General features: G+C 56.5%; 4 protein-coding genes across 5 annotated transcripts in view; 2 read left to right on the top strand and 2 right to left on the bottom strand.

The window, feature by feature from the left end:
* Positions 1–3,645: 3,645 nt before the first annotated feature.
* Krcc1 (lysine rich coiled-coil 1) lies at positions 3,646–16,038 on the bottom strand. Its single transcript, XM_053743284.1, is given in 6 exon segments — positions 3,646–4,300; positions 4,303–4,460; positions 4,462–4,484; positions 4,486–4,693; positions 4,695–5,000; positions 15,763–16,038. Coding segments are annotated over 5 exon segments (840 nt in total). The 5' UTR covers positions 4,979–5,000; positions 15,763–16,038; the 3' UTR covers positions 3,646–4,133.
* Positions 16,039–24,784: 8,746 nt separating this feature from the next.
* On the top strand, positions 24,785–66,468 carry Smyd1 (SET and MYND domain containing 1). Its single transcript, XM_047523509.1, is given in 11 exon segments — positions 24,785–25,010; positions 48,801–48,977; positions 50,605–50,818; positions 51,803–51,933; positions 53,344–53,382; positions 57,195–57,384; positions 61,521–61,613; positions 63,445–63,612; positions 64,728–64,803; positions 64,806–64,894; positions 66,054–66,468. Coding segments are annotated over 11 exon segments (1,473 nt in total). The 5' UTR covers positions 24,785–24,873; the 3' UTR covers positions 66,213–66,468.
* Positions 66,469–72,140: 5,672 nt separating this feature from the next.
* On the bottom strand, positions 72,141–78,169 carry Fabp1 (fatty acid binding protein 1). The gene is made up of 4 exons (XM_047523567.1): positions 78,007–78,169; positions 76,427–76,599; positions 73,756–73,848; positions 72,141–72,262 (listed from the first exon to the last, which is right to left on the bottom strand). Exons 1-4 carry the CDS (start codon positions 78,071–78,073, stop codon positions 72,212–72,214), a joined length of 384 nt encoding a protein of 127 aa, XP_047379523.1. The 5' UTR covers positions 78,074–78,169; the 3' UTR covers positions 72,141–72,211.
* Positions 78,170–106,933: 28,764 nt separating this feature from the next.
* The window catches only part of Thnsl2 (threonine synthase like 2), a 12,197-nt gene continuing 7,457 nt past the window's right edge, over positions 106,934–111,673 (top strand). Inside the window, exons 1-6 of one of the 2 annotated variants that reach the window (XM_047523146.1) lie at positions 106,934–107,109; positions 109,334–109,490; positions 109,651–109,883; positions 110,023–110,217; positions 110,502–110,654; positions 111,647–111,673. The exon at positions 111,647–111,673 is cut by the window's right edge and continues 204 nt beyond it. In XM_047523146.1, coding sequence (XP_047379102.1) covers positions 109,661–109,883; positions 110,023–110,217; positions 110,502–110,654; positions 111,647–111,673 — 598 coding nt within the window. In that variant the 5' untranslated portion in view covers positions 106,934–107,109; positions 109,334–109,490; positions 109,651–109,660. The remainder of the gene's footprint in view (positions 107,110–109,333; positions 109,491–109,650; positions 109,884–110,022; positions 110,218–110,501; positions 110,655–111,646) is intronic. The other variant, XM_047523144.1, reaches the window with a different exon arrangement.

Here is a 111,673-nt window from a genome sequence, read left to right as displayed (position 1 = left end):
CCACCAAGGGTCAGACAAGTTGGAGGGAACGCAGAGGAGCCACTTTCAAAGACGTGTGTATCAGTGTGTTAGTTACACAGAGTGGGCTCCTTTCAACACGTCAGGCAAGTGGGGATTCGATTTACTCCACGTTAGCCCCGGCACTTCCTCTGCTCCCTTCCTGCCTCCCGTCCCTTCCCGACTCTACTATACCTTTCCTGACTTTAAATTGGTGCTCATCCATAATGTGATGTTCACGGTGGTTTTCATACAGCACAGAGCACAGTACGTGGTCGAGTCCATTCTGCACTTCTTCCCCTCCCTGTCCCTCTTCCCACCCCCACTCCCTTCCTCTACTCCACTGGTCTCCCTCTACTTTAGAGGGACCCATCCCCAACTCCCCTTTACTTTGCTCTGGCTTCCACGTGAGAGAAAACATCTGCCTGACTTTCGAGTCTGCCTGTTCCACTTGGCGTGACGTTCTCCAGTTCCATGCCTACCAGCAATGTCACGTTCTTCTTCACGGCTGAGTAGGACTCCATGCCACATCTCTGTCCATCCATCTGCCGACAGGTCCCTGGGCTGTGTGACGCGCTGCTGTGACACTGACGTGCCTGGGAGTGGCACCACCACGTGACCCAGCCTTTCCACTCCTTGGTACCCATCCAGAGGGAAGCGCTGTTTGATGGCTCTGTCCAGGTGCAGTTGGAGGACTGTGTCATGAGGACTCCTTGCTGCTGCAGGTCGGGAGCTTCAGATACCTGAACACACGCAGGCTCCTGGGGGTGGCCCACGTGGGGTGGGCAGGGAGCCCCCCCCCTCCACTGCCTCCACCCCTGCACGTCTCCATCTGCAACGCCCTTTATCACGAGCCAGTGTGAGTCGGGTTTCCTGAACTCTGTGAGCTGTTCTGGCAAATCAGTCAAATCCAAGGAGGGCTCTTGGAACCCAAGTTACAGCGGTCAGTCAGAAACAGGTCCCGACCTGGGGCCTGTGGTTTGCACCCAAGTTGGGGGCCGTCTTGGGAACTGAGCCCTGGCCTGGGGGACCTCTACCTCGGGTGGATCGTGTTGGAGATGAATGTGCTCAGAGGACACCCAGCTGGTGTCTGCTGCAAAAACAGAAGAGGGGACTGGGTGTGGGTGGGGAATCCTCACGCTTCGTGACCAGAGGTCACAGAAACCTTGAGCGGTGTTGTGAGAGTGCGGCGGGGAGAAACCCAGTTCCTCCCTCTACTGCAGAGGGGCTAAGGGAGTTTTGTGGTTTTGTCTCTGAAAGAGACAGAAGCATGTTGATGGCAGAATCAGTACAGACGGGTGCAGGAGAGAAGTCCTGAGAAGGTCAGAATTTGGTGCAGGAGGACAGGAGGCGCCTTCAGGAAGAGTGGGGGCCTCTTCACCGTGACTGGAGGGCAGCTCGCAGTTCTGGTGGAAGGACAGGGTGTCCATTTTCCTAGTGGAGTGTGAGGTGAGGTCATCGGCTGAGAGGAAGGGGCCTGCCTGGCCACAGTAAGAAGGCCGGGAGGGGAGACCATGAAGCAGACTCCCTGCTGGAGGCCGAACGGATTGGAGGTTCGTGGTCACTTGTTCAGAATACGGCACGGCGCCTACGCGCTCTTCCTTCCTTCATGGCTATTTGGGGCCCGGTGGGATGGGCGGCCAGGCAAGCTCTGTTTTACACGTACACACATTAAAATCATGCACGCACGTATGTAGATAGAGTTGAGCCTAACGGGTTTTCTGCTGATTTTCTGGTCCTTTGTACCCTTTCTTCTGAATACTGGCTTTCGCCATTGCTGGGTTTTATTCCTAGCTACATCTTCTCCCTGGGCATTGCTCATTCTGGTGGCCTCAAACCTACATGCAAGTAACTCACAACACAGCTCGTGGTCCATTTGCCTGAGCTCCAGACTCAAGTCTCTCTCCACTGGGAATCTCCATGAGGGTCCAGCAGGTCGAAATTCAGCATGTCAGACTCAACTTCATACCTGCTACCCCAGGCCAGCAAATCCTCTCGAGTGTGCAGGACTGGAGTCACCGGTCAGTGAGCAGTAAGCGTCCGCCGTGGAAGCTCCTCCACCTCACTGTCTGTCTCCTGCAGCCTCCCGCCTGGTCTCTCTGGTTCTGGTTTGTCCTTTCCTGCCCTGATCCCCAACGTAGCTTCATGTGACAGAATAGTGGGAAACAGTGCACACAGCGTGGTGTGTCTTCAGGAGCCGTCTGTTTCCCCGTCCCCCGACTCGTCAGGAGGAAGTCCTTCAACGGGCTCTGGGGACACTGCCTGGCAGTCATCCCTTTCCCATCAAAATGAGGACTCCTTCCACTGGAGGTGCCTAGCGCTTGGCCGACTCCTTGGATCCAGCCTCCAGCTGTTTGTCAGACACCCAACTCCATCCAGTCACACCCCAGGATCCAGGCAAAGCCAAGGGGCTCAGATGACCGGGGTGAACGGGTTCAGATCCTGTAGGAAGTGATCTAATACTGGAACTCAAGGTCTTTAAGGTTTCTGTCACGAGGACAAATCCAAGTTCCTTAACACAGCCTAGTGTTTCCAGCCTCAGCTCTGAAGACTCCTTACAGCCTCACCCACAGAAATTCCAGTGCGTGGACTCTTGGATACCATGGCACTCTGCCAGGGACACGCGTCCTGCTCCTTCACTTCCAAGTGGGAGCTGACCTGTGTGACGTGTGCCTTCATCTTGCTTTGTGGCCACTTCCCAAGGCCCATTCCCACCCCACAAGTCGGTTGCATCTGTTCCTCCGGTATCTGCTGGCGCCCGCTGCAGCCCTCCCCGTGCTGGCCGCTTGGCCTTCTGTGGGCTGGCCTGCCCGGGTCTGCGAGCTGGAAGGCGGCCCAGCCCTCACTTCTCCAGGTTTCTCCCGGCAGGTGCAGGCCTGTGGCTCTATTCCTTCATGTATGTTATGATCATCAGTCCCATTTTTTCTACCTCTAGTTTTTGACCCTCCTTCCAAAACTACCAGGAATCCCTACTCATTATTCTCTTGGGTTCTGCTCTTGGGAAGTGCTCCCATGAAGAGGCAGAAGCGGGGAGCAAAGAGCTGCCCAAAGCAAGCTCAGCTTCAGCCGCAGCCTGGCCACTGAAAGGCTCTTGTACATTGGACGGGTGGAGAAACAAGGCCTCCCATCAGATTTAGGGCAAAGTTTCTGGTCCTAAAATTTTTGAAAACTATTGTGCAAGCCACAGGGGCTTTCTCAGCTTACCAACAATCACGTACTTTAGTCTCCCCCTGCCCAGTTTCCATGATTTTAATCCCATTTAAAAGGACCTGAAGGATACATTCACTGTGGACTGTTTGGTAGGTGCCAACCACGGGACTCCCTTGAAGACATCAGAGCACCTTGGCATCTCGCTGAGTAGTCCTTCGGTGCTGCCCTGATGGAAAAGCTAGCGGCACTTCACTCTTATGAATTCCTATCTCTTTAGTTTCAACTATTTGGAAAAACCGATCAGTTTTCTATTCTGAAAACTGGGTTCAAATAGGAATAAGTTTGGTATAGGAGGTAAAGACTTTCCACAGTTCTAAAATGTCACCCACCCAAAAGATCTTGCCGCTTATGGACAACTGTATTGTTGTTACTTTGATCTTCCACTTGCCAAAGAAATCACTGTTGGTTGGGACAGATCACTGACACAGAAACAGCACGCAGAAATTAGAACACTTTATTATAAACATTTCAAGAATATAAAGTGATTTTGTATGGAGACTCTTAAAAACTCTTAAAACTATACAAAACAAGCTTATTACTATTAATATAATGTATTTCATTTTCCACTTTTCAACCTATAAAATATAATGCCAAGTTAGAGCTAACAAAGGGAAAAAAATCTAAATGGATAGAGAAAATCAATGAACTTAAAAAAAATCCCACTCAAAACTAAAACAATCCCAACCAAGAAACGGATTCTGCAAAGTCTGCTCATCCTCCAGTTTAAAATAGACGCCCTCCACGGGAAGGTAACGCCACTGTCCAGTCTGATACACAGAAGCAGAGCCGCCCTCCCGAAGAGACTGCACCATGGGAACAAGGAGGCGGCGCTTTTGGAGAAGAAGGATCAGGAGCAGCTCCCGCAAGGCAGCAGCGAGGGGAGGCCTCAGGTTCTGCGGCCTTGGTGAGGAATTCTAGAGGGCTGCTCACAAAAGAAGACCGCAGGGCACAAGCACCGGGAAACCAGCTCCGCACTCCTTCAGTGTGACCTCAGGAGAACCGGCCACGCCCCTCAGAACCGAGGAGGACTGGTCCCAAAGCAGCTCCTCGTCTGCTCTCTCCTTGCCTTGGTCCTTCCTTGCTCTTCTGTGCTGCGGCCCTCTCTCTTGGAGGCTGCCTCCCGGCTCCTCTTCTCCTTCCGGTTCTTCGGCCTTTCTGCACCGACCTGCGCGGCTTCCGCCTTCGCCTTCGCTTTCTTTCTCTGGATGCCCCTGTGCCTGTCTGAATCCGCCTCCTCAGAGCCTCTTTTCCGAATGCTTGGGCCGCTCCTCCTCTGTCCTTCTCCCTGCCCTCCTCTGGGCCTCTCTTCCTCCTCTGATGCACCTCTTTATGGCTGGTTGGATGGGCACTGGGGCTGTTTCTTGAGGAGAGGTGCCCGCGAACTCTGGATTCTATGTCGTAAGAACCACAGTCATGCGCTGGCTGACCAAGGCTCGTGGGCACAGGCTTCTCTAAGAAACAGTCCTTGGGGAGCTGAGAGCAGCTCACGGGCCTCCGGAGCTGGGGAGCACTGAGGTGGCTGGCTTTCCACGGTGTGTGGAGTATTGCGTGATCGTGGGCAGGTCTGGACAGTGCCAGATGGGGGGTCTCGGAATCGAACACTTTATACCTGGGTCTGGATGTCAAGCTCTCTGTACCCACAGGTTTCAAGATAGTCCTCTCTCATCTTTCTGAAGCAAGTCTTTGGCTCTAAGCCTCTGGCTTTCTGCACTTTAATATAATCTTCAAGTTCATCTTGAAAAGAGTCATATGACTTCTTCGAATGCTTCATTAGGTTGACAAAAAGGGATTCTCTGCAGAGAAGATGGAAGAAATCCTTACTAGGTTATTTTGTTCTGAATATTTCCTTTGCTCTTGAAAATAACTTTGAAAAACAAAGAAGCCCAAACAAATTAAAACTTCACCGTAAGTGGTAAACATTATAACAATATGCCAAAAAGTAGCATCAGCATGGTCAAGTATCTCTCGGGCCACTCACTGGGTAACTTGACCTCCCTACGACAGAAGGAAAGGCAGAGGGAACTGACAGAGGACCCCATCACAGGACCCAAGATGAAGGCGCACAGGGATGTGCGGGCGAGAACCGCGCACACCGTGGGTGGGTGGCCTGATCTGAATGTTCAGGTAATTTCTAAAGTTCTAGTACTCAGTTTCCCGTATATTGTTTTCTTAGAGAAGTCACAGAACCACTGAGAAATAATTTGATCTTTACAAAGTTCAGTTTACTCAAATAAAATGAACAAACATACTCTGACTACAGTACTGTAAGGCCTAATAATAAAAGGAAGACTAATTAGAAAAAAATATAAAAAAATAATAAAAGGACGTTTGAGAAACGGTTTGGGGATGCTGGAAATTAGAAATTCAGCTCTAAGACAAAACTACTCAAGTACAGGGTATGAGGGAATATGAGCGAACAGAGTTCTGTGTCTCTGCACAGCGCTTGGATATCAGTTGTTCTGATTGGTGGAAAAGCATTCTAGAATACCTTCTGGTTTGTTCTCTCAAAGTACTGACGAGAGGGTTGAGGAGGAAAACAGGAGGAAGCTCTTAGGACAGAGCTGATGTAGAGAGTTTCAGAAGAGACTTAAGAGTGGACACACCAGAGGATTTGTTTTGGTTCGGTGCTGCGAGGGAACACAAGGCCTCGCGTGCTAGGCAGGTGTTCCAACCTAGCCACATTCCCAGCCCCTCCGTACTTATTTTCACTTTAAGGGGGGCTCACTAAGCTTCCCATGCCGTCCTCGCACCTGTGAGCCTCCTGCCTTGGTCTCCCAGGTAGCTGGATTTCAGGCCTGCATTACAGTGTCTAGTTTATATGGCTTTTGCTTGCTTGTATGATTCTTTTTGGAGGGGAGAGGGGACAAGCAACATTACTCCTGATTCTCTCTCTTCTCCCACCTCGAATCCTGATTAAGCACAAATACAGCAGAGAGAACCCTATGAAATGATAATGCCCTGGACAGTATTGGTGACATATTTCACCTGTTAGATAGGAGGCAGGTAGAAACCTATGTAGGCTGAGTGTTTTCCCTTTAACAAAAACAAGCGTGACGGCACTCTAGGGTCACTACTGATCAGCTGTTTTCCTGGAAATAAAACCCAGTTTTCTCTAAATGAAACACAATTTGTTGAGTTACAAAAATTAGCTCCTATTCAATGTAAGTAGCACAAAAATTCAGACTAGAAAAATAACAAATGGTTAAATATAGGCAAATTATTTTAACAAACACTTCAGAAAAGAATATATAGAAATTGCCCATCAACGTGAAAAGATGTTGAAAATTATTAGTCATCAAGAAAATATGAACTATGTGAAAAACACATTCCACCATTAAGTACCATTAAGTATCAATAAAAATACAGGGAAAAAAAAAGAAAATGTGAACTAAGCTGGGTGTAGTGGCACACACGTGTAATCCCAGGGATTGGGAGGCTGAGGCAGGAGGATCACAAGTTTGAAGTCAGCTTCAGCAACTTGGTGAGGTCTTGTCTCAAAAACTAAAGAGGGCTAGTGATGCTGTTCAGTGGTGAGCATCCCGCCCGGGAATGACTGAGATGGAAGGACGGGCAGTACCAGCATCAGCGAGGGTGTGGACACTGGAGCCTGCAGATGCCCTTACTGGGATGTAAAGTGGAACAGCCACTTAGAAAACAGCAAGCTTCTTTCTTCACTCTGGTACTGGGGCCTAAACCCAGGGTGTTCTACCACGGAGCTACATATCCCCAGTCCTTTTATTTTATATTTTGAAACAGGATTAAGTTGCCCAGGTTGGCCTTGAACTTGTGATCCTCTTGCCTCAGCCTCCCAATCCCTGGGACTAGAGGTGTGGCCACGAGGACTAACTAGTTGGGCAGTGTTCAGTCAGGTGTTTTGTTGCTGTGACAAAGACTTGAGGAGAGCGACTTTAAGGAGGACAGTGGATTTGCAGGCTCACACTTCAGAGGTCTCAGCCAGACAGCTGGCTCCTTCCTCAGGGTTTGAGTGAGGCTGGAAGAACGTGGTGGGGAAGGGTCACGTCAGGCAGCAGAGACTCCACTCACCAGAGGCACCCCCAGGGCCCGCCTCCCCCAGTCATACCCTGCCTGCCTTCAGTTGCCAGTTAATCCCATCAGGAATTCATTCACGGATTGGTTAAGACGCTCGAAACTCAATCATTTCTCCTTTAAACTTCTCGCATTGCCTCACCTGTGAGCTTCGGGGGACTTCACCATCACAGGCAGTTCCTTAAGAAGTCACACATACCCAGTGATCCCTTTACACCACTCCTAGGTATTTACCCCAAACAAAAGGAGACGTATGTCTACACGAAGGTTGAACATGAATGTTTACAGTAATTTTATCTGTAACAGCTCCAGAAAAAAAAATGTTGATTCATAGGTAAATGGATAAGCCAAATGGTGGTACAAACATACAATGGAATAAATACTATCGGTGATAAAAAAATGGAACCAATTCCAACCTCCATTAACTAATAAGTGGACAAACAAAATGTGGTACATTCATACAATGGAATATTAGTCAGCAATAAAAAGGAATGCAGTATTGATAGCAGCAAGACCAAGAGGAACAGGAGGACATTACACTAAGAAGCCAGTCGCACACACTGCAGAGGGCAGAGAGGGATGATGAGGTGAATGAAACCTTACCCTTATCGGGCTGAGAGCTTGGTGGAGACACCTGATCATATTCACCTGTTAAGGGCTTCAGATTTTCAGAATGAACTTTCTTCAAATAGTGAGGCTGTGAAAGAACCTGGGGGCTAAAAAACGTGATGCAGAGATTACAGATCTATATTGTGTAACATTCTATTCTTGTTCACCTGAAACTAAGCACTTTACAAAGTGCTTTTGTTACAAAGATCAAATAATTCAAGCCAGTGTGGTGGTATACAGCTGTGATCCCAGTGACTCAGGAGGCAGAGGCAGGAGGATTGAAAATTTGAGTCCAGCCTGGGCAATTTAGCAAGATGCTACCTCAAATTACGTCTCCCCTCCTTGGTAACAAACCTCAGGCAGAGCGCCTAGTAAAAGACTATACTTCCTGGCCTTTCTTGAAGATGTGGGTGTAAGAATGAGTTCTGAGAAAGCTGTGTAATGCTCCGCCCTCCTGCTGCCGGGACCAGAGGCCAGGGCTGCAGCTCAGCATCCAGACACGAGGAAGGAAGCCAGGTCCTCTCCCGGAGCTGTCCCAGCAGCCTTGCACTGCCTACCTCCAATCTCCTGCACCTAAGAGTGAGGAAACCTCTAGGGCGCAAGACAGAAGGGGAGATAATCCCTGAACTGATCTTAAAGTGGCCACATAACTAAAATGTTGATACAGGGAAAAGGGAGAAACAAACATTTTCAGAGTATGCTATGAGTGATTTTTATTTTTCTTGTATTTATATGCTTTTCTACATTGACTATTACTTTACAATTGTACAAAAGCTATTTTAAAAATCTCAATGTGACTTGAGTGTCACAGGACCTTGTGATTATCTCTTTCACCAGTCTTAGAACCTTCGCTCTGGGGAATGGACTACACACGTATTTGACTTTACGACTACGGCAAGACAGAGATTACCAACCCCATTCTGCAGGTTGAAGAAACAACAGACTTGTCAGCAACTAGCAGGAGAGCTGGACCCGAGTCCAGGCCACTCAACCCAAGGCCAAGATGTGACTGCGATCATACTTTAATCTCAACCACAGCACACTGAACGGCAGTTCCTCACAAGATTACAACGCCTGAAAATAGGCCAGTTCCTCAAGCAGCAGAGCTGGCTCTGTTTCCTGCACATAAATGGACCCAGTACTCCTGGTATTTTAGATACCAGACCTGAGAGACCCAGTAGCTTATCTGGGTCTTAAGAGAAGGCAAAGCTCAGAGTGGGAAAGATCACCGTAAAGTGCCAACTGAAATTGGGTGCACAGGATCATTCTTTCTCCAGGATGCCACCACCAGGGGGAAGACGCAGGGGAAGTCCCGCCAGGCACAGGGAGTGCACGCTGGACGTTTGTCACATCCACATCTAGTTAAGGAGAGCCACTCTCTTCTGGATCAGTTTCTTTGGCTATAAACTAAAAAAGTAAAGCCGATGGATGTCTTTTTTTTTTTTGGTACTGGGGATTAAACCCAGGGGTGCTTTATCACCGAGCCACATCCCAGCCCGTTTTTCTTTCTTTCTTTCTTTCTTTTGCGGTGCTGGGATTGAACCCAGGGCCTTGTGCTTGTGAGGCAAGCTCTCTGCCAGCTGAGCTACATCCCCAGGCCCCCTTTTCATTTTTTGAGACAGGGTCTCACTAAGTTGCAGAGGCTGGCCTGGAACTTTTGATCCTCTGCCTCGGTCTCCCAAGTTGCTGGGATTACACACCTGCACCACCACACCTGACTGGCCAGTAAATAGTTTACCATTTAGTTTTAACACTCTGTAATTCTTAAAAAAAAAAAAAAAAAAAAAAGGCCTAGGTCAAGGGTGAGAGTGCTATGATTATGTTTATGACCTTTTGCTACTGCAGGGAATGCTCTCTGGGTCTGACATTTCTGATTCAGATTAATAGTTTCCTGCTCGAGCTTTATGAGGTCTCTTGCATGTTACTAGAAGAACAGTGGAGGACATGGGGAAAGAAAATGGATTTTGGAGTTACAAAGACTCAAGTTTAGATCCTAATTCCCCAAGAGTAAGTTGCTCTTTGAGCCGGTCTCTCCATCTGGGGTCTTGTAAGGATTAAACAGATGACATCATGAAGTTACCTGCTACATTTAAGCTTCTGTAGGTCATATTCTCTTTATTTTCAACCTACCTCATAATAGGAACTTGTTTCTTATTCAAACTGAAGCATTATTCCACAGATGCCTCTTATAAAACTCTTATAAGTATCTGTAAAAGTTCAGTCTTTGTTCATTAAATGTGGTATCTATAGAGGAAATAAAGGGAGACAAAACAGGTCAAATTAAGCATCTGGATTAATACTTTCAGTCTTCAACTAGTAACATCACTTCATACACCATCCCAACTTGTCATTTCCCAAGTGCCTACAGGCTACAGCAACTGCTTTTTGTGCTCATTAGAACAGCAGTTTTCATGTGAAAACACTTAGTAAGTCTCTAGTAAGATAACACTTTTATTTTGGTCCAGAATAGGCTCTGAAGGAAAGGTTACCAGGGTACCAGTGGGAGACTGGACTTCCTGGAAGTGATCTTGAACACTGAAAGGTGGGCTAAGAAATCCAGTCTTGGTATTTTGTTTTACAGCACTCACAAGAACGCAGTCCATTTTATGATGGTCACTGAGTTCAGCTACAGTACGCCCTCCATATCTGTGGTTTCCACATCCTTGGACTCAACCAACCACAATTAGAATATACTTTAAAAACCACGTCTACACTGAACATGTACAGACCCTTTTTCTTGTCATTATTCCCTAAACATAGTATTAACCACACTTACAAGCGTCTGCACTCCATCTGGTATCCTAAGTAACCTAGAGACGACTTGGCACAAGGAGGGTGTGGGTTTTATGTGGACTCTGGCGTTTTACAGGATCAGCTGAATGTGGACTGTGCTCTAACTGGGGGTCCAACCCCTGCATACACTCCAACACAGCACTAACGTCATCTTACAGTCACACCAGGAAACACAAAGCATCCTCACTTGTGGGAAGCAACCTTCCCCCACAGTGGGTATAAAGGTAACCACACAAATTTCACTGAGTAGGCCCATCAAGTCTCTCAAAGATATACTTGTATATAACTTCTAGAAAATCTGTTAAAAGCCTTTTCCCTCATAATAAGTAATCTATCCCCAAATTACTACATTAATACTTGAGGACTGAACTTCAATATGAAGTTCCTAAAGTTGAAATTTATTTTATAGAAGTTGGTCAGTTTATAATTAAGATGCTGCTATGGTTTTAACATGTTCCCCTAAAATGCGATGAAAACTTAATCTCCAAAGCAACAGTGTTGGGAGATGCGAGCCTGAGGGGAGGCTGTAGGTCACGAAGCCTTCACCTTCACGGACAGATTTAATGCCACTCATAAGAGGGTGTGAGGCTGTGAGTTTGCTCCCTCTGCACACTCGGCTGCCTTCTGCCCTGGGATGATGTAGTAAGAAGGCCTTCGCCAGAGCTGGCACCTTGATACAGGAATTCCCAGCCTCTAGAGCTGCTGGGTCTTAAGAGCCTAATCATAGCAATTAAGAATATTTAACAATAAACCCCTCCATTATGGGCAACTACGATTCACCAATAACAAATAATGAGGAAAAAAAGAGCTTAATGATAGTTGCTAGGAAGGAAGAAACCCCATCTCTGAAGGACCCTTAGCAAGAGGTCCCTGGCAAAGGGTCACTGACAGCGAATAAACCCCAAACTGATGAGGCATCGTTCTGTGAAGAACGTCACACAGGCCATACAAGTCTTGGGGGCATAAATGATTCACCATCTGCTCTGTGAAGTGACCCTGTAAACCTCACTTAAAAATCCCATCTATTACTCTGGGTCAGAGACTCGGGTCCAACGTGGGAAAACAGCCTGGAGAGACATCTCTCCTGTACCAGAGCTCTTCTGATTCATTTGAGTCTCTCGGCTGCCTGTATCCTTTGAATAATTACTAAGCTTCCACAGTGGCTTTCGTTACTGACTCACGTGACTCTGAACTGACAGTCAGATCTTGTACGTTAGCTAAAATCAGGCAGAATGAAAGCTGAAGGCTGGGTGCGAGGGCGCGCTCCTACAATCCCAGCACTCAGGAAGCCGAGGCAGTAAGATCAAAAACTTGGCGCCAGACTCAGCAATTAACCAAGGCCCTGTTCCAAGTGACATGGGCTGGGGATGTAGCTCACTGGTAGAAACCCTCTGGGTTCACTCCCTAGTCCTGTGAAAAAAATTTTTAAAAGGTACACATTAAATTTAATGGGAATAGGAAAGGAGTGGGGAAGAGAATACTGAAATCTTGCTCTTGGTATATACCTGTATCATGCTAATTTTTGTGAAAAAAATTATAACCTTGTAATCTAAATCTCCTTAAGTATCTACATTATACTGGATATCTTCAAACTAAGCTTAATTTCGGTACCAGTGCATAGATCTAAAAGGTTTGCTTAAAAATATGTGCTCAAGATAACTGTAAATCAGAAACACTTTAGGAAGAACTTGATGAGTAAAAATATATCATATATTGTATCTCTCAATAAGTCTTGAGTTGTTTTAAAATATATAATACATTTGACTTTAAAATAAGCAAGACAAAAAGGTAATGACCTAGGGTTACAGTACTTCTCTTTCTTTTTTGGTACTGGGAATGAGTCCTGGGGTGCTTTATAACTGAGCTACAGCCCCAGTCTTTTTTTTCCCCCATTTATTTTGTGACAGAATCCTGCTAAGTTACTGAGGCTAGCCTCAAACTCAAGACGCTCCTGCCTTAGACTCCCACTGCTGGGATTACAGGTGTCCACTGCACCTATCAGACCATCTCATGACTCAGAGTCCATGCACACAAACTGTCCATGGTGATGCGGTTGTTTTTTTTTTGAGACAGGCTCTGTGTTGCCTGGGTTGGCTTTGAACTCTCGGGCTCAAGTGATCTGCCTGCCTCAACTTTCTGTGTAGCTGCTGACTTAGGCTTCAAGTCAGTTTTAGTGGTCCTGTTAGGATTTTGAAAGTGAGAATGGAATTGAAATGACTGAGAACATGACATTTCTTTGATAACATTTGGAGGAATCTCCTAACAAGTTCTTTAAAAAAAAAAAAAAAGATACTGGTTAAGTATTTTGTTTACCTCTTCTTGTTTACCTACGATCATTGCTGGCAACTATTTAAAGCTTTTATAGCTATCTAAAACAAACATATGCTGGGCATGGGGGTACAAGCCTGCAATCCTAGTAACTCAGAAGGCAGGCGAGTCACAAGTTCAGGGTCACACTCAGTAACTTATTGAGACCATACCTCAAAGTACAAAAAAAAAGGACTGGGGATGTTATCTCAAAACTTAATATTGAGTCCCAATAGTATTTTACAGTGTAACATATCAAATATTTACCATTTGTCAAGTGGCTAATGAAGGATATCAACCTGAAATAAAAGTGACAAGATGTAATTTTGTAGGTATCAATTATATTTTGCTTTTCAAGTCCAGTGGATACCCTCAACCCTGACTCAGCAGATTTCATTACTCTCAATGTCTCTGATGGCATTACAGGTGAGTTTCGTGTCCCATGAATCACTGTTTTGGTACAGAGCCACCCTGTGGAAAGAATGCCAATGTGGGAAGTCCACTGTTTGGTGTCAGAGTCTGGTTAAGGTCGGGTTCCTCTGCCTTGGCACTCTTGGCAGAATCACCCTGTGTTGTGTGTGTAGGGTTGTCCAGTGCATTTTTAAGATGCTGTGGCATTTCTGACCCGTACTATAAAGATGCCCTTAGCACCTGCCCTTGCTCACTGTGTTCCCCCTGCCCAGTGGTGTGACAGGCAAATGTCCAGACGTTACCAGGCCTCCTGGGGACGAGGGCGGGGAGGTGGCAGCATGACCACTGGCTGAGAACCACTGGGCTAGTCCAGCTACCCCACTCAATAGATGAAAAAGTCAAGTTCAAAAAACCGGGGACTTACTCAGGGTGATAGAGCTAGTGGAGAAACTGGCATCAGGACACATTACTAGTCAAGACTACTATTCCAGTGTCCTCATCTACCACCTGAAGTGGTACAGAAAGGTCATCGTTAACACTATGAACTGATGTCTTTTAAAGTGTCTGTACATATTTAAAGTCATGGCAAAAACCAAAACAAACAGCTGAATGCCAAGTTTGGCAAAAAGTTAATTTTCCACGAAGTGCTGTTTCCACGTCTTCTGTGGGTTGGCCACAGAGCCACCCTGACCTGCAGTCTTGACACCTATAAGCTCTTCAGGCATACTTGTTGGTGAGGAAGTTTTGATATAAAAGAAAAAAACGTATCAGCCCAGCACGGTACACCTGTAATCCCAGCTCTTGGGAAGGCTGAGGCAAGAGGATTCCAAGTTTGAGGCCAGCCTGGGCAACGTACAGAGACTATCTCAAAATAAAACAAAAAGGGCTGGGGATGCACCTCAGTGGCATAGTACCTCTAGGTTCAATCACTGGTACTGGGGAAAGACAAAAATCTGGATGCTTCTGGGCTTTGTTTGTTTCAAAACTCAGAACGATGACACTAATTCAGACTGACCGAAGACACTTATTTGGTTGTAATGGAATTCTAATTAGTAAATATTGTGAATGGAATTTATAATTCATTGCTTAGAAAAACGTTGTAAGGAGTCATTTTATTTCTTTGTCATTTCTTCAAAGTGAAACGTGTAAGATCATGGACTGGCACACAAAATGGACACATCAATGATCAAGTGTTTTTATAGGGTTCTCACATTCAGGGTGTCAAGCCTGGAGAAAGGGACCTAAATCATTCTTTAATATCTGGATTCCATTATCTTTCACTCTGCAGACAAAAAGTGACTCAAGGCCACACAGCAGACGCTGAGAATCGCCGCCCAGCCGTGTCTGACCGTTTTGCCTGTGTCTGACCATTTTGCCGGCTCTCGGGTGGGGAGTGCAGCAGCTCTACCTGAGGTGGGGTCCCCGCTGTGCACAGGGCTCCCCACTGCCCAGCAGCAGCTCTGCCTGAGATCGGGTCCCCGCTGTGCATAGGGCTCCCCACCGCCCAGCAGCAGCTCTACCTGAGGTCGGGTCCCCGCTGTGCACAGGGCTCCCCACCGCCCAGCAGCAGCTTTGCCTGAGGTCGGGTCCCTGCTGTGCACAGGGCTCCCCACCGCCCAGCAGCAGCTCTACCTGAGGTGGGGTCCCCGCTGTGCACAGGGCTCCGCACCACCGAGCAGCAGCTCTACCTGAGGTGGGGTCCCCGCTGTGCACAGGACTCCGCACCACCGAGCAGCAGCTCTACCTGAGGTCGGGTCCCAGCTGTGCACAGGGCTCCCCACCACCCAGCAGCAGCTCTACCTGAGGTCGGGTCCCCGCTGTGCACAGGGCTCCGCACCGCGGAGCAGCGGAGACTCAGGAACTTCAGCGCCGCCCGGGGGAAGGCAGGGGCGCGTCGGCGGGCGGTGAAACTCCAAGTCCCTGCAAGAGGCTCAGCCGGAGTTCCCCGAGCCACCTGCAGCCCGAGGCCAGGGCCCGGGCTGTGCGCACCTGGGAACGGCTCCGCGCCGGACCCCTCCGGAGCCGCTCTTGGTCCTTCCGAGACGCACGGGCTCCCCTGCAGCCCGGCGCGTCCCGGCACCTGAAGGCCGCTCCTCCGAAGGCGGCCGGCAGGGCCCGGCCTGGCCTCCGGGTCTCCGCGGGCGCCGACCCGGCGCAGTGCCCGTCCCACACGCCCGACCCTGACTCGCTGCCAGTGGCCAGGGAACCGGGTCGGTCCCCGCTCGGCGCGGCGTCCAGCTCCCGCGCCGGCACTGGAGGCGCACACCCGCCGGGGTCCCGCCTCCCGTCCCCGGAAGGCCCGCGCCGCCGCGCCTGCGACCCCTGGTCCTCCGACCTCCCGGCCCGCGGACCGTGGCCGAACCGGGCCGCCGCCCCGCGGGAACTCACCTTCTGGGAGGCGGGGCGGCGTCGACGACCTCGGCCCCTCCCCGCCAGCGCCGCGGCCCGGCCGGGTGCGCTGGGAGGGGCGGAGAGGCAGGAACGCCGCCGCCGCCGCCGCCGCCGCCGCCGCCGCCCGGAGCAGGCGGGCCGGGAGCAGGAGGCGGAGACCCGGCCTCCCGAGGGGAGTCGCCGCCACCACCGGCGGCTGACTGGGCGGCGCCGGCGCCATGGCGGCCGGGCGCGCTCTGGCGCCTGCGCGGCCCCGCTCTCCGCAGGCCCCCGGCGCCACGCCCCCGGCGCCACGCCCCCGGCGCCACGCCCCCGGCGCCACGCCCCCTGTGCGCCCCGCGCCGGCCCGGCTGGCGCCCGGCCTCTGCGCTGTGGTTCCGCGCTCCATTGGAGGAAGGGGAAGCACGGGGACCACGGGGTCCGGCCGCGTCTGAGAGCCGCTGAGGCGGGGGACCGTGGGCGCGCGTCCCACCGGCGCGATCTCCTGTCGTCCTTGCTGGGCGTCTCAGACCCAGCGTGGAGCGGGCACACCCTTGCTCATGGCGTTGTCGTCAGGGACCCCAGGGCTCCCCGCTTCAGGCTACGAGCATGCGTGTGCGGGACACGCGGACACGGGCACTGCAGCCTGCGGAAGCGCCGGCCTCGCTCGAGTGGCCACGTCCTTCCTCGGCACACACGTGGCCCACGTGGTCACACCTGCCGCTGGACTTCGTGGGGCTCAGGGGCTCCTCCAGGCGGCGTCCTGGGACTGGTCGCACTGCACCGTGATAATGGGCTGCGCTGTTGGAACAGCCGGGTCTGTCCAGCTCCCGGGTGCGCCGTGCCCACCCTTTCCCGTTCCTGTCCCAGCGTCCTGGGACTGGTGGGCTGCGCTGTTGGAACAGCCGGGTCTGTCCAGCTCCCGGGTGCGCCGTGCCCACCCTTTCCTGTGGTGGGAGTGCTTCCTGACAGGCTTTGGGTGCCCTCAGCGTTCCTGTTGCACCATGTTGCCTGCTCACGTTCTCTCCTGATTGGAACAAGCTGAGATCTCCCTTCCTCTGATTTCAGCAGCTACGATCTATTTTCACGTTTCTGCGGAGGATTCAGTGAAGAAGTCATAACTGGCTTTCCATCGTCGGTTGGAAGAGTGAAACCGAGCCCACCAGCTTCCGTGCACCTCCCTGATCTCACTCTGCCCCTGGCCCGCACACCCCGACCCAGCATCACCTTATGATTCCCACAGTTTTACACTATTGGATAACTAAACACATGATTCACTCCGTCCTCCTGCAATGCCCTCTCCAGAAAGAGGTTAGAATAGAAGCTCGCATGCCCTCTTATTTTATTCTATTTTTTTGCAGTGCCGGTATCCAAACCTGGGGCCTCACACCCTTGGGACCCTACTTCTTAATGAACTTCTTTTCCTAAATCCAGCATTTCTCATTCACAGGCATTACTTCATAATTTTACTGCATATATATCCCAAGGTAAGAGGGAATATTGCTTTGCATGACTTAGAATTTTACATAAATGTTATTATACATACTGCTTTTTCCTCTGGAATTTGTTTTTTCACTCACCTTTTTTATATTACTTTTTTAATATCAACACTTGCTGATATGTGAGGTTCTAGGTCACCCCTTTCCCAGTTCCCCAGCGTTCGTGGTGTGAACGCACTACGTCGTCCATTCCCCAGCCGTTCCTGATGGACCAGGAGTGGTTTCCCAGGTTTGCTCTCACAGACGGTGCAGCTGCAGGACCCTTGTGCAGCCTCCGTGCACATGAGTGGTGGTTCCCACGGAGGAGATGCTGCTGCGTTTTATGTAGGAGGTCTTGGCCACGTTTCTTTCTTCTCAGAGTCGAGTCTCCATTTCTTCATCTGCCCACCTCAAAGGGCACTACGGGAATGTGGCAATGTAAGCAAATGGCAGTTTCAAGTGTTCACACGTGTTGCTAGTAGCATCACTTTCCAGTGTTCGTAAACAGCTGGGCATAAAAGGCAATAGCCTGGTGCCAGACTAGTAAAGGAAACAGAGTGTGTGCTCTGTGGCTCCTTCGTTCCCCAGCTGATTAGTTGTCTATAAGTGGCCTGTTGTTTCTCCACGTCCACCTCTCTGTGTCCTTGGGCTTAGGATGGTCTCCTCCAGTTCTGATTTCCCCTTTCTATCTCTTCCTCTGCTACTTCTTCGGAAGCCTGCCCTGGTTCCTCCAGCTGGCCTGGATAAGATTTTCTCTGCCTCCTACCTCTCCTTAATCATCTTCCTATGCTTTTCCGTAAGTCCCTTTATTATTTATTTATTTGCTATACCAGGGATTGAACTCAAGGTGCTGAGCCACATTCCCAGTTCTTTTTAAAGAAATTTTATTTTGAAGCAGGTTCTCACAAGTTGCTTAGAGCCTCACTAAATTGCTGAGACTGGCCTCGAACTTTCCATCCTCCTGCCTCAGTCTCCCAAGTCACTGGTATCACGGGTGTGTGCTGGCTCACCTGGTTCATAATCTCCTTTAAATGGTCAATGCCTTGAGGCAAGGCCCTACATTTTGTGTGTCTGTGTGCCTCAAACCCTGATCATAGTGCTTGTTATATGTGCTGGTAAGTGCATGTGGAATAAGTGGATTTAGGAATTCTCTGACTGAAAGCAGTTTGAATCGAAGAATTTCTTAGCGCCAGGGAGAGAAAGAGAAGTAAGCAAGCTATTTTATTTTAATTTTTTTTTGTGGTGTGGGGACCAAACCCAGGACCTCAGGCATGTTCCCAGCCTCAGGTTTATTTTAGGAAGAACTCAGGGGCCAGAGGGAATGTGAATTCTTCTCGGTGAGTGGCTGTGCAGGATTAAAGCGTGTTGAGGAGAGGACATGCCCTGCTCCTCCTGGAAGGTGTGGACTGGACGTGCTCAAGAGCCCTTTCTCTGAGGGTCTCGTTGCTTTTGAAGTGGATGAGGGGCCAGCGGGAGCGTGCACTGAGCCGCGGCTCTCGGCAGGCCCGCAGCCATGCGTCTCAGCAAGCCTGGGCAGGCAGTCTCTGCACAAGGCCGGAGAGTACACTTTCCAGCTCTGGGCCTGTGTTCTCTGTGGCAGTATTCACCTCTGCTGCTGTGGTGCGAAGGCAACCTTAGAAGACATGGAGACAAGTGAGTGGCTGTGGTCTGATGCAATTTAATTTATGGCCATTAAAATTTGAATTTTGTGTAATTTTTAATGTGTCCCAAAATGTTCTTTAAAACTTTGCTTCCCCCACCGTTAAAGAAGGTGCGAACCTGACCTAGTGGACCTCAGGGCTGGGGATGTAGCTCAGGGGCACAGCACTTGCCAAGCAGGCACCAGGCTCTGGCTTTGGTTCCCAGTACAGAAAAAAGAAAAGCCTCTGCTCACCTTGGGCCGCTTACCACCGCAGGCCGGGGAGCATGCCAACTCCTGCAGTTCCGGGACTGGCCACTAGATGGTGGTGCCTGCAGGCCTGTGGCTCAGCGGGCCCGCGAGTGCCTCCACGCTGGGCTAGGTCAGTGGCCACTGTACTCATACAGGCACATGAACCCCATATTGGGGACGAAACGTGTGGGTTTGCTTCCTTCTCCACGATCATACTTTTTTGTACATATTCCCGGAATTGCCGCGCTCCCTGAAGGGAACGCAGGCTCTTGGGCTGCGAGTTTTCAAAGGCTCAGGATGCTGCTGCAAGGGAGGCTAGGGCTAAACCGGAGACTCTGGGGAGTCCGCACATGCAGGAGAGCCAGCGGCCTCCGGCTCACTCCATGAGGACACGCGCAGCCCAGCTCGTCTGATGGCAGTGTGTGGACAGCTGTCTCCCAAACAGCCCCCAGGCCTGGCCTCCCCGCGCCTCCTTCCACCGCGGAGGGCATGGCTGGGGACCTGGCACGCCCTGCTCAGCACCAGTGACCCTGGACTCTCGTTAGGGTGTGGGCATGTTGGGTAGCCATGGTGACGCTGGCGTGTTTGCATGAGTGTGCGTGAGTATGGTGGGCCCTTCTGACAGAGTGACGGCAGGGCATCTGCCCCACGTGGTATTCTGTGCCCCACTGCAGACCCCTCTTCTGGTCAGGGTGCCCTGGGCCCCAGCTGTCCCACTCTGCCACCTCACCATGCTTCTCTATTCAGAAACACAAATGAAAGAGACCAGGTGCCTTTCAAGTGATTAGCAATGGGAACATGCCCGGCTGGGTGCAGAGGAGAGGGTCCTTTACAGCAAGGTGATGGTGAAGGCCCGCGGGGCCCAGTCCTGTGACCCTAAGTGCTGGCCACAGTCACGCACAGGTGTGCCACCCGGTCCCTGGCTGATCCCTCAGGAAGCGCAGAGTGAGCCTGCTTCCTCTTCCATGCCTCTCGATGTGTGATGTCAAGGAAAGCTCCTGTCCGTCCCTGCACCCTTTCTTCTGAGTGACCTCCACCAGGGCAACAGGGACTCCTGAGGACTCAGGATGCGCTCTCCCTGGCGACAAGCAGCAGCTGTTCTCAGAGGAGGCAAGTACACCACGAGGGCAGCGTTCAGAAACGTGGCAAGGGTGAGCACAGTGACCCAGGTGCTAGAGGCACGGCACTCTCCAGGTCAGGGCCCTCGGGAAGGATTTGCCTCCTGGGGAAACACTCCTGGGGGAGCAAGAGGGTCAGCCAGCGCAGGCGGGCACAGACCCTCCCGCCAGGTCTGTGTTCACGTGCCGTGTAGCCGGGCCCTGTGCCTCCTCCCCACCTCCAGCCCTGGTCTGCCGTCAGCTCTCCTGTCTCTCTGTTGGTGGGCAGAAATGCTGGCTATCCTGGAAGCCAGGGGCAGCCTTACACGATGGAAACCTCAGCCGGTCCTGCAGAAGCTCAGCTATCCAGATGTGCATCTCCGGCAGGTGGAAACCCTGTTTGTGATCACCTGAGTGGAGAACTCTCTTAGTATGGAATCATAGAGTAGTTTTTAAAATTTTTAATGTGTACTGAACTTTATAGGAAAGTGCTTCCTTGTGAAGCAAAGGAAGATTATACCAAGAGACAGTCGCCATCTCGGAACTCAGAGACAGGCAGCAGTGTTCCACGCAGCACTGGTGGCCCCAGATCGGCCAGCACAGGCTCCCTCACAAGTGCAGAGTTCTGACCACTCTGCTGCAGCTGGCCGGACCCAAGCACATGGACAGTGAGCAGACCTGCGTCCTACCTACAATCAAGGCAGATCTGTAATAGGTCACCGTTCATTTTCTTTCCCCTTTTTAGGGTAGGATAGCAGTTCATCTTTTTTAGGTGTAAGAGCTAGTACATTATACTGTGTGGGAATCTCACTCTGGAGTAGCAGAAGAGATGTTAGGTGACTACCGTGAGGAGAGACCACGAACAGCACTTTATATATTAGTTTCCTGATGCTGCTGCAACAAATCAGGACAAACTTAGTGGCTTAGAAATGTAAACGTGTCATCTTACAGTTCTGGAGGTCAGAAGCGGTCGCGGGTACGCAGGGCTGGGGGCAGGTGTGGCAGCGCTGAGCTCCCGGGGGCAGCCGCCTGAGGATCCGCCCCTTTGCCTTCTCCGAGTCCGCCGTTCCGTGGCTCAGGCCGGGCCCTCCATCTTGGAGGTCAGGCACAGCACCTCCACATGGCCCTCAGACTCGGAGGCTCTGGCAGCCATTGTCACGACTCCGTCTCTGACCCTGACCCTCCTGGCTTGCTCTTACAAGGATCCCGTGATCACACCGGCCCCACCCCGCTAATCTAGGATGAGCCGCTGCCTCGAGATCCTTAGTTCAATCACACTTGCCAGGTCCCTTTTGCTGTGTGTCATGGTCCCTTCTCTGATGGAATCACCGAATGTCACACCCTGAGTCACTCATGAAGGAAAGTCTTCTGGCCCGTGGTTCTGAAGGCTGGGAAGTTCAAGAGTGGGCTGCTGCCTCTGGTGAGGGCCTCGCGCTGCTGGGGACACTGCAGAGACCCGGCACTGCAGGCGTTGCTCAGTAACCTCTCCCTGGCACCTCTCCTCCTACACGGCCACTCATGGATCAGGGCCCTGCCCTGCGTCCTCCTTGAGCCCCGATGGCCTCCGCAGCCCCCTCAGACGCCATCGTTGGGCCATTAAGCTTCTGCTACCTCACTGTGGGGGTCATGTCGCCACACAGCTTTCTTGTCGGTTTGTGTTCTGTGGTACTTGGGGTTGAACCCAGGGGCACTCTACCACTGGGCCACATCCCCAACCCTTTTAGAATCTTTAATTTTGAGACAGGGTCTTGCTAAGTGGCCTTGAACTTGAATCCTCATGCCTCAGTCTCCCAAATTGCTGGGATTACAGGTGGATACTGTTAGGTAATCCAGCTTCCCAAATCCACCTGTCAATCTGCCGTTAAGCCCACCTTTCCCGTTACAGGAATTTCCGGCTTACATCACTGTAACCTTCCTGCCTCCCACATTACGTTCCAATATGTCATTGGTCCATCAGTCAGTCTGTAATAATCCTCCTCCGTGATTGGTTCCTCCCAGCCCGCGAAATTCCAATACAAAGAACAGTGCGCCATCTTCTCTCTCTCTTTCCCTTTCCCCTTTCCCCCGAGCGGACACGTTTTGTCCGCTTAAATAAAAGTTCCTCGTGTGAGACCTGTATCTGTGGAGCGTCTTTTTGGGAGTTATCGACGAACCAAAACTACTCCCCGTTACATCTAACTAACAGATACCACCTGCCTGCCTGGGCATGAAGTTCAGGGGAGACGGTTGATCCATGGACATCGCATGTGCGGTAGCATTCGTAGCTCTGGGGTTTAAACCTGGACGCCTTTGGGGCCATCGTTCTGCCCACTGCATTTTAGCAGCGCTCTTGTCTGCTCTGAGAAGGTCACTCCCACGGATATGACCAGGCTCTGGCCTTGGTCTCTTCTGGCCTGGTCTCAGGGCAGGTCGGCTTTGTCCTTGATGCTGGCTTGGGCTGCGCCTGTTCTGGTCCCGTGTCTAGAGGCGAGCACTGGCTCCCTGCCGGGCTGAGCTGCTGGCCTCTGAGGGAGGACCAGCTGTCACCAGGCCACGTGGGTGTGGGGACGTCACTGGAAGCCCACCAGTCTCCTCCGTAATGTGTTTCTCGTGGGAGTCTGTGGTGTTTCCTTTTGAGGCACCAACTTCCAATGTCGTAAGTTGCTTTGCCCTTGGGATACGTCTGGAGTTGCTGGGCTGCTGTCCAGCCCCAGTGGGCTGTGCATGACCTCAAGGTCAGTATCTGTGGTCTCAGAGGATCTGGGGGCGCCTTCAAGAATCAAAGGCGTGTGGGGAGATGCCATTTGGTTGAAGGTCCATCAGAACTTCTGACACATCTTGGGAGTCTGGGGAGGACAACGCGACTGGGTAAATACAACATAGAGCCAGCACCGAATGTCACGTCAGGAAGAGCCAAGAGCACGCGGTGTCCTCACACGTAGGCGCTTATTTAACTCCCACAACAAGCTGGCCAGGTAGGAACGGTCACCTTGCTTTTAGGTTCCACATCCAGGCGACAGTACCAGGCTCAGAATCCACCTCCAGATCTCTCTGACGTGGAAGCCCGTACTTGTGAGCCGCCACACTCACAGCAGTGCAGGATCCAGGGTCCCATGAGCCCGTGAGTTTTTGTGTTGCTATTACAGAATACCTGAGAGGGGGTAATTTATTTTTGTTTGCTTGTTTTGTGGCACTAGGAATTAAACCGAGGGACCCGTTACTGCTGAGCTTCATCCCCAGCCTTTACATATTTTTTTAAAGATTTTGAGACAGGGTCTCCTAAGTTGCCCAGGCTGGCCTTGAAATTGTGGTCCTCGTGCCTCAGCCTCCCGAGTAGCTGGGATTACAGGCGTGTGTCACCATGCGGGGCTGAGCCTGCATAATCTGTGACCGAAGACGCATTGACTCATGGTGCTGTAGCCTGTGAAGTCCAAGCTTGATGGGCCACGTCTGCTGAGGGCCTTCTTGCTGCCCTGTGGCAGGTGGCAGGTGGCAGGCATCAGAGAGACAGACAGGGAGCGAAGGCCAAGCTTTTATCAGACCTGTCATCAGAAACCCACTCCCCAAATACCTAACCCACTCCCTTGAAAACAGGGTGATCTGCTCACGAGGGCAGAGACCCTGTAAGCCACGCCCCTCCTACAAGTCCCGCCTCTGCACACTGTGCATTGGGACCTAGGCGTCCAGCACGGGGACTCTGGGGACACATAGAGACCACAGCAGGACGCATCCAGAAACTAAAACTAGTGGGGGAAGGTGAGACAGAGCTCCGGCCTCAGTGAGGTCTGCCTCTTGGCTGGGGAGAGTGGCATTTAGTGCTGGAGGACTTCAGAGCCCTCCCTCCAAAGCCTGGACGGGTGAGAAGGCGGCACGCGGGAGACCTGGCAGCAGGCCGTGTTTAAGGGGATCTGATGGGAAGACGGAGACAGGGGTTGGTGTTTGTGGAGCCTGCCTCGCCTTCCCTGTGCCCGCCTGCCTCGGACACAGCTGCATGGGCAGCAACACCAAGAACAGGATGCCCTTGGACCTCCCTGCCACCTGGGTGCGGTGCCCTGGGAGGCCCGGTGACGCTGGAGAGGAGCCACCTCTCGGAGCCTAAGCAGTTCTGTTAAGCAGTGCCCGCCGTGTCCTGCCAACATCCAACCCTGCGGAGAGACTGGGGTGGGGGAGAAGCCGTCCGTCTGGCTTGAGAAACGTGACCTGACAGCTGAAGGGTCCCAGAGTGGCCAGCCACCTGGCCTCTTCTCTGGGCCACTCTGGAGGTCTGCCTCTGATTGACAGAGGCATCTGGCTGCTAAAAATATCCTCCTAACCAGACTCCCTATTCCAACTCCTGCTGAACGCGACAGCACCCAGGACCCAGCACCCAGCTTCATTTTGCAAAGGAACTTTTCAAACTCCTCAGGCCCCATCCCAGGGCTGCACTGCCCATGGCCTTCTCTGCCCTCTCCACTTGGCTGGGTGACCAATGAGATCCCTGCCAGGCTGCTGTCCTCTCGCCTGTCCTACCCCTGCCTCCAGGACAGGGTGGAGGGGGAGGTGAGGGCCCGTGGCTGAGGGGGCAGGGAAGGGGAGGTGGCCTATCCATTTATAGTGCTGCTCTTTGGGATGCCAGAGGTGCTGAAATAGCAGCAGACAAGAGCTCAGCCCAGCGTTAATAGCCGGTGCGGCCGGCAGCTCCGAGATGACAATAGGGAGCATGGAGAACGTGGAGGTCTTCGGCTCCGAGGGCAAGGGCCGGGGGCTGAAGGCCACCAAGGAGTTCTGGGCGGCGGACGTCATCTTCGCCGAGCGGGCGTACTCCGCCGTGGTCTTCGACAGGTATGGGCTGGGACTTGCTCCCTCCTCCCCGCTTGCTTTGGTTTCTGCCAAACTTTAAAAAGCGCGGCTCGCGGTCACCAGGGAGGGGGTGACGTTCATGGGGTCCTTTTTGACGGAGGGGCCCTGCTGCCAGTGACCCTGCATCTGGTGGGCCTGTCCTTGCCTGAGATTCGCTGTGGACTGGGGGCTGCAGAGGCCAGCAGAGGCCTGGGCCCTTCCTCCGACAGCCTGCCACCGGGGCCTGCTGGCAGAAAAGTCCTCTTTCAAACTTCTCCTGAGACCGTAAACAAGCCAGAAATCCAGAAATATATCCAGGAATAAGGAATCGCTGAGACTTCAAGAAACTAAATGTACAGGTAACGGGGATCCATGTGCCCTTCAAGAGTCGTGTCTGGGTGCCTCTCTCCTTCCTGAGATAACCTGTGTGAAGACTCCCGTGCATTTCTTTCCAGAACGTTCTCGGGTTATCACCTAGGGGCGTCGGCACTCACCAAAGTCTCCTTTCTTTTCTTTTTATGGGAATGGTCTCTTTCTTCAGATGGCCGTTAGGCGGGCCTCCTTTCCCCAGGCGACACAGTTGGTGTCTTTGCAATCCTCCAAGATCTGCTGGCTCCGTGGTGCCTAGGGCTGTCCCTGTGGATCCAGGGGCCTGTGGATCAGCGCTCTTAACCACCAGGGTCGCTCCGCGGCAGAGGCGCGGCTTTGGGGGCTGTGGTGCAGCGGCATGTGCGAGGCCGGGTTTCTCCTGCGCTCAGCGCTCTGCGGCGGAGGCCTGCGGAGGCCCAAGCGTGTGGGCTGGGGGTTTCTCCAGGGTCTGCGGCTGCTGCTTTAGTTTTAGTAGCTGCTGCTGAACTCACACCCCCGCCTCCCCACGACCCTGTCCACGCAGGTCTACCACTTTTCTTTCTTCTTCTTCTTTGGTCCTGGGGATTGAACCCTAGGGGACTTGACCACTGAGCCACATCCCAGCCCCTTTTCTTTATTTTTTATTTTGAGACAGGGTCTCACTAACTTGCTTAGGGCCTTGCTAAGTTGCTGAGGCTGGTTTCGAACTTGTGATCCTCCTGCCTCGGCCTCCCAAGCGGCTGGGATTGCAGGTGTGCACCCTGCCCGCAGCACTTTTGTTTCTTTCTTTATCGCTTTTTGCGGGGCTGGGGAGTGGACCCAGGGCCTTAGGCTTGCGAGGACTCCAGCAGCCGAGCTGCGTCCCCAGCCCCCAGGTCCACCGCTTTTAAATCAGTTTTGAAATTCGTTTTAAAAAGCCCTGCGCGGTAATGAAATGGACATGCTGTGTCTGAGCCCACGGTTAGTCTGACCGCCTACGTGTACCTGGCCCGGCTTTGGCCGGCCGCCATGATTGGCTGGGGCACCCGCTGTCCTGGGCACTGCTGTCCAGAGAGCTTGCTTGGCCTTCAGCCTCTCTTCTCCCTGCTGCAAGCCCTCGGGAAGGCAGAGAGCAGGCCCAGCTCCCCGAGCTCTGGGGGCTCCAGGCGTGGGGCGAGGCGGCAGCGATGGCTGCTGGGGAGCTGCTCTGGCTTCACTGGTCCGTGTGTGAGAGTGTGAGTGTGTGAGTGTGTGTGTAAGTGTGTGAGTGTGTGAGTGTGTGTGTGAGTGTGTGTATAAGTGTGTGAGCGTGTGTGTATAAGTGTGTGAGTGTGAGTGTGTGGGTGTGAGTTTGTGTGTGAGAGTGTGTGGGTGTGAGTTTGTGTGTGAGTGTGTGGGTGTGAGTGTGTGTGAGTGTGTGAGAGTGTGTGTATAAGTGTGTGAGTGTGTGTGAGTATATGTGTGAGTGTGTGAGAGTGTGTGTGTGAGTGTGAGTGTATGTGTATGTGTGTGTGTGTGAATGTGTGTGTGTGAGAGTGTGTGTCAGTGTGTGTGTGAATCCGTGAGTGTGTGAGTGTATGTGTGTGAGTGTGTGTGTGAATGCGTGAGTGTGTGTTTATGTGTGTGTGAGTGTGTATATGTGTGTGAGTGTATGTGTGTGAGTGTGTGTGTATGTGTGTTAGTGTGTGTATGAGTGTGTGTGAGTGTGTGTATGTGTGTGAGTGTGTGTGTATGTGTGAGTGTAGGTGTGTGTTAGTGTGTGTATGTGTGTGTGTGAGTGTATGAGTGTGTGTATGTGTGTGTCAGTGTGTGTATCAGTGTGTGTGAATGCGTGTGTGAGTGTGTGTATGTGTGTGTGAGTGTGTGTGTGTTAGTGTGTGTGTGAGTGTATGAGTGTGTGTGAGTGTGTGTATGTGTGTGTGAATGTGAGTGTGTGTGTGTATGAGTATGTGTGTGTGTATGAGTATGTGTGTGTGTTTGTGTGAGTGTGTGTGAGTGTGAGTGTGTGAGTTTGTGTGTGTGTGTGAGTGTGCGTATGTGTGTGTGAGAGTGTATGAGTGTATGTGTGTGTTAGTGTGTATGTGTGAATGTGTGAGTGTATGTGTGTGTGTGAATGTGTGTATGTGTGAATGTGTGAGTGTGTGTGTGTGAGTGTGTGTGTGTGTGAGTGTGAGTGTGTGTATGTGTATGTGTGTGAGTGTGTGGGTGGATGCAGTAGGGAGTCAGCTGCCTTCGCAGTTGAAATGCAGAATCCAGGAGTGCGGGGTCTGGGACGGCTGGTCTTGGTTTTGCTGCCAGGTTGCCCGACCCTAGAAGAGCACCTCATTGGTGCCTCGGGCTCCCCAGCGCCCATCTAGGGATCTGTCTCCTCCCAGGGGCGTTTGGAGCTGAGTGGGTTAAATCGTTCCTCATTTGGAGAAGTCGGAAAGGAGAGAGCACACGGTCACACCGAGGGCCGCTCCCTGCACGCCGGCATTTCACCGGGCTTGCTTTGGCGCTCGGGTGTCAGTCATCCGCGGCACGGTGGGGCTCTGCCACGCTAGCTGCTGTGGTCTTTCCTTCAGTGATTTCCGTATACAGCCGTACACTCTTCGTGGGCGTAGTGTTTACGGGCTCTGTGTTCACCGTCGCTGCCGTATCTGTTACTGTAAAGAAGGTGTTTCTAATTTGAAGTAATAACTGCAATAACAGCCTTAGTGCAGCTGCAGATAAAGTGCCACACAGAATATCATGTTGTTCCTACAGGAGTAACAGGAGGACCAGGATAAGTGATCTTAAAATGATTAAAAGAGGCGTGGGGCCGAGCTCAGCGGCAGGCACATGGTCAGCGGGCACGCGCCCTGAGGTGGATCCCCAGCACCACACACACACACACACACACACACACACACACACACAATGAAGGGCAAATGTAATAGAGAGAGTGTTCTAGAGCCAGTCACCCAAATTCCTGGCTGCACAGAGGAGGGCTGTTTCTTTGGGCGTCCTGTGCCCAAGACAGCCTGGAAAGGTGTCAGAGGGAGGCTTTGCCCACTTAGGCTCCTGCCGAGGCTGAGAGGCTGTAGATGAGGAACCGGGCTGGGCAGTGGGCTGAGGCACCTGTGGAAGTCCCTCTGCAGAATGAGCTGTTCTCGGCCACAGCATGGCACGACGGGCTTTCTGCCTTCCCGCTCGGACGTGAGGAAGAGCTTACTTTTAGTTGAGCACTGCGCTGAAGGAAAGTTAATTCCTTCAAATAATAGGTCGTGCCTCCGTATCCTGTAATATCCTAACGCGCGCGGCGGGGCTCGGCGCGACGTGAGCAGAGACCCCCACCCGCTCAGCTGCCGCGGCACGCTGCCCCTCCCGCCGCCCTCTGTCCCGCCCCCAGAGCTGCAGGCACCCTCAGCTTTCCTTACACATGCTCCTGCTTCTCTCTCAGTTTGATCACGGAGCCAGGGAGCTCTAAGCTGCATGCACCTTGGTTCTAAGTTTTGTTTTCAATCAAAGGTTCAGCGGTGCATGTGGCTTTGTGCCGACTGCTTCTTTCACCCTGAGTCTATTTCTTGTCCATGTGACTTCGCATGCACAATAAGTAAATGAGCTGTGCATTGTGTGCGCACGAGGCCTCTCCCGGTCTCCCGCGAGCGGTCCCGTGGGCCTGTGGTCCTGTCTCTTGGAGGGCAGACACACGAGGGGGTGCCCTTGCTGGCTTTCAGGCTGCTGCCGCCTCTGCCTCCACTTTCCAACCCTGGGCCGACGTGCAGGTGCCAAGTGGGTCTCGCTAGAGCGGCTGAGCCTCGCACTCACGGCTGCCCGCCAGGTCCTCCACCGCGGTCCTCAGTGTGCTCAGGGTGTCTTCGCTGCTGGCTGGAAACGCGGGGGTCTGCTTAGAGGTCAGAGGGCACAGGAAGGCTGGAGGGTTCTTTCAGGCCCGGGCAGCGTGCAGTGCGGTCCCCCTGGTCCCTGGCAGGCGTGGCCAAGCCATCAGGCACCCAGCCTCCCGCACTTCGGCCTGGTCTCAGAATCCTGGCCAGCAGGAGCTCTGGTGGCCGCTGCCCATCATCTCAGGAGTGGGACCGGCTTTGGGGTGAAGTCCACTTGCCCCAGGCCAGGCGCTGGCAGGGAGGGAGGAAGTGGAGGGCAGTGGCTCTCGGACCTGCCTCCTTAAACACGGAGTTTCAAAGCGGTGAGACACCGGTGGGGAGGAGCCGGGAGACGCCTGTGGCTGTCCCCTCTGAGGACCCCAGGTCTCGGGAGGACAGTGGCCACAAACCCACAGTAGCTCGGCCCTGAGCTCTTGCTGCTCCGCCACGGGCTTGGCGGGAATGGGTGATGTGGGATTTGTTGTTACTCTTTAGATCTTTTTCTAGGTCATTTTAGAAAATTTATAAATGGTAGAAAAACCAAAGGAGGGAAATTAAAACGATCTGAGTGGTCACCAACCTTCTGATGTATCTCTTCCTGGTCGCCTCGGGCGTGTGAGACACAGAACATCCTCCTGTTCCCAGTGCGGCGAGGGGCGGGGAGGCGCACGCCCTTGACCGTGGGTACTCAGTGGGCACCTGACGGGAAGGTGTCACGTTCTAGGTGGTAGAACAGGGGCCTTCTGGAATGGAAGGAGTGTGGTAGGCGTGGAGGGTCCGCCAACCCCAGGACGGGTACTCATCTTAACAGCTCCAGGATTGTGATGTGGGCGGGGGGTGTAGATCAATGACAGAGTGCGCACAGCGAGCCCAAGCCCCAGGTTCAATCATTAAGATCAAGCAAATAAATAGACAAAAATAAGCAAATGAACTCGTGATGTGTACTAAAGCATGTAGCTCACTATGGTTGAACTGGCAGACTCTTTCTCTTTCTGTTTCTTAGTGGTAAATACAAATGGTGTGTTTAATAATCATTTAATACTTCTAATAACCTAAGACTATTAAATGGTGCACTTAGTAACGTTAGGTTCGATGTAAGGAAGTTGTCTTTTTTTTTCTCTCAAAAAGATGAGATTATTTTGTGACCTGTTTTCTTTCCTTCACATTATGTGGCGACATTCCGCACCATTAACGTCCTTCGACACCGTGTTACACACCTGGGTAGTATTCTGTTTGGTGACTGGTGTTTATTGATGTAAGCAGATGTCGCATTTAGGATATGGAGGGTGTGTCCTCCACTTTCCTAGTAAATCTTTCCAGAGGTGCTTGATTATTTACTGAAGATACATTTTTCAGGCTTTGGATGTAGATTTTCAAGTCACCACCCCAAGGGAGGCCATGCTGTCTGCCTACCCGCCCTGGTCCTGGTGAGCCCAGTTATCAGTTACTTTTCATGTTTTCCAACTTAATCTGGAAAATCTTACCTTACTATTGTTGCAATTTGAGTTTTATTATTAGAGGAGTGAACTTCTAAAACGTTTATTAGTCATGAGCATGTATTCCTTCATGACTTGGTTTTCTTTGGATGTCCTCAAGTTAAGGAGAGAGGGTCCCCCGGGACAGTTCTGCTCAGCTTGTGGGCTCTCAATGGTGCGCGGGTGGTGGCACCCAGTGGGAGCTGCACTCTGAGGTTGGACCGTGGGCTTCTCCTGGGCTAGTGATGGGCAGCAGCTGGGCAGTGGCAGCTGCCACAGCCTGCAGGCAGCCCAGCTGTCCCGGGTGAGTGAGGGACACCCCAGTGCCCAGTGTTGGACGGCTGCCAGGCGAATCACGTGCATCTTTGTCTTTTCTTTTGTGGTGCTGGGGACGGAACCCACCACCAACCATCACCACCAATGGCCACCAGTCACCCTCGTTACTTTCAAACAATGTCCGTCCCTAATAACTCTGGGGTCAAACGGGAATGAGTTCAGGATTGAGCAGTTGAAAACCTGAAACATAATGTACTTCAGATCGTTTTCAAATAATGTTGGAGGATCTCTTCAAATAGCCATCTGCAAATAATGAGCTGCCGTTTGGAAGAAAGAGGGGCTCAGTGTTCTGTTTTATTTTTTAATATGTATTATATGTACTTTGGTTGTCGAGGGACCTGTATTTTATTTGTTTATATGCAGTGCGGAGGACTGAACCCATGCCAGCGCTCCACCCCGAGCCCAGCCCAGCCCCGAATGTCCTCTTTCAGTGGAAGGTCAGGACCTGGCACCGCGACTAGAGGTCAGAGGCATGAGTCAGGCCAGGTGGGAAGGGGAGCAGGTCCTGGAGCCCCACCGAGGCCCGGCGCCTCTGCTACGGGCACCACCTCACCCCTGTCCAAGGCAGTTTTGCCAGGTGGATGGATTTGCCGAATGGATTTTTATAATTTCGATTTTGAAATTGTTATCAATTTCACTTTCTTTTGGTTTGAGTTTCATAGATTAAAAAACTAGCACTACTAAAAGACGCAGGCCGCTAATTTTTTGCGGGACACCGGGGAGTCCTGGGCCCCTCGGCACTCGGCCTCCTCCGCCCGCGGTCGCGCCTGGCGGAGCCCTGGGAATGCCGGTCGACCTCTGCCTACCCCTCCTGATGGAGCCGCGGCGGAGCCGCAGAGCGAAGGCAGTGAGGGAGCGCGGCAGCGGGGGCGCGCGAGGCGTGGTCTGCGGCGCCCGCAGCGGAGGAGCTCGGAGGAGCTGGGAGGAGCCGGACCTGGGAAGCTCAGGCGCGGGAGAGGGACCCGCAGCGGAGGAGCTCGGAGGAGCCGGGCCTGGGAAGCTCAGGCGCGGGGGAGGGACCCGCAGCGGAGGAGCTCGGAGGAGCCGGGCCTGGGAAGCTCAGGCGCGGGGGAGGGACCCGCAGCGGAGGAGCTCGGAGGAGCTCGGAGGAGCCGGGCCTGGGAAGCTCAGGCGCGGGAGAGGGACCCGCAGCGGAGGAGCGCGGAGGAGCCGGGCCTGGGAAGCTCAGGCGCGGGGGAGGGACCCGCAGCGGAGGAGCTCGGAGGAGCTCGGAGGAGCCGGGCCTGGGAAGCTCAGGCGCGGGAGAGGGACCCGCAGCGGAGGAGCGCGGAGGAGCCGGGCCTGGGAAGCTCAGGCGCGGGGGAGGGACCCGCAGCGGAGGAGCTCGGAGGAGCTCGGAGGAGCTCGGAGGAGCCGGGCCTGGGAAGCTCAGGCGCGGGGGAGGGACCCGCAGCGGAGGAGCGCGGAGGAGCCGGGCCTGGGAAGCTCAGGCGCGGGAGCGGGACCCGCAGCGGAGGAGCGCGGAGGAGCCGGGCCTGGGAAGCTCAGGCGCGGGGGAGGGACCCGCAGCGGAGGAGCTCGGAGGAGCTCGGAGGAGCTCGGAGGAGCGGGGCCTGGGAAGCTCAGGCGCGAGGGAGGGACCCGCAGCGGAGGAGCTCGGAGGAGCTGGGCCTGGGAATCAGGCGCGGGGGAGGGCAGGGCCGTGCTGGGCAGCACTCCGCGACACTCCTCCTGAGCAGTTCCAGCGTCTGGGTCCGCAGTCCGGCTGCCTAGGGGCTCCTGACTGGGATCCATGGATCCTTTGCTAGGAAATACCTAAAACCGGGAGGTCCAGGTTTCTGTGCTGCGCATTCGTGCTTCTGTTTCTGGGGGGAAAGTCCACGGCTTTCGTGGGTTAAAAACGGTTCCTACCGGATGAATGTTGAGACCCACGGTCTTCATGCCATCTTCCCTGACAGATGGGGAAACTGAGGCTTAGAGAGGGAATGGGTCTCCCCAGGTCCCACAGGAGTGAAGCACAGGCCAGGACTGAGCTATCCAAACCACTGCTCCCCCGCCCCCCACCCGCAGAGGGCTTTACCGCACTGCTCACTAAGCTCTCCAGTGTCCTCTTCAATGCAATTAATAGTATTTGCTTTTGGGGTTTGTTTATTTGTTTTGGTATCGGGGATTGAGTCCAGGGGGCACTTAACTACTGAACCACATAAAAAGTCTCAACCCTTTTTATATTTTATTTAGAGACATGGTCCCTAAGTTGCTTAGGGCCTCGCTGAATTGCTGAGGTTGGTTTTGAACTCAAGATCCTCCTGCCTTAGCCTCCCTAGCCTCTGGGATTACAGGTGTGTGCCACTGTGCCTGGCCAGTATATAGTTTTAATAAAAGAAAAAATATCCATCAATTTCAGAAGAAGCAAAGGTGATTATAACCAGGTGCACTGGCACGTGCATGTAATCCTAACTCAGGAGGCTGAGGCAGGAGGATCCCAAGTCCAAGGCCATCATGGGCAACTTAGGGAGACCCAGTCTCAAAAATAAAATAAAAGGACAGACAGAGTAAAGCACTTGCCTAGCATGTGTAAGGCCCTGAGTTTGATCCCTAGCCTTATAAAAAGATCACCTGCTCCCAGGCCCTGGGAATTAGGCCACGAACACCTCGGAAGGCTGATTTTGAACCTACTACAACCAATAATATGAATTTTATAGGTCAATCAAGTTCATACGAAATGCATTAAGAAGCAGCAAGGAGCCAGGATAATTTGGAGGACTTTTCCATTCATCGCTATGACTATTTTCTGTGCTAGAGATGGAACCCGGGGTCACGTAGGGACTAGACATGGGCTCTGCCACAGAGCTACGTCCCCAGTAGCTTTAAGTTCTTCAGATAAAAACGTGTCCCGACCTTAGGTGATTCTGGGCGGGAGTTGAACGTGTCCAGGAGAGTGTGCAGAGAACTGTGGGTACGGAAAGTGTCAGGGAGAGAGTGGGAGGACAGCTGAAGGCTTTTAAAGGAATCCTACCAGCCAGGCTGCTTTTGAAAACTGAACCAGTGAGGAGCTGCTTCGGGCCCAGTGTGGACAGCTGGGCCCCTGGCGGGTAATGCTATGTGAGCCCGTGGGAAAGCCAGGATTAGCCCCAGCAGACTCAGGAACATGTGGCCTTTAATCTGGGAGCAGCTGGTGAGTGGGTGGTGAGGGCGGATGAAGCTATAAACAGAAACAACTTAATAAAGGGATCGGAGAAATTCCTGGACAATTAGCTCAGAAAATGCAGGTCCTCAGGCTGCAGCCTCCTTGCCTTCGCCTGCCGAGGGTGCAGCCTCCCTGCAGCTGAGGAGGGCCCTTTCCATGGAGTTCCTCACAGTCCTCACGGGCAGGATCCATCGACTGCCTGCTGACCCAGGCTCCTCGCCTCTCCTGTGCCTCTGAGGGCTGGGCCTGGCCACAGGTCAGGGCCAGGACCCGCTGAGCAGGGCCTGCCCAGGTGTGGGCCGTTCGGGGGCCTCGTCCAGGGATGCCGTGCTGCCTGACGCTCGCCTGGGCCACGGGACGGCGGACGGGAGCAGGGACGTCCCGTCCTGTACAGCAGGACGGCCGGGGAGGCCACAGCGGCCAGCTCTGCCCACCGGCTCCTCCCTCACACGCCCTGTGTGCCCAGTGCCTGCGGGATGGCGTGTGCGGCTGCGAGGGCACCCGCCTCCCGTCTGCCCGCTCTCCCCGCGTCCCTCCCGTGCAGGGCCTTCTGCCATCTCGCCAGGAGCTACCACTCCTGTCTCCTAGGCACCAACCTCCCGCTCTCCCAGGAACGGCTGGAGGGCAGGCAATGCCTCCTGGCCTCCCAGGCCACGGCCCCCACCCTGGTGGAAGCCAGTCTCCCTCCCGAAACCCCCAGCCTTATCTTCTTCCTGTGTTTGTGTCCCAGCCCAGGCTGGGGACGGCAGGAAGGCAAGAGCTGTGTCTTCTCTGTGTTTAGGTCCCGCCATTACCTCTCACTGCACAGCACATAACAGATGCTCAGTAAAGACCTGGGGAGGGGAGGAGGAGGAGGGAGGAGGGAGGAGGACAGGAGACACCAGGTGTCTGGGCCCTGGCAGGGCCTTCTCTAAGCCCCCCACGTGTCCAGGAGACCTTCCTGCAGGCCGGGTTTGTGAGCAGCCTGCAGGGGCCTGAGGCTCTGGCTGCTTCAGCGGGCTGCCCTGTCCACCTGCAGTCTGCCCGTAACTATTTCCATACAAGGAGCTGAGCCGCAGCTGCCCCGGCATGGCCCCCGACTGACAGATGACGGAGCGCAGGGCAGGCTGCGGGTGAGGACCGAGTGGGGCCAGCCCTCCAGGATGGCCAAGCCGCCCAGCTGAGGAGCGTAGGGGGCGGGGGCAGCAGGCACGCGGAGACCCTCTGGGGTGGCCACGCTGCTCCAAAGGCTCTGGGAGGACTTGAGGAGGAAACGCCCTGCGCCCTCTGAAGGCCACTGCTTCCTGTGTGAGGAGAGTCCTGCCCAAGGGCCGCTGGGCAGGCTGGGACCCTCTCCCCGCACCCAGCAGTGGCCTGGGCTTTCTGTCTTTGGGGCACTGTCCTGTGCCAGGGAAGGAATCGGGGTGTTTCCGTCCGGAGGGCCCGGGCCCCACACAGGGGCTCCCACGCCCCGCACCCTCCAGGGAGCACCCACCCAGTGCCAGGCTGTGCTGGCTACTGCACACCCACTTCATTTAATCCTGAAAATCGCTCGGAGGGTAGTGGGACTTCAGATTTCTTTGTGATTTTCTTCTTGCTTCAATTTAAAGGCAGTAGTTATGTTTCTTTCCAAAGTAACGGTCATTAGTCTAAAGGATATCAAGGTGTAGGTGTGGACATTCCCATCTTCACGTATGGAAACAGCTCAGAGAGGTTAGGGGACTTGTTAAGGTCACACAGCCAAAAGATATTGGAGTCAGGAGTTGAACTCAGCTCTTACTGACTCCAGATTCAACCTTCCACATTACCCATGCCAGCACGGATGAGGAGCGATGAGAACCACAGGGCAGGTGTCTTCTCCTCCTCCTCTTCCTGCTCTCCTCCTCCCCTCCCCCTCCCCTTCCCCTCCCCCTCTTCCTCCTCCCCCACCCCTCCCCACCTCCCCTCCCCCTCCTCCCCCTCCTCTTCCTCCTCCCCCTCCCCACCTCCCCTCTTCCTCCTCCACCCCTCCCCCTCCTCCCCCTCCTCTTCCTCCTCCCCCTCCCCACCTCCCCTCTTCCTGTTCCACCCCTCCTCCTCCTCCCCCTCCTCGAGTGGTTGGAAGGCTCCCCCAGCTCAGCGGGGTGAAGGTGAGGGCTTCCTTGCAGCGCCCAGGGCTCTGTCTCCAACTTCTCCCAAAGTGACTGCTCGTGACCTTGAAGCCGCATGGTCCATCCCACTGGGATTAATTCTTAGGGACAATCTGGCTACAGTGCATGGCGAATGGCCTATTTTAAACTCGGGCCTTATGAGAAGCGAAGTAGGTCGGCTCACGGGAGGCTGGGCCAAGTGCCAGCCCGGAGAGCACACCCTCGGGCACCACGGGCAGGTGGGGCCAGGCTGCAGCAGGGCCCTGGGGGACATGGAGCTGCAGCTCCGCCCGTTTCTCCTCCCTCCCAGAACCCGCCATCCTAGACCTCAGCCACACACTGTCAGAGATCCGCGTACTGAACAGTGGCTGTCACGAACGTCACAGCAGCACATTTAAGCATTTCTTGTCCCTGAGTGGATGTTGGCTTCTGCCTGGGGGTCAACTGGACAGATTCTCGGTGGTACGGGCGTGCCCTGACGCAGCGGGCTGGGCGCTGTGTCTGTTTGGAGGGCCCAGCTCGGGCTGGCCACGTCTCTGATCCCTGTGGCACTGTGGCGGTCAGGCCCAGCAGTGACCATGAACGTCAAAACGTAGAACTTCTCTTATTCCGGGAGATCACCTAGCGCTATTCGCTTTTAAGATTTTTTAACTTATTAATTTTTTTGTACCTGGGATTGAGTTTAGGGGCACGTAACCACTGCGCCACATCCCCAGTCCTTTTAAATATTTTAATTTAGAGACAGGGTCTTGCTGAATTGCTCAGGGTCTTGCTAAGTTACTGAGGCTGACTTTGAACTTGAGGTCCTCCTGCCTCAGCCTCCCGAACCATTGGGATTACAGGTGTGCCACCATGCTTGGCTAAAGATTTATTTTTATAAAAAAGTTAATTAAGACTTTGGGGGTTGTTGGGGATGGAACACATGGTCTCCCTCATGCTGAGCATGTGCTCTGCCACGGAGCTACGCCCCCAGCCCCCAGTATTTAACCTTTAAACAGTGAACAGAGTGAGCGCTATGCATTGTAATATTTTAATAGACTATTTTTTTTTAAATTTTGGAATCTTTGTAAATTGCAGTGTATCTGTGAAATATGAACATATAACTGAAAATGTGAGGCTACACTAGATGCTCTAAAGATGCAAATTTGGGTGTAAGGCGTTGGACGGTCCCGGTGTGGGGTGCCCTCTGGTGGACATCCCTGGAAGGACAGGCCACGAAGGCCGAGTGAGGCTGGCAGGCAGGACTGCAGCTTCCTAGGTCCTCCGGTCCAGTCCTCTGGGTCCTTTCCTGTCTCTGCCTGCGGCAACAATCCCGCGGATATTTGTTACCGCCTGCAGCAACAATTGTGCGGGTATTTATCGGAGGCGGACTGGGAATAAACTACTTCTATTTCTGTGCTGCTTCCTTGCTTGCTTTTTTAGAGGAAGAGAGGCTTCTTTGAGAGGAAGAGAGACTTTGCTTAGAGGAAGAGAGACTTTGCTTTTAGAGGAAGTTTTAGAGAAAGAGAGACTTGCTACGCTTATCAGAGATCTATTTCTTCTTAGAGTTCTGTTGCTACTTCTTGAGGTGCGTCCTGCATCCTGTGAACTAGGTGCTATCTATCTGTGATCTACGACCTAGAGGTGTGTTCTCAGTTCTCCGCTCTACGATCTGCCTTCTGCCGCTGCCTGCTGCTTACTGCTTGCTGCTTCTTCTCTCTGCTAGCTGCTGCATCTTGCCTTCTGTCTACTGCCCGCTTATATTCCCTCCAGGAGGCGGAGGGCGGGGTCACGCCAGTTGAGATCAGGCGAGGAGCCAGCTGCCCTATCACGGCAAAGGTTAAAACGAGCAGGCATGAGCAGGAGCACTCGGGAACACATGTGCACATGCTGTGTGCATGGACTCACTTGAATACGGCCAATGATAAATCACCTGGGTGTGCTTATATCAATCAACCTCCTCATGCCGATGTGATCAAAACAACCTCCGACTGGCCGCCAGGTGCCATCCTGGTGCAACCCACATGGCACAGCCCCCCACAGTTCCCCCTTCCTTATATGAAATGAAAATGAAGCTGGCAGGGATCGTGTCTGTCTTAGGTCCCGGGAATCAACATCCTGTCCTTACCCGTCATCAAAGGACACCAAAGCAGGGTTGTCCCTTCTGTCTTAGGTTGGTACAGCGTTTTCCCGTGGTTACCCATCTCTGACTACCGATCCAGCATACTAAGCCATATACTGGGAGATTGTCCTGCTCCAAGGGCGGCCATGGCCTGTTTTATGATCACATTATGAGCCTGCTGACTGGCTTTGAGGTGTTTGTAAATGTAGTATAGAATTAACACAAGCACACCCAAGCTTATTAGTGTGAGATTTAAGAGTCCCTCAATTTTGTGCCAAATTGTGCTAGCCCATCTAATGCTCCTGTGATAAGTCCTCCTGGTTTGACTTCCACCTTAGTGGCGTTTATGGTGAGGATTTGTTGTTGAAGGCTTGTTACCAGCTTGTCGAGCCTATCTGTCCATTGTTGTGCGATCTGTGAAGATAACTGTCTAGAGAAGTCCTCATTAGAAGTCACAAAAAGGAAAGGGAGAGCTAGGCACACAGGAATATATGAAAAAACAATCATTTCACCCTCTCTACATATTTCAGTATTAACTCCATTAACCTTTTGATCAGTGCACGTCCCTTTACTTATAGACCCTTGACCCTCCTTAAAGTTGAGGCACCAACATGAGGGATTAGAAAGTGAGTTACACAGGATGAAAATAAGCAGCTTGCCTTACTGAGAAAAAGATGAAAACCATCTATGTGGCTAAATCAGCTTATGAGGGCTATGGTTCCAACCAATTCCAATTTGGGAATTGCCCGGGTGGTGCAATCACTATCAGCAAAAAGATCTCTTACTCCTTAAACTCTACCAGGGTTACGACAGCTGCTTCCATTTGCTATGACGGCTGCTTCCATTTCTACCAACTGAGCCAATTTTTGAGATGTAATCTGAATAATAGTATCTTGGTGAGTAACTACTGCAGCAGCACCACTAGGAGAAACATTCAGGGCCTTAGGAAAGGATTGTGTCGAGGAACCATCTGAATTCATGATCTGAGATTGTTCCCCTCTGAAGCTCTGTACATTTGTGAGCCTTGAGTTGAAGAGCCCTGTGCCCCGTTTCTTAAGTGATTTGGCAACATCTTGCCCTCAACATCAGTAACTAATCTGCACTTGTTAGTCCAGTGTTTTCCTTTTCTGCGCTTTGGGCAGAGACCTGGGGGTTGAGGGGCCTTAGGTTTGTCAATAGCTGCTCCCTGGCCCTTGTTAGGGCATTGTCTCTTTGCCGCTATGTATATCTGTGCATACACTCCAGGATAATATTGATTTTGAGTATATATTGAAGCATATTGGCCTTCTCTTATTCAACATTCCTACCAGGAAAACTTGCTACTGCATTTCTGCAAGCAGTTTCAACAGCTATTTCTTGCCACTGAGCCCTCCAATTCAGATATTGTCTTCCAGATAACACTGCTCTGCATAGCTGTTTCCAGTCATAACTGCCTCTTTAATGTTTTTACGGGCAGGTTCCATGAATTTTGGGGTTCTTTGTATCAGATTTAGCTTTCTCCTACATTTTTCCCTTGTTCTTAAACTTTCTGAGTAATTGTTTTCTAAGTCACTACCATGCAATTCTTCCTCACTTTGTTCTCTTTAACAGTTCTTTTCTGTTGCTATTAGATCCTGTTTAAGAAGATCCCCTTGTGGCACACTGAGCAGCTTTTCCTCTATAAACTCTGGGCTTATTTCTGCTAGAGTTTGAACATATGATCGTGCAGTGGTTTCCTTATTTTCTAATTCCTCCCCAGTGTTTTCTTCCTCCCCAGAACTTTTCCTCTATTTTTGGCTACCCCAACTAACTTCCTCTTTAATCTCTTCCAGCACTTCTTCTCCTTCTTGTAATATATTTTTCACGCCTCCTTTTTGAATTATCCTTTCAGACTGATTTCGTGATATTTCTGAACCCATCCTTCACTGTACAAAGGCCACACTAAGAGTAGTACAAACACACAAACAATACTAAATACACATACTCCGGAGCTTCTTTATCATCCTCTATGTTTCATCACCTGGCCAGCTATCCTGAGTGCCTAACTGCCTTAGAAGACAGGGTCCTCAGTTTACCTGAGCACCTAATTGCCCCAGGGACAGGGGTTAACTGCCCTAGAGACAGGGTCCTCAGCTTACCTCGCTACTTAGAGCAAGACTCTTGAATTTGACAAACACAAACAACACAAAATACACGCATTTTTGCACTTCACTATCATATCCTTTGTGACCTTTAGTTTTTGATCGACCCCATTTCTTTTTACTATCCCTAGCCCTTAAACTGCTCTGGCCAGAGACTCCTGTGAGGTTCCTACTTTCCCTGCCGTACCTATTCCCGGAGGCGGACTTGGAATTTTCCCTCGCCCTATTCCTGCGAGGTTCCTCAGTTTACTTTCCCCACCGTTCTAATTTCCTTTTTCCCTGTAAGGTTGTTGCCAATTTCCCTTTCCCCGTACATTTCCTTTCCTTTCCCCCATACGTTCCCTTTCCTTTCCCCGTACGCTCCCCAGCCCCGTACGGGCCACCATTTGTCGCCGCCCACAGCAACAATCCCGTGGATATTTGTTAACCACTTGCAGCAACAATTGTGTGGGTATTTATCAGAGGCAGACTGGGAATAAACTACTTTTCCTATATTCACTAATTTATAGAGGAAGAGAGACTTTACTTAGAGGAAGAGAGACTTTGAGAGGAAGAGAGACTTTGCTTTTAGAGGAAGTTTTAGAGAAAGAGAGACTTGCTACGCTTATCAGAGATCTATTTCTTCTTAGAGTTCTGTTGCTTCTTCTTGAGGTGCGTCCTGCATCCTGTGAACTAGGTGCTATCTATCTGTGATCTACGACCTAGAGGTGTGTTCTCAGTTCTCTGCTCTACGATCTGCCTTCTGCCGCTGCCTGCTGCTTACTGCTTGCTGCTTCTTCTCTCTGCTAGCTGCTGCATCTTGCCTTCTGTCTACTGCCCGCTTATATTCCCTCCAGGAGGCGGAGGGCGGGGTCACGCCAGTTGAGATCAGGCGAGGAGCCAGCTGCCCTATCACGGCAAAGGTTAAAATGAGCAGGCACGAGCAGGAGCACTCGGGAACACATGTGCACACGCTGTGTGCGTGGACTCACTTGAATACGGCCAATGATAAATCACCTGGGTGTGCTTATGTCAATCAACCTCCCCACTGCCGATGTGATCAAAACAACCTCCGACTGGACGCCAGGTGCCATCCCAGCGCAGCCCACGTGGCACAGCCCCCAACACTTTCCTGACTGGCCTCCCTCTCTCCTGCCTGTGTTTCTGTCCCGTCTGGGCCCTGATGCCCCAGGCCGCTGCTGCTGCTCCTTCCCCAGCCTAGGAAAGGCTCTCAGCCGAGCTGATGATGGGAAGCTCGCACACCAGTATGAACCACGACAGAGAAAGTTCAGGGTGATCTCCATGGATCAGAACACCACACCTGAGGCAGCCGGGGGGCATAACGGTGACACCTCCGTCACCCGTGAAGCAGTTCTGGCCGGCAGGGAACTACTGGGGGTGACGTGTGTGTCCACCATCTTGGTGATGGTCTTGTGGAGAGATGCGTCCTCAGAACCTGTCTAAGGTACACCTGCAGGGACCGCCTGAGCTCACGGGTGGGCCTGGTCGTGCACCCTTGGGTCGGCCTGGGCACACTTTGCTTGGGGAGGAGGATGTGAGCCTCTGGGGGCGCGGTGGGTACTACAGTTTGAATCTTTTTTGGTACTAGAGATTGAACCCAGAGATACTTTATCACTGAGTCACATCCCCAGTCCTTTTTTACTTTTTATTTTGAGACACGCCTTCAACACATGGTCTTTGGAGGGACATTCACATTCAAGCTATAAGCCAGGCATGGTGGTGCACACCTGTAATCCCAGCAATCTGGGAGACTGAGGCTGGAGGATTACCACTTTGAGGCCAACATTGCAACTTAGACCCTCAGCAACTTGGTGAGACCCTGTCTCAAAATAAAAAATAAAAAGGGCTGGGGATGTAGCTTTGTGGTTAAGCACTCAGGGTTTGATCCCCAGTATCAAAAAAAAATTTAAGGTGATTATCTCAGGTATATTATTATAGTAACAGAAAGGTGGCTAATACATACGTTTGGGGGAGGGGTGCTGAAGCTCAAACCCAAAGCCTTTTACATATTAGACATGTGCTCTACCAATAAGCTACACTGGCAGCCCAGAAGTGGGCATTTTCAACGTGTGACTGTATCAATTCTATCTCCATAAAGAACATTTAGTGCCGTATGGATAGACAGAGATGCGGACTGGGCTGGTAGCTTTGGGAAAGCTTTGGGAGGTTCTGGAGACTGTTCATGGTTTGATCTACATGTACATAAGTATTTTTGTAAAAGAAACAAAGCGCAATGTCGAGATCCAGGAAGTGTAAATGGGACCACATTCGGGTACTAATCTCTGTTGTGGACACCGTGACTGCAAAGTGTCCTCACGTGGAGTGGCCAGAAGATGGCATTTGGGGCCTTCTTGGGATCTAATTTGCTTGTGTTCTTCAGCAAGCCATTCCCTAATAATGAACTTCAAATCCTGCCAGAACACGCGATCCTGACTCAGAGATGTGGGACACACAGCTCCCATCGCCAGGGCTTGGGGATTCCACCCTGTGGCCAGGTCCCATGTCAGCTCCAGGGCTTGGGATTCCACCCTGTGGTCAGGTCCCGTGTCAGCTCCAGGGCTTGGGGACTCCACTCCGTGGCTAGGTCCCGGGTCAGCTCCAGGGTTTGGGGATTCCACCATGTGGCCAGGTCCATGTCAGCTCCAGGGCTTGGGATTCCACCCTATGGTCAGGTCCCGTGTCAGCTCCAGGGCTTGGGGACTCCATTCCGTGGCCAGGTCCCGTGTCAGCTCCAGGGTTTGGGGATTCCACCATGTGGCCAGGTCCCATGTCAGCTCCAGGGCTTGGGATTCCACCCTATGGTCAGGTCCCGTGTCAGCTCCAGGGCTTGGGGATTCCACTCCGTGGCCAGGTCCCGTGTCAGCTCCAGGGCTTGGGATTCCTCCCTAAGTCAGGTCCCGTGCCAGCTCCAGGGCTTAGGGATTCCACTCCGTGGCCAGGTCCCGTGTCAGTTCCAGGGCTTGGGATTCCACCCTATGGTCAGGTCCCGTGTCAGCTCCAGGGCTTGGGGATTCCACCCTATGGTCAGGTCCCGTGTCAGCTCCAGGGCTTGGGATTCCACCATGTGGCCAGGTCCCATGTCAGCTCCAGGGCTTGGGGATTCCACCATGTGGTCAGGTCCCGTGTCAGCTCCAGGGCTTGGGATTCCACCCTGTGGCCAGGTCCCGTGTCAGCTCCAGGGCTTAGGGATTCCACTCCGTGGCCAGGTCCCGTGTCAGTTCCAGGGCTTGGGATTCCACCCTGTGGCCAGGTCCCATGTCAGCTCCAGGGCTTGGGGACTCCACTCCGTGGCCAGGTCCCGTGCCAGCTCCAGGGCTTGGGGATTCCACCCTATGGTCAGGTCCCGTGTCAGCTCCAGGGCTTGGGATTCCACCCTGTGGCCAGGTCCCGTGTCAGCTCCAGGGCTTAGGGATTCCACCCTGTGGCCAGGTCCCGTGTCAGTTCCAGGGCTTGGGGATTCCACCCTGTGGCCAGGTCCCATGTCAGCTCCAGGGCTTGGGGACTCCACTCCATGGCCAGGTCCCGTGTCAGCTCCAGGGCTTGGGGATTCCACTCCGTGGCAGGGTCCCGTGTCAGCTCCAGGGCTTGGGGATTCCACTCCGTGGCCAGGTCCCGTGCCAGCTCCAGGGCTTGGGATTCCACTCCGTGGCCAGGTCCCGTGCCAGCTCCAGGGCTTGGGATTCCACTCCGTGGCCAGGTCCCGTGTCAGCTCCAGGGCTTGGGGATTCCACCATGTGGTCAGGTCCCGTGTCAGCTCCAGGGCTTGGGATTCCACCCTGTGGCCAGGTCCCGTGTCAGCTCCAGGGCTTAGGGATTCCACTCCGTGGCCAGGTCCCGTGTCAGTTCCAGGGCTTGGGATTCCACCCTGTGGCCAGGTCCCATGTCAGCTCCAGGGCTTGGGGATTCCACCATGTGGTCAGGTCCCGTGTCAGCTCCAGTGCTTGGGATTCCACCCTGTGGCCAGGTCCCATGCCGTTCCAGGGCTTGGGGATTCCACTCCGTGGCAGGGTCCCGTGCCAGCTCCAGGGCTTGGGGATTCCACCCTATGGTCAGGTCCTGTGTCAGCTCCAGGGCTTGGGGATTCCACTCCGTGGCCAGGTCCCGTGCCAGCTCCAGGGCTTGGGGATTCCACTCCGTGGCAGGGTCCCGTGCCAGCTCCAGGGCTTGGGGATTCCACTCCGTGGCAGGGTCCCGTGTCAGCTCCAGGGCTTGGGGATTCCATTCCGTGGCCAGATCCCGTGCCAGCTCCAGGGCTTGGGATTCCACTCCGTGGCCAGGTCCCGTGCCAGCTCCAGGGCTTGGGATTCCACTCCGTGGCCAGGTCCCGTGTCAGCTGCAGGGCTTGGGGATTCCACCATGTGGTCAGGTCCCGTGTCAGCTCCAGGGCTTGGGGATTCCACTCCGTGGCCAGGTCCCGTGCCAGCTCCAGGGCTTGGGGATTCCACTCCGTGGCAGGGTCCCGTGCCAGCTCCAGGGCTTGGGGATTCCACTCCGTGGCAGGGTCCCGTGTCAGCTCCAGGGCTTGGGGATTCCACTCCGTGGCCAGGTCCCGTGCCAGCTCCAGGGCTTGGGGATTCCACTCCGTGGCCAGGTCCCGTGCCAGCTCCAGGGCTTGGGGATTCCACTCCGTGGCAGGGTCCTGGGTCAGCTCCATGTGCTCTGATCTGCTGGGCACACATGGCAGATGACCTTCACCCCAGCACACCCTCTGTGGCTTAGCGACAGAGGGCTGTGGATTCTGTGCAATTCTAAGTATGCTGGGGTAATTCTACTCCTTCTGTCACTAGGAAGGCTATGGAGACGCAGTGTCAGCGTAAGGAAGACAGTCATGGGGTAACCTTGAATCTTCCCTCACTGTAAATAAGCCCTGACCTTCAACGCCCTGGAGTACTTAGGGTCATTAACAGATGACCAGCAACGCACTTCCATGGGTCAGAGCTGTGGACTGAGTCTGCCGGCCCCAGGCTGGAGACTCCTGCACTTTGGGAGCCTGGGTCCTCCCCGTGGCAGATGCCCGTCCGTGCCCTCTGCTGGTGCTGCATGTGTCTCCCCCTTCCTGATGCCACTGTGGGGCCCCTGGGCCTGGCCCCGGGCTGGACCCCGAATCTGACCCCTAGCAAAGTTCCCTGGACCTTTCTTGATGGCATGGCCATGCCCACCTTCCTTTGCAGGGAATGTCAGAGGCCACCAGAGTGGAGGGAGGATTTCAGAAGCAGGTTGTACAGTGTCCTGTGAAGGCGCTACTGAGTCTTTCCCTTGGAGCAGGGAATCCAGGGAGGCATGGTGGCCGAGTTCCCATTCTTAAGACCGACCCCAGCAGGCTTGCCCGAGGGGCAGGGATCCAGTGGGCCACCTGAGTGGGCCCACGGCCGTTTCTGCAGAGGGAGGTTCAGGCTGAACGACCGCTAGACTGGCCACTGATGGATGGTCCTTTCCTCCATGGGAACTAGAAGATTCGTGGTCGTGGGGGGACACAGGATTTCTCACTGGGTCTGTGGAGCTCCTGACTCAAGATGCCCCCAAATATGCGTTTCCTCATCATTTTGAGATCCCGGTGTAGACCACCGACTCCAACCCGAGAGTCCACATCTGCTGCCTACCATCATGGGAGAAGAGGGACCAGAAGAGGGTCCCAGGGGTCCCGGAGAGGGGGGACCCCACCCCGGAGCGACCGGGTCCTAGACACACGCCAGGGAAAAGTAGTCCAGCCCGTCAGGAAGGCGGGATCCACTTAGGAGGGCGGGGGCACACGCTCAGGGGCCAGCGGGGCGTCCCTAGAGCGAGGGGCGCCTTGGGGGCGCCTTGGGGGCTCCCGGCTCCTCCGTTAGAGGAAACACGGTGGGGGTGTGGGCAGCTGGGCGGGCATGGGTCTCCTTGGTGCTCGGCAGACGGCACTGGGGTGTGCCCAGGGTGCAGGCTTTCCAAGGCGTCCCTCTCTCTTAGCGGGATCTCTTTATTGAAGGGGAAGATTTATAGTGTTCACAGTGCTTGTCACAAGTGAGCACCTTATGGTCACCTCGGGGTTTACAGACTTCCCAAAATGTGGGCATGACAGGCCTGGAGAGAGGCGGCCACAGGGGGACAGGGGAACAGGCCTGGAGAGAGGTGGCCACAGGGGGACAGGGGACAGGCCTGGAGAGAGGTGGCCACAGGGGGACGGGGGACAGGCCTGGAGAGAGGTGGCCACAGTGGGACAGGAAGACCGACCTGAAGAGAGGTGACCACAGGGGGACAGGGGAACAGGCCTGGAAAGAGGTGGCCACAGGGCGACGGGGGGACGGGCCTGGAGAGAGATGGCCACAGGGGGACAGGGAACAGGCCTGGAGAGAGGTGGCCACAGGGCGACAGGGGGACGGGCCTGGAGAGAGATGGTCACAGGGAGACGGGAGGACAGGCCTGGAGAGAGGTGGCCATAGGGGGACAGGGGACAGGCCTGGAGAGAGGTGGCCACAGGGGGACAGGAAGACCGGCCTGAAGAGAGGTGACCACAGGGGGACAGGGGAACAGGCCTGGAGAGAGATGGCCACAGGGAGACAGGGGGACGGGCCTGGAGAGAGGTGACCACAGGGGGACGGGGGGACAGGCCTGGAGAGAGACCTCCCTGCCCCCTTGCCTCCTGGAGTCTCCATCAACTGCCCGGGAGTGAGCCCTGCCCACGTTGAGCCTGTCCACAGGGGCTCCAGGGGCTGCAGTGCCCCCCCTGCATGCAGGAAGGTGCGTTGGGACCCGAGACCCTGGGTGTCAGACCAGGGCTGCTCACCAGGCATCAGGCACGTCCCACGGGGTTCTGTGTGACCCGCGTCCTTCTCTGTTGATGGCGGGGCCGCGGGGCAGGAGGCTGGGGGCTGGGTGGGAAGACTCCTTCCTGCACGCTGCCCTCCCCTCTCCTGGGCCCGGGTTTCCCGCCCTCCCTGCAGCTGCCCTCCCAGCTGGGGAGTTCCGTAGGTGGCCCAGCTCTTCCTGTCTAAGACCCAGGACTGCCGGCGGAGTGGGCAGCCCTGGCTCCTGGCCCCGCGGTGCTGAGGCCCCTGCGGTGGGTTCTTCCTTCGGGAAAGGAACCTACGCTTCAGCACGAGAAGGACGTGTCCTCCCCGGCAGTTCCAGCAACGCGTCAGTGACCTGGGGCTCTGGGTGAGGGGCCTGAGAAGCATCGCCCCTCAAGGCCGGCGGACTCCCCGGGCGCCACGGCATCTTCCGGGAAATGCCCTGAGCCCCTGGGGTAGAGCTGGGCCTGGGGAGCGGCCAAGCAGCCCAGGTGCCGTCTTTGTGCCTCGGGCTCTTCCCAGTGCCTGGCAGCCCAGGTGCGGAGTTCAAGGAGGGATACGCCACGTCGGCCGGGCGGCCCTGTCCCTCTGCGTGCATGTGCGCGTGTACCGCCAGGGCCCGCTCTCCGTGGCCTGTGCTGCAGAGGGCAGGGGTCTCCCCCCAGGGCCGCGTGAGATGCCTGCTGCCGGGCTGCCGGGCTCAGAGGGACCTCGGGAAGCTCAGGCCTCCTTCTGTTTTGGTCCTGGGGATTGAATTGGGCACTTGGCCCGGCCCTATTTGGTATTTTATCTAGAGACGGGGTCTCACTGAGTTGCTTGTGCCTCGATTTTGCTGAGGCTGGCTTTGAACTCACGATCCTCCTGCCTCAGCCTCCCAAGCCACTGGGATCACAGTGTGCGCCCCTGCACCCAGCAAGGCCCCTCACTCTGAAAAGAGGGAATCTGAAGGTCAGAGTGATAAGGGCAGCCCTCCCAGCCAGTTCCCGAGCCCAGGTGGCCCCGGCCGGCACAGGCCTCCCTGTGCCCTGCTGTGGTGGGTTTGTTTGAGTGTGCGCCCAGGCTTCCGCGCAGGTGTGACCCCACCCTTGGGGAGGCGAAGGTGGGACAGACGCTGGTGGCGCCTCCGGTGGGGCCCGTGGGGGATTTGAGCCAGGGCGGCGGGTCCCCAGGCTGCGGCTCCTGAGAGGACGCGGCGGCTTTGCAGGACCAGGGAGGGCGCCGATACCGCGCGGACCCTCCGTGCCTCTCCGTGGGGCCCCCTGTGCCGCCGTGCCCGGGGTCACCGAGAGGCGCGGCACTCGCCTGTAATTCCAGCAGTTTAGAAGGTCGAGGCGCGAGGATCGCAATATGGAGGCCGACCTGCCTCAGAATGCAGAAGTAGGAAGGGCTGGGATGCAGCTCAGGGGCAGAGCAGCCTGGCCCATCCCCGGCCAGACCAGACCAAAGCGAAGCCCCCAGGGGAGCCCGCCCCCGACCCAAGCCGCGAGCGGGCGAGGCCTCTCCGTGCCCCTCCGGCCGGCCGTGCGCAGCCGCTGCGGCCATGGCCACCCTGACGCTGTCGCCCTGCAGCCTGGTGAACTTCGTGTGCCACACCTGCTTCAAGCGGCAGGAGAAGCTGCACCGCTGCGGCCAGTGCAAGTTCGCCCACTACTGCGACCGCACCTGCCAGAAGGACGCCTGGCTGAACCACAAGAGCGAGTGCTCGGCCGTCAGGAGGCTCGGGAAGGCGCCCAGCGAGAACATCAGGTAGGCGGCCAGGCCGGCGTCCAGGGACCGGGCCCGCTCTCTCCTGCCATTCACCCCACCCAGGGCCGAGAGGGAGACCCGCGTGTCCACTGTAGGCCAGCAGGCGGGCAGGCGGGCGGGCAGGCCGGTCCGAGGTGCGAGCTCAGACCTGGGCATGCTCAGCTTCACGGACATCAGGGTTTCTGGCTCCTCTAGAAACAGCGCCTGAAGCTGAGGCCTGACCGAAGGCTGGGCCGAGCAGCCGCTGTCCCTTTACGGTGGTTCCCGGTCACCCGCGGCGTCCTGGGGGCCCTGCTGGTGGGGCCTGGTGCCAGGTGGGGAGCAGAGGAGGTGGCAGCTCGGGAGCACGGGCCCTGCGTGTGAGGTTGGGCCGCATCACCCGCCTCCGGGAAGAGGGGGCGGCCGTGAGCCTCATTGTCCCTGCCCCTTCCCTGGGCCCTGCGGGGTGGAGCCGCCCGTCCTGTCCCCACAGCACTGTCCACTGAGTTGAAATCTGCCACCACTGGCCCCTCTTCGCTGGGCCTGTGTCCCTCCCCCAGGTCTTAGAGGCCAGAGACCCTCCCCAGGCCCCTGCTGAGCTGGGTTTCCCAGGGCTCCTGGGACCCCAGCAGGGCGTCTCTGCAGAGCTCACTCAACCCGATGCGCTGCCCACGGCCTGTGGACCCCTGTGGGCGGGGTCTCTCCTCAGGGCAGGGTCTGCCCTGCCATCGGCCCGTCCCAGGCTCCCGCACGGCATGTAGGCGGGCGTGGCAGAGGTGCTGCGGCGTCCCCGGGTCACAGGCCCCTTCTGTGGGGTGGGCTGCCTAACGCGCCCCTCTGTCCCTCTCGAAGCCCTGTGCCCTCCAGGGCCCCTCTGCCCACCCTGACCCCTCCCCAGAGCCCCTGCCCCGCCCGGCCCACCTGGGCCCCTCGGGGTTTTGCTGATGCCACTCCCCAAGCTTGGCTTCTTCCCTTTCTCTCTGCCCGCTATTAAGAACCTGACCAAGGACACACGAAGTGGCTCTCACTGTCTCTGAGCCCCTCTGGAGGTCTGGCAGACCATCATCCCTTCTGCACAGACCACTGGATGGGTTCAGAGAGGTCAAGCAACTTCCCCGATGTCCCACAGTAAAACACGGAAACAGAGTCAGATCAGCTCATTAGGCCACCTACTCAGGGCTCATCCAGAAGGTCCTCTGTCCCCTCTTGGGGTCCGCAGCCCTGGTGACCTGGCCCCGCGGCCTTTGCAGCCTCGCTCTCCACTCCTTGCTGCCCTAGCTGCGGCCACTGGGCCTTCCTGCTCTTCTGCACCTGCCCCGCTCCTGCCTTCTTCAGGGCCGTGCGCTTGCTCTCTCCCCTGCCTCAGAGCTGGCTCCTGTCCCTTCCGGTCCCAGCTGGACGTCCCTGCTCTGGGGCACCTCCCAATGGCCTTGGCTGCCCAGGCCCAGGCCCTCTAGGGCTGTGCATTTAGCAGCGTTTAATGACCTGGTCAGCTCATGTCCCCGTGCTGCAGAAGCTCCATGATGGAAGGTCCCTCTGTCCTGTTCACACCAGGCCCAGGGTCGTGTGGCCCCGCGGTGGCCGAGGGAACACGTCAGGGAATGTGTGCGTGGCCGAGTGCGGCGCGGCTGACGCTGCCCTCCCGCAGGCTGGCGGCCCGCGTCCTGTGGCGGGTGGAGAGAGAGGGCACCGGGCTCACCGAGGGCTGCCTGGTGTCGGTGGAGGACCTGCAGAGCCACGTGGAGCACTTTGGGGAGGAGGAGCAGAAGGAGCTGCGGGCGGACGTGGAGGCGTTCCTGCAGTACTGGCCGCCGCAGAGCCAGCAGTTCAGCATGCAGTACATCTCCCACATCTTCGGAGTGGTACAGCTTCGGGCGGCCGGGGGCGGGCGGGCCACCCAGGCGCCGGGCCCTGGCCAGGGGCTCCGCTCCCATCCCAAGGCCCAGGTAGCCTGAGGCGGGGAGCCCCTCTCACCAGCAGCAGGAGCGCCTCCTGCTCGCCCCTCTGGGGGCCCAGGGACAGGCCTCTAAAGAGCCCATGAAAAGCCAGAGACCCTAGAGTGCGAGTTCTCATAAAGGAGGGTTAGAACTGTCCAACCTAGAAGTTTCCAGAAGGGGCTGGTGCAGAGGCAGGAGGGGAGACCAAGAGGCTGAGGAGGACGGAGGCTGTAGGTTCAGACCTGGCCCTGCTCTCGCTGGCTGCGCTCACTCTGAGACGGTCCTGCTGGCTGCCCCCGATCCCCCTGCACACTGCGTTTACCGTCTCTGGACGGCAGGCTGGACGGCAGCTTATTTTCCTGCTTATCAGCACTTTCTGAATTTTCTCCTGTCCGCACTGAAGACAAAGACCGGGTCCCCATCCCCACGGCTCAGGGTCACCTTGGGAATCAAGCCCTTCCCCTCCCCAGGCCTGCAGGGCAGGACTGAGGAGACTGCAGCAGCCGGCCTGCGAGCGGCGAGGGGAAGGTGGGCTTCCGGAGGGAGCAGCAGCGCTGTGGAGGCCACCAGGGCCCAGGAGTGGAGGCAGGGCCTCCTGGATCAGGAGCTCCTTCCGTCTGGTGGGCCGTGCCTCTTACGAGGTCTGGTGGTCAGGATGAGGAGGGGTCCCTGTAATAACAACAGCAAGATCATGCTCGGCATCCCTCCAGCCTGACCGTGCAGAGAGAGGGCGGCATTTATTTTAAGGATCAGCTCATGCAACCCACGTCCCTGCTGGATGGCTTGGCAAGCTCGGGCTCTGAACGGTCTGGCCCTGTGGGTCCTGTGGAGTGAGGTGGAGTGGAGGCGGCCTGGCTCCCGCAGCAGCTGGGCTGGCGCTGACCGGCCCTTGGTCTCTTCCTCTGGTAGATCAACTGCAACGGGTTCACGCTCAGCGACCAGAGAGGCCTGCAGGCAGTGGGCGTGGGCCTCTTCCCCAACCTGGGCCTGGTGAACCACGACTGCTGGCCCAACTGCACCGTCATCTTCAACAACGGCAGGTGAGTCGGGGACGGGCTGGGGCCTCCCGCGTCACCTCACCAGGGCGGCCTGTCGGCCTGGCTGGGGTGGACGGTGATGTGCACGGAGTCGGACGACGGGCTGGGAGGTAGTGAGGAGGGGCAGGGAAGGCTGCGGTCAGGTGCTGTGGGTGAGCCTCTAGCCTCTGTTCTAAAACACGAAGCTGGAGTGGCCTCCCAGAGGCCACGCGGAACACGGGCCGGGAGAGGCTGGCGGGACCACACCCTACCCGCGGCCCATCAGGAGTGTGCAGGACATTTGAAGGGGCTGACCCAGGGATGCAGGGCCAGGGCCAGAGGCCAGGCAAAGGAGTTCAGCCCTGTGCCCTGGGAAGGCTCGACGGGACATGGGCAAAGGTGGGTCTTGGGGTGAGGAACGAATGGAGACCACCTGCCAGTGAGGTGAGCCCGGCCTCGGGACCTGGGGGAGGAGCCCCGAGCTGCCCCTGCTCTAAGGGGGAGCTCTCCTTACAGGCGCAAGCCACTCTGAGTCTTCAACATCAGGCAGGTTTCCCCAGTAATTTCCCAGAGGCCAGAGACAGTGGAGTTCGGGTCCCGGCTGAGCCGGGCCTCGCCATCCATGTGGCAAGGAGCTGACTGCCTTCCTCCCGCCCGTTTCTGACATCTGTTTCTGAAGCGATTGAGAAAGACCTCAAGATGGGAGTTTATTTTGGGCCCCAATGATAATATTTTCCCAGCATCTGTATTTGCCCTCTAAGCCCCTTGGGGTCACTACGTGGACCTCCTGGAAGCTCCCGAGAGGGCTGGGTGTCCAGGCTTGGCTGGCTGGCAAGGAGATCTCATTCAGCCATGTGCAGGGCCGACTCTCCAGGTGGCCCTCCCGTAAGCCTGGTGACCCGGGCCCCGTCTGTCACTCTGTGCAATGGCCAAGGAGCCTGGAACCTTCCTCAGTCCTCTCTGGCTTCTGCTCTGGCTTCCCTGCATCTACTAATTCCGAGCAGCCATGTGTGTCTGGGCTTCTTGGCTTCTGTGTAAGAGAGGACGACTTTGCATCCCCGCCTGGCCACCTGTCACCGTGGAGAGACCCGGGCCTGGGGTCGGGTCCCGATTCCGGCTCCCACCAGAGCACCGGTCTCCAGGGGTGTTCACACCCCTCCGTGGCTTAGCACTGAACTTCAAGTGCATTCTCGGGACTGTGGCCAGGGTGCGGGTGAGAGGCCGGCCCCAGGGAGGCAGGCAAGCTGTCAGGGCTGAGAACCTTCCACACCCGGAACTCCTCACTCCAAATCCAGTGCCCCGTCCCCGGGCCGGCGCGTCTTGCCATGGAACCGGCTGGAAGGGCTGGGACCCAGCTGCTCGGACGGTGGGTGTCCTTGCCGGCCGGCGGCCAGCGGGGACTGACTTGCGTCTGGTGTCTGTTTTGTCTTCCAGCCATGAGGCAGTGAGATCCATGTTTCACACCCAGATGAGGTGGGTCAGTCCTTCCAGCAGCCCGCTCCTCTGGCCCACCTGCCTCCCTTGCCTGGTGTGCCGGGACCACCCACCCAAGACTCCGTGGCTGCTGTCCACCCCGTGTCCTCCGCACGCCAGGGCCCAGCCTCCCTGCACGGCGCGTTTGTAGTGCATCTGCACTAAGATGGCTGCTCAGCCACCCTCTTCCTCTCTCTCTGCTCACTTCTCTCTCCCAGCCCAAAGCATGAGTCCTTCAGCCCACATCTTAGCTCAGACCTCCATCACCCTACACCCTGCTCACCGCACGCGCCTGTGGATGTCACTGACCGCGGAAGGACCTGGTTTTCTTATTACCCCCAACTTCTCACCCAGACTGGTTTCTGAAAATAGCACCTACAACTGGGGTATCCTCGATCGATATTTATTCATAGTATTCTGTTTATAGTTTCTGGCCAACTCTGAATTCACAGTTTAGGTTACATTTTGCTTCTGCTTTTTCTTAATGATGATCAAATGACCCCAGAGGGGTCTTTGGCTCAGGCTGAGCTTGAAACCCTTGAAGTGGTCTTCGGGAGTTTGTGCTTTGGGAATGAGAGCAGAGTGGTTTGTGCACCTGTGTCTCTGTTGCTGCGCACGGCACGGGACTCCAGATGATGGTGACTCATTACCTGGCTTTGGTTCCACATCAGGGGAGCAAAGGTCAGGAGGAGGGCGTCTCTGGGGACCTCCCTGTTCTAAGTCTCTGTGCCTCTGGCTCTGGCTCTGTTCCTAAGCTCTGCAAGAAACACTAAATAAGTTGCCACTGGTCACTCAGCTAGCGGGATGACGGAATGGCAGTGTGCTGGAGGTACAGGGGCCAGGTCAAGGCGGGCAGTGACGGGTGCAGGGCAGCTGGCTGCAGGAAGAGAAGCCTGCAACCCTCGGCTCCTGCACCTTCCTCAGCGCTTATTTCAATTCCCATTTGCCCCCAGCGCCCGATTCCAAGTCCCCTGCTTGTGTGGCCTGGCTCAAAGCAGAGTGTGCCCTGCCAACATTCTGTGGTTCACCGTCAGGCCCGAGGTCACCAGGCAGGTGGCCCATGCAGTGCCTCATCACACAGTGGCTGGGTGTGAGATGATCTCGCCCTCAAGGCCAGGCCCGTGCTCTGGGCACACTGAAGGCTGGCCAGCCGGGCTGCGGTGCTGGGCAGGTCGGGGGATGGACGGCATTCTTCTGAGGGTTTGGACATTTTATTACCTGCATGCTCCTCCGTGGGGGCAAGCCTGCCTGTGCTTTTGCCTTTCAATACTTTCACGTTACTGTGGGTTTATTTGGATGTGACCCCGGAAGTCAAGGTGCATCTGTGACATCAGACAGGGTGGAACGTATGTGTGTTTTTGGAATTTAAGTGACACAAAATCAATTTGTTTTTGAAAATTCTTAAACACTGATCAAACCAGCTGCTGGGTCACTGTTGGATTATGACATGCCACCACAGTGAGCTGCCTCTGAAAGGACTGGTGTGAGCAGAGTGGCTTCCTCATCCACAGGCAGAACACCAGCCATCTGCCGCCGCCAGTGTGAGCAAGCTCTCGGTCCGGCGAGGGGCGACGGGGTTGGGAAGCAAGGACTGGCAGACAGGCCTCGAAGGTGGAGCTGGGAGAGGCGGCGCCGCTCTCTGAGGGAGACGCGGGTCTTTGTTCGCACCTGTCTCACCAGGTGGAAGACGGTGCAGGCCTCGTTCTCCGTGTCAGGAAGCTGCAGAGCCAGGACGCCTGTGCAGCTTTCCCGCAGTTGCAGAGTGCGGTGTCAGGAGCTGGTGTGGCTCTCAGGAAAGCCACTGTTCAGTTACTGTGAGCGGCAGGAGCCCAGGAAGCGGAGCTGGGGAGCCCTTCCTTCCCGGAGCTGCGTGCCCGAGCTCAAGGTCAGCGCTGGCAGGACTCCGGCAGAGCCTCCTGCAGGGCACTGCCAGCAGCTGAGCCTCCTCCTCCTGCAGGGCACTGCCAGCAGCTGAGCCTCCTCCTCCTGCAGGGCACTGCCAGCAGCTGAGCCTCCTCCTCCTGCAGGGCACTGCCAGCAGCTGAGCCTCCTCCTCCTGCAGGGCACTGCCAGCAGCTGAGCCTCCTCCTCCTGCAGGGCACTGCCAGCAGCTGAGCCTCCTCCTCCTGCAGGGCACTGCCAGCAGCTGAGCCTCCCGTGCCCTCACAGAACATCCCCAGGCACCCGGCCTGCCGCAGCATGAGATCACCAGAGCCCGTCCCAGCCTCCCCTCCTCTGCCTCCGCTCTCCACAGCGATCCACCCTGGCTGGCCCTGGATGGCTCACTTAGGACACCTTGCCCAGCAGAGGAGTCCTAAAAAGCCAGGGTGGTGGGGCATCTCGTTTCCCAGGCAACTGCGCTGGCTGTGAGGCAGCCTCACGTGAGCTGGTACCCAGCAGCAGCACCAGGGCACCGATTCTAGTCTCGGCTCTGCCACCCTGTGCTGTGGGACCTGGGAGGAGGGCACTTGCTCCCTTGGTCAGCTGCAGAGAGGCCCTGCAGCTCGGGCACCAGGGTTTGCCACCCTGTGCTGTGGGACCTGGGAGGAGGGCACTTGCTCCCTTGGTCAGCTGCAGAGAGGCCCTGCAGCTCGGGCAGACCAGGGTTCTCAGCAGAGCTGTGAGCGCGGCCACCCGCCTTCCCTCCCACCTGCCTTGTCACCGCCAGGAACTGGGCGGGGGAGAAAGGAAAGAAGGAAGAGCAGGCGCGGGCCCAGGCTCTCCCAGGCTCCCGTCAGCTGCTCTTACACACATGAACGTGTTTCTGGGCACAACAGCGGAGTCCACTCTGGGGGAGTTTCTGCCTTCAGTGGTGACCTCAGGTGCCAGACGGGCATGTACCTGCCACTCTCCTTGGAAGACAGGGAAGAGGCTGCTTTGCCAGAGCCCTTGGGGTGCTGGAGTCCCATCCTGCCTGTCACGCAGCGTCTGACGCCTTTCTGGGTGGTGAGGACGTGGGCACCTCTGCAGTCCCGTCCCCAGCCCTCTGCATCCTGCCCTTACTTTCTGGATGATGGTTTCCCACTGGGCCATGAGGCCCACTTGGGATCCAGCTCGCTCAGCTGGGGCCAGTTCTGCAGAGGGCTTTTACCTCGAGGGTCTTCCGTACTGTTGCTCGGGAGGTGGGTCGTGCTGTGGGTGTTGGAGGGTCAGGTCTAGCTGGAGGGAAATTCCAAATCCACCTACCATTGCCAACCACCTTCCACCAACATGCCACGTGTCCCAGTAAGCGCTGAAGCCAGCAATGAGCAGGCTGCAGACCTGGCCTCTGTTTATCTGCCTCCAGTGACCACAGTGGGTGTGAGTCCCCATGCAATGTAGGCCTGCACCCCTGGACCAAGGTTGAAGGTCCCGGGGCTTATTTAGACACAGAGTGGCAGGTTGTGGTAGCGGAATGCATTTGTTTTTAAGAGAGTGTCTCCGAATTAGCCAGAAATCATTTCGGGGTCTTTTCTTCCTTGGGGTTTTGCCGTGTTCTTTCTGCCTTCCCTCGTCACAGACAACCAGTAGCTCAGCGTGCACGGTGACTGAGAAAGGCCAGCTGTGCCAGGTTTCCTGACCCGGCCCAGCCTTCTGGGCCTACGCGAGCTTACTCCAGAGCAGCCGACTGGGCAGAGACTGGCCGCTAGAGCATCGAGTGGCCTGAGCCTCGTGTGCCAGGCACCCTTCCCTTCCTGGCGGGGACGGGAGCTTTCTCAGGGTGCTCGAGGAGGTGGCCGTCGCTGGGACTCGACCCCGTGAAGCCGAGCAGAGCACAGTCCTGTTCTGGTGGCCCGGGTTCTCCTGACTCCTCTCCTTCCATCCTGCTCTAGGATTGAGCTCCGGGCCCTGGGCAAGATCTCGGAGGGAGAGGAGCTGACGGTGTCCTACATCGACTTCCTCAATGTCAGTGAGGAGCGCAGGAGGCAGCTGAAGAGGCAGTACTACTTTGACTGCACCTGTGACCACTGCCAGAAAGGGCTGAAGGACGACCTCTTCCTGGGGGTGAAGGAGGACCCCAAGGTACAGCAGCCTGCCGCTGGGCGCAGGCCAGGCGACCTCATAGCCAGGCCCGGCCCACAGCCCTTGGGGAGGTGGCAGGCATGGTAGGAACCAGCTGGTGTCCTGACCGGGTGTTTGAGGAGGAGTCGCTCAGTCTTCCCATCTGCAAAATGGGAATGAAGGTTGCTTTGTGGATCAACCAAGATGCTGTAGGTAAAGGGAGCAGCACAGAGGCCCTCAGCATGTTCCGGTTCCACCCTCCGCCCCTGTATGGCAAATAACGCCGAGCTGTTCAGATACGGAGGTCTGATGGGCAAGGAGATTTGGTACTGAGTTATCCCAGAGGGATCCCTAGTCTCATGGGATGGACAGCATGCAGACGGGCAGGCTCACGGAGGGCTCGGGAGCTCAGCCAAAGCAGGAGAGGGCCAGGCGCCAGGTGTCTGAGGAGCTGGGTGAAGCCACAAGCTGAAAGTGACAGTGAGGTTGTATGGATCTGTGGTCAAGGGCTGGGAGCTGAGTCCCAGAGGGGAAAAGTGTCTCCAAGACTTCTGCCTCTTCAGAGGGGTCAGGAGGGGTCCCTGAAGGGCCCATCCAAGGTCTCAAACGGACCCAACAACGAAGAAGGAAATCCACCACGGCACCATCGGCAACCGTAGGTATCGAATAAAGCCCAGACGGCCACAGACGGAGAGGTTCCCCGAGGAACGAGGAGACACTCAGGTGTGGACAGGAGTGAGCTGTTTGTTGAGGGAGAGCATCAGGGCCGGGCAGTGCTGTGCACGACAGTCTTCAGGAAGTGCGCTGACAGACTGGTCCTTAAGCCAGAGGAATGGGTCTTACCGCTCCGAAAGCAAGGCGTCCACATCCGACTGCATGGAGCGGGTTCCTCCGCAGGCTGAGGGGGGTTCCAGATCTTTCTCCTGGGCTTGTGGATGGCCATCTTTCAGGTTGTTTTCCTTCTCTCTTTCCTTGGCATTCTTTCTATAAGGACATACTGGATTTTATATTTTTTTACCATCACATTGGATCAGGGACCCACCCTATTTCATCCAGTGTGATCTCAACTTAATGGGTTGCGTCTGCAGTGATTCTCTTTCCAAATAAGGCCTCATTCTGAGGTCCTCGGGTTAGGACTTCAGTGTGTGAACTTTGAACCCATCACACTGTGTAAGCCTCTCTTTATAAAAATTACGAGGGACGCACACCCCCTCAGACCATGCACACCCACACACAGCAGGAACAGCCTGTCTCCACATAGGCAGAGAAGGAAGCAGTGACCAAGCGTCAGGGGTGCACAGGGTGGACAGATGGAGAGTCACCCATCCAGGAAGGAGTTAGAGTAGCCGGACCCCAGGATGATGTGCCCCTTGTAGCAACAACCTCCTTTCAAAGAATCAATGGTTCTGCGTCCCAGGAAATGCACATGGGCATGTGTGTGTGTGTGTGTGTGTGCACGCAGCCTTGCGGGCGCCACGGGAGAACACACCAGGGCATCCAGCTCACCCTGACCTTTCCGCACATGGAAGCCCCGTGTTATCCGAGTCAGGACTCCCTCCAGTCCGAGGCTTGTTTCAAAACTTGCTCCAACCACCACTAAACTGTTTCCTTAACAGGCAGGATCCTCTTTCCTCCCTTCCAAAATTAATGCAGCACAATGTCATTTTTCTAACTCTTGATGCTCACCAGTGGCTGCAGTACTTGTTAGGTGGAGCGCAGACTCTGGTTCCTTCACTGAGGACGGGCAGGTACAGGTGAAGCTGTACCCGTGTCTTCCAGTCCAGACTGCAGAGTTGGCCTCCCTCTTGATATAGAGCATCGGTGTTTTCTGCTCTAACCTCCCTGGATCCAAAGCAAAATATTTCTGTCAGTTTTAAAAAAATATCAAATTGGGTTTCTCTATTAAAATAAATAAACTAAAAATAAAAATAACGCAACCTAAATAATTAAGCAGGGGAAAAAAAAAAAAAACAACCAAGTATATCTGCGTAAAAGCAAGGGCGTCCTAAGCCATAAAAGAGTCCAGTGTAGTGTAGTGAGCGTGTAGAAAGAGTACTGGCAAGAGAAAAGGAGGCCTGTTCCAGTTCTGGGTATGGCCCGTGATGCCTGAGCTTGGACCAGTCTCTTCCTTTTGGGCCTTAGTTTCCTCATCTGTAAAGTGGGGCATTGGACTAACTTAGTAATGGTCCTTAAGTTGAACTATCCGTTCCTGATGCCATTACAGTTGTTTTCTTTTCTTATAATGCATCATCGCAGCCCAGTTAGCACCACCTAGCTCAGGACACCAAACTCAGGCCTTCCATTGCGTCAAGATCTTTCTTGGCCCTTTAATAGGAGTATATGTAAGCCTATACAGAAATCAAACCAAACGCACACGTGTGTGTGTATGTGTGTGTTTATACATTCTGAACTGGGGATGGAACCCAGAGTCTCCTAAGTGCCTTACCCCCAGCTTCATCCCCAGCCCTTTTGAGTTTATGTTGAGACGGGTCTTGCTAAGTTGCTGAAGCTGACCTGGAACTTGCGGTCCTCCTGACTCAGCCGCCCAAATGGCCGAGATTACAAGTGTGCACCACTATGCTCAGCTCCACCAATTATTTTTTAAATGAGAAAATAACAACAAAACTCTCCCCTGGCCCCTCCTCTGGCCCTTCCCCTTCTCTCTGGCTCCACCCCTCTCCTGACCCCTCCCCTTCTCTCTGGCTCCACCCCTCTCCTGACCCCTCCCCTCTCCCCTGGCCCCTCCCCTGGCTCCCTTCCTTCTCTCTGGCTCCACCCCTCTCTCCTGACCCCTCCCCTCTCCCCTGGCCCCTCCCCTGGCTCCCTTCCTTCTCTCTGGCTCCACCCCTCTCTCCTGACCCCTCCCCTCTCCCCTGGCCCCTCCCCTGGCTCCCTTCCTTCTCTCTGGCCCCACCCCTCTCTCCTGACCCCGCCCCTCTCCCCTGGCCCCTCCCCTGGCTCCCTTCCTTCTCTCTGGCCCCACCCCTCTTCCCTGACCCGCCCCTCTCCCCTGGCCCCTCCCCTGGCCCCCTTCCTTCTCTCTGGCTCCACCCCTCTCTCCTGACCCCTCCCCTCTCCCCTGGCCCCTCCCCTGGCCCCCTTCCTTCTCTCTGGCTCCACCCCTCTCTCCTGACCCCTCCCCTCTCCCCTGGCCCCTCCCCTGGCTCCCTTCCTTCTCTCTGGCTCCACCCCTCTCTCCTGACCCCTCCCCTCCCCCCTGGCCCCTCCCCTGGCTCCCTTCCTTCTCTCTGGCCCCACCCCTCTTCCCTGACCCGCCCCTCTCCCCTGGCCCCTCCCCTGGCTCCCTTCCTTCTCTCTGGCTCCGCCCTTCTACTTGGACCCTCCCCTCTGATCCCGCCCCTCTTCACTGGCTCCTTCCACTCCTCCTTTGGACTTTGACAAATTTGGCTTTTTTCCTTCAAAATCATGGCGTCGGGCTGGGGTTGTGGCTCAGTGGTAGAGCGCCTGCCTAGCATGTGTGAGGCCCTGGGTTCTACCTCAGCACCACGTAAAAATAAAAAAAGGCACTGCGTCCACCTACAACTAAAACAAACACACAAAAAATTTAAAAAATCACTGTCCTCGCGGGATCCGGCTTCTTAATCATGGTACTTTCACGCCCCAAGTCTGCCTGGGCAAATGTGGTAAGCCAAGTGAGTCCGGGTTTCACAGAGCAGCCGACAGACGCCCTCTGACCGCCTCTGGGGACGCTGGCCCTGCGGGCGCCGAGCTGGGAGGGCTGAATGAGCGCAAGCGCAGGCCGCTCCCTAACGCTGGCGTCCAGGAGTGGGTGTCTGGATCCGGCCGCAGGCTGGGCCCTGGCCCTGGGCTGCCCTCCGCAGCCTGCGGACTTGGTGGGAGAAGTGAGGCTGGCCGATGCTTTGAGTGACAGATCGGAATCCAAACCGCAGAGAGAACCCGACAGGGACCAGGCCGGGCTCTGCTCCTGGTCCAAACCCGCGGGGAGCCCCGACGGACGGCTGGCAGGAAGGCCAAGCCAGAGGAGAGCGAGGCGCCGCTGGAGAGGCCGCAGGCATCCCGGGCGCCTTCAGACCAGGAGGGCCCTGCTCCCGCTCGGCACCCACGGCCCGCGGAGGCAGCTGCCAGCAGGGTCTTTCCCCTGGAGGGGCCTCCGACGCCGCGTCCCTCTTTTCCAGCCGTCTCCGGAAGCCGTGAAGGAGATGATACAGTTCTCCAAGGACATGCTGGAGAAAATAGACAAGGCTCGCTCCGAGGGTCTGTACCACGAGGTGAGGGGCGCTGCTCCTGGGGATGGTGGGCGGAGGCCCCTTGGGGAACCGCGGCTTTTCCCACTCTCAGACCTTCAGCCTGGTAGGGGTGTGTTCTCAGCACCCTGTGGCTCACCAGAACTGGGTGTGAGCTGAGCCGTGGCAGCTGGGCAGACGTGGGTGGGGCTGGTGGCTGGCCAGGCAGCTGGGCTCTGGAGTGGCCTCTTGCTCTGAGTAACCCGAGCACCAGTCGCCACAGTTTCCAGTCTCCACCAACCCAACATTCAACCTCGGCTCTCGAGGCGCGGGGGACTCTCATTTGGCGGGGCACTAGTCACCTTCAAAAAGTCCTCATGTCCAGACCCTGGCTTTGAATTATCCTGGGCAGCCCAGGGTCCCCCGCAAGGTGGGATCCACCCAGTCTGCAGCAGAACACAGAGACCGGGAGGAAGGTTTTCCGGAGCTCTTTGAGCCCTGGCCCGTGGGCAGGTTTGCGTGTGACTGGGGTGGGCACCGGGGATGGATTCTCTTCATTTCCCTCCGCTCCTACCCCCTCTCCCCTCCACCTCCGCTAACTCAGTCACTGCAGGCGTGGAGCCCTCCCTGGGGAGGCCGGCACAACACTCTGCCTCCCCGGAGTCCAATCGGGTGGGGAGAGAGTTGGGCGGTCCTTGTTGCTGTACAGTCGGGGAAACCGCCTCGAGGGCGTGAGGCAGGAGCTGGAGCAGCAGGCAGGGTGCAGGTTCCCTCCCTGGCTTCTCTCCTCCTCCTCTTTTCTTTCATACTTGGCAGAGCCAAACGCGGGGGGACCACTGCTGCTCAGACTGGTTGGACTCTTACTGTGCCACGCCCCAACCTTTGCTCCTGGGCTCCGGGAAAACCTCAGAGCACAGCTGGCTTTGAAATGGAGAGAATCGGGGCGTCCCCATGGCAGCAGTGGGGAGGAGAGGAGGGGAGGAGAACTGCACTCTGGAGACCTTTGGTCTGTAAGGTGCAGCCTCAGCCCGTGTCCGCACCAGCCCACTGGAAAGCCGCCTTCGTTCCGCTGCGTTCCTCCCCAGACCCGAGGCAGCCACCGCCTGCTGGTTCTTCCAGCCTGGGGAGCCTCCTTCTCTGCCCATCCATCTTGTCCATATCCATCAGGGTCAATTTGTCCAGTCCCACTGTGCAGAAGGACCCACCAGGGGCTCCCACAAACTACATACTCCACATCTCTCTCCCAGATATTTGGTTTCAGTTAGTCTAGGGTAGAATCTTTTTTTTTTTTTTTTTTTTTCCTTTTCTGGACATCAGCATTTTAAAAAGCTTTCCCGTTATTCCAAAGCACAACCAGTGTTAAGGGTTGTGAAGATGGAGCTCAACTTCTTGGCTTGAATCTTTGATCTCAGTCCCCGTGTGACTTTGGCCAAGTACTTACCCTCTCTGTGCTTCAGTTTCTTCAGCTAGTAAGAAGGGGATTCCAGTAGTACCTATGTCATTGCACTGTTGTGAGACAAATCTGTCATCTGTATTTGCATATGTGTGCATATTTGCATATGGATGTCTCTGTATGCGTGCACATGTATGCGTATACACACATATACACGTACCCAGCTTGCATAGCTCTCTGCTGCCCACAGACTTTAAATGCTGCCCACTCTGCTGTGTCACCAGTGTGTCCCCTCTTCACACTTCCCATCCCTGCATCTTAGCCAAACAGAAACATTTTGCTCTTCAGATCACAAACTCTGCTGCCCACATCTGTCAGCAGCTTCCCCACCTTCAGAGAGAGGCCCAGTGTCCTCGGGATGCACCCCGTGTGACCGAGGGCCTGCTCAGGGCGCGGTGACGGACCGGCGGTGTCTCGCTCCAGGTGGTGAAGTTGTGCCGAGAGAGTCTGCAGAAGCAGGAGCCGGTGTTTGCCGACACCAACCTCTACACGCTGCGGATGCTGAGCATCGTTTCCGAGGTCCTGTCCTACCTCCAGGCCTTCGGGGAGGCCTCCCACTACGCCAGGAGGATGGTGGATGGCTACATGTAGGTCACGTCACCGCCCTCAGACGGCCGAGAGCCTCTTCCGAGGGGGCACACAGGGCGCACATGCCGCCTCGCCTCCTCCTCCCCACGTCTGCCTCTGTGGTGTCCACCCACACATGCCCCCTGACACCCGGGCCTTTCCACCACGGCTCTGAGCAGTAGTGACCACTCTTCACCTCTGCATCCCCTGAGCCTGTGGATTTGCATTTCTGGACAAATGAGTGACTTGGAACAAAAAGGTCTGTGCTCCAGGGGAGCCACCCGTTACACATGCCGCCCCACTGCCCAGTGAGCTGGAGGGAGCCCTCCCAGAGAAGTGTGAGCGCGAGTGTCCCAGAGGATGCTCAAGTTATTCCTGCCGCTTTCCTGGGAGAGGTTGGGTGCTCCCTGGGCTCCAGCTCCCTGGGCTCCATCTCCCATGGCTCAGCTCATGGCTCCAGCTCCTGGGCTCCATCTCCCTGGGCTCCTCTCCTGGGCTCCAGTCTCTGGGCTCCAGTCTCCTGGGCTCCAGCTCCTCTGGGCTCCAGCTTCCTGGGCTCCATCTCCCTGGCTCAATCCCTGGGCTACATCTCCCTGGGGCTCCAGCTCCCTGGGCTCCATCTCCCTGGGCTCCAGCTCTCTGGGCTCCAGCTCCCTGGGCTCCATCTCCCTGGGCTCCATCTCCCTGGGCTCCAGCTCCCTGGGCTCCATCTCCCTGGGCTCCAGCTCCCTGGGCTCCATCTCCCTGGGCTCCAGCTCTCTGGGCTCCAGCTCCCTGGGCTCCAGCTCCCTGGGCTCCATCTCCCTGGGCTCCAGCTCCCTGGGCTCCAGTTCCTTGGGCTCCAGCTCCCTGGGCTCCAGTTCCTTGGGCCCAGGGCACTATCCTGGCCCCTTCCCAGGAGGACTTGGCTTGGGCTCCATCTCCCTGGGCTCCATCTCCCTGGGCTCCATCTCCCTGGGCTCCAGCTCCCTGGGCTCCAGCTCCCTGGGCTCCAGCTCCCTGAGCTCCCTGTGTGGGACTCGTTTGCCAATTCTGTGCCGTAGATGGCCGACCCCTGAAGGCCTTTCTAAGCCGCTCAGAGGGGGCGGGTGTTGGGGTGCTGGGACCTTGTGTCATGTGTATCTTCTGTGGCCCTGCAGGAAGCTCTACCCCCCAACAATGCCCAACTGGGCTATGCCGTGATGCGGGCAGGCCTGACAAACTGGCATGCTGGTCACACGAGGTGGGGCACGGGATGATCTGCAAAGCCTATGCCATCCTCCTGGTGACTCACGGGCCCTCCCACCCCATCACCAAGGACCTGGAGGCAAGTAGCCCCTGGGGCTGGGCCTCGGCCTTGTCTGAGCTCTCCGAGGGTGGGAGTCCTAGGCCAGGTGGACTGGCCCTGGGGGAGTCCTGATAGCCAGCTGGACCAGAAAGGGAGGGGCTCAGAAATGCTTTCTCACCCCTGGTTTCACATCCAAAAACACTGGGGCCCCGGGAAGGGGGCTCTGTCTGTAGGGACCTAGGGGTTGAGGCCGGCCTGCTGGACCTTGAGCCTGAGGCTGTACTGAGGAAGCCTTGGCCGGGGTGTGTGCACAGTCCCTTGTACACGGAGCTGGAATCCGGCTCCGGAGTCAGACTCCAGGACTGAGCCTCTGCTCTCTCCAGCTGTGTTATGTTGTGTGTCCCGTCTCCTCCTCCACACGATGGGGGATCAGGATGGCATTGTGGTGTGGGGTCAAGGGTTAGGCGTGAGGCAGATAGAACGAGGGCACGACTTCCCTACTGCTGCATCCCTGTGATTATTTGAGTGACAGGCCCATCCTCAGAGGACTTGGTCCAGGGAAGCAGGCGCACCTCACGTCTGACACCAAGTGACCTCAGTCTTGCAGGATGGCCTTGACGTTAGGACTAGAGCGACCTCGTGTGGGAATGTTCTTGACCTCTCAGACCCCCAGGTCCCTCATAGATCCCTCATCTGTAAGAGAAAAATGACGTGCTAGCCCTGAAAACTGATTCGAGGACCAAGTGACGAGCAGAGAGGGCAGGCGCAGGTTCCAGTGAGACCACGTCTGTCCAGGCACATGTGGGGGACAAGGGCTTGTTCACGTGTCACACACTATGATCTTCCAAGCCTACCGTGAGGCACGAAGGGGTCTCACTAGTTTCTTGGTGACAAGATGGAGGACTGAAGTGGCCCTGTCACTTGCCTGGGGTCCCAGTGTACGTGTGGGACCAGGGTCCAAATCCCGGTCCCTTGACGGTTCCTGAAGGTGGACGTTCTCCGGCTAAGGGAGTCGCTCCCCCTGCGCCCTCAGGATCTGACTCCCTCTCCCCAGCAAACTGCCAACTGCTAAGATGGGTGTGCGCGTGTCCAAGGGGCAGCCTTGATCTCAGGGACGGAATTGTTTGCCTCAAGCTAGGTCAGGAGCCAGGTGCCAGGGGCCCGTCCCCACTGGTCACCATGTCTGTGTGTCCCACAGGGCATGCGGGTGCAGACGGAGATGGAGTTGCGCATGTTCCGCCAGAACGAATTCATGTACCACAAGATGCGCGAAGCTGCCCTGAACAACCAGCCCATGCAGGTCATGGCTGAGCCCAGCAACGAGCCAGCCCCCACTCTGTTCCATAAGAAGCCATGAGGACCTGGGGCGGCCCGGCCGGGGAGGGATCCTGGAGGCAGTGGGTCTCCGCGGAGGCCCTTGAGGAGCAAGCCCAGGGAGCGCTCAGCCTCGCGGCTGGGGGCGTCCTGCCCTGGGTTTGCCTCAGTGTAACTCTGTCCTCCCAGCCCGACTCCGGTGGACGTGCATCGGTGCTGGGCCCTGGCACCTATAACGGAGCTCCCGGTGTAGGAGGGAGACCAGTGTGAACGATCCATTAAAGCGAGTGTAACCCTGACGCAGTGGTGACCTACGTGGGAGGGTGCGGGAGGGCCTGCGTCTGGTGTGTGCGTGCCCGTGGGCTGCCCTGGAGGTGCCGAGCCCCAGGCTGAGGGTGGCAGGCGCCTGGCGTCTCCTGGCGGCTCACCTGTGTGCGCGGTGTCCCCGGGGCTGCTGGACTCACCCATGGGCTGCGTACTCAGGACCTGGCCGACCAGGGTGGGTGATGCCTGGCTGCATCCGGCCAGTGGGGCTGGGAGGAGGGGCTGCTTCAGGCCCCAGGACCCCCTGGGAGAGCCAAGACCCCTTCAGCACTGCCTCCCTGTGAGATGGGCACTGCTTGGACAGTACCCGGGACTCTTCTGGCCATGGGCCCGGTAGGACTGAAGAAGCTTCCCAGGGTGCAGCTGGGCGTGCAGCCACACCCCTGCTGCTCCTGGTCCAGCAGGTGGTCTCTGGGGTGGTGTGTGGTCTTCAGCTCGGCGTCTTCACTGGCCCGGTGAGCCTCCGTCATAGCACTGAATGATCACTTCCTTTCCTTAATGTTTTTTTCTGTCCATGCCCGGGGGATTTTGCCCTTCTCACCAGAAGGAACACCCTGTACACCTCTTCAGAGGTGTGAGCCAAGCGTCCTGACTTCCTGGGAGCCTTGTTATTCCCATCAAAAAGTGAGCCACTTGAGAATTGACCCATTCCAACTATGGCCTATTATCTTCTGAGAGTCCCCAAATTTCTCACCAATGTTTTCTGAGACCCCAGAACAAAGTTCTCCAGCTGGGGATGTCACCGAGACTTCCTTGCAACCTCGGGCTACTCTCTTGACCCCAGAAATCTGCCTAGCACCGTGAGGGCCAGTGAGCTCAGCGAGCCCACGTGTGCCCCCAGAATGGCCCGTTGCCTCCCTCAGGACCCTGTCTGGTGGCTGGCAAAAGGCTGCTCTGCAGAGTCTCAGTCCCTGGCATCGGGCTCTGCTGTGAGGACACTCTTCTCCAGAAGGTTCTGCAGGAAGACCGGCAGTTCTTTCAGTCCTGTTCCACAGGCCGAGAGACATGCCGACTTTCTCCCTGGGCTCCACTGGCACCTTCAAGTGCCCCCTCGTCCTGGGAATGGAAAGCCCCCCAAGCCCTCTTCCCGTCTCTGTCCCCGCCGGCTGCCCACCCGTGGCCCCTCTCCCACGTCCGAGGTCACGTTTTCCTGCCCCTTCTCCTGGGAGCCGTTGTCCTCGGTGACTCCGCTGGTCCCCGAGCTGGGCTGCACCTGTGCTGAGGCCTCGTGCCCTCGCTGGGTCCTGGGCCCCTCCACCTGGGTCCTGACCCTCCTCCCCCACCGCCCTTCTGCACGTCAGCCGACAGACAGGCCCAGGACCTGGGGTCTTGTGGCCGCGTGTTCTTTTTAGTCCTATAGTTATTTTCTGCTTTTCCTTGCTTTTCGTTTCTTCCTGAACCCACTGCCGACGGGCTGCACCCCTGCCCCACTGACACGGCTCTGTCAACCCTAGTGTGCGCTGTTCAGTCTTTGGATGATTCGCCCTCTCTGCGTCAGCTTCCACTCCCCGACCTTGCTTTCCACCACCCGCGTCCTTGGGAGGAGCCTCCGATGTGGCTGCTTAGGCTCCTTCCCGGTCTCTCCACCTGCCCCCGCACGTTGGCGTCCGCGGACAGCGTAGCCTCGGTCTCCTCTCACTCTGCGCATGCTCCCTGCTCCTGCCCAGCAGGCCCTTGGGTGGGGACTGCCCGGAGGTGGGTGCTTGTCACGTCTGCTCGCTGGCCTTGAGCTCCCGCTGCACACGCTCCTGGATGTTCTGCGGGCCCAGCCGGCCGGCAGGTCCCGAGCAGGCTTCACCCTTCCTCCCTTTCCTCAGCTCCGCTCCCCCTCAGAACACCCCCACGAACGTCCCCCTCAGACTGAGGGCTCCTGGAGGCCAGGCGGTCCTAGCCCCAGAACCGGCCCCAGGTCCTGGAGCAGGGCAGTGCCCAGGAACTGTGCATCGAACAAATGCACGAGAAACAAAGGGACGTGCTTGCACCAGAGCTCAAGAGACACTGGACCATGTGCTTGAGCTTTTGTGTTACGGCAGTGGACCAGCCCAGTAAACCCTCTGCATTTCCAAACAAACAAGTCTGGCTTCTTTCTCTCCAAAAACCTTCTTGGAGCAACGATCTCACAGTGCTTCCTGTGGTGACGAACCTGAACACATTTGTACCACCCCAAACAGCCATCATTAGCAACTCGCGGCTGCTGAGCACTTGAGTCTGACTCAGGAACCGAATCTTTTATTTGATTTAATTTCTATTAGTTTATGATCAAATAGCCAAAGCAATCAGTGGCTGCTGTACTAGATTGTGCAATTTAGAGGACTACTTAAGGGTAGCTTTGGTTTTTTTGTACTGGGGATTTAACCCACAGGTGCTTTACCACTGAGCCACATTCCCGGTCCATTTTTTAAATTTTGTTTTGACACAGGGTTTCACTAAGTTGCTTAGGGCCTGGCTGAATTGCTGAGGGTGGCCTTGAACTTGTGATCTTCCTGTCTCAGTGTCTCAAGCTGTTGGGATTACAAACGTGGGCTGCCACACCTGGCTTAGGGTAGTTTTTATGAACATGGACTCAGGCAGGTATGGTGGCACACGCCTGTAACCCCAGTGGCTCAGGAGACTGAGGCAGGAGGATGGAAAGTTCAAAGGCAGCCTCAGCAACTTAACAGGGCCCCAAGCCACTTAGTGAGACCCTGTCCCTAAATAAAATATAAAAAGGGGTGTTGAGGCCAGAATGATATCCTACAGTCCTGTCGCTTGACTCTGAGCTGAACCCCTCATGGATCACCAGTGTCTGGTGGACCACCCAGAGCCAAGGGCTTCCCACCACAGAGCCTGGCTTCTCTGCCTCCTCCCTGGCCTCGCCCGGCAGACTCCTGCCACGTTTTCTGTAGGGAATCCTAGAAAGCCAGGGCTGCTCGTGGGGTGTGGAGAAGTGCCCCGCACAGCGAGCGTGCACGAAGCAGACGCCCCTCCTCCCCACCCCACAGGTGGTTTCCTTTACCCGACTGGCAACCAGTTTTTTGGGAAGGAGAAGGGCCGTTTGCAGGTGTAGGCTGCGCCGCCGGGGGGAACCTGCAACAGCGCCTGCAGCGAGCGCCCCCTGTCGGTGGGAGGCCGACGTGCAGACGTGGGTTGGAGACGTTGCAAAACAACCCTAACAACCCTCACCAGCTGTTGAGCCGATTCCTGTGAAGCAGATTTCCTGCCCAGAGTCTGCTGGTCACCTGGTCAAATTCAGCTTCTAAAATTAATCCTCCTTTTCAGTCCAAAGCATACTAGCGATCTTCCCCCAAACCAGAGTTGTTCCCAAGGAAGAGCCTGGATAGGAGTCTGGGAATTGTCTGATCCTGGAGGCTTGCCCAGTGTGCTTGACTGCTTTGTCTTCCCGTGGCTGGTGAGTCTAGAACCTTAGTGCCACCGTTTCTCAGGGCTGTGGGCCAAGCCAGCCTCTCCTCTCTGCCTCTGCCTCTGCTCTCAGAGGTGAATTTGGCTGGGATAGTTGTTGCGAATGCTCATCAAACCCAGCTGACATTCCCGAGGAATCTGGTAGCAATAATGAGTGCTTTACTCTGATGGCATTTGGTTTGCTCCAGTTCACTGACTCCTCGCAAAAGCACTAGTGAAGGCATCGTATTGCCATTTCACGGATGAGAATACTGAGGCCTAAAATCATGGAGCAGTTAGCTACAGTCACATCTTCCTTTCTTTAAAAGCATATGCTTGTTACATTCATTGCTCATTTAAAAAATAGTTCCACAAAATTGGTTACTTGCAAAAGATTCAAACAATGTAAGTCATGCAGAAAGCTTTTGACCTCTGAATTCTGTTCCGCCCTGAAGATAACACTTTTATCCAGTGTTCCAACCATCTAGACCTTGTCCTGTGTTCACACATAGATAGCTTTGTTTCTCCTTTTAGCAAATGTTACATGATTGATATCATACTGTCAACATTGCTACCAAGCTTGTTTTTTAAACAATGTGCTTTATCTTAGGGACATTTCCAGGTGGACACTTAGAGCTACCTCGTGCATTTAACGTAGTTTATTCCCAGCGTGCAGGACCGCAGTTCTGCTCTTGTTTAGCAATGAGCTCTTAGTACAGCTTCAGGCTCGTGACTTTTCACTCCTGTGTGCGGACACGTCTGTAGGAAGCTCTACGAAAGTGACCTTGCTGGGTGTCACGCAGCACATTGAAAATGCTGGGGATTCCGTCAGGAGCTGCCCAGCCCGGGCCTCAGAGCGGCCATGCTGCCGTGGAAGGCAGGGCCATCGCCCGCATCCTAGCAAACCTTGGGTGCTACTTTTGACTGTTGATTTTTATTTGGGTCCCTCTTCTTACATTCCTCCTCCATAGCTGCCATGAAAGCAGACGTGTTTCGTGTTGTGAGCAGCCTACTAGTGTCCTCCAGCCACCTCCCTGCTGACGGCTGGTCTTGTTGCTTATTGTGTCTATCAGCCATTGTCGGGTAAGCCACAGACGTCCCCTCTACACGCTGGCTTTTGGGGAAACTGCTTTCAGCGTCTTTTTTCATATACGACTTCAAATGTCCACAGTGGGCTGGTTCATCAGTCTCCTTCGAGGCCTCTGCACCCTGTGCACAGAAGCCTTCTCTTTTGGAAGCTTTTTATCTCGGTCATATCCCTTGTGACATTCCGTATTTACTTGTTCAGCTCTTTAGTTTGGGATTTATTTTGCGGGTGGTGGGTGCAGCGGGCCTGTCTGTCACACCTCACCATGGCTGGGGACGTTCCGGGTGTCGAAGGGCCCCGGGAAGTGGCAGGTGGAGTGTGGGGCTCTCACATGCGGCTTCGCCAGGGCTGCCACTGTGCCACACACCGGGCGGCTCAGACAGTAGATGTCGGCTAATAATTCGGGAGCCTGAAACCTGCGGTCACCTGTCGGCAGCAGCGGGAAGGACCGTCCAGCCTTGCTCACTCTGGGACAGCTTCTTGACTGTGGTAGTGTAGCTGCATCTCCACACTGGTGTCCCATGCGGCCTGTGCCCACATTTTCCCTCGCAGTGAGGACGCTAGCCATGTGGACTTAGGCCCCGCCCTGCTCCGGTAGGATCTCATTTTAACCACTTACGCCTGCAGTGACCGTTTTCAAATAAGGCCATGCTCTGCCATGCTGGGCTGAGGACTTCAGTGTGGGAGCTGGGGGGCCATCCAACCCACAGCAAGGGCCTAACCAACAGTCCAGCACACAGTAGGGCCGGGGGCTCCTTCCCTTCTCTGCACTGCCTCTGCCCATAGCATGGGGGGCTCCCACCAAGCTCCTCTGTCCAGCCCGGCACCCCTCACTGAGTCCCTCACTCGGCCCTCCCACAGGAGGAGAAGCTGTTCAGCTGTGGGACGGTGCCTGTCCCTGTGTCTCCCCTGTCCCTGGGGGGCCGCCCTCAGGACCAGCCCACTGTGCACCCTGTTGCCCCAGCTCTTGCCGGTGAGGCTGACTGGGGAAGGGTGTGCAGGGCCACCCGCAGACCCGGCCACGCCTGGTGCTCCTGCAGGAACACCTGAGAGGGCAGGCTGAGGTCTAAACTCAGGGTGAGGACCGCCCTTTGGACCCAAGCAGGTGGGGCGGACGGCGAGGATTATGACCGTGGGTGGATCAAGGTGGCCAGGAGTCATCCAAATCACCGAGAGGAAAAATCATGTTTAAAACAAACCTCGCTTTATTACATTAATTTTACACAGTAAAAGAACACAAAATGCAGACTCGTCTAAATTCTCTTGCTGATTCTCTTGAAGACAATGTCTCCCAAAGTCATGGTCTGAAAGCCAGAAAAGAAAACGTGAACTCTTCACCTGAGGCTGGATTGTAAGAAAGCAAAGCAAAGCGAACACCAAGCCCCCTCAGAGCCCTGCTGTGCCAACACTGAGACACAGACCCGCCGCTTTCCGCGGACTGGAGGAAAATCGCCGTTTGTCCCACAGCCCTGAGCCAGGTCTCCCTCGTTCCCTTTCTGGGGTGGAGGTTCGTCCTGACGTTTACTGAATTCTTTCTACATCAATGGTGAAGCCCGTGGGTACCCCGACCCCGAGGCCTGTGCCCTCTGCCCTGCTGGCCCTGTAGTGACACAGGTGACAAAAGGAGCCCCTGAGCTTGGCAGCAGGGAGGGGCTGCTGCTGAATGGACTGGAGCCCTGGCGGCATGTCGCTGGACAGGTCAGCCTGACTGTGCGTCCCTGCTCCTGCCTCCCCACAGGAGACTCCAGGCTGAGGCTGGACGGAGCTTCTGGAAGGCCGCTGGCGGGACGCGCCCTGCCCGCCCCCTGCCCTGCTGCGCCAGGCCTGCCTGAGGGCCTTGCTCTGGACGGGGCGGGACGGCCTCCGGCGGGTTCTGCCTTCTGCCGCTACCTGAACCTGGGCCAGCAGGTGGTTCTCTCCCACCCCGGGGACAGGCTGGCCAACAGCCGGCGGCTGGACGGGGCCCCTCGTCAGCCGCATGGGCGCCACGGCCTGCTGCTCTGGTAAGCACCAAGTGGACAAAGGCTTGGTCAGGCGCCAGGGCTCCCAGGGCAGACCAGCCCCGGTGGCTCGTTGGTCAGTGCCCCCCAGAAGGCAGGGCTGTGGCCCTGAGTCACTGAGGCGTCATGAGACAGAAAGGGCAGTGGGGGAGCCTGACTCGCCACCGCCTCCCTAGTGGGTGGACGCTGCGTCCACTGGCAGGCTTGCTGCAGGAGCCACGGAGGCCCCCAGAGGGGACTTTGCAGATTGAGTGCAACTGTCCCTGCCGTCCCCAGCTGACCGCTGCCTCAGTCTCCCGTCACGAAACGCAGCTGCAGAGACCGTGTGTGGACCACCCGGTGCTGAGACTGTGTGTGGACCACCCGGTGCTGAGACGTGTGTGGACCACCTGGTGCTGAGACGTGTGTGGACCACCCGGTGCTGAGACCGTGTGTAGACCACCCGGTGCTGAGACCCTGTGTGGATCACCCGGTGCTGAGACCCTGTGTGGACCACCCGGTGCTGAGACCCTGTGTGGACCACCCGGTGCTGAGACTGTGTGTGGACCACCCGGTGCTGAGACCCTGTGTGGACCACCCGGTGCTGAGACGTGTGTGGACCACCCGGTGCTGAGACCCTGTGTGGACCACCCGGTGCTGAGACGTGTGTGGACCACCCAGTGCAGTTCGTCCTCAGGGATGAAAGGTGGCGTTGGCGACAGAGGCCTGGAGCGTGGCCGCGGGCAGCGGAGGGGCCTGGGGCACCCCTGGCCCTTTGCCTCTGCTCTCCCCCTGCACTGCCGCCAGCCCCGACTTACGTTGGTGATGGTGTCGCCGTTGAGCTCGGTCACAGACTTGATGTTTTTGAGAGTGGTCACCAGTTTGTTGTCACCTTCCATGTTGACCACCGTCTGCGGGAGACGAGAGGCCTGTGCCCAGGGTCTGGGAGGGAGCGAGACCCTTACCCTGAGCCTGGCTCCCCTGCACAGGATCAGCTTCCCAAAACCCAAAGGCCCGACCCTAGGCCCCCACCCGGCTGGGGTTCTAAGCAGAAGTGAGATGCACCTCAGGAGGAAGTCAGCACTCTGTGGGTCGGAACTTCTGACCCACGTGTGATCCAGAAACGATCGTGGGGCCTAAATGTTCCTAAACACAAATGCTAAAATAAAATCAAGTAAGATCCCCATTTTCCAAGGTGGTCGGGGAGGCAGTGGCAAAATTCGAACACGGACCAGCTGAGAGAGTGTGTGGTTTGCTTTGGCATGTATCGGTACTTCCAGAACATTCCTCTTTCCTACTGCAGCCCCCTTCTGAGCCCCTTCTGAAACCCGACCAGGAGCAGGAAACTCTGGCCAGGGTTAGAATTGACCTCCAAATCGTCACGATGGAAAGGCCGGTGGAAGGCCCGGGAGGCCTGCTGATCTACAGAGTCCCCTCCTGGAAACATCAGATCCAAGAGCAGAAAGGGAGGGTGGCCAGGAGCGGAAGAGACGGACGGGTGACTGCAGCTCCAGTCACTGGGAGCAGAGGGGCTCAGTGGCTTTGGCTGCGCTGGGTGCACGTGGTCCTTGGGGAGCCCCAGAGGCCCGTAGGTGGGCATCCACAGCACCTGCACCGCAGCGCTCACACGGCCCTCACCCCAGCTCCGTGGCCCGGGGCCGCTGCCCAGGGCAGGTGTGGCTGCCTGCCCACCCCAGTCGGGCAGTTGACTCTTCCCACTGTGCCTACGAGGGAGCCGAGGTCAGGGGCCCAGTGACCACTCAGAAAGCTTGGTCTGATTTCCTGCCTGAGCCTGTGATTCTGGAAACTTCTCCCCAACACCATCAGCTCTGGGCTTATTAAGGGCTTTGACTGACGCCTGCTTGCCCAGTGCTGGCCCTCCTCCGAGGCCTTTGAGAGCCAGGAATGTTGGGCCCAGGAGAACTTGAGGCTCAGAATCCTGCTCCGTGCTGGTCTCCCCCGTGGGAGAGCCAGGGTTGGGCGGCCAGCGCACCCTGAGAGGTTCCAAGGGAACACGAATCGGCCCCCCAGGCGCCTGCTTTCCTCCCCGCCGTGGGGCAAGGCAGTGGGAGCTCAGGCGGAAGACTGGGTCAGGCTCCAGGAAGTGCAGGAGCGGGGGTGCAGGGGGGGCTGTCCAGGAGGCGGGGGTGTGGGGGGGGCTGTCCAGGAAGTGGGGGTGCGGGGGGGGGCTGTCCAGGAAGCGGGGGTGTGTGGGGGGCTGTCCAGGAAGCGGGGGTGTGTGGGGGGCTGTCAGGAAGCGGGGGTGCAGGGGGCACTGTCCAGGAAGCGGGGGAGTGTGGGGGGCTGTCCAGGAAGCGGGGGTGCAGGGGGCACTGTCCAGGAGGTGGGGGTGTGGGGGGGGCTGTCCAGGAAGCGGGGGTGCAGGGGGGGCTGTCCAGGAAGCGGGGGTGCAGGGGGCACTGTCCAGGAAGCGGGGGTGTGGGGGGGGCTGTCCAGGAAGCGGGGGTGTGGGGGGGGCTGTCCAGGAAGCGGGGGTGCAGGGGGCACTGTCCAGGAAGCGGGGCTGCGGGGGGCTGTCCAGGAAGCGGGGGTGCAGGGGGGGCTGTCCAGGAAGCGGGGGGTGCGGGGGGGGGCTGTCCAGGAAGCGGGGGTGCGGGGGGGGCTGTCCAGGAGGTGGGGGTGTGGGGGGGGCTGTCCAGGAAGCGGGGGTGCAGGGGGGGCTGTCCAGGAAGCGGGGGTGCAGGGGGGGCTGTCCAGGAAGCGGGGTGCGGGGGGGGCTGTCCAGGAGGTGGGGGGGTGGGGGGGGCTGTCCAGGAAGCGGGGGTGCAGGGGGCACTGTCCAGGAAGCGGGGCTGCGGGGGGCTGTCCAGGAAGCGGGGGTGCAGGGGGGGCTGTCCAGGAAGCGGGGGGTGCGGGGGGGGCTGTCCAGGAAGCGGGGGGTGCGGGGGGGGGCTGTCCAGGAAGCGGGATGCGGGGGGGGGGGCGCTGTCCAGGAAGCGGGGGTGCAGGGGGGCTCTCCAGGAAGCGGGGGTGTAGGGGGGGCTGTCCAGGAAGCGGGGGTGTGGGGGGGCTGTCCAGGAAGCGGGGGTGCAGGGGGGGCTGTCCAGGAAGTGGGGGTGTGGGGGGGGCTGTCCAGGAAGTGAGGGTGTGGGGGGGGCTGTCCAGGAAGTGGGGTGCGGGGCGGGGGTGCTGTCCAGGAAGCGGGGATGTGTGGGGGGCTGTCCAGGAAGCAGGGGTGCAGGGGGGGCTCTCCAGGAAGCGGGGGTGTGGGGGGCTGTCCAGGAAGCGAGGGTGTGGGGGGGGCTGTCCAGGAAGCGGGGGTGTGTGGGGGCTGCCCAGGAAGCGGGGGTGCAGGGCCGCTGTGCAGGAAGCGGGGGTGCAGGGGGGACTGTCCAGGAAGCGGGGTGTAGGGGGGCTGTGCAGGAAGCTGGGGTGTGGGGGGGCTGTCCAGGAAGCTGGGGTGTGTGGGGGCTGTCCAGGAAGCGGGGTGCAGGGCCGCTGTGCAGGAAGCGGGTGCGGCCGTCCTACCTTGATCTTCTCCCCCGTCATGGTCTCCAGCTCGCACTCCTCGCCCAGGGTGAACTCGTTCTGGATCACCTTGGACCCAGTGGTGATGGTGAGCTTGAAGTGCTTCCCGTTCTGCACCACCTCCGACACCCCCTTCAGGTCCTTCCCCTTCTGGATGAGCTCGTCGGGCAGACCTGGGGGACCGGGAGGCTTAGGGACGGCGGGCGGGCTGCCAGGCTGGGGAGAGACTGGCGCTGGGGTGGGGGCGGCGGGCCCCTGGCCTCCCCGTCTTGCCCGTTGATTCGTAGGGGACGTTCCCCTGTGGAACCCTCCTCTGGGCTCCCTGCCTCGTCACTGTCCCCCTGCGGCTAGGCTCTGCTCTGGGCACGTACGCCATTCATCCTCCTCACCCAGAGGACCAGAGCGCTTATCCTCCAAGCGGGTCACCCCTGAAGTGACCGCAGCTGTGGACAACCAGGCCGGGTCGCAGCACACGGGCGGCAGCACAGGCAAACCTGCCCTTCACAGAGTGGGGCAGGCTCTCGACAGCGGGTGGGCATTTGGACACGGATGTGCGACCGCTGCAGGCCTGTGGGGCTCTGGGCCTCTCTGGAGGCCTCCTTGCCCTGCCCACCACACCCTCCCGTCCCGCTGACCCTCCGTCCAGGCTCCTCTCCTGGAGCCTGTGCCCCTCCCCAGCCCCCCAGGGCACCGGCTCGTCCTCCAAGGCCCAGCTCCGTTCACGCCCTCCTGCCCCTGGGAGGCTCCTGAGGACCAGCCCCTGCCTCCAGTCCCAGTCCAAACGCTTCCCACCCTGCCACCCTGCCACGCACAGCTTCTCAGCCTTTCTCAGTCTCAGTCCCCTCAGCTGTAAGCGGGGAGATCACGGCGCCCAGCTCCGCAGTTTGTGAGGATTCCGCCTTGGCATGGATGGTCCAACAAGCAGCCCTCCCTGCACGGCCGGGCACCTGCCTACCTTCTTCCTCGCTAAGCTGACTTGGAAATGGGCTCATCGTTATCTGTCTCCTTGGTTATCTGTCCAGGACAGAGCTCGATGTGTGGTTGGCCTGGATGTTGGAATGAAGGGACGAAGGGACGGGTGGGTGCACGGGCAGGTGGACGGGTGGATGGACAGGTGGATGGGTGGATGGACAGGTGGACAGGGGGGTGGGTGGATGGACAGGTGGACGGGTGGATGGGTAGGATGAGTGGATGAGTGGATGGATGGATGGATGGATGGACGGGTGGATGGGGATGGATGGGTGGATGGGTGGATAGGTGGATGGATGGATGGATGGATGGATGGGTGGGTGGATAGGTGGATGGATGGATGGATGGGTGGATGGGTGGATGGGTGGGTGGAAGGACAGATGGACAGGCTCACAGTGCAGTTCCACTGGACACAAGCTTCAGTCCAGATCAGCTATCTTTTCCCCGGTCTCGAGTGGCCTCATCCAGTGAGTCACAGCACCAGTGGCAAGAGCCCCCAGAGCCAGCTAATGCTCCCTGGCTCAGCGTGTCCTCAGCCTCTCCTCCCTCTCCAGCTCAGACCCAGGAGCCCCCGCCGGCCGGGCCAGGCTCCCAGCCAGGTCAGCACTCACCAATCGCCTTCATGAAGGGCTCGAAGTTCTCCTGGCTCTGCAGCTGGTACTTGCCAGAGAAGTTCATGGTGGCGACAAAGCTCCTGCTCCACACTGACACTGCTGACCGGGCTGCCCACTGCTGCGTTTTATAGGGGGCTTCTTCCCTTTCAAATATCGGCCACAGGTCAGTAGCCGTTGATTTCTTTATGGCCAGGTTCAAACATTAACTTCCAAGAGCAATGGTCAATGATAAAGACCAGGATGGGCAGTGCAGAGGATTTCTCTAACTCAGCAAACAGTAGTGGATGCCAATCAGGTACAAAGCTGCAGGGCCCTGGGGCCTTCCATGAAGTGTGCATGTCTGTGTGCACATGCATGCACACATGTGGGTGTGTGTGCACTCATACACGTGTGTGCGTGTTCGCACGTGTGCTGTACGTGTGTGCCACACAGATGAGCATGCTTGCTCTCAGACCTTACCTCGTACACATGCCCTCAGGGTTGCTCCCACCATTACCTCGCCACACAAACTTGATGTCCGGGACTGTTACTGCCTCGGCAACTCCACCATCCCAATCTCCTTTGTCAGGTGCCAAAGCGGCCCTCACCGCAGGGCGGGGTAGGCACTTCAACCCGGGTGTGTGACCCCGTCTGCATTTCTTTGGCAGGAACAAGGCCAGGGCAGGCAGAAGGTGGGATCTGCTGACTCTCCATCCCTGCCCACAAGGCAGGGCCAGGGGATGGGAGAGTGGGGAGCTTGCCGCTGCCCCTGCGGAGACCTGAGGATGCGCTTGCGGTCGGGAGCGCAGGCTCCACATCCCGCTGGGTGATCACCGGCCCCGCTCCCTCCTCTGCCTGGACTTGGGTACCAGCCTCCTCATTAGCAGCGTCTCGTCTTCGTCCCCCTCTTGGCTAAACAGGCCACCCCAAAGCGCAGCCTGAGCGGAGCACTGGTCTGCTTCAGGGCTCCAGGGTGCCGGTCACTCAGCGGCAACCAGCCCCGACGTTCGAGGGCACTGGTGTCCCCATGTCCCGGCCAGGACAACCAGCCAGGCAGCTCTTGAACTTCACTATCATGAGCTCTAACTTTCACTTGGACAGTGATGGCCATTGCTGAACTTCCAGCAGGGCGGCCGTCTTGCCCTGGCCCACCTTCCACCCCTGCCCTCCTCCTCTGCAGGCCACGGTCCCGGGCAGGTGCTCTTGAGGGGTGGCGTGCCTCTCTGTCCTCTGGCACCCCTGCCCTCCTGTGCCTGGGAGCCCTCTGGACTGCAGCTCTGCGAGCGCCTGTGTTCTGGCCCCTGCGGCTTGAGGTCCCCTGTACCTTGGTTTTGCCAATACTTGGCACGTAGTAGGACCTCATCAGAGACAGATCAGCAAATAAGAACCATCAAAAGCCCCCGAGGCCGTGCTCTCCTGGCTGAGGCAGGAGGAGTGGTCAGCGGCCCTCTAGTCTCGCCAGCCAGGGGCCTGGGGTGGTCTTTCCTGACTGCGTGTGTCTTGAATGGGCTGCAGCTTGGCTGAGAGTCCAGCGGGTAGGTGTGGACGGGCAGGCAAGCTGAGGGCTTTCCACCCGGCGTGCTCTTTCTCCTTCCTCTGCCGGCCGGGCTTGGCCGCTCTGGCCTGTGCTGAGCAGAAGGCTTGAGGGTCCAGACGCACCTGCTGAGCTCCTCCGTCCCTGGGGACCCCACCTGTCCCTCCTAGCAGCACTAGATGCTTGTGGCCCAGGCACAGGGCCCCGCTCTGCACCAGCAGCTGGCTGGGCGGTGGGCTGTCTGCTCTGGTAGCGGGGCAGTCGAGGTCTGGTCGGGTAGGGAAGTGTGCGTGGACAAGAGCTTGTGGGACCTGATGCCCTAGGAGGAGCCCGGGGAGCTCGGGTGGGGGACACAGCTGCACCCGCCCACGGCCGCCCACCCATCGCAGCCTCTCTCCTCTCCAGGATTTACCAGCAAGGCACTTTGGAAGTCCTTCCCTGCACCCCGGTGCCCGGTGCCAGGCCCTCCTCCGGCATCCCGGCCCGTGGTGTTGGCACGCACCCTGTCATCTGCCGACAGTGCTGGGGCACCCCGAGCTCGCTGCCTGCTGAGAACTCTGGCCATCCACAGGCACCACGGCCTCCTGGGCACAGGGATGGAATGCGCAGGGGGCCTCCGGGGTGATGGGCACGTGCGTGGCCCCTCACCTGCTCTGCCTCCACGGCGTGTCTTTTATCATGACTCATTGTCCTGAGGGGACCCATTTGTACTCGTCTCCAAGTGGGACACTGACCTTTCATGTTTCTCTACGTGAGGAAGTAAAAAAATCCATTATCTCAGGAAGTGGCCGAGAATTCCTCTTGGAGAGGAACTTCGTGTGTGTGTGTGTGTGTGTGTGTGTGTGTGTGTGCGCGTGTGTGAGACTCAAGGTCACAGGCATTAGCAGTCATTTCAAAAATCGGCCCTCACGAGTGGTTTCCATAAAACGAGGAGAGGGTGATGACGTCTTCCACCCACTGGCTGAGCAAACACAGGAGAGATAAGCTAAATCGAACGGCAAAGTTCAAGCGGCTTTCAGAAAAAAAGCGATTCCAACTCCACGGGCGCAGCACTGGAGGCTGTCCACCCAGACTGGGCGCAGCCTCCTCTGGTTCTGCTCGGCTTCCCCGCACCTCACGCCACCTACTCAGACGGGAAGTGGGGCTGGCGCTGGCCAGCAGGTGACCTGCGTTCATTTCAGAACAGGCAGGTGTATCTGACCCTGGGTGCCCACCCGCCATGCCAGCTTGCCCATGTCCTGGGTGTTTTGGATGCAGCCCATGCCCCAGGGCCCAGGGCTGCAGAGCAGAAGGAGGTGGGCCCAGGCTGTGTGGTCTGGAGTCTCCTGGCCTCCACTTCCTTGTGGTTAGATGGTCACAGCTTTCTTTGTCTTGTCAAGTCCTTCGAGAACACAGAGCTCATATCACCAGGGAGCAGAGCACTCACATCTGTCTCCCGGGGGTCCAAGGGACATCCCTGGCCCGGAACCCATTTTTAAGTCCATGCCCTGGCTTGGGGACAGGCTTTCTTCCCATCTCCCTGGGCCAGTCCCGGCTTGCTGCTGGTGCAGCCGGGTCTTCTGCAGGCTGGAGGCCTTTCTCGGATCCCGCAGGTGGGGACTCAAGCTCCTGGTCATCTGGGCCTAGTTCCGGGTCTGCCCAGTCTGCACTGGCTGCTGCCTGCTCTGTCCCCGGCGCCGGGGACTTTGCGTGTTGTTTTACCCTGTGACTTTGGCTGTCCGTACCCCACACTCCACCTGCAGCCGCCGCCGGGCGGGAAAGGCTCGACCACTCACCTCTCCATCCTGAAGACTTGGGCTTCCACGGCTGTTCTGAACCTTTTTGAAGGATTCCTGGATGTGCGAACATTAATAAAAAAACGTGTTGCGGACATTTTAAAGCGTCACTTGGTGTCTGCCTGTTTTGTCCCTACGGTTCTGGTGGGTTCCCTGCCACAGCTGCACCCTCCTGGGACGGGACCGGCCTTGGCATGTTTCAGAGACCTGCCTGCTTGGAGAACCGAGGACTCAAGGGTAAAGACGCGCCAGGCCGCGGTCTGCCCGGGGAAAGGGTCGCACACAGAACCGCCAGAGCGAGCGCTCGACGGGCTGCTTCCCTGACGCAGTGACTTTCAGGAACGTCTTGGTTAGAGTGGACCCTTCCTGTGACCTGCTCTGGGGTCCCCGCGAGCTCGTCATGTGGCAGGATGTGCAGGGCTGTGCAGGTGGTGGGGCGAGGTGCCAGCTGACCGCGTCCAGCAGGGCTGCACACTCGTCCGCACTGGGCACCTCAGGCCCTATTTTGACTGTGAAAGCTGGTGCTGTTTATTTTCCTGTGTCCTTTGTCCCCGTGGGGTCATAAGCTAGTCTAGTTGGCTTCCAAGTTTGCAGGACACTTCAAAGCAGACCTTTACCAACTGGCCACCCCCGTGGTGGCCTGAGATCCCCCTGCCTTGGGGCCATGGGTCAGCGGCCCTCCACGGGCACCCTGCAAGGCTCAGAGCCACGTCCCTCCCAGGAAGCCCTCCTGGGGCCTCTGCCCTCTCTGCAGCCCTAGAAAACCACCCGGTAGCAATTTCTAGTCCATTAATTCTATTACATTAATAGTGGTAATGTAATAGCCTCAGGAAATTGAGTGCTTTCTCTCTCATTGACCTCTCAAAACAATTTCTTAAAAAAATCATTTTGTCTATTTTACATGGTGCTGGGATCGAACCCAGTGCTTCGCATGTGCAAGGCAAGCGCTCTACCACTGAGCCCCAGCCCAGCCCCATCAGAACAGTTTATAAGGTCTGAATTATTCAGAGCAGGGAGATGAGCTGCCCGATTCTACTCAATGAACACACTCTGACCTACAGTGTGAAATTTGTGCTGGGATTCACTTTAAATCTACAGAGGAACTCTCTCCCTAGCAGGGGACCTGAGGGACTTAGAGCTGCCTCGTGGGTAGAATAAAGTTCGAAGAAAACTTGGAAATGCAGACGTGACTGAACTAGGGTAAGAGGCCTGGCGTGGTGGGGCACACCTGTAACACCAGCTGCCCGGGAGGCTGAAGCAGGAGTTGCGGTTGAAGGTCAGCCTCAGGCGTTCAGCTATACCTGTCTCAAAATACAACATGCAAAGGGCTGGGGTGGAGCGCAGCCGGAGAGAGCACCTGGTCTCAGTCACCAGCACAGCAGAACACAGAGGAGTGGACAGAAATGAACAGATAATAAATGAGAGCAGGAAGGACCATTCTGGTCAGCGAAGGGGCTGAGATCCTGCCCTGAGAACAGAAAAGAGCATGAAGCCCTCCCTCTGCAGAAAGGCCGTGGTGCAGGGTGGAGGCAGAGGAGGATGGAGAGGCTGGGCGGGACACTGGGGCTGGGAAGGCCTCACAAGCCAGGGAGAAGAGGCCAACAGAGGGGCCACCGCCTCCCACAATTGAGCTGTGATCTTCAGAGGGCACGCAGACGGAAGATGCTAACGTGAATGATTACGCATTTTGTCTAATGTGTTCTAGCAAATATAGACCAACCTGTGACCTTAAGGTTATGGTTGCTTAGGAGAAGCTCAAGGCTTTCTTTTATTCCTTCAGGGAGTATCTTAAAGAAAAAGAGCCCACAACCCAGGACAGAGCATAGCGGTCAGAGTCTGGTGTGGAGAAGAGCCCACAACCCAGGACAGAAGCTTAGCGGTCAGAGTCTGGTGTGGAGAAGAACCCACAGCCCAGGACAGAAGCTTAGCGGTCAGAGTCTGGTGTGGAGAAGAAACCCACAGCCCAGGACAGAAGCTTAGCGGTCAGAGTCTGGTGTGGAGAAGAGCCCACAGCCCAGGACAGAAGCTTAGCGGTCAGAGTCTGGTGTGGAGAAGAGCCCACAGCCCAGGACAGAGCATAGCGGTCAGAGTCTGGTGTGGAGAAGAGCCCACAACCCAGGACGGAGCTTAGCAGTCAGAGTCTGGTGTGGAGAAGAGCCCACAACCCAGGACGGAGCTTAGTGGTCAGAGTCTGGTGTGGAGAAGAGCCCACAACCCAGGACGGAGCATAGCGGTCAGAGTCTGGTGTGGAGAAGAGCCCACAACCCAGGACGGAGCATAGCGGTCAGAGTCTGGTGTGGAGAAGAGCCCACAACCCAGGATGGAGCATAGCGGTCAGAGTCTGGTGTGGAGAAGAGCCCACAACCCAGGACGGAGCATAGCGGTCAGAGTCTGGTGTGGAGAAGAGCCCACAACCCAGGACGGAGCATAGCGGTCAGAGTCTGGTGTGGAGAAGAGCCCACAGCCCAGGACAGAAGCTTAGCGGTCAGAGTCTGGTGTGGAGAAGAGCCCACAACCCAGGACGGAGCTTAGTGGTCAGAGTCTGGTGTGGAGAAGAGCCCACAACCCAAGACGGAGCTTAGTGGTCAGAGTCTGGTGTGGAGAAGAGCCCACAGCCCAGGACAGAGCATAGCGGTCAGAGTCTGGTGTGGAGAAGAGCCCACAGCCCAGGATGAAGCTTAGCGGTCAGAGTCTGGTGTGGAGAAGAGCCCACAACCCAGGACGAAGCTTAGTGGTCAGTCTGGTGTGGAGAAGAGCCCACAACCCAGGACGGAGCTTAGTGGTCAGAGTCTGGTGTGGAAAACTGGCAGTAACCCGGCATTTCCAGGGAGTGATTTCTCCTTGGGACGGTTTCCAAGGTTTGGGAGGAGCTGGAAGAGGACGGGGAGGAAGGATCTGAGCCCAGGGTCCCACCTGCTTCCACTCGGCCGGAGGCACTGGTGCCTTTAGTTCTGGTTCGGAAGGTGGTACCCCCACCACCAGAACTCGATCCACCGAACAGGAAGAGATGGTGAGGGACTGAGGGGCCGAGGGCCGCAGAGGAAGGCAGTGAAGCCGAGACCCCGTGACAAACTTCTGGACGTGCTTTCTAAGCGAGGGAAAGTCAGGGCTCACTCCTAGGCAGAGAGTGACGTGATCGGCTCTGTGATCCTGGAAGCCTTGGAGGATCTCGAGGGAGCAGGGAGCCGGGACGGAGGGAGGCTTGGAGGCAGGGAAATGGGTCAGGAGCTCTCCAGAGGTCCTGGCAAGCCATGTGAGGCCCTGAACCCGGGGGCAGGAGGCAGGAGGGACCGAGGCTCTGCCGTGGCAGCAGAGAGCGTTCGGGGAGCCCGATAGGTGGGCGCGGGAATGGAGGGCTTGGAGATGCATGGTCACCGGGGGCTCATGCCGTCCCCTGGGGGGCCACAGGGACAACGGCGTCCTGGCCCTCCCTCTGCCCGCTCTCCTGAGGGGGCGTCCTCCTCGTGAGAACCCCCCGTGCAGACCCAGCGTTCAGACCCTCTCCCTCCCATCTCCCTCTGCGTCTGCCTTCTTTTCCCTCTGGAGACAAGGAGCTTGGTTGTGGGCACAAGGACTCGTTCGTGTCCCTGCTAGACTTCCGTGTCCCTGGCGTAGAGACAGGCTCCATGACGGGAGGAGGACCGTCCTGGACCACCCCAGGCCGCCTCCTCCCCGCACGCTCCGTTCACAGTGGCCTCTGGTTCACTGCAGGCACCTTGTCTGTGTCCCTGGCATCCTTAAACCCGAGGGCGGACCCAGCACCTGGGTCATCATCCAGGTGGCCACAGGGCCCTTCTGATGGGAGTCCTGGCTTCTGAACTGGAACTTGGCGATTAAACTTTTAAATATTGGGACAATTTGGCGAATCACAAAAGGTAAACAAACTTTCTCTTCCTTACTTTCTGCTTACTGATGTATGATGGAGGATTTCAACGTTTAGGAAATAACATTCATTAAGTGGAGGGTACAGTGATGAAATCGGACACCTGGGTTTTAGAAAGACGCTTCTGTTTCCTTTTGCTTATTAAGTGTGGGTTTGGGGAGGGCAGACGGTGCTTTTTTCTGCATCTCAGGAGCGTGGAGTTGCTGAGACAGGTTTCAGGAAGTGCTTACCGAGTGGCTGAGTAAATGCATAAGAATAAGACGGATGCCACCCACTTCCCCTACGAGCGCCTGGCAGGACCTTTGATTATTTATGGGAAAATGCTTCGTGCAGATGAGACAGGAGAAGAGCGTGGAGCTGCGTGGGTAACGGGCCGGAGTCTGTGACACGTCCTGACATGGTGACCCTACAGCTCTCGCCTGGGGACTCTTGGCTCCACGTGACGTGCAAAAGCTTACCGAGTGCGTGTCCGGGGACAGTGGTGGGGTGGAGAGCCCGCGGCTGATAGGAGCAGGCATGTGGGGTGTGGAGAACCGCCTACGGCTCTGGCCCTCTCCTCCTCCCCCAGAGCTTCTGACAGTCCGGTTAATTTCAGCTAAATATGATTTGACTAAACGGATCCCCGATTGCTGGGGGGACGGAGGTGTCAGCCTCTTCAGCTGTCCTGTGACAAGAGCTCTGACGGGATTTGCTTTCCAAAGTCGGAGCAGAGGAAGGACGAGTGTCTCGAGCAAGACCCGGATTAGCAGAGATGGAGGGATCCGAACCTGGACTCACGAAGACGCCCGGCCCCACCGGAAGAGCAGAGTCTCAGACCTCCCTCAGCTGCGTCTCCCGCAGCCCCCTTTGTCCCCACGAGATCCAGGTCCTGAGGACTGGACTACCATGAGGAGCTTCGTTCTGCATAGCTCATGCCGAGGGCTCCCCAGCCTCCTGTTGGGCAGGGCCGGGCTCGTCCCACCCGCCACCCCGTCCCCAGCTGAGCCTCCTAGGCGCCTCCAGGACACGGGGAGGCAGGCCCTTAGAGCGCACTTCTGGAACCTCCCTCCCCAGGCTGGCGTCCTGGCCCATCTCATCCTAACTCAAGGAAGTCTGTGTCTGGTAGAGGCGACATTCTAGGATTTGGAAATTCCTCCTTTAGTGCATCGCTAGCGAGTTTGGCTATGAGACCAGAGAGCCAGAGAAGTCACCTCCAGGCACACCGCAGGCTCCCAAGGTGAGGGCTGAGGTTGCCAAGAAGAAATCTTAGCAAGTCGGGCCGGGGCTGTGCAGGGGAAGAGTGGACTTTCTGCAGGACTTTTTAAAGGCCCAGAGACTTCTTCTCGCTCTACATCCATCGAATGGCTTGATCTGTGGAACAAGGTCCATCTTCAACACTCTTCCCGACCATTCAGACACGATGCTCGGGACGGGACACCTGTCCAGCAGCAGCGCTTGCAGGGCCAGCTCCCGGCGGCCCCCAGGACCAATACCTCTGCATCCAGCTTGAGCGATTTTATCCCTTTTTGGCTTAAAACCTGCCTCGCCTTTTCCACGGCACATGGACCCCCATGGCCGTGCCCTGCTACGATGTCCTCGCTCCCCAGTCTCCCTCTGGTGGCCGTGGAGGTTGGCATAGGTAAGAACTTAGTGGCTGGATGGAGAGAGGGGCTCTGCCATTGCCTCAGAAGCCCTGAGCAGCCCCCTCTGGCCCACCGGAGCCGAGGAGGGGCCTGGGGAGGAGCAGGCTCCTTCCAGCTCAGGCCCAGGGCCACCCCGTCCCCTCGGTCACCTCTCACCACCGAGTCTCGCTGGGCTGTTCTCTCGGGGCAGGGCTGCGTGCCAGACCCCGTTGAGCCCAGCACTGAGCCTGCGAGGCAGCCGAGGCTTCTCAGCCTCTGAACACCAGCAGCAGCGCGGCCCGCACTCACCGCCCCTTCCTTTCCCCACCCATCACATCGGGACCACGGAACGGGTGTCAGGTGGTCATACAAAGAAGCCCGAATCCACTTTACCAGGAAATGAGAACAAACCGACCAGGACGCGCTGCAGGCCTTCACAGAGCCCTGGGCGGGCTCTGCGGAGGAGCTGGCTGTGGGTGGGCCGCCGCTCCCAGCTCTCCAGGGGGCTTCCTTCCTCCTCTCCAGCCTCAGGAGCCCTGCGTCCCCACGGAGAGGTGCAGGCCTCCGCCTCCCCTCCATCCACTGGCATCCGTGCCCGGCTCGGGGTGCCCCCGGCCACTCAGCCGGGCCCTGCTCCCTGCTCCCAGTCCACTCCCGATCTCAACGGGCCCAGAAATTGGCATCGTGGTAACCGAAGACAGTGAAGGATTTGTAGTCGAATTTTTATGCCACGGAGTCCTGGCTACTCAATTCTGGGTCTGCGGTGGTCTCTCTGACCACAATTCTTCTATTCAGAGAATTTTACGGAAATTTATTTATTTGCTCATTGAACACATCTTTACTAAACCATTAGCGGGGGGCCAGGAATTTGCTCACCGCTTGTCACCCCTAGTTAATGTCCCGGGCATCCACCAGTCACTGTGCTGGAGAAGTTGCAGAGCTACCTCCCTCGAGAGCCAACTCCAGCTGTCCCTGGAGGATGCTGGGAGGGTCAAAGGAGATCGACCTGCAGGACGGACTGGGTCCCTGGGCCAGGGACACCTGCTCGCCTCACGTGAAGGGGTTGTTGAAGGGGCAGGAACAGGGAGGCCAGGGGGCGGGCCGCTCACTCCAGCTTCCAGAGCCTGGTACCTCAGAGCTGAACTGGGCTCAGTGTGTCCTGGAGACCAGGGGGCCCACTGCTGTCCTGGAGGCCGGAGACCAGGCCCGAAGGGGCAGCTCCCGAGTGCTGGAGCTGGCAGCCCACCCCAGGTCCACGGCCCTGCCCGAGACTGGCCCCGCAAGCTTCACATTGCCGCAGACCTTCCTGGTCACTTCCTATCATGACCCCGATCACCTTCCCAGCCAGGGAATCTCTTTTTTCCTCCACCAGCAGAGCCAGAGGAGTCTGCTGGCTTGTTAGTGTCACGGAGAGCGCGAGGATTAGAGACCACCACGCGTCGGAGGCCAAACTGAAAGGGAAGAAGGTCCTTTGACGAGCAGGCCAGCGCCTCAGAGAACCCCCACACCCGGGCTTTGGAAGCACAGAGCTTATCATGGCAAAACCCACAAAACCACAAGAACGACGGAGGCACACGTAGGTCAGAAAGACCCTGTTGAGACAAATATTTCAACTACCTGAGAGCGTTGTTCTGATTACACATTTCAGAGTCATTTTTTCATACATCGGGGCCACCGTCAGGGACGAGGGACGTCCCACTGTACTGTCAGGGTAGACGCAGCTTCAGGAGGCGGAAAGGAACACACATGTTAAGCAAGCCCATGATGGCGTCAGGTCAGAGCAGAAGCCTTACTTAGGTTCCTTTCCATTTCAGTCAGGGCCCCCGCGGATGTGACCTGGCCTCTCGCTGTGCTTTCCCTGATGACCAGTGGCGTCAGCATCTCCTGGCGGAGGACGGCTGTTCAGGCCTTTTCCTCACATTAGACTGGTCTGGGCGTCTGGCCCCCGCACACAGCTCCCCATCAGACACGAGTCCCAGAAAGCCTCCCTCCGTTTGGGGCCGCCTTTCCATTTCCTCAGGGGAGTCTTCTGAAGCGCCACAGCGTTCATTTGCATCAAGCAATTCGGTCATTTTTATTTTCTGGTGTTTTGGTGTTGCATCTGGAAACTGGCAGAACCACAGCCCCGGAGCTGAGGTGTTTGCCGGCACCGTGGGGCTGAACCTGCGCCCCGCGCGTCCCTCGGCCTCGTGCCCTCTTCTTCTGGATCAGGGAGCTCACGCGGCTGCGTCATCTGCACGCCGCCCGTTGGTGGTGGGACCTGTGCCCTCTGGGCTGCTCGGGGTTCGCAGTGCACCTGCACCTTCCTGGGAGCCTCCTGCGGGCGCGGCCCTGTCCACGTGTGGGAGGGCCCCAGGCCAGGCACCGGCGCCCCTCCGCAGACCCTGGCGCCCCTTCCTGGCACGTCCTCCCGCTCCGCGTGCGTGATCTCCTCAGGACGTGGTCATCAGTGCTGGAAGGGTCCGTTGCCTTTGGTGAGGCCGGAAGAGGAAGGCAGCCTGGTCAGTGCCCTTCGCCCGCCCCTTCCCTGGGGCCCACGGGGCCTCCCGCTCCGCTCCCTCCCCCGCGGGGCCTGGGCTCCAGCGCTGGGCCTGCCGGTCAGGCCTTTTGGTTCCTCTCCAGTCTGCGCTTTCCCTCCCTCCCTCTCCCCCTCTTTCTTTCTTTTTTCTTTTTTGTGGACTGGGGATTGAACCCCAGGATGCGTAGCCACTGAGCCACCTCCCCAGCCCTTTTTATTTTTCATTTAGAAACAGGGTCTCCCTAAGTTGCTTAGGGCCTTGCTAAGTTGCCGAGGCTGGCCTCAAATTTGCGATCCTCCTGCCTCAGCCTCCCTCGTTGCTGGATGGCAGGGGTGCACCGCCACACCGGCTATTTTGCCTTCATTTCTGACACATGTTTCTGACACAATGTAGCTGTGTGGTGTGGTTTGTGTTCATTCAGAGAGAAATCTGCTGGCCTTTTTGCCTTTGTTCTTCTGTGTAACGTGCCTTCCTTCCCCGGCTGCTTTACTTATTTTTCTCTTTATCACTGGTTTTGAGCATTTTAATTATGATGAGCTGTGTGTTGTTTTCTTCCTGTTTCTTGCGCTTGGGGTTTGCTGAGCTTCTTGGTTCCACATGTTAACAGTTTAATCAAGTTTAGAAATATTTTTGGTGCTGGGGGTTGAACCCAGGGGCTTGTGCTTGACGGGCAAGCACTCTACCCACTGAGCTGTGTCCCAGCCCTGTGGTGTCTATTCTGAGTCTTTTCCTTCGCAGCTTGTCATCTTTTAATTCCTCCTAGGCTCATTTTTACCTGAGACATCTAGCCGTTGCTGCTTTTGCCTCTAGAAGTTCTATTTGCGGTTAGACCTTTCATCTCTCCTTGCCACGGGGACAGTGGAACACAGGCGTGGTTCCTGCTTTGGTGTCCTTAACATCCTGTAGTTCTGAGAAGGAACGATTGACTCAGTTTTCTCCTTATTATGCCTTTGCCCCCCGTTTCTCTGCATGCCCGGTAATTTTTTAATGGCTGCCATATTCTGTAAATTCTGCCTTGCTGGGTGGTGAATATTGAATTTTCACAAATATTCTCAGGCTTTCTTCCTGGGAGGCACTTGAATTTTGGGGGGTACCAGGGATTGAACTCAGGGGTGCTTAACCACTGAGCCACATCCCAGCCCTTCTTACTTGTTATTTGGAGACAGGGTCTGGCTAAGTTGCTTAGGACTGCTCTAAGTTGCTGAGGCTGGCTTTGAACTTGTGATCCTCCTGCCTCAGCCTCCCAAGCCATGGGGATGACAGGTGTGCACCAGCATGCTTGGCCGGTTTAATGATTCTGAACCATTGTTTTGGGGAGCGAGTCTGGTTTTAAGGCTGGGCTGGGACTGTGGACGCGAGGTTCTCAGCGCCGGCTGGTGGGAAGAGGCACATTCTGGAGCCCGGGTGGCGCTGGGCACCGCTGCCCTAGCTCCTTCCTCGGCCCTCGTCAGTTCTCGGTGACCAAGGGACCGGCGGCCTCTGCAGATGCCCGGCGTCCTCCACCACGCCGCCCTCCCCTCCAGCAGGCCGTTCTGCGGGATCCTCGGCTCTGCTCCTGTACCCGGGGGCCCAGCGCACTCCCGCTGCCCTTGACTTGCCGTGGCCCAGAGACGCCCTCAAGGCAACGGGCTGGGCCGCTTATTTCCAGTGACCCAGAGGTCGGTGTCCACCATGGTGTCTAGTGAAGTGAAAGTCGCCGTTTCCCGAGGTTTCACGCAGGGAGGCCAAGCCGGTGGGAGCCGGCGCCCTCTCCCCGCCCCTCTCTCAGCCGGGGTCGCAGGCCCTCGCCCTCCCCAGCCCTTGCGCCTGCCTCCTCTTCCAGCGTCGTGGTCTCGGCTGGGCCACGGAGCCAGCCGCCCCAGCAGCGACGCAGTCGGGGTCACCGTGCGACCCCCCATTTCCAAGCTGTCTTAGGTTTGACCAGGTTCCATTGTTCAGGTGGATTTGAACGGAGGCGTTTCCCCCGCTCGGTTCTGTCGCATGGCGTCCACACATTGAACGGGAACTTCACACGGCTCTCTCTGGGGACAAGAGCTGGTCACCAGCTCGATACACACGGATCTCCTCGGCCCTCAGGATACCTGCGTCGCCAAGCCTCCTGGAGTGCCCAGGGTCCGGGACATCAGGGCTTAAGAAAGCAGCACGTCTCAAAAGAGCTGCCTTTAATCAGAAACCAGCTGTCAAGGGAGGGAAACAGGCAGCCCCGGCCTCAGCCCAGGCCTTCCTGCTAAGCGCAGTTTCCTGCCGGAATGATTGTGAGGAGGGCTGTGGTTCGAATCCCCCTCCCGCCCGCGGCTCACAGGTGGGGGGCGTGGGGCAGAGCGAGCTCCGACTTTCTGGGAAGGAGGAGGACAATCCGTACAGGCTGAGGGCCAAAGGTCCCTGCCATCCTTGCCACCCAGGTGACCTTTCATCCCGAGGAAGCTGCACGCGGCTCTGCCCGCATCTCGGGTCATCAGGGGCCACCAGGCTGAGCGCTGATTTCAGAGCAGTCTGCGCCTAATCAAAGGAGCCACGGCTCCCTAATCTCAATGAGATTAATAGAATCTGCAGCGCACAGCCAGATGGTCAACGGTCACGAGGCCACGTTCTCAGATAGAGGAGCCAGCCCAGGGCCGCTGGTGCTGGGAGCCACCCACTGGACACGTAAGCTCTGCCGGCGCTCCTGACCACAGGTCACCGGGATGCCGTCCTCCTCCTGCCTTACCAGCTTTATGCTGGGCCCGGGCCGCAGGGCACGCCAGAGCCCGGCTGCCTGTGTCCAGGCAGGTCTCTTCTGCTTTTTTGAGGTTTATACTGTGGCATGATGGTCCATGGTCCTTGGCTTTGTATGACATTCTGACACTTTGCCACCCACCAGGATTGTTCGGAGGCCCCCTTCCCGCCCAGGTCTCCGAGTGTGCGGATTCTCTCATCACTGCCCTGCAGACACTGAAAACCAGAGAGCAGGGAGAAGGGCCGGCATGCCTGACACAGCCCCGGGCCTCCACCAGATTGTCCTCAGATCTGCCTCCACCAGGTCGGAAAGGAGGGCCCTGCAGGACAGAGGCCCGGTCCCAGAGGCCTGGTGCCCCAGCCACACCTGCTTCCCTGCCTCTCCTCTCCCCATGCCCGTCGCCTCCTCGCTGCCCTGGTCACCCTGACCGCTGGCCTTCACTCTTCCCTGCGTGTGCTGTTCCTTCTGCCTCCAGTGACTTGCTCTTGAAGTCCATCCTCCTTCGTGGTTGGGCCAGAGGAGGACGGCCTCTGGGAGTCCCTGGCCTCCAAACAGGTCATCTGCCTTTATCTCTGTGCCTGTCATTCCCTGCATTGGGACACCCAGCCTGATTCCCTGCCCTCCCTACTAAGCTCGGAGCTCCTACCCTCAAAAGCCCTGCCACCCGCCTCTGCAGGACCCCGGGGCCCAGACGCACCTGCGTCGTGAGCGGAACTCGATCCCACTTGTCAGGAGCTTTCTTCCGCCTCCCCACCCGACACTCGGGAGGCCTGGACCTCAGGAGCTTCCTTCCATTCCTAAGCCATGTCCTTGCAGTCTTGCTTCCCTCTCTCCCCCTCGGTTCCTCTCCTCGCTCCTCAGTCCCCTTAGCAGGTATTACAGGCTGATTTATTTCCAAGACACACAAGGAGCCTGCGGCAGATTTGATAGTGTTCAGGTGCCCACCGGCCACACACCTGCCTCCGAGGCCACCGTCTCCTCACCTCGGGTGCCAGCCTCCGCAGCCGCTCTGAGCCCACAGACGCCCAGCGGTTCCCCGGAGACCTGTGTGGGTCGGGGAGGGCACCCGAGTCCCCTGGTGTGCCAGTCCCCTGCCGACTCTCGCAGGCCTCTCCTGGCCTCCTGCCCAAAGGCTCTTCACCTCCGTAGTTGCTCCAGGTCAGGAATGTGGAAGAAGCAGCCCGTAATTCTTCATGCGTTGTTTCATTTGTGTCCACTTAAAACCAAGTGGACATCCCGCCCCAGGGGTGGGCCGGGCACCCTCTGCTTCCCCACCTGCGGGGTCGCCAGGCGGGGCCACCGGCCAGCCTGACTCTGCCAGGACTCGCTGCTCACGCCCAGAGCTCCAGTGTGCTGGGCAAGTGAGGCTGCCTTAGAAGGCAGCCACCGTGTTCCGGAAAGGATCTTTACCCTACGGTAGAATGAATGGCGGGCTGGCCTGATGATAGAGGGAGGACGCTAGTCCAGCCAAGGAGAGCATTCGGAAAGGAGCCCACCCATGACCTCTGAGACCCCGGGGGGCCCACCCGCCCGCTTGCTTGGCCATCACTACCTAACAAAAGCTGGAGAGATGCCGCAGCTGTGGAGCACCTGCCTCCGAGGCCGGGAGACGTGTGAGCATCCCCAGTGAGGATGTGGTGGAGCACCTGCCTCCAGGGCCAGGAGACGCGTGAGCACCCCCAGTGAGGACACGGTGGAGCACCTGCCTCCAGGGCCAGGAGACGTGTGAGCACCCCCAGTGAGGACACGGTGGAGCACCTGCCTCCAGGGCCAGGAGACGTGTGAGCACCCCCAGTGAGGACGCGGTGGAGCACCTGCCTCCTTGGCCAGGAGACGCGTGAGCACCCCCAGTGAGGATGTGGTGGAGCACCAGCCTCCAGGGCCAGGAGACGTGTGAGCACCCCCAGTGAGGATGCGGTGGAGCACCTGCCTCCAAGGCCAGGAGACGTGTGAGCACCCCCAGTGAGGATGTGGTGGAGCACCAGCCTCCAGGGCCAGGAGACGTGTGAGCACCCCCAGTGAGGATGCGGTGGAGCACCTGCCTCCAAGGCCAGGAGACCGTCGTGAGCACCCCCAGTGAGGATGTGGTGGAGCACCTGCCTCCAGGGCCAGGAGACGCGTGAGCACCCCCAGTGAGGACGCGGTGGAGCACCTGCCTCCAGGGCCAGGAGACGTGTGAGCACCCCCAGTGAGGACGCGGTGGAGCACCTGCCTCCAGGGCCAGGAGACGTGTGAGCACCCCCAGTGAGGACGCGGTGGAGCACCTGCCTCCAGGGCCAGGAGACACGTGAGCACCCCCAGTGAGGATGTGGTGGAGCACCTGCCTCCAATGGCCAGGAGACGTGTGAGCACCCCAGTGAGGATGCGGTGGAGCACCTGCCTCCAAGGCCAGGAGACGTGTGAGCACCCCCAGTGAGGGATGTGGACTGGAGCACCAGCCTCCAGGGCCAGGAGACACGGTGAGCACCCCCAGTGAGGATGTGGTGGAGCACCTGCCTCCAGGCCGGGGAAGACCATGAGCATCCCTCCCCCCGTGTGGACGCAGCCGGCCCTGGGAGGGGGATCGGGGGCGCTGTGAGGGTCGCGGCAATTCCAGGCTGCACGTTTCTTAGGGGATGCCTTCAGGTCCCTTCTTCCTCTTCCTGTTCCTTCTCTTCTTTTTCTAGTCGTAATTTTGAATCGACTAGAAAAATCCCCATGGGAATCACTAGGATTCGCTCCATCTTAACTCCTCTTGGCAACGAATACTCAGGCCCTGTGCAACTTAATGCTTCAAACAGGCTCTCGCTTCACCCACCGCTGTCGCCCACCCCGGAGGAAGGATGGCTGAGGGCCCCTGTCCCTGGCTCTTTTGACCACTTGCTGCCATCTCGTGGCTGCAGGCGGAGCCACCACGGTTTATGGCACAACAGGGAGTGGAAAGGGGCCTCAGAGAAGGGTGTCGGATGCCCTGCAGCCACGGTGACCGGTGACCGGGACGGACAGGCCCAAGAGGCCCCCAGCTCCAACCATGGCTGCAAACATGTCTCCGAGGCTGGGCCAGAGGCCACCTCCTGCAGGAGACTCCCCCCCGGGCCCTTCCGTCTGTGCTGGGCCCGCCTGGCCGGGCTCCCTCAGAGCATGCTCAGTCCGGTTGCAGGGTCTGACTGCCGGTGCCCCAAGAGTATGGGCTCCCGGAGCGCAGAGTCCTCCTCTCATGCCTTCCCTCAGGTCCTGAGCCTGGCCCACTGCTGGTACTGGGTAGGTACGCAGTACGGCATATATAAAGTCACGCACACGACTGTGTATCATTTATGGAATAAAGTAAGTGTGTGGCAGAGTGGCCGTCCATCACCTTGCCAACGGCAGCTCCCGAGAAGGAGACATCTACGCCTCTTGAATGCGTCTGTGGATGAGCTGGGCTGTGCTGCTCTGCCCTTCGGGAAGAAGAGCTGCTTTCCCAGAGACTGGGAACTCCTGGAAGAAGGCCCTCTGTCTGGATTGTACCGGCTGGAGACACGGGCTGCCCCGCGTCCTCCTGGGAGCTGAGCTGAGCAGGGTGGGACTGGACAGGCCTGGCAGAGGCTGCCTCCTTCCTACTCCCGAAGGAGCAGCATGTGTCTAAGGCCCGCGTCTCCTGCGTCTCCTTCCCCAAGCCCTGGGTGGCTGGCCCCATCTCTGCTGCCACAGAAACACGCCACCCCCACCTGGGACACCTCTGCTTTCTGCCTCAACCACCTGTGACTGTTTGACTGGACCTGCAGCCTGCGCTTTGCGCTGCCCGCCTCCTCCGGGTCCCCAGGGGCTGGCGTTGTCTTCTGGCTCTCAGGAGCTGGCCTTCCTTTCCCCAGGCCCAGACCCGGCAGGGCCCCAGCCTGAGGCGCAGCATCAGCAGCCCCAAGTCGCCCTCGAGGTGTCCGACAAACGCTGGTCCTCGCCCCTCCGTGGCCGTGGGACTTCCATGCCGGGCCAGCAAGTTTTTTCTGGAAAGGGCCGGACAGTGAATCTCCCGTCCTTGCAGTCCCTGTGGCCCATGTCAGAGCCGGTCCAGGATGCCGCGGTGAGAGCCGCCAAGGCCACGCTGAGTGCGAGGGGCCGTGGGGTCCAGGAGCCCTCGTTGGTCGTCCCTCAGACTTTGCGGCTCTGTGTCTGCGGGTCCCACCAAGTGCGGCTGGAAACATTCCTAACGAGAGGCGGTGCGTCTGTGCTGGACGCCACGGGCTTCCCCGCTCCTCTTCCTTACACCAGAGCGAGGATTCGCACAGCGTCTGAACCACAGCAGGCGTTGAGCAGCGTGGAGACGCTGAGGGCTGCCAGGAGGGTGCCGGGCTCAACGCACACCGTGCCATTTTTACAAGGACCTGCCGTCGTGAGTTCTGTGTCCTCACGCCCAGAGCCAACCCCCGGGGCTCTCGGGGGTCGGGGTGTTGATGCTGCCGCTGTCGCAGGTGCTGGGAGAGATGGCGAGAGTTCTGGGCCTCCCTCGGAACAGAGGGAGAAGAGCCGCCGAGCTCGGGGCTCTCCCGTCACCAGCGGCGTGAAGAAGAGCCACCGGCAGAGCGGCCGCAGGGGGGTGGGCTCCCAGGTGCTCTGAGGGCCTCAGAAGTCCCAAATCGCGTCTAGCACCCACTCAGAGGAGGGAGGGGCCGCCACGCCCTCTGGGGCTCGGCAGTGGCGCTGGCCCCTGGGCTGTAGGCAGACCGAGCACTGGACAGAGCAGGCCCGGCAGTGGGCCCAGGGGCGTGGGGGTAATAAATAAGCGAACAGCAGCAAGGCCACACAGACGTGGGCTGGCAAAGAGGGCGCTTCAGACCGGGCAGGGGCTGAGCGGCAAAGCTCCAGGAGACGGTTGTGTTGGTGCCAGTACCTCCTCGGCCGGGAGAGAGACCAGGTCGGCAAGAGGCTGGGGCAGCATCGGTCAGAGTGACCAGTGACCAGAGGCAGGGGAAGGCTTGGCTCACTCCAGGGAGAAGGAGACCAAGAGCCGCTTGTCTCCGAGGTGAGGCTGAGGACTTTCAGGAGAGGGGAGAAACCACACAGGGTCCGCGGGTCAGACCTGGATTCTAATAGTGCCAGGACCTGGAAGCTGACATCACCGTGCGCTGGACAGTCCTGCTGCGGCCAGAGCAGCCTGCAGGTGGCAAAGAGTAGGAGGGACGTGGTGGGACATGGAGTGTAGTTTTGGGGGTGGACTCGGGGGCCTGCATTGGGTTGGAAGGGACAGCGCCATGCGGGAAGCAGACGCCTGCTCAGGAGCTGATTGGCCGAGCTGCGGTGGGGCCGCCACAGAGCCGGGGCGGAGGGCGGGGGAGCCGTGCAGGTGGGGCAGCACAGTCGCCCCGCAGCCCCGGTTTTGCCATCGCTGTCTGCTCTTCTAGGTTTTGCTTCTCTTTCATCCTGTCTGTTTCTGATAGAAGAATTGCAGCACTAAGAACATCATCTGGCTTCTAGCAAGAGAAACTAAGTTTCCAGCAAGCACCGGGTTGCTCCAGGAACCACCCAGGGCCCAGGTCTCTTCTTCTGTTCCTCCCTGTGATCTGTTGCTTTCCTCCTCTGGTGCAAGGTGGCTGCTGTGCTCTGTTCTCTGTGAATACTTCCTAGCTTGGTGGGGCCCAGGTTTTCAGGTTCTACTTGGCAAGACCTTGGAAACTGGAGAAAGAATCTCCCTAAAGTCAGAGGCCTGCAGAGAGATCTGGAGAGTTGGGTCTCTCATTCTCCCTCCTGGGGACACGTCCCCCATTCCCAGGTGTCCCGACCCGCGGGACATCAACGCAGGACGGCAAACCTAAGAGAGAAGGAATGAAGGGACAAGAGACACAGGGAGTGACAGCAAGACAGGAATTCTGATCAAGCTGCAAATTTTTATTGTTCTCACGGGTATTTATGCTGAGGGAATGAGGGGTATGATGAGACACAGGCTGGTTGGCTGTGTTCTTCTATTGGGCTCCTGATAAGGTGCAAGTTCACGCCGGCGGGCCATAGGCAGAACTATCAGCCGGGAGTGGGGAGGGGGCGCTCCGGGAATCCTCAGCCGTCAGCTGCAGGGTGTTTGCACAGGGGAGGCAACCGCAAAATGCTCCCTGGGCTGCTGCTTATCGTAAAGGTCAGAACGTCCTCAGAATGAGAACTTCTTCTTGGTCCCTGACACCAGGCCGTCCACATCGCATGGCTTGCCCCTTTCTCCCTGAGACTTGCTTCATGAGTGACCTCTCTCTGGACGGAAGGAGAAGCAGATGCTTCAGCAGCCTAGATTACTTTCAATTTCAGAATTAGTGTCAGTAATTCTGCTTCAGCGGAGGCAGTGAGCATGCTTTTCCTGTTTGCACACAGAGCCATGCTGGGCATGGACCAGGAGAAGGGAAAGGACGGCCTGAGAAGCCAGCACCCCTTCCAACACGTCCTCCGCTCAGGGGTGAAAGGGCCCTGGAGGGACACGGCTCCAGCACCCTGAGCCCCCTCCCTCGTGTTGTGCAGCTTCCCCAAGCCATTGCGTGAAACCAGACATCAGGGCAGGAAAGCCGTCTCCTGGACACTGATCCCCTACGAGTTACCCTTTTCCAGGTGAATTCAGCCACAGCAGGATTCGTTTGGAAGAGTAGGGAGACAATGACGGCGGGAAGGGACAGCGTGGGTGGGCGGTCCTGTGCCGCCCCTCTCCTGTGCTTTGAAGTGCCTTTTAAGTGCATGTATTGATGGGCTGGATCACGCCTGAATCCAAACCTCACGCACCCGCCTTGCCCCTCAGTTGACCACTTCAGGCTTAGACACCTTTCCTACCTGGGCGGCTCCCCTGGACAATACACATGCACTCCTAACTGATCCGTTTTCATATTTTCTGGCCATTTAAAATTACAATTCAATTTATGTAGCATAAAATCAGCCCCTCAAAGTGTACAATCCCATAGTATTTTAGTAAATTCACAACTCTGTGCATCATCACCACTGTCTAATTCCGGAACATCTTAATAACCCCCAGAAGGGAGCCTGGCCCATCAGCAGGCACTCTCCCGGGCTCCCTTGCCAGCCCCGCAGCCTCGGATCCACCGTGGTCTTAGGGGCTTCTCATCCCAACTCTTCATATAAATAGAGTCGCACAAATTGCAGCCTGCGGGGTCGGGCCTCTGTCACTTGGTGTCATGTCTCGGAGGCTTGCCACAATGTTGCGAGGGTCACTGCCTGTTCTGTTACACGGAATTGCCACACTTGGTTCATTTGTTCTTCAGTTGACCGGCATCTGGGTTGTCTCCACTTTGGGCTGCTGTGAACGGTGCTGATTGTTTACAGCACTTTTATGAATGTGTGTTTTAATTCTCTTGGCTATGTACCCAGGAATGGACTCGCTGGGTCACGTGGTGATTCTGCAGCTAACATTCTGAGGAACTGCTAAACTGCTTTCTGAAGGGCTGCACCAGTTTACAACCCACCCCTCCAGTGGGGCTGGAGGGTCCAGTTTCCCTGGTCCCCGACCACACCTGCCGTCTGTCTTTCTGATTCTAGGCCACCCAGAAGGTGCAAAGTGGGCTTTCACTGTGGTTTTGATTTGCATTTCTCCAATACCTAGTGATTTTGAGCATCTTCTGGGCTTGGTGGCCACTTGTACATCTTCTTTAGAGAAGATTTTAATTCCTTTGCCCATTTTAAAATTAGGTTGTGGGGCTGGGGATATAGATCAGTTGATAGAGTGCTGGCCTTGCAAGCATGAGACCCTGGGTTCTGTAAGGGAATTTCCACGGAACCACGCCGGACACGGGAAATCACATAAGGGAGTTTATTAAGCAAACAGAATGTCTCCCTTCAGGGTAAGAGAGAAAATGAGAGGAAAAGAGAAAGGGCGCACGCTAGAGAGTGGAAAGCCAGGAGGATAGAGAAAAGTGGGGAGGACAGACAGAAGAATGGAAAAAAGATGGCGGGGAAGCTACAGTAAAGCAGTAGAATTCCACCAGACTAACAGGGGTCCAATATGGGAGAAAGATACTTGCAAGCTGACTGATGAACCAACAGCTAGCTAGGATGTTCACAGACTGACAAGTGGTTGGGAGGCGGGAAAATGGCTGCACCTGATGGGCGAGGGAGCAGCTTAACATTACATTCCCCCGTTTCTGTTTTTATAAGAAAATCTTTTGCTCTCCAGTTCTTTCTGAAGCCTTCTCTCTCCTTCCTGCCTAAGTGACTGGGGCTGGTTTTGCAGGTGAGATGTAAAAAGTCCATTCTTCTTCCAGACTTCCAAAGGCAGATGGTTTTCGTGGACTTTATTTCCTCGATTTGACTGATCCCCATGTCTACACTAACTGCCTGTCCCCAATTCTGACTTCATTTACCTCTCTAATTCTAGCAACTCCTTTGCTGTAGGGAAAGGGGGTGGATGACCACTCTGGCTTCTTCGAGCTGAAAGGGGGCAGTGTGGGGCAAGCAGTTTGGAGTTCCCTTTTTAGAAATTGGGTTAATCAAGGGGTCCATGATAGAAGATTGATTGGGAAGAACGGGTTGTAAAGGCATCTGGGGATGGGTGCTTCTATGAGAGAAAAACAAAAAGACATGAGTACTGAAATGAGATTGATACAATATAAATGTTGCAGGATCTGGAACATGACAAAGCATATCATAAAGATGACAGAAGTCGATAATTCCTCACCAGGGGTGGAAGAACTGAGAAGTTGTTCCCATAACAAGGCCTTGAAAAGGCTGGAGAGGACAAGGCCTTTATTTGGGAACTTTAACATTGTCCAGGTTATCAGGAATGTAAACACAACATTTAGTAGAGATACTAGCAAACATAGATTAAGCCTACCTGTGTCTGTAGGCCTTAAACTGACCAAAACTTCTGGCTCTGGCAGTTTCTCTTGATAGTTATCAGGCACATTTGCCTAAGAATCTCTTTTGTAGCTTTTAGTCTTTATTCTAGTGGGCTAATACAAGTGTACACCTTAAGTTACATTTAAGTATTATTTCTTTTAAATGCCCAAGAATGGCTATATTTTGGTTTTAACTGTTTTGCTAGGGGTTTAAGATCAAGCTGGTCTAAGTGACCTGTTCCTGTCTGTTAAAGTCAGCTGAGTTCCCACAGGGGTCACTCATAGAGAACTTAAGAGCAGCTTCTTAGCTCCATTAGTGCCATTGGTTAGGCATGGTCTCCTCGATGAGGTGGCTTTCCTTGAAAGCACTAGGGATGTCTCCCTTTTTCCTTGACCCTCCTCTGCAGCAGGTGCACTGAGTGGCTTTTCCTCTAGTGGCCTCATCAATCTCCTTGGTCAGGAGGTTGTGTTACCCAGAGTTGCAAAGTTCCTTGGAGAAGTCCTCTTGTTCCCTGGGTTCAGGCTGACTTTGAGGGCAAGACCCAAATATGGACTTTTCTTGACCTCTGTATTTAATCTCAATCTCTAAGTTTGATCTTAACCATCAAGCAAGTCAGTCTCACCAGTCATAAAGTACGAGTACTGGGCTTTAGCTTCAATGTCTATGACTTTACAGTTATTCACCCCCTTTTATCTAATTGGGGTTTACATTATATGGTGTTCACTCTTGAAGCAGTACTTCTGCAAAATATTGATCAGGCAACAATTAGAGTTTACAAGGAAAATACAAAATGGAATCACCAACAGCAAAACATTCAGTTTGTGCACTAGCTATCTTGAATTTTGGTTGAGTTCCCGTTTGAGATCACAGTAATCTTTACAATAAACATCAGACTTTTGAACACAACTTTAAATGAGTTAAAGTCTGGCTTACTTTGGAGCCATTCTGACATGCAGCAGAGTTGTGAGGCAGAGCCTTAACTCAGGTAAGGCGGGGCTTTTCCTAAAGCTAATTTTTTCCTCTTTTGCCATGACCAGCATGACCAAATTCTCAAGTTCAGTGAGGGGCAAAGGAATATTAGAAAATAAAGGTTTATAAACACAGATTTTGAAGATTAAGCTGAGATCAGATGGAACTCTGTTCTCTGATGGAAATGCAGATCTAAAGAGTTATGTCAGCAACATTTATATATGTATGTAAGCATTAAAGAAAAGCTGAGAGAGCTTTTAACTGTCCTCTTAATAACTTTTAGAAATACATTTAACAAATTTTACATATACCCTATTGATGACAGGTCCTATAATAGAACATTAAATGATAGGTTTACCATTACAGACAAGTTTAATTTGGAAAATAGCAGCTTGATAAATTTTCTGCTTTAAAGGCTTATATACCTGGAAAATATGAACACATTTAATATACAAAGAATAATGTTTTTAAGTATGTTACTCCATGGAATAACTTTGTAAATTAATTAGATGTCTCTAACAAACACATTTGAGTAATCCCATACATGTTGACTTTAATTCACTCATCTTATTGTAAAAGAACCAAGATGTCAGACAAGTGTAAAAAAAAACAAGATGTCAGACAAGTGTACCAACAGTATTTGTTGTCTCTTTCCTGTTGAAGAAAAGTCCTAGAAAAATTGATGTTAGACATTTTATAAACATTAATATTTTATTAGTGTGACCACCTAGAGACTTGTGAGTTAATTTTAAAGACATTTTACTTCTATTAGTTTACCCAATTGAACCTTTTTAAATCACGTGAATTAAAAATATTTGGATCCATTTTTAAAATTTTAATTTTTATGCAAACTGATATTTAACACAAAAGCAAAGGCCTTGTAGTAGTTATCTCCATTGCAATGTAACAGATGTTCAAAAATAACTCTAGAGTTGGATAAAAAGAACTGATCAAAAATCATTAACCTAGATATGTAGGATCAAAATCATGAGCTCAAAAATATAGCATTTAAGAAAAACAAAAGTCCTAGAAGAAAAATGATAATGGCTATTAATTAAAGCATGAGAAAATGAGAAGGAGAGAAAAGGTGAAAGGGAGAAAAGTATTCTGAGTTGTAGCCCAGGAGAAATTTAAAATGGACACTTTTTTCCTTGGACTTCAGACTGGTTTCCCACAGAGCCTTCCTCCATTTACATTTCAATGTAAGCCTCCACTGAGATCTGAATCTGAAGGGGGCTAAAATGTTCTAGCAGAAACTTGATGCTTAGGTCCTTTTAACCCTTTTCCTGGTTAGTAATTAATTTAGGTTTGGATGCAGAAAATTGTCAAACAATTGTCTCCCACTACTTGTGGGGAATGGGGCTGCTTATATTACATGGGGAGCAGGGGAAGACGGAGAAGCAGGGTCTGGAGGCGCCTGAGCCTGCAGGAAGAGCCAAGAAGCAAGAAAGAAGAGACTGGAAGATAAGGAATCCCTTTCCATCTGCCCGCTCGCTCACGGAAGCTGTGTGCCATTCACAAACGGATTTTGATGGTTTTAAGTCAGGGGTTGGGTGGAGGGTTCCCAGGGTGGAATCTGCCAGACTGGAGGACCCAGATTCCATGGTGGGGACTGATACAGCCGAGTCTGTGGCCAGGGTGTCCCGAGGCCAGAGTACTGGGCTGGAGATGAGGGGCAGCACATTGATTGTGTCGTCACACAAGCACCAATGTGTGTGCCGGGCAAAAGCCAAGAAGGGTTGAGGACCTGATATCAGGGTTCTCAAGTGCGAATGTGAGTACGAGATGAGCTTCAACCCTGAGAGAGATCTCCACCATAAAATCAGGAATCCACCCGGCAGATAAGACCGACCATAGGGGCCAGCCGTGACTACAAATCGGCCTAGGGGAACTGGCCTACTCACCAACCTGAAGTCCAGTGATAAATGCAGAGCAGAGCGACTGGGCAGAATGGAAGGTGGAGCCGTGTCCAGGGGCACTGGGGCATTGGATGGTGTTCCACTCACTTAAGAGACAGTGGAAGATCCCATCCCAAGTCACGGCACCACTGTAAGGGAATTTCCACGAAACCACGCCGGACACAGGAAATCACATAAGGGAGTTTATTAAGCAAACTGAGTGTCTCCCTGCAGGGTAAGAGAGAAAATGAGAGGAAAAGAGAAAGGAAAAGAAAGGGCACGTGCTAGAAAGAGTGGAAAGCCAGGAGGATAGAGAAAAGTGGGGAGGACAGACAGAAGAATGGAAAAAAGATGGCAGGGAAGCTACAGTAAAACAGTTGAATTCCACCAGACTAACAGGGGACCAAGGATACTTGCAAGCTGACTGATGAACCAATAGCTAGCCAGGATGTTTACAGACTGACAAGTGGTTGGGAGGCGGGGAAAACGGCTACACCTGATGGGCAGGGGAGCAGCTTTACATTACAGGTTCAATCCCCAGCACCGCAAAAAATGAATAAATAAATAAATAAATAAAAATAAAATTAGACTTTCTTATCACTGAATTGTAAAAGGTTTTTCTGTATACACTAAATATTAGACTCTTATCAGATATATGATTTACAAATATTTCTCCCACTTTGTAGACTGTTTTTTCACTTTATAGGGTCCTTTGATGACAAAGGTTGCACTTTTGATAAAGTTCAATGTATCTGTTTTCTCTCTTGTTACATATTTTTGGTGTTACATTTAAGATACTATTGCCTACTCCAAGATCATAATGGTTTTAAAAAATTATGTTGTCTTTGAAGACTTTATAGTTTTGGATATAGTTTTGGAGTTTGGGTCTTTGATCCACCTTGAGCTAATTTTTGCATATGGTGCCTGTAGACATCCAAACTCACTTATCTGCATGTGGCTGTCCAGTTGTCCAGGGATTGTTGGAAACTGTTTTTCTTCACTGCATTCAGTTTGATGCATTCATTTGATGCCCTTGCCCAGAATCAATCGACCATGGGGCACATGGGCCTGTTTCTAGACTCTTAGTTGTATTCCGCTGATCCGTTTGTCTGCGCTTGTGCCAGTACTATGTCATCTCGCTTACCCTATACTAGAAGCTGGAAGTGTGAGTACTTCACCTTTGTTCTTCTTTTTCAAGATTACTTCAGCTGTTCTCAGTACCTGTCTTATCCATATACATTTTAGGATAAACTTGTCCATTTCTGGGGACAAAAAAAGAAATTTTGGTTGGAACTATGCCAGTTCAGTATTTACTTGGTAATTTGGTAATTTACTTGGTAATTAACCCTTGTTACAGAGTCAGAAACTCAGGTAGGGATCTCAGTGTGATTCAAGGTACTTAGCCTGAGTACCACAAATCTCCTCAAACACCCCCCACCCAATAGCATAATAGGTCATCCAGGTAGATACTCAACACCCTCAGAGCAGGTGCGTCCTGACTCGACGTCATCTTCTCTCCCTCTGTCCAGCTGTCCGGGTCTCGCACGCTGGGAGGCTTCCGGCAGGTGGCAGTCTCCCGCAGTCCAAGCCTGTGTGCGCCCTGACCTCCACCAGGGCTCTGTTCCAGCGCCTGCCACCCAGTGCTAGGAGACAGGCAAGGCAGCCTTGAAGAAGCCCACCTGGATCACAGGACCCTGTGTCGGCTGAGCTCTGCTCTGAGGAGCTCTGGTCTCCAAGCTACAGACAGCTGCACTCAATCAGTAATGTCAAAAGGAAAAGAAAGTTTTGAGTCTTACAGAAGCTAAATGTTGATACATTGTAGAAGTCTGTAAAAAAGAACTGCGAGCTCCTTCTCTTCCTGCTGAGAACCGTTTTCCTCTTGACCATGCACTGTTCTGAATGTCCCAACAACTCCTAAAGATTAACCCTGTCCTCCCTGGAGCCCTTGGCTCCTCTCTTTCGTGAGGTGCCAAAGTACATTCCACTCTGTGGGAATGGCCCCTGACCCTCTTGTGCTGGGAAGGTCAATCCACAACCCAGCAAAACCAGGGCCTCCCAGGCTCCCTCCCTCTTCCTCCCAGAAGAAGAGTCCAGCTAGACTACACAGTCAGCAGGGGCTGCAAAGACTCGTGCAGCCATGTCAAGTGGACCAAGTTTGAACAGTAGGAAACTTGAGTAAGTAGAGATCACAAGTTTAGAAAAATGTCACCAGTAAGGAGAATAAAAGGGAAATGGGGAAACAGTAAAAGTCCCACATCTTTCAACCCCCTGAGGCTGGGGACAGAGCTCCCGCAGGGGTGACCCAGCCCCAGCAGGAACCGTCTTAGATTCCACCTATCAGGTCCTCTAACTCTGCAGCTTAAGGGAGACCCAGGGAGTGAATGTGAGGATGTCAGTCACTGTCCAGGGACATTTGGGACTATCTGGAGGTCACTTCTTTCCCCGAGTTCCAGTCTTTGGTCCTAAAAATAAATCAAGGAGCAGACCTTTTTTTTTTTTTTTTTTTTTTTTTTTTTTTAATCTTAAATCCTAGAATAGTTCTACACTAGTGTCTCCCTATAAAGGACCTCACCCCACCCCACCATACTGAGGATCGAACCCAAGGCCTCATGCAATGCAAGCTCTACCACTAAGCTATATCCGCAGCCCCTAAAAAGGATTTTTTTGAGCTAAGGTGATGTCCCTCATCCTGTGGATCCCAGACCCAGCTTAGCAACAAGGCACCTGCCCAATTCTCTGCTTTTGCAATGAGGGTCATGAAGCCCAAAGTAGGGAAGGGACTTTGTTTTTCCCATCTTGCCCTCTAGTTTCTCATGTGAAAAAAGCTTTTCTAGCTGCTGCAGAGGTAGAGAGCCAACACTGGAGCCAAGAGCAGCCCCTCTAGTGTGTGAGGTCCACCCCCTGCAGCGCCTTCCCGCGCCCCGCTCCTCCCGGTCCTGAGCCCTACTCCACCCTCCCGCCCCCTCCCGCCCCTGCCACGCCTCTTCTCGTCCCTGCCCCGCCCCTCCTGCTTCCTGCCCCTCCCTGCCACGCCCCTCCCCGCCCCTGCCACGCCCTGCCCCACTCCCTCCCGCCCTCTGCTCCTCCCTCCTGCCCCAGCTCCTCCCTCCCGCCCCCTCCTCCTCCCTCCCGCCCCCTCCCGCCCCCTCCTATCCCCTCCTCCTCCCTTTCCCGCCCCTCCCGCCCCAGCTCCTCCCCCTGCTCCTCCCTCCCCGCCCCCTCCTAATCCCCCGCTCCTCCCCCTCCTCCTCCCCCTCCCGTCCCCGCTCCTCCCGCTCCCGCCCCCTCCCGCCCTCTCGGCGCCCTGCTCCCTTGTCCCGCTGTCCCCGCGTCTCCCAGTCCCGTTTAAATCCCGAGCCTTGGCTCCAGCCTGAGGCTCAAGCCCTGCCCGCCGAGGGGACTCGGGAGCGCGGCGTCTGGAGCCCCGAAGGTCCGCCGCGACCTGCGTCCACCGGTAACCGCGCCGCCCGCGTCGCCGCGCCCTGCCCTCCGCTGCCTCTCGGGCGACCCTCGGCCCCTGCGGCCGCGCTGCCTCCTGGCCGCGGCCGGCCTCTTCCTGGGCGCCGGCAGCTCGGGGGAGGAGACGGGCTCGCTCTGCGCCCTCTGCGGGGCCGGGCGGCGCGGTGTGTGCAGAAGCTGGGCCTGGGGCCTAGGCCTCCCGGGTCGCCTCCGGGGCCCAGACCCTGCCTTGGGCTCCGCGCCCCGCCGCCCCTCCTCCCGCCCGAGCGGCCTCGACCCCAGCACGGACGTCCCGACCCGCCGCCTTCCCTTCCTGCCAAGTCTCTTCCCCACGAGCTCCTCTTGGGCTCGCTGGCCTAAGATTAGTTATCCAGGTGGTTTCAGAGTTTCTCTGCGCCGTCTTCACTCTGAAACACGCTCCAAGGGAGTCACAGGGAGAATTATTACAGTAACAGTCTAGCGGCCACTTCGTCCGGTTCCCCACGAATCAGTTCTCTGCTAGGTGACGCTGGTGGCAGCTGATTCTGTTTCCGCACTTCTCCTTTACGCTGAACCTACCATGTGTGCTGCTCTGTAGGGTTTTCTGTGGTCCTGGGAATGCTGCCCCTGAGGCCCTTGGACTGAACAGGGACAGTCCTGCCCCCGAGGAGCTGGACCTGTCTAGTCACCCACAGGTGCAGAGCCCAGTCGGCCTCTTTCCTTTGATCCTGGACGGGCTACCTGTCTTCTCTGGCCCTCCTCTGGTGCCGAGCAGAGCAGACCCCAGTACCCCGCGCGCTAAGTGCTTCCATTCCATCCCGGAAGGACGTTCAGAGAATATTGTCTGCTTATAAGCCGCCCTGGTCCCTCTACGCTCTCTCTCCTCGGCTCCTACGGGTGCCAACCCTCCTGTTCCTCGGGGCCTGGGCAGGTTGTTGGCCCTGGACTTGCCGCAGTTACAGAAACTCTTGTCTTATTGAAGGCACTTCTGCCTCTGCCTCTTGACCCTGCTCCTCTCTCCCAAGACGCTGTGCCTGCTCTGCAGAGCCACTGCAGGTGGCCGGGGAGTGGCCCCGATTTCTTGTCTTTGACCTGGACTCCTGTGGAGGGCGACCCCTTGTTTACCAGAGAGGGTCTCCACGTATGCCCATTCTACCAGCTCGAAAGTATCTGTCCTTTCACTTTCAGAAGATCTGAGGTTTGAAGGATGGAGCCCATCTCTCTAAACTGCATGACCCGGCGCGGGCAGAGGCGCGGGCCTGGCAGAGCAGCGTCAGAATGCGGTGTAGGAGGCCACCGTTCCTCCCGGTCAGCGTCAGCCACACCCACGTAGAGACCAGAAACTTTACCCCGGGGCCAGGGTCCCCTCCAGCCCCGGCAGCACAGAACAGTCTAGGGTGCCAAGAACTGTCTCGTCAAATCCCTCCCAGAGTTGCTGTGGGGCTTTAACCAGAGCCCCTAAATTCACCGCTGTGATTTCCCACGGCCATCCAGAGAAACAGCGGAGTCCACGCCAGCCGCCGGGGCAGGTGGCGCGTCAGTTCTGCCCGCCAGCCTCTGGGACTAGGTCGGGAGGTCAGGCACCGTTATCAAGGAGGGTGCCAGCCACACCGCTCGTGTGGGATGAAGGGTTTTCTGGAACACGAGACTTCCGGTTTTAACCAGGCAGGTCCCAGGCGAAGTGTGATGAGCGGCTCAGTCTGTTTTCAGTCCTGGCCACAGCCGGGCACCCTCCAGGGCCTCCTAGTCAAGGAGCCTAATGTAATCCATCCCGCCATTTTAAAGCTCCGAACCTGGTTCCAAAGAAGGAGCAGAGTCGAGGTCCACTGAGTGGATTCCACTGAGTCGAGGTCCACTGAGTAGATTCCGCTGAGTCGAGGTCCGCTGAGTCGAGGTCCACTGAGTGGATTCCACTGAGTTGATTCCACTGAGTTGATTCCACTGAGTTGATTTCACTGAGTCTAGGTCCGCTGAGTTGATTCTCTGAGTTGATTCTCTGAGTTGATTCTCTGAGTGGATTCTCTGAGTGGATTCTCTGAGTGGATTCCACTGAGTGGATTCCACTGAGTTGAGGTTCACTGAGTGGATTCCACTGAGTCAAGATCCACTGAGTGGATTCTCTGAGTTGATTCCACTGAGTCGAGGTCCGCTGAGTTAAACGCAGTGTCTGTAAGTAACTGTGGAAGGTGGCGATTGAGCCGCAGCAGGCCGGTTGTTCTTCCTCCCCGGGGCTGTCGCAGGGCAGCCATGCTGTGCCGCAGCTGCATCCCATCCAGGGCTGCCTTCCCATGGTGAGGACTGAGCTCCCTTCTTGTCCGGCTTGCTCCGGCACCTCCCCTCCAAGGTGGCAGTCCAGGGATGTGTTCCTGTGGAGGGTCACGACTTGCCGTGTGCCAGGTGAGGCTGGCAGAGGGCTGGGGAGTCTCCTGTCTCCGGCCTGGGCCACACCCTGGTGCGTGGTGGCTCCCAGGCCAAGGAAGGGCTGTGTGCTGCGGCCTCGCGTGTGGGGTGCTGGGAGCTTGCAGACCAGGTGCCTCTGGGGCTGTCCCCTCTGCAGCCTCCAGAGCATGTGGTACGTCAGCACCCGGGGCATGGCCCCGCGCGTCGACTTTGAGGGAGCCCTCTTCTCCGGCTACGCGCCGGACGGCGGCCTCTACATGCCTGAGGACCTCCCGCAGCTGGACAGAGAGACCCTGCGGCGGTGGAGCCTGCTCTCCTACCCCGGCCTGGTGAAGGAGCTGTGCTCCCTCTTCATTGGCCCTGAGCTCATTCCAAGGGATGACTTGGATGGTGAGCACCCCGCCCCGCTCAGCCCCCGTGCGCTGGAAATCCACCGCCGGACGGCCACGTTTCCCAGACCTCAAAGCATCCGAGAGCCTGGAGAGAGGGCGGAGGTGACGTGCTCCTCCGCTGTGCTCCCGGCCCGCAGGTCTGATCGACCGTGCCTTCAGCAGATTCCGCCACCAGGACGTGGTCCGTCTGAGCAGGCTGGCGCGCGGGCTGAATGTGCTGGAGCTGTGGCACGGGGTCACGCGGGCCTTCAAGGACCTGTCCCTGAGCTGCACGGCTCAGTTCCTGCAGTACTTCCTGGAGAAGAGGCAGAAGCACATCACGGTGGTCGTAGGTGCGGGTCCTGGGTGAGCGCTGGAGCTAGGGCCCCTTGGGCAGCGTCCCCCTGCGGGCGCCCTCCACTGGCTCCTCTCCTCTTGTGCCACGGGCCCCTTAGGGTCTGGTGCAGGCTGAGGATGGTCTCAGGGAAGGATCTGTGAATACACAGACCCTGCAGGTGTGCGGTTCCCAGCCGGCCCAGGTCCTGAGCTCCCACAGTCCCTTCCTGTCCCGAGGGTTAGAGTGGCCTTGCTGCATTTGGCGACCTGCTCAAGGGAGGGCCGCCTTCTTGTCACCCAGGAACTTCCGGGGACACGGGGAGTGCTGCCATCGAGAGCGTCCGGGAGGCGGAGAACGTGGACATCATCGTGCTGCTGCCCAAAGGCCGCTGCTCGTGGACTCAGGAGCTGCAGATGACAACGGTGCTGAAGGACAACGTCTACGTGTTTGGAGGTGGGTGTGAGGCAGAGGCCGGGGAGCGAGGTCCTGCTTGGGACCAGCCGAGCAGCCTTTCTTCTCCTTCCTCCCGCTTTCCTGCCTTCGGCGGCTGTATTCCGGGGTCGGTAGCTCTGCCCGGGCCTATCTCTGGGCAGGCTCCTGGCTACCCTGTCTCCTAGTTAACGGAGTGACAGACACCCAAACCCCAGGAACAGCACCACGCAGGAAGCGCAGGTTCAGAACCACGACCCGGGAAACGCCACTGCCGTGCCGGCTCAGTGGCTGCATCCCGTGAAGATGGCCGTGCAGGGCTGTGGCCCAAGCCCAGTGACCGGCCCTGTCCTCAGACACTGACGTTCAGTGGGCCCGAACGTGTTGCGTACTCAGGGGACGGTGCTGCTGCGGGTCTGGCCACTGTGCGCCCTCACTGACCGCGCAGGCAGCCCAGCCGTGCGGGGCGCAGCAGGCCCAGTTCTTGAGATGGGCAGCTGCTCAGGACGCCTCCTGAGGACCCTGAGAATAGGAGCATTTGCGCAGCTGGGGAGGGAGACACCGCCTCCCAGGTCGGACCCTGGGAGGGGAGGCTGGGGCGGATGGGGCCCCACCCAGGCGGGAGCAGGAGGGAAAGCAGCGGGGTCCTGGTTGGGGTTTCGGACCCCGAGGCCTTGGGCAGGTCCCAGGGGCCTGCGGCCGCCCCAGCCCCAGCCCCAGCCCCGAGAGCCGTGCAGCAGAGGGCCAGCCCCTCACCGTGCCTCAGTGAGTTTCCTGCCCCTCCGTGGAAGGGTGGGAGCAGGCCTGGAGCACAGAGTCCTGCACGGGCAGCCTGACTGCACCTAGCAGGGGAAACGCGGCAGACAGTCCTGGCCCGTGTCTGTTCTCTCAAGCGAGGGTGGGTTTGCAGGAAGGCGGGGCGGGCGACGGTGTCTGTCCGGAGCCGCTTACCGAGGCTGGGCGAGGTGGCCGGCCCGCCGCCCCGTGCTCCCGAGCGCCCCTCCGTCTCCCGACAGTGGACGGGGACAGCGACGAGCTGGACG

Source organism: Sciurus carolinensis, chromosome 13 (assembly GCF_902686445.1).
Source record: "Sciurus carolinensis chromosome 13, mSciCar1.2, whole genome shotgun sequence".
NCBI lineage: Eukaryota > Metazoa > Chordata > Mammalia > Rodentia > Sciuridae > Sciurus > Sciurus carolinensis.
Note: the sequence above shows the minus strand (reverse complement) of the source record. Positions and strands in the feature narration are given on the sequence as shown.

What these genes read in the sequence shown, in the direction of transcription:
- Fabp1 (XM_047523567.1), bottom strand. Translation starts at nt 78,073, where the DNA reads ATGAACTTCTCTGGCAAGTACCAGCTGCAGAGCCAGGAGAACTTCGAG. An exon ending in TGACGGGGGAGAAGATCAAG is followed by an intron (nt 73,849 to 76,426) that starts GTAGGACGGCCG and finishes CGTCTCCCGCAG; the next exon opens with ACGGTGGTCAACATGGAAGG. An exon ending in ACGGCGACACCATCACCAAC is followed by an intron (nt 72,263 to 73,755) that starts GTAAGTCGGGGC and finishes TCTGGCTTTCAG; the next exon opens with ACCATGACTTTGGGAGACAT.